Source organism: Diabrotica virgifera, chromosome 1, assembly GCF_917563875.1.
Source record: "Diabrotica virgifera virgifera chromosome 1, PGI_DIABVI_V3a".
Classification (NCBI taxonomy): domain Eukaryota; kingdom Metazoa; phylum Arthropoda; class Insecta; order Coleoptera; family Chrysomelidae; genus Diabrotica; species Diabrotica virgifera.
The window spans coordinates 1,617,785-1,761,963 of NC_065443.1; the positions used below are offsets into that span (position 1 = coordinate 1,617,785).

General features: G+C 33.4%; 3 protein-coding genes across 4 annotated transcripts in view; 2 read left to right on the top strand and 1 right to left on the bottom strand.

Annotated features, from left to right (window-relative positions):
• The first annotated feature begins 28,193 nt into the window (after positions 1-28,193).
• On the top strand, positions 28,194-50,487 carry LOC114331011 (pro-resilin). 2 transcript variants are annotated; one of them, XM_028280464.2, is made up of 6 exons: positions 28,194-28,318; positions 39,690-39,759; positions 46,024-46,167; positions 47,549-48,394; positions 48,594-48,800; positions 49,997-50,487. In XM_028280464.2, exons 1-6 carry the CDS (start codon positions 28,298-28,300, stop codon positions 50,368-50,370), a joined length of 1,662 nt encoding a protein of 553 aa, XP_028136265.2. In that variant the 5' UTR covers positions 28,194-28,297; the 3' UTR covers positions 50,371-50,487. The 2 variants fall into 2 exon arrangements, with proteins under 2 accessions (XP_028136265.2, XP_028136266.2); XM_028280465.2 differs by lacking the exon at positions 48,594-48,800.
• Positions 50,488-59,288: 8,801 nt separating this feature from the next.
• LOC114331009 (high-affinity choline transporter 1) lies at positions 59,289-95,991 on the bottom strand. The gene is made up of 8 exons (XM_028280463.2): positions 95,760-95,991; positions 82,174-82,348; positions 73,674-73,903; positions 71,723-72,185; positions 71,337-71,658; positions 71,075-71,250; positions 70,347-70,574; positions 59,289-67,804 (listed from the first exon to the last, which is right to left on the bottom strand). Exons 2-8 carry the CDS (start codon positions 82,337-82,339, stop codon positions 67,605-67,607), a joined length of 1,785 nt encoding a protein of 594 aa, XP_028136264.1. The 5' UTR covers positions 82,340-82,348; positions 95,760-95,991; the 3' UTR covers positions 59,289-67,604.
• Positions 95,992-142,377: 46,386 nt separating this feature from the next.
• Positions 142,378-144,179, top strand: part of LOC114328012 (disintegrin and metalloproteinase domain-containing protein 10-like) — a gene marked incomplete in the record, with an annotated part of 957,890 nt that continues 956,088 nt past the window's right edge. Inside the window, 1 exon segment of the mRNA XM_050649896.1 lies at positions 142,378-142,745. Coding sequence (XP_050505853.1) covers positions 142,652-142,745 — 94 coding nt within the window.

Consider the following 144,179-nt stretch of genomic DNA (forward strand, 5'->3'; position numbering starts at 1 on the left):
ACTTGGTTATCTGCAAAACTTAATGCGCACAAGAAGTTGTCTAGGATTGGTATTCCCGTTCCCTTCACATTTCCTTTTCCATGGTTGTAATATTGTTCTAGGAATATCTTGAAGAGTATCGGAGATGTAGAGCATCTTTACAATAAGCCTTTTGTGTCATAGTTATTGTATCTCTCATAGTTATTGTTAATGCTGATTATCCTTTCATTATAATAAATTATTACATTTTGACCATTTTTGTTAATACACTTTTACATTACCATCGAATCAACTAACCCCGTTGCTTCTTTATATTTAACCTCCACACTGCAATTAAAATAAATTCTTACGACCTTTTAGGGTCCTACCTTACCTATTTCGAAGCGGTCATTATACTCATAATTTCGTCTTAATTTGTGCATTAAGTAACACAAGACATGATAGTTTGGTTCGTCTCTCGCCTTCAAATGGGCAATCATCGCTCATTAATACCAAAAGTAATAACTTTACTGTGTATGAGGCAAAAGCAATGGCAGTCGTGGCGAGATTTGCCAATTTTTCGTGAGTTTTCAATAAAACTGCTAGTGTAGAAATTACTGAGTATTTGTTTCAAATTGGTGCTGTTAATTACCTCATACGACAATTCACATGTGAATACACTAGGTACTCCAAGAAATTAACGGACTACTTTAAAAATGGGCCATTTTTGATGTTTCTAATTTCCTAAACCTGTCGTCCGATTTAAATGATTTTTTAATATGTTACAGCATTATTCTTTAGCAATATCGCTGTAATATTATTGTTGCTGGACAGGTAAACTGTCATTGTATACCGGGTGTACCAATCAAACTGTGTTTTTTCTCAAAGTTCGCATCACCCTGTGGAATATTCTAGCATTTATAAAATACTGAAATTAAAACCCAACTATAGCCTCATGTTTTCTTAACATTCTGTCTTTTGATTCATTCCTTATGTTGGATAATAAAAAAGTTAGGTATCTTAACAATTAGCCATGCTTTTCGTCAATAGGTACAGGGTGTGCGACAAACTTTAAAGGATAATTCTACATGAAAAAGAAATGACAATTTGCTTGTAGTATTTCGTTTCCGAGATACGATGTGTTGAAATTTTTCTTACAAACTGACGATTTTTTTTATTGCTCTAAAATGGGTTGGGATATGAAAATGAAATTTGGTGGGTTTTAGGAGGTAGTTATTGAGCAGTTTTTGATATACAATTAATAATTTTATAAAATATAAAGGAAAACATTCCTCTCATTAGCTGTATACCATAATAAAAGACTTACTAAGGAAGTAAAACTTCACTTGTAGGTAGATGGTATATAAATTTATTAAAATTTTTATCTAAATTGATCCAAATTGGATTGAAGTGGGTATATCTATAGTACATAAAACACACAAACGTTTTCGGACCAATCAGTCCATCACCAGGTAGAAACTTTAGATCCAAAATAGTTGGAACTAGCTACAGTTAGGTCAAAAGACCTTAATATTACAATAATTAGGCCATTTCGGCTACAACAATGTCGACAATAAGTCGATGTTTAATGAATTTAGAAATGTAGTGGCACTATAGTGTGGTCTTCATCTTGGCTTCAAACTGACAGATCTGTCAGTTACTGTCAGTTTGAAGCCAAGATGAAGACTACACTATAGTACCACTACATTTTTAAATTCTTTAAACATCGACTTATTGTCGACATTGTTTTAGTCGAAATGGCCTAATTATTGTAATATTAAGGTCTTTTGAGCTAACTATGTAGCTAGTTCCAACTACTTTAGATCTGAAGTTTCTACCTGATGATGTTTGTGTGTTTTATGTACTATAGATGTACCCACTTCAATCCAATTTGAGTCATTTTAGATAAAAATTTTAATAAATTTATATACCATCTACCTACAAGTGAAGTTTTACTTCCTTAGTAAGTCTAATAATTTTATATTCACCATTGGCGTGCATACGTGTAATATGACCAGTATGCCCGTCAATGGACAATATAAAATTCTTACTTGTATGTCAAAAAATGCGCAATGACTACCTCTTAAAACCTACCAAATTTCAATTGCATATCTCAACTAGTTTTAGAGCAATAAATAAATCATCAGTTTGTAAGAAAATTTTCAACATCACGTATCTATTTTTTCATGCAGAACTACCCCTTAAAGTTTCTTTTTTCTTCTTCATGTGCCGTTCTCGATTATCGAGCGTTGGCTATCAAATTGGCTATAGTAATTTTGTTGACGGCAACTAGGAAAAGGAATGGAGAGGATCTGTTAAACCATTCTCTCAGGTTTTTAAGCCATGACGTTCTTCTTCGACCTGGCCATTAAAGTTATCCTTAAAGTTTGCCGCACTTATTTATTTAGAAACACCCTGTATTCATGAAAAACGTGGGTAATTGTTAAAGGACCCATCTTTTTTTATTATCCAACTAATGTTATAAGCAACAGCTTATGCGAATGAATAAAAAAACAGAAAGTTAAAGAAATTTAAGGCTACAGTTGGGTTTTCAGTTCAGTATTTTATAAATGTTAGAATATTTCACAGGGTCACGCGAACTTTGAGAAAAAATCACAGTTTGATTGGTACACCTGGTATAGAATGACAACAATATTATTACAGCGCCATTGTTAGAGAATAAGGCTATATCATATTAAAAAATCACATAAATCGGACAACAGGTTTAGGAAATTTGAAACATAAAAAATGACCCATTTTTAAGGTAGTGCGTTAATTTTTTGAATAAGTGTATTACGCCAGTCAATGAGAGCAAGAATAGGATATTACCTCAGAATTCTATCCTACTGCATGGATTTTAATGAAATTTTGGGCCTAGCCTCTACTTATCTCCTAATTCAAAGTCTACTCTATGCCGATGTGTGCTTTTACCTTGGGGGTGGTTCCCACCCCTTCTTAGGGTTGGAAAATTTTATGGTTAAAATGACCACGGAATTCGCTAGAGACCCTAATTCTAAGCAAAAATTGTTCTATGTTTTCTTTTGAAAACTCAATACTTTTTGAGATATTCGTGGTTGAAAATTAACCATTTTCATTGATACATCATACCTTTTCGAACTGTTTTTTGCGAATACCTTAAAAACTGTGCATCTACCTAAAAAACTATATTAAACATTTTTGTAGGTTATAAAAAACAAAGAGACACTTGGCCTCATAAATCTTCCAGTTATAACACAAAAAGAGATATGGTAGGTGAAAATAGTTTGTTTTTTGGTACATTCTCAAATTGGTGTATTTAACTTGAAATAACAGAGAAACGGTCGATTTTAGGTGTATAATACTACTAATACTTTGTGTAGTTCTTAAAAAGACCTTTAAAATGAGCTATTAAAGGTCCATTACTTTAAAACTAAGCGAGATACGCTGCAAACAAAATTGATAACTAATTTATTTTAAGAAAAAATGAGAAGTAATTTTAACCTCCATCCACCAAAATGTAAATGCATCGTTTTCCTTCTACAGTATCTTTTATTATAGTGTTATTTCTATGTTCAAAAAGTTGGACGGGTTTAAAATATATGGTTTTTGAAAAAAAAAAGATTAAAATTATATAGCGCATTATAGCATTATATTATAGCAATTATATAGCAAATTATAGAGCGCATTTTTAAAATTTCTTAAAAATCTTCTTTTTCTCCAATTAACTTGATAATGAGAAGAGATACAGTAATGAAAAAAAGTAAATTTTTATCTGAAAAAGCCCTACATTTTTGTTTGATATCTTTTTTTCGTATCTCTTATCTTTTTCGAGTTACATGGAGGAAAAGGGAGATTTTTAAAAAAATTTAAAAATGCGCTTTATAATTTGATCTTATTTATTTCAAAAAAAATTTATTTTAATCCAGTCCAACTTTTTGAACATAGAAATAACACTATAATAAAAAGTATTGTAGAAGTAAAATGATGTATTTAAATTCTGATGGATGAGGGGTGTAATATACTTCTCATTACTTCTTAAAATACATTAGTCATCAACTTCTTTGCAGAATATCTCGCTTAGTTTTACTGTAATCGACATTTAGTATTGCTCATTTTAAAGGTCTTTTAAAGAACTACAAAAGTTATTAGTAGTATCATTATTCGCCTAAAATCGACAGTTTCTCTCTTATTTCAACTTGAATACATCGATTTGAGCATGCAGCAAAAAAAACAAACTCTTCTTACCTACCATATCCCTCTGTGTATTCTAACTAGAAGATTTATGAAGGGACGAATCTCTTTGTTTTTTTATAACCTACAGAAATATTTTGTATACTTTTTGCGTTAGATGCATAGTTTTTAAGGTATTCGCAAAAATCTGTCCGAAAAGGTGTCATTTTTCAATGAAAATGGCCAATTTTCAACCACGAATAACTCAAAAAGTATTGAGTTTTCGAAAAATAATTATAGAACAGTTTTTGCTTAAAATTAGGTTCTCTAGCCTCTTCCGTGGCCATTTTAATCAAAATATTTTTCACCCCCGACAAGGGGTGGGAACCACCCCAAGACAAAAGCGCACATCGGCATAGGGTAGACTTTGTTTCTCAAGCTATTCCCTACTTACTGTAAAAATATCAAGTAAATCGATGTAGTAGGATGGAATTCGGAGCCAAATACCCTCATTGACTGCCCTATATCTATATATACAGAGAGAGTCTGTAAAGTGGAATAAATTCAATATCTCAAATACTAATTGTTTTTTTGGAAAATGCTCAGACCCGTCGATTAGTATTTCAAATTGTCCTTTTTGACATTCAATAAAAATGTATACAGGGTGTCCCAATTTAGAGATATGACGTCATCGTCGATTTTCTTAAATGGCAACACTGTCATTTTGATAGCTAATTTGATAGGGTTTGTAAAGTTATACATAACTGCAAAATATCAAATTTTTATTCTCTACCATTTACAAGATAAGAGAAAATAACAAAGTTATATCTGTAATTTGGAATATATTCAATAATTAAAATACTAACTGTTTTTTTGAAAAATGCTCAGACCCGTCGATTAGTATATCAAATTGTCATTTTTGACATATAATAATAATGTATACAGGGTGTCCCAATTTAGAGATATGACGTCATCGTTGATTTTCTTAAATGGCAATACTATCATTTTGATAGCTATTGTGATAGCGTGTGTAAAGTTATACACATCTGAAAAATTTCAAATTTTTATTCCCTACCATTTACAAGATAATAAAAAATAACAAAGTTATGAAGAACAAAAAGTAATCAAATAATAATTGAATTTATTTATTTCAATTAAGAAAATGCTCATAACGTTGCCCATTGACAATTTGACAATAATTGAGGGCAACATTATGAGTTTTTGCTTAATTTATTGAAATAATTAAATTCAATTATTAGTTGATTACTTCTTTTTCATAACTTTGTTATTTTTTATTATCATCTAAATGGTAGAGAATACAAATTTGAAATTTTGCAGTTGTGTATAACTTTACACACCCTATCAAAATAGCTATCAGAATGACAGTGTTGCCATTTAAGAAAATCAACGATGACGTCATATCTCTAAATTGGGACACCCTGTATACATTATTATTATATGTCAAAAATGACAATTTGATATACTAATCGACGGGTCTGAGAATTTTTCAAAAAAACAGTTAGTATTTTAATTATTGAATATATTCCAAATTACAGATATAACTTTGTTATTTTCTATTATCTTGTAAATTGTAGAGAATAAAAATTTGATATTTTGCAGTTATGTATAACTTTACAAACCCTATCAAATTAGCTATCAAAATGACAGTGTTGCCATTTAAGAAAATCGACGATGACGTCATATCTCTAAATTGGGACACCCTGTATACATTATTATTGAATGTCAAAAAGGACAATTTGAAATACTAATCGACGGGTCTGAGCATTTTCCAAAAAAACAGTTAGTATTTGAGATATTGAATTTATTCCACTTTACAGACTCTCTCTGTATATTGGATGAAGCATTCTAATAAATAAAATTTAATAGACAATGTTACATACAATACTTAATTGATTAAGTGTGTTCTTGCAAATATATTCTTAAGCATAGGCGTAACCAGGGGGGGGTTTTGGGGGTTGTAACCCCCCCATTGGGATGTACTTTCAGCTCTATACGCTTAACATCATATCCCTCAGATATTTCCAGTAGTTGTAACCCCCCCCTTTCAGGTAGATGTAACCCCCCCTTAGGATCATCCTGGTTACGCCTATGTTCTTAAGAATGTGAATTATTAGGTACATACTTCGATGATACAACATCCAACATAATATTACGATTCTGCATTTTCGAAACGAAATACATATATATAATAAAATCCAAACATCCTGTATAATTCCGCTCTCCTGCTCTCTTTACCACTTCTATATCCGAAACATCCAACACATTCATTGCCTATGTTTTGTGAAAGATCGTATCTCACCTTCTTATTAGATTTATGTGTTGAAGGTTATGTTGATGATCTGTGTAGGCTTCTCGCTTGTATATCAAGATCCGTCATGCATGTACAGTGTGTTGTGTTCTTACCAAACCGTATATTAAACGTTACGTCACTCGTAAAGTACTTTTTGTTCTAGTTACGAATGGGAACGTTCATGTGTGATTGTTGGATATGATTTCTTTTTTAGTAATAATATAACCATCTTTTGGGAATTGTTTACTTTATTTGTTGATTAATATCAATCTTCTTCTTCTTCTTCTTCTTGTTCTTATCCAATCCACTAATGGATGTTCGCGATCACGTTTGACCATTTTTCTCTATCCCTTGCACTGTGTGTTAGGTCTCCTATGTTTCTTAGTCATGACATTTACCTCCTGCCCACTCCGCTTCTTCCTTCAAACTTTCTTTCAATTAAGGTTTGTAGAAATTAGAATTTTTCGTTTTTAATTACGTGCCCCAGGTATGCCGTTTTTCTCTGTTTAATGTGCATAGCAGTTGTCGTTCTGCACCAATTTTTCTCATGATTTCTTCATATGTTATTCATTCGGTCCAGGGAACTTTAAGGATTCGTCGATAAATCCACATCTCAAATGCCTCTAGCTTATTCATTGTGTTTATTTTTAAAGTCCATCCTTCCGTCCATCGACCATATATAGCATTTCGTGAATCTTTTGATTGAATAGCTTCGGTGATATGGTGATATGGTATATATTACTATATTATCACCGTCTATATAGTATCACCTATTGTATCACTTTTTTTAACTCTTATAGACGGAGAGCTAGAACCGAAAAATCATCGTAATAAGTAATATGGAGTTTTTCCTGTGAACTGTGTCCATTGTATATCGACAATTATGACCTATTTCAGGCTAACACCTCAGTGGATACAGGAAGTAGCAATAAGGGATGAAAGGGGAAAGTTAGTGCAGTCATTAAAGATTTCACCTCCTATTTAATCCTCCTTTAATTTGCATGAAAATTTGTGACCACTTAGAGAATACCTCAAGAAACAAAACTGATTTGGTGCCACTTGAACTTTTACCCTGGTGGTGAATACCACCCCTTCCCGCGGGTGAAAACTGTTTTATCATGTTATTAAAATAAATCAATACTTTTTGAGTTATTAAAGATCAAAGATTTGTCTATTTAAGAGCATATGTGTGAAGTTACGGATGAAAAAAAGAACATGTTAATTAATTGTATGTTAGTAAAATATTATTTTTATATTATTTCGATATTTAATTGATTTTTTTTTTTCATTATAAACTGAATATGTCCATAAACTGGGGGTGTCCAATAATGGGTACATTTGACATATTTGAATACACTTTTGCTAAATTTATAATATCGAAATAATATAAAAATAATATTTTAGTAACATACAATTAATTATTAATTTGTTTTTTATCATCCGTAACTTCACGCATGTGCTCTTAAACAGACAAATCTTTGATCTTGAATAACTCAAAAAGTATTGATTTATTTTAATAACATGATATAACAAATTTTACTTATAATTTGTCCCTCTATCGGTTTGTAGGGATATTTTTAATAAAATCGTTTTCACCCCTAGAAGGGGTGGTATCCACCCCAGGGTAAAAGTGCAAGTTGCCACCAAATCATTTTTATTTCTTGAGGTATGTTCTAACTAGTCACCAATTTTCATGCAAATCTATAGAGGTTTAACAAAATAGGAGGTGAAAACCTTTAAAGACTACACTAACTTTCCCCTTTCATCCCTTATTGCTACTTCCTGTATCCGCTGAGGTGTCAGCCTGAAAGGGGTAATAATTATCAATATACAATAGACACATTTCACATGCCAAACTCCATATTACTTATAACGATGATTTTTCGGCTCTAGCTCTTAGACTATTAACTGTGCGGTTTGCTTTGATAAATATAGCTACTATGAAAATAATTTTTTTTAATGAAACAGGAAGAATATTGGTTTCGATTGAGGAAATTTGAAAATAGGTTCTTAAGTTTGCCAACAATTTGAATTTGATATACAGGTAGATATAAATCGTAGGTACATACATGTACACCATTGAAGAACAGTAATTCCAGCTTCTGGTAGATACTAGATTGATTGGGTAGCTCAGTAACTAACTACAGAGGGAGAATTACAGTGATAATATAGTAAGCGCCAAAATTATGGACTAAACTCCATATGTGTATATTATATACATAGTGTGCTTAACCCGGTCCAGTCGTGAATGTTATTCAGCCAGGATATTTGTCGTCTACCAAGACCCCCTTTTCCTTTAATTTTACCCTTCTTGATCAGCTGTAATAATTCGTATTTATCATTTCTAGGTATGTACACCAAGTATGCTGTTTTTTTTTTCTCTTTTCATTAGTGGTCAAAAGTTTTCTGTCTCTTCCCATTCTGTGCGGCACCATTTCGTTCGTAATATGATCGGTCCATGGTATTTCCAAAATTCTCCTAAAGAGCCACCTCTCAAAAGCTTCTAGCTTTCTCATTAAGTCAACATTATAGTCGAGGAAATTAAGCATTTTGGCTCGCATTTTTTCGTCCAGCATGGATTTACTTGAAATTTTCACAAAAAGTAGGGAATAGTCCAAGAATAATTATATCCAAGGATAATAATATATATCCAAGGATAATATCATGCCGCTGTACGCTAAAACCTTTGGGGTGGTTGCCACCCCATCTCGGTGTGGGAATTTTTCATTAAAGTTTAACCATGTAAATCGATGTAAAACGTAATTCTAAGCAAAAAAATGTGTTTTACATTTTTTTCGTAAAACTAATAATTTTCGAGTTATTAGCGGTTGAAGTAACAGTTTTTCGACGAAAAAATCCACTTTTTTAGAGAGTTTTTTGAGAATAACTCGAAAAATATGCATTTCACCTAAAAAACTGTAGCTATTGAAATTGTGTGTTTTTAGTAACACAAACCAAATTCTTCTTCTATAATATTTTTCCGACAAATACAAACCGAGATACAGCATGTTAAAAGTTAGCTTTTTTCGTCAAATGTATAATTTGAAATATTCAAAGCCAAATAAGGGGAAAACTTTACATTTTTCGAGGAAAACTTTTTTCAATGGTGTAATTAGACCTTTCAAAAGAAAAAAAAACAAAAAGTTTCTAGCATAATAATTATTGAGTGACTTATGATCAAAAAACGGTCGGTACCTGCTTTTCTTTATGAAAAAATCAGTGAAAACAACCCCCTAACTACCCTCCTAATTAAAAATTTGTCTTCGCCTTTCTGTAATTCCTTTCATATTGGTATTATAAATACACCCAAAAAGTTTGACTCATTTAAAATGTCTAATTTTAAAAAAATTAGAGTTTAAAGGAAAATTGATTTTTTACAATTTCGTATTTTTCACCATTTTCTTCAAAATATCTCCGAAAATACTAGTGATACTAAAAAAATGATAGATTACTAAATTGTAGCTTTTTTCATAGCTGAAATTTCCTTGTACATAGGTTTTCAATGCATTGAATAGATAACGAGATATAGCTGTTTAAAATCTCTATTTACGAGCAAACACCCCCTTATCGAGCCATTTAAACCCACCCCAATTAAAAACTAAGTGATTTTACGGAATTTAATTTACATAGTCTTATAGATCTTCAAAAATCCTACAAAATCGTTTTTGAAAAACTTTTTACCGCTAAAAATAAAGGAGCTATGATTATAAACGAATTTTTTTTTCCAAAAATTCGAATAGTCCGTGTCGAATAGAGCATTTTCAATGTATTTAATACCACAGAGCTAGTTCCTATACTGGAATGTGACTAAAAAACTATTTTTTAATTGTGGTTTTTAAGGGTTGAAATATGATATTATATCCTTTAGCATAAAACAATCATTATTTAACCAATTAAAACCAAATTTTACCCATATTAAAATTAACAATGATTTTATATAATTTTTGACAATAAAGGGTAGTTTACACCCCTAAAAATAATCTACGCCCGTGAGCATGATATAGATTATGAAGTACAGCGTCAGATGATCCTAATCTCAAATTTTTGTGTAAATCGATCTTCTTCTTCTTCTTATACAGTCAAACCCGCTTATTAGAATACCTCTTTAAGGAATATCCCGGTTTAAGGAATAGAAATTTGAGGTCCCGAAACGTTTCTAATAGCAACCAGTGATCGGTTATTAGAATATCCCGGTTATAGGAATACTTTTGATTGGCACGAAGGCTATTCCAATAAGCGGGTTCGACTGTACTTGTTGTAGATCTGTCGATCTGTTAATTCCGACGTTGAAGTATTTTCATCTTTTTGGTGGTCTTCCCGATGGACGCTTGCCTGCTGGTTTTCCTTCTAGAGCAATTCTTGGTAGTCTGTGCTCCTCCATTCTTTTTACGTGACTGAACCATTCCCTTCGTCTTTGCCTGCCCCATCTGACTACATCTTGCACGCCACATTGTTCCCTGATGATGTTTTTTCGTATTCTATCTCTTTTTGTCTTCCCTGCTATTGCTCTTAGTGTCTTCATTTCGGCTGTTCGTAGCATGCTTTTGGTTTTATTTGTGTCTTCTCTTGATTCAATGCCATAGGTCATAACAGGTAAATCGATGCAAGCCGAAATTACTATTTTGGGATAAGTTAATTTTTTTATATCGCTCGAACAAGGGTGGTTATCAGGGTTGAAATATAATATTATATATTATCTTAAAGCATAAAACAATCATTATGTAACTAATAAGAATGAAATTTTGACAATATTAAAGTTTAAAATGTTACTTTATAATTTTTTACAATTAGGGGTAGTTTTCGCCCTTAAAAAATCAAAAGCGTACAACGGCTCAATATAGAAAATGAACTAGAGGGTGAAATGAGCTTAATCTCAAATTTTTGTACAAATTGATGCTAGACGAAAAAAATGCGAGGTTTTGCCATTTTTTCGGTTTCATTTTCTCGAATATTAGCAGTTGAAGCTTCGGCACCACAAAGAAGAATAGAGTATAGATCCAGTCTTTGGTTACTCAGAAATTTCCTCATTTTCAAAAAGGCTGCTCTTGATTGCTCTATTCTTAATCGAAATAGCCTCTAACGAGCCAAAACAAGGGCCCAGTGGAGATAATAAAAATATTTAATAACAACAGTTAATTTTTAACGAAAAAGATCTTCTTTATTTTAAACGGTATAGTGCAGTTAAAAAGCTGCGCAATAAAATAAAACTCATAGCAATATATCAGTGTTAAATCTTTATTGAAATCCACAATTAATCGTCCTATTTCTCAACGCCATAAACACACTTGCAACTTGCATTAAATTACTTATAGAAATATGGAGCTTATTTGGTACTAAAATTTTTATACCGTTCCTATCTGAACAAGTCTTGCCACATACAGCAATTATAATTGTGCATGAACTGACTGTAAGTAAGTACGTACGTACGTTGAGGTTCAGCTATTGCAATAACGATGTTAATTGTTTTTCATTTAGCAATGGGGTAATTCTATTTGAAAGAAAGTGGAAAACGAAGGAACATACTGAAGAAAATAGAAGAAAAGTAGGTTTATAACTTTATACTGCTTTAAAATTAATATATTTTAAACTCCAACTTCTTTAGAATTCGTGACTATAATATAACAAAATGACAACTATATACTTCAAAAACGCAGGTACCTACTGTTCTATGAAATGTCAACTTCTTATATAGAGGGAGTAGGCGCAAAATTTCGGCTCCGATGCTTTATGCTTAAATACATTCATTTTTTTTTTTCGAATACTGAGAAAACTAATAAGTATCTTTTAAAAATTTCAACCCAGTATGAAAGATTACGTTATTACAGAGGGCCGAAAGTCCCTAAAAAACATTGGTGCTTTGGATTGGTCCATTGGTGCTTGTAATTTTCTTGGTGCATCATTGTGATCTTCTGCTATTCCTGAGATGACAGCATTATCAGCAAAGGTAGCAGTTATGTTGTTATTTGAAACGGGAATGTCGCTTGTGTATATAAGGTACAGTGCCGGACCGAGTACACTACCTTGTGGCACTCCTGTTTTGATTTCTTTGAGAGTTGAATATGCATCTTCTTGTTTTATTTTAAATATGCTTTCTAGAATATATGATTCTAATAACAGTGATAAAGTTTTTGATGTGTTAATTTCAATTTGTGCACAAGTCCTTCATGCCATACTCTGTCAAATGCTTGTGGTACATCAAGAAAGATGGTAGAGCATAGCTTTTTCTCTTCTATTGATTTTTCTATTAGATTAGTTATTCGATGGACCTGGTCATAGTTTATTATTTTAAGTAGTATTTTTTCATATAATTTTGAAATAATTAGTAATGAAATAATGTTATATTTTCTTGTGGTAAGGGAGCCCAAGCGATGTATATCATCATCATCAAGGCTTTTCATTCCGGGTGGAATGTTTGCCGCTCTTACTTAGAGCTCTCTGATTCGCTTATTGCGGTGAATCACTCCGCATTCCACTTGTATGTTGTCAAAGTTTGTTGTATGACTTGGCTTTCGTTACAATTTTCTTCCACTCATTTGGATATGTGCATAATTCCCTCCAGTTTCTCACTTCCAGAATTTTGATATCTCTTATGACCTGGTCCTCCCATCTCTCTCTGTGTCTTCCCCTTGGCCTTTCAGTTTCTGGTTTCCATCTGGTGATCCTCTTAATTAGTAGGTCGTTTTTCCTTCTCTCTATGTATCCCAGCCATCTCAGCCTCTGTGTTTTAATAAATCTAACTATATCTTCTCCCTTCGTTATGTCTGTTATTTCATGCTTCATTCTTCTTCTCATTTCTCCGTTGTCCATTCTTATCGGGCCCATAATCCGTCTGAGGATTTTCCTTTCGAATATTTTCAATTTTTCTTCATCTTTTTCCGTGAGGCACATTGTCTCAGCTGCGTACGTAACTACTGGTCTGATTGCAACTCTGTATATTTTTAGTTTTGTATTTCTGGATAAGTTCTTGTCCTTCATAAGCCTATGATATCTCCAGTACATTTTGTTGCCTGCTAGTATTCGTTCCGTTACTTCTTCACTTCTCTTGTTTTGGCCATTCACTATTACTCCCAAATATTTATATTATTAGACTCTTTCAAAAGTGTAGTTTTCTATTTTGATTTCTCTCGTCCCTGTTATTTTCTCTTCTAGAACAGAGTAGATATTTTGTTTTTCCTTCGTTAATTTCTAGACCTCTTTTCCGTGCTTCTTTTGCCAGGATTTTTACTGCTTCTTTTAATCTTTCCTTGTCTCTTCCCATAAGAACTAAATCATCTGTATATGCAACTATTTGTGCTGAAGAGTGGGCTATAGTTCCTTTAATTTTGCTGGCCTTGACTGTTCATTCCACTGCTATGTTGAATAATGTGGTTGACAGGGAATCGCCTTGTCGCACTCCTGTTTCTATTGCAATTGATTTTGTGCTACCTTGTTTTGTTGTTACTTTAGCTCGAGCTCCATCCATGGTCATTTTTGTTAATCTGATTATTTTGCTGGTATATCTTGATTTTTCATTTCAATAAATAATTTATTTCTTCCGATACAGTCAATGGCTTGTCTGAAGTCTACGAAGAGGATGTTGAGTTCTATGTTGTGTTCGTGGCATTTTTCGATTGTTTGTGTAACTATGTGGATCGCATCTGTAGTGGATCTGCCTTCTCTGAATCCTTGCTGGTAGTCCCCAATTTTTTTCTCTGTGAATTGAGTGAATTTTTGTATGATGAGGGCTGTTAAAATTTTGTATGTTGTACTCAGTAGAGATATTGCTCTATAGTTGTTACAGTTTGTTACTTCTCCTTTCTTATACATATATTGGTATAATTCTACCTTCTCTTAATATAGGGGGATCCGAAAAAAAAATCTATCCTTAGAAAATCTCGAAATCGTTAGATTAAGATAAGTTAAGTATGTATATACATGCAGAACAGTGTATATTTAAAATATTTGACAATTTGAGCAGGGCGTAAAGAAATGGGTAAGTCGCAAAGTTTCACAAAAAAGGGAGAACATTTTTGCGAAATGAACGTCAGATCGAAAAACTAAAAAAATACGTGATCAATATTTTTCAAAAATATATCGAATGATACCAAACACGACCCCCACGGACATGGGTAGGGGTAAATTTAAAATTTTAAATAGGAACCCCGCGATATTTTGCGAAATGAACATCTGATCAAAAAACTGAAAAATACAATTATGTTCAAAATTTCTTAAAAATCTATCGAATGACACCAAACCCTCCACCAAAGTTGGGTGGGGGCAACTTCAAAATCTTAAATAGGAGCACCCATTTTTAATTGCATATTTGGATTCCTTACGTAAAAATAAGTAACTTTTATTCGAGACAATTTTTCGAATTATGAATAGATGGCTCTCTAATTTGAAAAGCGATTGTTAGGAATGGAAATTAAATTAAAAAATGGAAAATCTCCTCTAAAATGGAAAACAACTTTTTTTTCGTTTTAGGACCTAATGTTCATAACCCAATAGATTTCCATATCGCTTGAGTAACTGCAAATTTAACATACTTGCCTCCTCTACTATTGGATGGCTGATGTTGTTTTGAATATATCATATCTATTTCTTTCACTCCATTCTTTACTTAAATTCGGTTTAAAATATGTTCCCATGTCAATTAGTTTCACAAATTCACTTAGTATAGGTGTTCCGAACAAATTCGTCTATAATCTAACATAATATGAGAAACATATGTCGGATTGATGTCTTTATATTTTGGCCACTAATTAAAATTCGTTCTGGTTCCATAAAACTAGACTACTAAATTATAATACTTTCCATTTCTCTTTGAAGCATCTCTAGTCTAATGAATATCGTATCTACTAATTAACTTTTTCTCGTAAAAATAATATAGATACTCTTCGTGTTTTATTAAGCAGAGTTAGTCAACCGGTAGCTGTAGATATAAACTCAAAGATGTTTGATATACATACCTTTGTATTGTTATGATATTTTTGTTGCAAGTTTCAAAACAATTTGTATTTTTTATAACCAAACAATTTTTTCTCTCTATTACATTGACTATAAAGTCAATTAAAAGAAAAAATTCAAGATAACAAGAGCCTCAAAGTTCTTAGGAGAAAATTAAACAAATGCCAAAAAAGAAATAACGAAATTAAAGGATAAATATGAAAATATAAATAGATAGGGAAGAAACTACGAACATAGATGAAATATTAATTGTCCAATATAACAAAATCAGAAATCAAAAAGGCCTTGAAGAAAATGAAAAGTAATAATTGAACCCCATGAGACGATGGAATAGTGTCACAAGCGATAGAAATTAATCTACTTTTCACAACGCTAATATTTCAACATAAGACATGAAATTATGATTGGCAGGAATAATCAGGCCCACGAAAAGAAGAATCGGTCGAGAGTTGGCAGCATATGGAAAACTGAACAGAAACACTTACCTTAACATACATCTCGGCTACCAAACTGAAAGTCATACAGAGAAGAATGGAGAGGTCCATGTTAGAAATAACTCTGCTAGACAAAATAAAATACGAAGAGATCTGGTGAAGAAGCAAGGTGACTGAAGTCTTCGAAAGGGTAGACAGACTAATACGGAGATGAGCAGCACACAGCTAGAACGACAGATGGCTAATGGGTAAAGTGTGATTATTGGAATGGAAACCAAGGGAAGACAAGAGAAGACTCGGTCGACCACCTACACAATGAACTGACGTTTTAAAAAGGCTACATACAATTAGATGAGAGCAACACAAGATAGACGGGGTTGGAATACTAGGAAGAGGCCTGTGTTCAGCAGTGAACTTTTGAGGGTGACTAAACTGGTCTCGTTACAACTGAAAGCAAGTTGCTTGGATGCCATCTAAATCAATTCTGTCTCAAATAATATAGTCCTATCGCCAGTGGGGGTACAACGGTCTCCTTAATTCAGATGGACTTACCCAAGTTTTTTTATGTATTTAACCCGTAGAATACGAATTTTTTGGGTAACAGTTGATCCGGATGTCGGTAAGATTGTTATAAACAAAAATCTTGAGGAATTACATAACAGCGATTTTTCGCAAAAAAAAACATTTTTTTGTATTTTTTGGGTCATTCTAAGCAAAACATGTTTTTACAAGTTTTTTCGTAGGATGTATAGTTTTCGACATAAATGCGGTTTAACTTTCAAAAAATCGAAAAATTGTAATTTTTGAACCCTAATAACTTTTGATTGAAAAATAAAATAGCAATTCTGCTTACCGCATTTGAAAGTTCAAGTCAAATTCTATCGGTTTTGATTACTTTCATTGCTAAAAATTAATTTTTTTTGTTAAACAAAGCTATAAACACAGTGATTGAATGATGTTTTCAATGCATTTCTCATTTGAAATCGAACGAGTAGGCGCGCATACAGACAATTTCTACTTAGATTACGTACATTAAAACGCATGCATTGGGCGCGGGAAACACTATGTGTTTATGGCTTTGTTTAACAAATAAAAACTTAATTTTTAGCAATTCAAATAATCAAAATCGATATAATTTGACTTGATCTTTCAAATGCAGTAAGCAGAATTGCTATTTTTTTTTTAGTCAAAAGTTATTCGGGTTAAAAAATCGCACTATTTAGATTTTTTGAAAGTTCAACCGCGTTTATCTCGAAACTTATGCATCCTATCATATCTTATCGACATCCGGATCAACTGTTACCCAAAAAATTCGTGTTCTACGGGTCAAAATACATAAAAAAAATTGGGTAAGTCCATCTGAATTAAGGAGGCCGTTGTACCCCCCTGGAGACAGGACTTATAATTTATCTTCATGTAGTCTTCATGTGTCTCTCATTTGATATCAACTTTGGCCATCCATGTCACTCCACTGGTAAAGTAGTAAACTGATATAGATGTAAGTTTTGTGTGATTAAGTTTGTTTCATGTCAATACAATAAATAAACATAAATAGACAACAAAATCTCAGCACCAAAACAAAACAAAACCTAATAATTATGTAATAACACTCTCAAAACAAAACTAGCACTTGACATCGTTTAATGTTTAAACAAAATGGTAACAAAATAGACCATGGCATTTAGCACAAAATACATCTATTTTTAAATACAACACCTAGATGGTACACGAACGACAATTAGACCGAAATCATTAGACCAAACTGATTAGACCGAAAAGCACTTTACCGAAACCTCACTAGACCGAACAGCATTAGACCGAAATGGTACATAAATTAAAAAAGACTGCATTAAATTATGCTAATATTTTGTATATCTGTCTTTTTGTTTATTGTATTTTTTTTGTATTACTTTATATAAAGACTGTGTAAATTGTTACTCTGTACATGTACAGTCTGATATGAAATAATTTTCATCCGTTAAACAGATTAGTGAAGGTAAAAATAAATTAAGAGTAGAGTGACGTTATTGTCCTTTTCATGAGCATTTTTCAGTGCGTAACAAATGATAGGAAAAAGGGTAAGTCCGTGATAATACACATTTATGACATTTATTCTAACATGGCATTTTAGGTAAATCTGACAGTTGTCATATTTTATTTTCAATTTGGAATAAAAACAAATCAAATGTGTTTCTTGCATTTATAAAATGGTATTTTCTTTGATTTGGATAGTCTTATAAATTATACAGATTATATTTGTAATATTATTATCTAATTAAAAAAAAAATATTTTTTTTATTATGGCGCCATCTATCGACAACTAGAATAACTAGAATAAATGTTATAAATGTCACCGACGAAATGTAATCACCGACGTGCCTTTTTTCTGTCACATACAATTTAATGCGTTAGAAAGAAATCGAAAAACTGTGACGCACTGAAAGATGGTCATGAGAAAAAGAAAAACACCATTTTAACTGTTTCTAATAACCATCCAAATAACACTTAGTTGTAATTACATTTGGTCTTCTGCTTTTCGGTCTCCTACTGTTCGGTCTAGTCAGGTTTCGGTAAAGTGCTTTTCGGTCTAATGAGTTCGGTCTCTTTTCAGTAAATCCACCTAGATACCTACAACTGTTTGCATTATGTTCAGGATGACGTCAGGAATAAAATCTACTATACACAAATGGGTGGAAATGCATAATTGCACTTAAGAGTGCATAAAATTGATCCAAAATGGGTAAAGATGTCAAAATAAGTATATTAACCCTTAAACGCCCAACCTTTTTTAGGTTCCATGTATGCCCACAAGGGTGGGTAAAAAATGTCCACCTCGAAAATAGCTAATATATTTATTGAGGGTTGTTGAAAATGGATTAAACTTAAAAATCTTATGCTTAATAAACACAGCATCTTCTAAAATATTAATATGAACAATTTACAAACCTTACAACAAAATTACAATATACATCAAAATTAACATACCAGTAAAAGCAAGTAATTCAGATTTGTCGATTTTCTCCACATTCTTTCTTTCAGCCTCCTCATTGGCGGATAATTATATAGATTATGTAATTATACATCGATAATTATATGGATTATCTTCCTACCAACGAGAAATTATATAGAAACCTTTGGTAACAAGTTTTGCCAAGGGTGTACTTTTTATGCCCATCCATATTTAACTCAAGATGCTGCTTTTATTTTCAAAAATATTGGTAGAACCAAATTAACATTCGATAATGGGCTGTCTTTTTAAAAATAAATAATTTTTTAAAGAAATTTAAACACGTAATAAATATGTGCACCCTTGTGCGTTTAAGGGTTAAGGGCCAAATTTTGTTATTCGGGGGGTTTTTGGGGTCACTGAAGACGAATACGTAATCAGAACCGACCCTTGAAGCATCTGGTGCTCAGGGTTAATTCTACAGTACATCATCTTTAGGTTCCAGGGTTATTGGCACTCAATTGATGCCAACAGGTTACTCGGAGGTTTTTGGGATCGCTGAACACGAATACATTATCGGAACCGGCACGCGGTGTACCTGGTGCCAAGGAGCAATGCTGAGGCACGTCATCTTCTGGAGTTTCGATGGTTTTCGGAACCAAATTGATACAAACATATTACTCGATGGGTTTTTGGGGTTGCTGGACACGAATGTGGTATCAGAACCAACCGTCGGTGCACCTATTACCCATGGTGACTGATATGCACGTCATCTTTTGTAATTTCGAGGCATTCTAATACTATATTGATGAAAATAGTTTACTCGGGGGTTCTTTGGGTTGCTGAACAACAATACATATCCAGAACCGACCTCCGAAAGCCGAAAACCCTCGAGATTCCCGAAGATGACGTGAATATCAAGTCATTCTCAGCACTAAGTTCTCCGAGGGTCGGTTTTGATGTCATGTTCGTGTTCAGCAACACCAAAAACCCCCCAGTAGCCTGAAATTTCGTGCCGAAAACAGAAAATCTAGAAGAGGACGTGCCTCAGCAGTTACCCTGGCCCCTAGGTACTGAGGAGGTCGGCTCTAATGACGTATTTGTGTTCAGTAACCCTAATTTAAGACCTGAGTAACTCAGTAAACCTGAGTAATCGGTTTGTATCAATTTAGTGCCAAAAATCATCGAAACTCCAGATGACAAGCGTTAGAAGTAAATCTGGACACCAAGTGTATCGGCGGTCGGTTCTGAGTGTATATTCGTGTTCAGTGGCCCCGAAAATCTCCTGGATAACAAAATCTGTCACTTATTATACTTATTTTGACATGTTTATGCACTTTAGATCCAGTTTATGCACTTTATAGTGAAATTATGCATTTTCACCCATTTTTGTATAGTAGACTTTATTTCTGGTGTCATCCTGAACACAATGCCAGAGTTGCAATCTCTAGGTGCTGTATTCGATTTATTGCGGTGTTTTTAGTGTTAAACGCCCTTGTCTAAATGATATAAATTTTATAATAAAACTTCTTTTCATCGTCTTTGGTTGTAACTAACAACTAGTCCTCAACGAAAACAAAAGTGCTAGATCCTCTTTCCACACTATGACGATGACGAGTCACGAAGCGACGGAAGAGAAGAAAATCGCTCGCGAAACCTCATGAATCACTCGCTGAAGCATAAAGCAGACACGAGCTGGTAGTAATTGTCGCATTGTTTGTCTTTTTCACCATTCTAATTTATACTCTTGAACTGTGTTGGCAATCGCTGTCTCACGAACTACATTTTGAATGTATCGGGAGGCAAAAGCGGATGATTTTGCAAATCAGATTTTTAAAATTAGTCTACTATTACCGTTATTAGCGTATAGGGAGGGTTACAAATATTGTCCCATTTTAAAAGACTCTCAACAAACAATTTTCGATATTTTTTTATTATGGATGTATGAAGTAATAGGTTATGGTAGGGGAGCCCAAGCGGGGATTTTTGCAGTTACTCGATTGCGTCAGATTATTATATAGGGATAAACCTTGTACCCTGAAAATGTACCTCTACCATATATTGGCTCTTAATGAAGGAGCGTTCGTTGAGGGGGGTCGAAAAAAAAATTTATCCTTAGAAAAACTAGAAATCGTCAGATTAAGATAAGGTAAGTTAAGTAGATGCAAAACAGTGTATATTTAAAAAATCTGATGATTTAAGCGGGGCGTAAGGAAATGGATGAGTCCCAAAGTTTCACAAGAAAAAAGCGAATATTTCACGAAATTAATGAAGATCGAAAAACTAAAAAATACGTGCTCAATATTTTTCAAAAATCTCTCGAATGATACCAAACACGACTTCCCACGGAGAGCGGTGGGGGCTAAATTTAAAATTTTAAATACGAATCCCGCGATATTTTGCGAAATGAACATCAGATCGAAAAACTGAAATATACACTGTATTTAATATTTTTGAAAAATCTATCGAATGGCACCAAACACGACCCTCCACGGATTTGGGGTGGGGGGTTACTTTAAAATCTTAAATAGGTTCTTAAGTTTTATTGCAGATTTGGATTCTTTACGTAAAAATAAGTAACTTTTATTCGAAACATTTTTTCGAATTATGGATAGATGGCGTTATAATCGGAAAAAACGATTGTTGGAAATGGAAAATTAAATTAAAAATGGAAAGTCCCACTAAAATGGAAAACTTTACTTAACTTTTTTTGGTTTTAGGACCTACTCTTCACAACCCAATAGGCCCTCATAACGCTCGAGTGACTGCACATTTAGCATACATTGCTCCCCTACCATTATTTATTATTGTCAATGGGAATTATCCATTACTTCAATTAAAAATACGTTTAAACGTAATGTTTCTATGTGATTTAACCAAAATTATTGTTGTAATGAAAATAATATTTTTATGTAATGGTAGGGGAGCCCAAGCGGGGATTTTTGCAGTTACTCGAGCGTGTCAGATTATCATATGGGGAGAAACCTGGTGCCCTGCAGATGTACCTCCACCATATATTGGCTCTTAATGCAGGGGGGTTCGTTAAGGGGGGCCCGAAAAATAAAATATCTCCTTAAAAAAACTCGAAATTGTCAGATTAAGATAAGGTAAGTACATGCAAAAGAGTGTATATTTCAAAAATCTGACTATTTTAGCCAGGCGTAAGGAAATGGGTGAGTCCCAAAATTTCACAAGAAATAAGCGAATATTTCTCGAAATGAATGACAGATCAAAAAACTAAAAAATGTGTGCTTAATATTTTTTAAAAATCTATCGAATGATACCAAACGCGACTTCCCACGAAGAGGGGTGGGGGGTAAATTTAATATTTTAAGATTTTAATCAAAACAAAACCGTAGATTTTCTTATTTTGTTAATGCCATACTCTGCATAGAGTACAAAGACTCGTTTCATATGGGCTCTCTGAACCGCAAAGTGGAATGTTTTCCTGGCGGTGCCTTTTGGTATGTTATACCTGGGTTAAGCAGAAAGCTTGAATTGAGTCGAAATTCATTTCGCTTATTCCCCGTTAGAGGGCGTTCTATCCATACTGCGATATAAATTATTTTAATTTATATCGACAATCTACGGTCGGAATGGTAAAAATCTGTCTTCCTTAGAGCCTCCTTGACAACAGGTAGACCTAGAAATAGTGCTATCGGGGGATGGAAAAAGACAAATTTTAATCAAAACGAAAACGTAGATTTTCTTATTTTAGTATTGTAAATACGAATCTCGCGATATTTCGTGAAATGAACATCAGGTCGAAAAACTGAAACATACACTTTATTTAATATTTTTGAAAAATCTATCGAATGGCACCAAACACGACCCCCCCACGAAGGTGGGGGATTACTTGAAAATCTTAAATAGGAGTCCCCATTTTTTATTTCAAATTTGGATTCCTTACGTAAAAATAAGTAACTTTTATTCGAGACATTTTTTCGAATTATGGATAGATGGCGTTATAATCTAAAACAACGATTGTTGGAAATGGAAAATTAAATTAAAAATGGAAAGTCCCCACTAAAATGGAAAACTTTACTTAACCTTTTTTGGTTTTAGGACCTACTCTTCACAACCCAATAGGTCCCCATAACGCTCGAGTGACTGCACATTTAGCATACTTTGCTCTCCTACCATAACAAAAGAAACAGTTAAAACCTTGTTGAAAATACGTTTATTTTTATATTTCGATTTGCTTTGTGTTGTTGGGTTTGTTGTGGGGCCTCAGTTTGCCAGTAAGAAAACCAAAGAAGAGGTGGATAGACGAAGTGAGAACCGTTGTTAAGAGATATTGAGGGTGGACAACTAGAGGAGAGCAGACAAGCAGACAGAGATACTTGGAGACGGATGCTGGGGAAGGTCAGGGCTCGACTTGGGCTGTGCCGCCATAGGAGAGAGAGAAATCAGATTTATCAGATCAGATATTCACTTCTGAATTAATTTTTACTTTGTCTCTCTTGTTTTCACTTTTATGTCAAAGCTATATGCCCTGTAGTCGGAGAGATAGAAGCGGGTTTTGTGCGTGATAAGTAATATGGAAAAACTACACGGGGATATGTTGAATTAGTTGTGTACATGACTTTCCCCAACAGGTGGACGAAGGTAGTTATAAGGGGTCAAAGTCGCGGTTTTTATTATTGTTTTTGTGACGCTCATGATCGAGATACACCAAAATTTGGAAATAAGTAGGCCATGATAGTAACTAAAAAAACAAAGATACAAACAAGCATACGTTTGGGAAATGTACCGATAGAAAGGGTTGATAAATACAAATACTTAGAGACCTGAATTTCAGACAATAATTATCAAACAACAGAAATAAGGACCAGGATAGAAATAACAAGAAATGCGTTTGTAAAAATGAAAACAGTTCTCTTCAACAAAGACCTTGGATTGGCACTGAGAGTAAGAACTTTGAGATGATGCGTGTTCTCGATACTGCAATATGAACTTGAAAGCTGGACACCAAAGCAAGAACACATAAATAAGTTAAATTCATTTGAAATGTGGTGTTACAGAAGGATGCTTAGAATAGCATGGACACAGAAGAAAACGAACACGGAAGTATTGCGAGAAATGGGTAAAGAATGCGAAATAATAAACACAATAAAAATAAGAAAGTTACAATATCTGGGATACGTAATGAGGGGACCGCGATATGAAATGCTAAGACTGATAATAAAGGGAAAGATAAGAGGCGGAAGGAGTATAGAAAGAAGGATAGTGTCATGGTTGAAGAATTTAAGGGACTGGTTTAAGTGCAGTTCTATAGAACTCTTTAGAGCAGCGGTAGATAGAGTAAAGATAGTGATGATGATATCCAACCTCCGATTAGGAGACGGCACTTGAAGAAGAAGAAGGTCATGACGTAACTAAGTAAAATCTCCAGGGTCGGAACGCTGCTTGGGGTACAAAGAGGTGGTAGGCAGGAATAAGTATAAAAATATAAGGGTTTTTTTTGCCGTTCGTGATCGACATAGTGCACCAAAATTTGGGACTAAGTAGAACATGACGAAACTAAATAAAATCCCCAGAGCCGGAAACCAGAGTTGGGGATGAGGGTAGTTTTAAGGGGTCAAAGTCGCAGTTTGTATTATTTTTTTTGTGGCGCAGCACAACATTTTTGTCCCTCACGCAGCGTTCCGTGTCTAAAGATTTTACTTAGTTATGTCATGGTCTACTTATTCCCAAATTTTGGTGCACTATTTCGATCACGAACGGCAAAAAAACCTCTTCTATTTTTATACTCACCCCTGCCTACCACCTCTTTGTACCCCAAGCAGCGTTCCGCCCCTGGAGATTTTACTTAATACGTTATGACCTACTTATTCCCAAATTTTGGTGCACTATCTCCATCATGAGCGTCACAAAAAAAAATAATAAAAACCGAGACTTTGACCCCATATAACTACCCTCGTCTCCCACTCTGGTTTCCGGCCTTTGGGGAAAGTCATGTACACAACTAATTCAAAATATCCCCCCGTATAGTTTTTTCATATTACTTATCACACACAAAATCCACTCCCAGCTCTTAAACTACTGTTTCTGTCGATAAAATTTAAACTAATTTATTACACATATTTGTAGTAAAAAACACACTATTTGTGATAAAGGTGAGAGCTAAAGAAAGATTCAAGTATTTAGGTTGTTTGAGCATTAATTATTGACTTATAAAATGTATTTTACCAATTGAGCGAGGGTATAAGGAACTAAAATCGCCTAAAACCCTAACATATTTAGAGTAATACGGATCGTTTTGAAATCTTTTGCATCCAATTCGGGAGAGATTCAGGAAAATAATTAACCTATTGGCATGAGAGACAAGTGAATATTGCATTGTTGTAGATGGAACATGCATTTTCCAAAGTGCATATTAAAGTGTTTGAAAAATAAAAATTCACAACTCGAAAAATAATCATGAAAATATGTTCAATTTTCGTACTAGTGGGGTTTTTGTGGTTGCTTAACACGAATATCGGGTCGGCGAAACTGTAAGAGGTGCCTGGTGCTCGGTATTCCATTATTTACGTCGTCTCCTGGAGTTTTACGTAAATTCGTTATAAAATTCAACAGTAACAGTAACAGTAAGTTATAAATTTAAACGATTTTCATAACGAATTTCCATAAAACTCCAGGAGATGACGCAGGTACTAGGCACCAGGTACCTCGCACAGTACCTTCGAAGCAATATTTGTTTCAGCGACCTCAAAAACCCCGATATAATAAATTTCACCTATTTTCGTAACGGATTTGTCACAAAACTCCAGGAGACGACGAAGACACTGGGCACCATCTTCGCCGACACGATATTCGTGATCAGCGACCTCAAAAACTCCCGAGTACGAAAATTGAAATTATTTCTATGATTATTTTCCGAGTTGTGAATTTTTATTTTTTAAACACTTTGATATGCACTTTGGAAAAATCATTTTCCACCTAAAAAATGCAATTTTCATTTTTTTATGCTCTCATGCCAATAGGTCAATTTAATTTCTGAAACTCTACCGAATCGAATGCAAAAAGTTTTATAACGATCCGTCTTACTAAAAAAGTTAGAGGTGTAATGCTTTATTTCATCGCATAAAATGCTTAACGATCTTTGATCCAATCAACTTTTCTTTCTAATATATTAATACAAAGAAATAAAAACAATTAGGTCGTCTTCATAATTTTTCTCATTATGTACTATAAAACTGAGGAATAGTAGATATCAACATTCACATGCATTAAACTCCTCGTAAAATGAAGCTATTACCTCAATTTTCAACTTACCTTGACAAATAAAAAAAAGATTATTGTTCAATTACTTTAAATTTGCATCACACTTTTTATCTAAAATTGCGATTGCACGAAGCCATAAATGAAATTATTGTACTTTTAGTCGTACATGGAGTTCTTGGTATCTGTTGCAGTTGCGTTAGAGAAACGTGCGCTTCCTAATAAAATTAATACTATCATAGCCATTCTGTACCTACTCGATAGTTTCGTAAATTTTAATGTGAGGTCGAATGAAATAGTTTAGGGCTTCCTTCAATATATGGAAAAATAAAATAAAGTTTTTTTTCTACAAACGTGTTAAAAATACAATTGTTAGCATTCTATATAGGAGCCTTATTAGAAAAATACTAGAACGGAGAGCCAGAAAGAAACGCATATACATAAAGGCAGAAAAGACCAATTATATGATATGGACACTGGCGAAGCGTCCATGTAACCATTGTTACCATTGGTAACAGTTAAAAATCTTGCAAATAAATATTTTGTGACTACTATGAAATAATTCCATTTATATTTTTTACCAACAGAAATATTTGTTAATATTACCTAATTCAGTAAATCTAAATAGCCAACTAGACGCACGAAAATATTGACGAGATTGTGTGAATCCGTTGCACGTTATTATATGTTGTTACCACTTCTGGCAGCGGTAACGCAGGAGGAATCTCGCTATCGCTCGGGACTAGCTCGTTTCTGAAAATTTTGAAGGAGCGACGGCTCTAAAGACGGCGCGTTGGCACGCTGTGTATATCAGCATTGTAACCATTTTTTGTTTTGGTAACATTGGTTTAGTACCTATTACAGATTACAGTGTGCGTACATTTAAACATGGAAGAGTCTTGCTGCGTATTGCGTAATTGATCAACTACTTGAAAAGTCATTCTCCATGTATATTTCTTTTATATATAATTTTAAAGAAAAAAATGAGATTATTGAAAATGGAAGAATTAAAATATAAACAATAGTTTTCAAAATCTTTTTTTTTCTATTTTGTTCATTTTTCATGTTAATTTTATGGTAGAATAATATTTTGAGTTTGTTTATTATTTATTGTTATACCTATTACATACATATAATACATAATATAATACATAACACAATATAATACATAATTACATACATATAATTTGGGAATAACGATTTGTTTAATTTTATCCCACAGGATTGAAAACAAAAACTTATATGTGGGAGGTTCAAAATATTTTTTTTGGTGTTTTGGTGACACTTTAGAAAAAGTCACGCATCACCACTGGATATGGACAGAAAGAAAATACATACATACAAGGACAGTACCTGACAATAATCACAGAAGGAAAAATATATGAATTTAAAAATATATAAATTAACGTAGAAAATTTCCAGCACCTAAGAGCGATAGTTACCAGGAGTCCAAAAAATCCTACCAATGATTATGCATGGTAATCGTTGTATCTTTGCTCTAAACAAGTTATTAGGAAGTAAAAATATATCTAGAAGGGCTAATATCAGAAGAGTAATGACTGCTGAATAAATCAGAACAAGTCATGCTCCAAGTTTGGGAAAGAAAAGGTCTCAGGAAAATATTTAGAGGAAAGCTATGGAATGAAATGTGGATGATAAAAAGGCCAAATATGACTTACAGAAGATGAATGGAGAACGAATGTCGTAGGGGTTATAAAATCACAAATACTGAGATGGTTGGGACATATCCAAAGGATACCAAGAACGATTGTACCCAAAAGAATACTAACGTGAGGAATAGAAGGAAAGAAAAAGCAAGTAGGCCGGAAATCAGCTGAAAAAAATGCATATTGAAAAAAAGAAACAGAAGAACTAAACTTCCAATTATTAATTATTGCAAAGTAATATTGGTAAGGTAAGTATTAAGGGAATAAAATTCACTTAAATTAGAATTAAAGAGTTTACATAAACATTCGGATTCGCATGTTAACATACCGCTATATCAACATATTTGCAAACCCAATGCAACACAATTATTATATCAATGTGCTACAATCCCAATTAGAGAAACACTAAACCCATAAACCACGCGCAAAATACACGCAATCGACGCAAGAGATCCCGACGCGATAACCCAAGAATTTCAAGGTCATACATCATCCCCGGTAGCTCATCATCTTGAACATCTCCCACATCAAAACAACGATGAGGTGCTGACTTTCACTTAAGACATATAAATATACGCCGGGAAGATAACCAGCCATTGACTTCCAACCAGCTGAAGTCTTTTGTTTTTTCTTTATTTGGATAAGTGCAAGTGAAACAAACATGCGCAGAGTCTTACTTGTGGTAAGTGTGCGTATTTTTGGCAGTGAGGTGGATTTTTGTGATAGGCTGTAGTGTTACGAAGTGATCTTGACAAAAAGTAGTACATTCAAGTTTTCCATAATTTGAATTCGTTCAAATTTTTAAAACAACTACAATTTTAGTTAAGGGGATAGGCGCAAAATCTTGATCCAATGCTACTTAAATGCATTTTTTTTTCGAATCCTGAGAAAACCAATAAATATTTTTGAAAATTTTAAACACAGAATGAAAGACTACATTATTACCGAGGGACGAAAGTCCCTTAGAATAAAAAAAATCTTTTTAATGAACTATTATTTGAAATTAAAAGTCACACTAAATTTTCTGTTTTTTTTTTCACCCCTGTAATTTGTTAAAATAAACATTATAGAAGTTTTCAAGGACTTTCAGCCATCGGTAATAATGTAATCTTTCATTCTGCGTTTAAATTTTTCAAAAATACTTATTAGTTTTCTCAAGATTCGAAAAAAATGAATGAGTTTAAATAGTACTGAACTAAGATTTTGCACCTATTTGCTTAAAATGATCAATTAGCTTTTTGATAAAATAGGAACTTCTTGTTCAATTAATACTACAAAAATAGCTGTCCCGATTTTATTAATGTATTTTTTAATTTAATCAAATACAATAATTATAACAATGCACATCAATCAAAATTTTATTTTAGTGCGGAACAAATTTTATAGAACTTTGTTTTATAGAATGTTGGAGAAAAATTTTTATATCAAAGTTTAGGTGAAAACAAAAGATATTTTCAAGAAAGTATGTGGATCATTTTTGTACACAATTGACTTGTTTATCTGCTGCGGTAATTCATGTTTTTATGAAGATTTTTAGATTTTTTTCTGCAAAGTTGAAGGAAAAAGCTTTCGTTTAAGACTTGCTAAATTAAATTTGACCCTTTATTGATTCAAGTATACAGGTATAAATACAGCTTGAAAAACAAATTTGGCAAAAAATTATTTTTTGCAATATAAATAGGTCCTACAAATAATTTATTTTGAAAGAAGAGTGGCGCTATATTAATAATATATAGGACAAAAAATTGGTTGTAAAATATTCAATAGTTTATGAGATATTTAATTTGTTTATTAAATGATTTTATTTTTTCAATTGCAAAAACGCCGTTGTTGCCAATGGTAGGGGAGCCCAAGCAATGATTTTTGCAGTTACTCGAGCGCGTCAGATTATCCCATGGGAACTTGTACCCTGTAAATGTACCTCTACCATATATTGGCTCTTAATACAGGGGAGTTCGTTAAGGGTAGTCCGAAAAAAACAATCTATTCTTAGAAAAACTCGATATCGTCAAATTAAGATAAGGAAAGTAAAGTACATGCAAAACATTATATATTTCAAAAATCTGACGATTTGAGTGGGGCGTAAGGAAATGGGCAAGTCACAAAGTTTCACAAGAAAAGCGAATATTTCGCGAAATGAACGTCAGATCGAAAATCTAAAACATACATTTTCAATATTTTTCAAAAATATATCGAATGATACCAAACACGACCACCGCAGAGTGGGGTGGGGGGGCGTAAATTTAAAAATTCGTGAAATGAACATCAGATCGGAGAACTGTAGAATACACGTATTCAATATTTTTCGAATATGTTTGAAAAATCTCTCGAATGGCACGACTCCCCACGGATGTGGGGTGGGGGGGTTACTTTAAAGTCTTAAATAGGAGCCCCAATTTTATTGCAGATTTTGATTCTTTACGCAATAATAATCAACTTTTATTAGAGACATATTTTTGGAATTATGGATAGACTGGGCTATATGTAATCGAAAAACAATATTGTTGAAAATGGAAAATTAAATTAAAAAATGGAAAGTTCTCTACTTTATGGAAAACTTCCTAACTTTTTTTGGTTTTAGGACGTACTCTTCACAACCCAATACGTCCCCATAACGCTCGAGTAACTGTAAATTTAGCATACTTTCCTCCCCTACTAAAATAGAGTATACACTTTTATAAGGTTTCATTTTTCTTGTTTTTGTATATTTTCGACAAATACATTAAGAAATCAAAATTTAAATTAAACTCCCCTAAAACGGCATTTGAAAATTGTTGAAATTTGTTTATAACTTGTTTTTTTTAATGAGGTCGTAGGAATTAAAATTTTAAAACGCTTTTTCGATAATAGTGTTCCTGATAATTTTTCAAAAATTCTACAATTAAAAAAGTTATCTGAGACGAGTTTTTGCCGAGATAGCTTTTTTAACTATCATCATTCATAATTTGTTTAATTCTCAATGTTACCCTATTTAGCAAAGCCATTTATAAAAAATTTGAGAATATTTTGAAAAATAATGATTTTCGATGCGAACTTACCTAAATGAGAATTTTTGTTAAAAGCAATTTTTATTTCAAAAGTTTTTATTGTGACAAAGATGTTAAAGTTTTTCTTTTTGTTTAATTTTTCACTACGTAATGTTTATCTCTTGGACGATGCCGACGTCCCACTCACATAAAAAAACAACAAAACACTATATCCTCCCTGTATTTCAGTAAGAATGTTCTTTCATGTATTGAAGGGTATTTCAATAAAAATAATCATAATGTTATAATCAATAAAATCTATTTATATACGGAAAATGTTGATGTTTTAATAGGATACCATACAAAAGTAAACATATGCAATTATTTATAATATCTACTTGGTATATTTTTTTCAAGAAAACTTTATTTAATATTAATCAAGTACATACATATCAAATTTCTCTATAATAACCATCACTTAGGATGAACAGGAAATTTTATGTAATGCGGTAATTTTGTATTGAAGATTAAATAACTTGCAGTAGATTGAAAATCGTTTATTAATATCTCAGAAAATAACTTTTGCTATTTGCGGAAGTGAGCGGTTTAGAACTCATAAATAATAATGTACTCGCTAGTGGAATTATTATTCTTCAGGATAGAATAAAAATAAGAAATTTTAAATTCAAAACATATATTTACAATATAACAAAGAAAAGTAAATAGCTTAAAGTTAGTCAATACAGTAAAAATCTCGAGTACAAAATTATCCATCACATAAATTATTGAATCATAAAATATACCTAATGAAATATTAGATAGATTTGTTCTTTAAATAGGTAATAGGAATAGTAAAATATTCTCTTACCTGCTTTAAAGAAGTTAGCAAAACTGTTATTATATAGAATAATATAACAGGATTATTAACACACATCAGCAGAAATAGGAAAGGATCATAAATTGGTATTGTGCAAAATCTGAATGAAAACACACATATTGTTATATGATTATACAAAATACCAAAGTACACCGCAAAGATAAAAGTCGAAAGCTACGGGATGATTCCAAAAGATACCTATTCCAAAAAAAAAAGAATGACAGAAAGAAGTAGAAACACATATGACAGAAAGTCGTGGAGTAGACGAAAGCTGGACAACAATAAAGTATATTATCTTCGTTCGTAGTATCTAAGTTCTTGGTGAAAGAAATATAAATCAAAATGAATCGTTCCCAATGGGAAGAACTCCATGGTTTTGTAGAGAAGTGAAGAAAAAATGTCAGACCAATAATGAAATACGCGGGAAAAATAAGACCTGGCAGAAAGGACAAAAATAATGCTAAAAACAGAAGGGATGAAACATTGATGGCAAGACATTATGGGACAGAGCTAGAAGTACAGATATACGGCGGAGATGTAAGGTGAACAATATTAAGAACTTGGTAAGTAATAGAAGAGTAGAATGGAACTACTACATAAGCCGAATGACAACCAATAGAGTAGTAAAGACGGCGGAAGACGGTTACCCAATAGGAAAACGTTTAATGGGAAGATCAATACAACAATGGAAGTACAACTTGCTGGAGGCATATTTAAAAAAACAGTCAGAGTCATGCATAGGCAAAACAAAGCAGAAGGGAAATTATTAGCCATAAAAATATTTGGTATACAACAATTGTTCCAATGGAGAAGATGGAGACAGTATCAATTTGGTAATTTCTGAGAAACATATATTATAATGATCAGATTTGAACAATGGGCGACCCACTGTTGTGCAGTCAGCCAAGATCCACCTGGGTGGTAGTTGGTAGTGCTACGAGAAAGAGACGCCAATTTGGTTATTTTCTGTGGAAATTGGAAAACAGTGTTGTATTTCAGTTTTTATACACTCACCGGCACAAAAATTTTTTGATTAGGTTTGACAATCTATAACTTTCCTATTTGTGCTCCGATTTTCAAGATTTTTGCATCATTTTGTAGGTAGATGTATTTATATCGTTTTTTATTACTCCGGTAACAATTTTTTTTTTGCTTAGATGACATTATACGGGGTGAATAGAAGCGTTGTATTTTCTACTAAGTTTAAAAAATTCTGTGGAAAAATTGGAGGCCTAATTTTGTTTCATACTCCTTTTATAGTATCCTGGAGGCATCACTAAGGTTTTGTTTTTTGAATTATCCGAATATCTCTTTTCTTGTAAGAGCTGTAAATAAAAATACTGATTTGAAGGTTTTTTAATTAAAAATATCAAACGCACTAAAATTAACAAAACAAAATTAAATTAACAAAAAAAACAAAACAATTCAATGGCGGGTATGTCCACCTCTTGCAGCAACGACTGCTCGCAGTCTGTTTGACATCTATTAAAGACGTGTTATCCTCGCCTGGGGAATAGCCCGATATTCGTCTACCAGGGTCATAACTGTACCAAATTTTCTGGAGGCCTAGGATAACGGCTAATAGCTTTTTTTAATTCATCCCATAAATGTTCAATACCATTAAGATCTGGGTTGCATGCGGGCCATTCTAATCTTATCAATTCAACCTCTATTTTATGAGTCCATCAGTGTTTTTATTTACAAAAAATGGTACAGCTGTTGCAAAAAAGAGATATTCGGATAATTAAAAAAAATTTGTGATGCCTCCGGGATAATATGACAGAATTATGAAAAAAAATCGGCTCTTCCATTTTGCCACAGAATTTTTTAAAGTTAGGAGAAATTACAACGCTTCCATTCATCCCCTGTTAATGCCATAAAAGCAAAATTTTTGTATTACCGGAGTAATACCAAACAATAGCAATACATGTGCCTACAAACTGGTGCAAAAATCTTGAAAATCGGAGCACAAATAATAAATTTGTGTTATACAATAAAGCTATAAATTGTCAAACTTAATCCAAAAATTTTGGGTGGCGGAATTTTGTGCCGGTTAGTGTACAATGTATTAATGGTATTAATAAAAATTGATTTTTTGTAATCACTATCAAACTCTTTTTGATGTCTTTATAGCTTTTATTACGTCTTCATTATTGATTGCAAACATTATATCATCATAAAAGTAAATGTTTACAAAGGAAAACATCTGGTAACACTACAGGAGTATGTAATACTTTTTATCAGATATTATCTAACTTATCAGATATTAACTAATTAAAAATACTTGCTTGCTTACTTAAAATCTTACTTAAAAATATTTGTTTTTCTCCTTATTTTGAAACCCATCTGAATGTTATTAACATTCTTCTCAGGAAAGTAATTACGGTGGCCAATAAATTAAAAATAATCAAAGATAACGACATCTTCAATCTTCACTAACCTTACATAACTACCATGAATCTCCACAGTTGGTGTACGTCGAACTATAATAAATATTTGCATGCGTTTAGTTACTATGTACTATAATAATATTACATAACTCAATGTGTGACAGTGAACTTAAAGTGAGTATATAATCAGAATCACACGCACGTGCTATTGATGAAAGTTGTTGTAGATTTTTAGTGAAATTGTAATTAAAACAGAGAAATTTGAATTTTATGGGTTTTAGGATAGTTTTGCAAATTGGCTAAAACCATTAAAATATCTGAATTTTACATTTTAGATGTTTTAATGACCAATAAAAGTAGATAATAAGGTTAAAAAATTGTGTGACGCACTGAGGTGTGTAATATGTGGGACTGCAAATTGGAATAGAAAAATGGAATACAAATTTTATTTTATTCAACAAAATACTGAAAATAAACGGCGGAAATTCAAAGAAAATTTTTATAACGTTCCGAATCTAACCGTTCCAGTTCGTCCAATAATCTTTCCATTATATTCTTATTTGAACTTCTTTTAGTCATGTCCGCGAATGTGTTAATACAATCCCTTAGCCCAATATCTATGAGTCCTTCTATTACTAGTAAGAGTCTTAACTGTAAAGGAATAACAAGCGGCAGCTTTTCTTCTATCCGTTTTAGTTGTCACCTTGAAAATCAGGATACCGGCAAATATTGTGGAGGTCATAAAACAAATGAACAATAACAACACGACAAAAATTAAAACAAACGACAGCACTGCGGCCAACATACCAACACCAAGTAAAACCAAGCAGGGAGACAGCCTCAAAAAAGTCGAAGAAAGCCCCAAAATACCAGAATTACATATCTCAGCATCCAACGAAACGCTAATAGAAAATGACCTGAATAATCAGCTAAAGAATTCAACAAATGAAAACAATACAGAAATGTGGAACACGTTTAAAGATCTTACCTGGAAAGTAATGGAAAAATATACAACAACGATGCAGAGGCACAAAAAACAACAATGGATGACTGATGAAATCCTGGAATTGATGGAGCAGAGAAGAAAACTGAAAGATAACAAGACAGAATACAAAGAAAAACAGAAACTAATTAAACAAAAAATAAAGGTAGCTAAAGAAAAATGGATGGAGGATAAATGCAAGGAATTAGAAAAGTTGAATGCAAAACATGATACGTTTAATATGTTTAAAAAAGTTAGAGAAGTAGCTGGTCTTTATCATAAGAAAACTCCACATACTATAACGGATTCGTCGGGAAAAATGATAATAGACGAACACGAAATTCGAACTACCTGGTATGATTATATAAATGAACTTTATAATGATAGTAGACCCGAAGAACTGGAGACTTCAGATGAAGGTGAAGGACCAGAAATATTAAAATCAGAAATACTACATGCTAAAAAATTGGCAAAAAAACAAGAAAGCCGTTGTTGGTCTTGACAACATACCTACAGAAATTTTAAAGCTCATAAATGAGGAAAACATTGGAATACTAGTCAAACTTTTCAATGATGTTTATTCGACTGGTGATATCCCTGAAGATTAGTTAAAGTCCGAATTCATAACCCTACCAAAAAAACAACTTCCGAAAAACTGTAGCGATTATAGAATAATAAGCCTTATAAGCCACACTTTGAAAGTCTTTCTACGTATTATCCACAGTAGAATCAGAGATAAATGTGAAGAAGATCAGGATGAAACACAGTTTGGCTTTAGACATGGACTGGGAACCCGGAACGCACTCTTTGCACTAAATGTATTATTGCAGAAATGCCGAGATCAAAGGAAAGACGTCTTTGCTGTATTTATTGACTATGAGAAGGACTTTGATCGAGTATAACATCACAAATTAATTAGAGTGTTAAAGGATAAAGGAGTTGATAGTCAAGATGTACGAATCATAGAAAAATTATACTGGCGTCAAACAGTGACAGCTTGCATAAATGGAAAATCAACATAAATATGCAAAATACAAAGAGGTGTCAGACAGGGTTGTATACTGTCCCCACTGTTATTCAATTTATATTCAGATAGAATATTTAAGGAAGCGCTGCATAATTTGGAATAGGGTGTGAAATTTAATGGAATTCTGATAAATACAATCAGATATGCAGACGATACAGTTATTTTAAGTGATGATATGAATGGATTACAACACCTTTTAAATGCTATTGACACAGTGGGAAGAGAGTTTGGCCTAAACATAAACTGTTCAAAAACAAAACACATGGTATTTAACCGTTTGGCCCATCAAGATTCACGGTTATATATGTTGATGGTCATATAATTCAAAGAGTACCCAGTTTTAAATATCTTGGTTGCCATATTACTGAACAACTAGATCCAGATAAAGAGATAAAATGTAGAATCGAGATAGCCCGCACGACATTTTTAAAAATGAGGTCATTCTTCTGTAATGATAACTTGCAACTTTAACTTCGAAAGCGCATGATTAAATGTTACATTTGGTCAGTCCTCTTGTATGGTGTCGAAGCATGGACATTAAAAATATCCACCATTAATCGTTTGGAGGCCTTTGAAATGTGGCTGCACAGACGTACACTGAAAATACCATGGACGGCTATGCTGACAAATGTGGCAGTCCTTAAGAGAGCAAATGCTGCCCGCTAGCTGCTTAATAACATCAAATATAGAAAGATGGCCTATTTTAGACACGTAGTAAGGGGAGACCGGTATAATATTCTTCAACTTATTATGATGGGTAAAATCGAAGGACGCAGAGGAATTGGTAGAAAGTAAGCCTCTTGGTTGAAGAATATCCGGGAGTGGACAGGAATAAAGAAAGCAGAACAACTATTTAGAATAGCTCGAAACAGAGACAGTTTCACCATGTTAATCGCCAACGTCAAGGGGACTTGATAGGGCACGTTAAGAAGAAGGAGACAGCCTCAGCTCATTTCTATTCAATATACTAATGGATGAAATAATAGAAGATGTGGAATCGCTACAACTAGGATACAGACTCGGTCACAGTAGAATCAGTATAGTGTGACAGGCGGATGTCGCATCCCTGATTGCAGAGGATGAGGATGACCTACAAATACAACTTTATCGATTCTACCAAGCATGTCGACGATTCAACATGAACATATCATAGCAAAAAACTAAATGCACTACCATTGTGAAAGATCCATGTCCGGATGTTTGAGAGATGTGGTCTGGAATAACTCATATAAGACAATGAAAAGCAAAGTTAGAATTTATAAAACTTGCATCAGATCTGTTATGACCTATGGTATTGAATCAAAAGAAGACACCAATAAAACCAAAAGCATGCTGCCAACAGCCGAAATGAAAACACTAAGGGCAATAGCAGGGAAGACAAGAAGAGATAGAATACGAAACAGCATCATCAGCTAATAATCTGGCGTGCAAAATGTAGTAAGATGAGGTAGGCAAAGACGAAGATAAAAGAATAGGCATATAAAAAGAATGGAGGAGCACAGACTACCAAGAATTGAGTTAGAAGGAAAACCAATTGGCAAGCGTCCACCGGGGAGACCACCAAAAAGATGGAGAGATAGCTGTCAGTCTACCTCTCAAGAAATACTTCAACGTCGGAATTAACAGATTGACAGATCTACAACAAGTATAAGAAGTAAAAGAAAATCACTTCACAACTCACATTGAACAATGAAGAACTCTTCAAATGGCGTACATAAAAACTTATCAATCCTGTATTATTTTGGTCACATCGTGACCATCGTTCCATTTTGGAAAACACAATATTTGCAATAACTGCTTCAACTTATATTCGAAGGCAAAATCAATAGCAAAAGTAGACCAGGAAGAAGACGTAACGCTTGGCTTAAAAACCTACGACAATGGATGAACATGACATCTATAGAACTATTCAGAGCGGTTTCAAATAGGATTAAATGGGCAAATGTAATGGCCAACGTCCAGAATAAGGCATCGTAAGAATAAGAATTACCTCACTATCAATCCTCCAATATTCTCCAATCATTTTTAATGTGAATTGAACACACTAACACACAAAAAGAATACGACAAAAAATTATAAAAGATTCTGCTGAGACGTAAAAACGTATAAAAAATTACATAACTCCCTTTTCTAACGATACAAACATTTCTTTATAATGAACAATGTTTGTGTTCGTCTGTTAATTCATTTTATTATTTACAGCGATTATTGTTGTCGAGACAATGAAAAACGAGAGTTTATAATTACTAGAATCAGTCACTTATGATGATTTCCCCATTAGTTATGGTAAAACTTTCGTTTTAATTGTTTTCCAAGTTTTTGAATAACAGATAAATTGTCGCTACTCTCGGTAAAATTTAATTTAGTATCTTTAACACGTTTATTCCCACCTACCAGATAACTCTTAGATTGCCTTCTTTATCTCGCCTTGTGTTTACTTGTTATTTTTGTACAGCTTCGATATATTATGGCTTCTGGAAAAAAATAAAAAATCGATGCTGGCTTATATACATGAACAAAAAATTTACTATTTTATTTGGCAAAAAGCCGGAAAGATTCTTCTTCTTCTTATACTATCTTCTGAAGGTTTGGTGTCAAACCCTTGGGGTTCTCAGCCGTTTGGGTCTTTAGGAATTACCGCTTAAGTCTGAGTTTTGTTTAATAATATCTGTTCTTCGATTAACTGAGATAACTTTATACATCAATCACCCTTGTTGGGTTTTACTCTTGTATTATATAAATTTCAACATCGACCAACTTGTCAAACAAAAAATTCAATAGCTAAAAATTTTACACCAACATTAAATACTTTACCAATCCGAGGTGTGGCGAAACACAAAAGAATGTATTATTAACTTTCTTAGTTTATTGGATGAAAGAAAATTCTTTGACGTAAGTTAAAAAACTTTTGCACTTAGACATCTTTTTGCTCATTTGATTAATTTTTATTGTAGCATTAGCTCCGAAGATAACAATTTTGTGGAAAGTGCTTAGCTAAGAAAAATAAAATACCTTTACACACTTTAATATACTTTTTTCACTTCCTTTATTCTTAGTTTATTGATTCTATAATCCAGCATAATTCATTCACAACGAGTACTGTTGTTTGCCTACCCTCGTCGTAGATAAACATCATCTTTGATCAATTTAATTTCACTACCTTTTTTTAGGTTTCACCTTTTAATATTCGATTATTTTTACGTTAATTAATTTCTTAATCACAGCAGAGTGATGTTTGTTATTGTTGTTTTAACTTCAACAATATTATATTGTTGGCAATAGAACCAATAGGTACACATTGCTACTTCTGGTTGCACTGACAGTTTAGTTCTGACATCTTTCACGATTTCCGTTACTATCATTAGTCGCCGAACCTCTGAACGTGTTCAACTCAAGTAAGGGTCAAATTATGGTGCACAGGGCTTAATAATGTAATATTTACAACATCCATGCTACGTATAAAAATTTTAGTCAATGTTTTCATGACTATATAATTTTAAAGGGTTTTTACCCAAATATTTTTAATTTTGGTGGCTTAGCATGTGAGCATCCTGTTAGTGTAACCTAAACTTCTTTTCAACCTTTTAAATTTAACATTTAAAATTTAGCTTTAACTTATTAGGTTATACTTATTTTAGGTTCAGCACTGATGATTATCTGTAATCAGATCGAAAACGTTTTGCATATGTGATGTAGTCCTTTTTGGGGAATGTTAATATATTATATACCTGTTTTAAAGGATTATACTTAAATTTTTTAATTTATTAATGTTCTAGCAACATTTTTTATGATATATCTTTTTTGTTTTCAGAGCCGCTCACTTGCACTATGCCTCCTACTGAGCTCCCCGTCGATGGCTCGGCAATTCACAAAGCGTGAAGGTAACTTTCCTTATTACTACAATAATTAATACAGATCTATACAGTGAAATTAACGTTTTCCTAGTGTATTTTTGAGCCCAAACATCGTTATTACGTTTGTAGTGAAAATATTTACATCGTGCGTTTGTTTAATTAGGAAGGAAAGAGTTAGTGATAACTCGGCTCAGTGAGATGAACGATATGACTGAGAACAATAACTACATGACACGCACTGATAATTGCACATAAGTTTATTGTTTGTGTAGATGGTGCTGTTTTGGGATTTTATAAAAATAGATTTAACGCCAAATATGTTTGATATACATACTTATTAAAGAAAAATGGTCAAATTTTCAGTACATATTTACCAATGGGTCAAAAGACGCAAATGGAACGGGCTGTGCAGTGTTCCACGAAAATAAAAATTACCATCACCAATATAGCCTACCTATTGAATGATCAATATACACAGCAGAAATGATAGCAGTAATGTTTGCTGTTCAGTATGTACTACTGAATCTAACTAGTAATAATTATGTTCTATTTACTGACAGTAAAAGCGTGGTGGACAGATTGAGTAACATTCAAACAGTCAAACATATAAACCACATTGAATTGAATATTCTTAAAACTCTGTTTGAAACTATACAATTGGGAGTAAATGAACCAATTGCTTGGATTAAAAGGGCCATTAGGGAATAGAAGGCAATGAAATAATTGACAATTTTGCTAAATCAGCGTATATGATCTGAGAAAAAATAAACAAAAATTTAATTCCAGCTTCAGATACGATACCTTTATCAGACAAAAACTTAAAAATAATTGGCAATTGTATTACAGAGAATGTAATACTGGCTCAAATTTTGCTCATTGTAACCCTAGGATATTCTCAAGAAGATGGTTCTACACAGAATATAATAGACATTTTATAAAGACCATTAATCTCTGAGACCTAATCATCTCTTACGCCATCTTACATGCATAGAATCGGCTTGTCAGATACTCCTAATTGTACTTGTGGCAAAACACATGTCATATTCGAATGTCATTTACAAATAAATAATATAAACGACCTTTATAAGGAATTAAAAGATTTAAAATATTTTTTCCCAATAAAACATTTACAAATGGTATGGAAATCCTTCATCTCATTTTTAAACATGTTAAATTATGTAGGTAAATACAAGTTGTAAATGTAATATGTAACTACTAACTAGGCATAATTTGATAATGTCGTTTGAAAAAATTAAAAAAAAAATAATATATAAAAAACACATAGTAAAATAATAATAACAAAAAAAAATAAAAATAAAGAAAATAAACAAAAATAAAAAAAAATAAAAAAAGAAAGTAAAAAAGTTTTTAGCACAAATTAAAATCTATATTTAAAAAAACACAGTAAAATAAATAAAAAAAAAACAAAATAAAAAAAGCAACACAATGTACCTATGTATCTATAAAAATAATATTGTAGTATGTACTTATGTTATGAAATAAGAAATTTATGACTATGAATCTACAATCAATCACAAACAAGTCTGGCTAATTGGCTCTACCAAAGCCATTTTCACAAAAAAACATAGATTCTATCAAAAAAATAATTCAATAATATTTTTTCTCTCGTTTCTAAATGTGTTGTTGGTGTATAAAGAAATAAGTTAAAATATTCGATTTAACATATTCTATATATTAGTTTTATCAATTAAAAAATATCGATAGTTCATCTCAATACTAATTTTCTTTTTTTTCTTCTCTGGACCCGTCTGAATCAAAAGATATCCGTTATTACTGACGCTAAAGCTTATGGTGTTTGCTACTCATTGTTGTTTCCTATAGCTACCCCAGACTAGAATTTTTGTATCCTGTAGAAGTTTGTGCAGGTTTTTCGCTCATTCTTCTTCTAGCTCCATGACCATTATTGATCGTTGGATATCATGTTGGCTACCATATCCGCTATCATGACTTTATTGGCAGCAGCTCTGAGAAATTATATAGTCGATTTTCCGTCTTAGATTTTTCAGCCGTGATGTTCTGCTTCTACCAGGACTACGTTTACATCGGATCTGTCCCTGAATGATCAGATCTAAAAGTTCATATTTTTCAGGATGTCACATGTTGTGACCGAAATATTCCAGTTTACTTTTCTTTATTATATTGATCAGTTGTGTTGTTTGGTTCAACCGCCTAAAATCCTCCTCAATTCTAACTTTGTCGACCCAGCTTATTATTATATTATATAGTAGATTATATCATATATCCACAATTCAAAGGCTTCCAAACGTTTAAATAAAGCCCCACTTAGCGTCCACGCTTCCACTCCTTACAGTAAGAGTGGAAAGATATAGCAATAGGTCATTCATAGAAAAACACAATAAAAGTAAAAGAAAACTAACTGACCCAATCGAACGCGACATCTTCTTAAAACAATTCAAAGTTTTATTTCCAAAGAGATAAGCTTTTAATGAGACCTATTTTCTAGTTACGCCTTCGTGGTTTATATTATTTGCAAACCATACGAATGTTCGGTTAAAGAAGACTAAAGAGGAGGTCTTAAATTTGCATCTCACTAACCGAAATATATAAGAGTCACAAACGTCGAGGCCTTGAGAAGAATGAATAAAGAAAAGGAAGTCATATTTAAGATCAAAAAAAGAACACTGCAATACTTGGGACACATTACAAGAGGCGAAAGATATTAACTGCTTCGATTAATTGTGCAAGGGAAGATAGCAGGAAAAAGGTCCATATGAAGAAGACGAAATTCCTGGCTAAAAAATCTACGGGAATGGTATAGCTGTAGCAACAACGAATTGTTTCGGTCAGCAGTTTCGAAAATACGTATAGCCCTGATGATCGCCAACCTTCGGTACGAAGATGGCACTTGAAGAAGAAGAACCCGAAATATAACACACCTATTGTTTTTGTTTCATGGCGACACTGTTCTGTATTAGTTTTATTCCTATCTGAGTATCGAGACCCACTTTTCTTTGGAATTTTGCCAAGTTGGATAGACGGGTAGTGAGATGCAAATTTTAGATTTCCTCTTTAGTCTTTATTAATCCAACATTCGTATGGTTTGCAAGTAATATAAACCACGAAGGCGTAACCAGAAAATAGGTCTCATTAAAGTTTATTTCTTCGGAAATAAAACTTTGGACGGTTTTTAGCAGATGTCGCTTATATTTAATAATATATTTTTATAATATATATTTTCTAAAAATACCAATATATTTTTTTCACACTTTATTTGCACTGATATATACGTAGCTTAAAAGATCTATTAGTATAGCTAACTATCAAGTAACTAATATCATACTTAGTCCAGATATAGGTCTGGATCCCACGTATCAAAAAAAAGTTGATTAATAGCAAGCTTAAAATTTGTTAATAGCTTGAGGGTGTCTAGTTGGACAAACTTTGATATATGGGAACACTGGAATAGGGGAAGTTTTAATTGTGGAACAGGTCAAAAATTTGGAACTGTCAGACCACGAAAAGGGCACATGTATTTTGTCCGACAGATCAGAATTAAACTTTCCGAACAGGGATTAAACTCTGATGCAAAAATCAGACTGCTATTTATCACCAAATGGGCGTTTTAATGAGTGGAACATGTAGAATATGTCAAATGACAGGAATTATGACAGGTGATAAATAGCAGTCTGATTTTTGCATGAGAGTTTAATCTCTGTTAGGAGAGTTTAAGTCTATTCTGTCGGACAAAATAAATGTCCCGTTTTTGTGGTCTTGTCGTTCCAAATTTTTAACCTGTTCCACAATTAAAACTGTCCCTGTTCCAGTGTTCCCATATATCAAAGTTTATCCGACTAGACACCCTTAAGCTATTAACATATTTTCAGCTTGCCATTAATCAACTTTTTTTTCATACGCGGGATCCAGACCAAAAAGCCACTGCGCATCCGCTAGAAAAAATATTCCGATTCGGATTTTTTGCACAATCTTACTCAAAAAGAACCCCTATTAACAGATTTGCATGTTGCCAGGACCAAAAGTGGGTCAAAAATTTTTTAAACGTTTTTTTTTGTTTTTTTCCTAAATTTTTGTTTTGCATGGAACAAAGTTTTTTTTAGATTTTTTGGATCATTCCAAACAGAAAATGTCTCTAGTGACTTTTTTCTAAAGTTGATAGCTTTTGACATCATATATTATATTATAAGCGATTAAAAATTGAAAAATTGCGAAATCGGCCATTTTTAACCCTCAAAAACTATGTGAAGAACTGAAAATTTGAATGTTGCCAAGGTAAGTAGATATTCTTTAAACATCGATTGATGAAATCCCTAAGAGTTTTTTGCAATACAATATTCAAAACTCCTTTGTTTTTTAATTGCTAATCAAGCGTTCGCGACACTATTTTCCACCGTTGCATGTGTATACAGTATGGTGCAACTGAAAGAAATAAATTCGTTATTTCGTAAACCGGCGACTTTAAGGAAAAATCCCGAAACAGGTCGATTTTTATTTTTAAGTTATGATATTGTGGCATATATGGTATACTAGTGAAGTCATCCATCTGGGAGTGATGACGTAATCGATGATTATTTAAAATGAGAATCGGGGTCGTGTGCTAGCTCATTTGAAAGCTTCTATTCAGTAATATAAACATTTACATAATTATTTATACAGGGTGTCCAAAACTTTTTAATTAAATTAAATAATTTGACAAAAAAGAAGAATGTATGTAATCTATTTAATTCAATATACATTTTACTGCTTTCACAAATCAGAAAACAAAGTTTATTTAACAAATAAACATTGCTTTTCGTTTAAATTAAATGTTCAAACTCTCAAGAGGCAGGTGGCTGGCGAAAGCTGGCTACATTGAATTTAATCGAAAAGCAATGTTTATTTATGAAATAAACATTTTTTTAGTTTTCAGTAAACAGTAAAATGTATTTTGAATTAAATAAATTACATACATTTTTCTTTTTTTTTCAATACATTCATTTAAAAACTTTTTTTGGACATCCTGTATAAATAATTATGTAAATGTTTATATTACTGTATATAGAATTGAAGAACCTTTCAAATGAGCTAGCACACGACCCCTATTCTTATTTTAAAAAAAATCATCGATTACGTCATCACGTCCAGATGGATGACGTCACTAGTATACCATATATGCCACAATATCATAACGTAAAAATAAAAATCGGGACCTGTTTCGGGATTTTTCCAAAAAGTCGCCGGTTTATTAAATAACGAATTTATTCCTTTCATTTGCACCATACTGTATACACATGCAGCGCTGGAAAATAATGTCGCGCACGCTTGGTTAGCAATTAAAAAACAAAGGAGTTTTGAATACTGTATTGCAAAAAACTCTTCGGGATTTCATCAATCGATGTTTACAGAATATCTACCTACCTTGGCAACATTCAAATTTTCAGTTTTTCACAAAGTTTTTGAGGGTTAAAAATGGTCGATTTCGCAATTTTTCATTTTTTAATCGCTTGTATGTCAAAAACTATCAACTTAAGAGAAAAGTCACTTAAGACCTTTTCTGTTTGTAATGATCCAGAAAACCTAAAAATGCAAATGCTTTGTTCCATGCAAAAAAAAAATAATTTTAGGAAAAAAACAAAAAAAAGTTTATAAAATTTTTGACCCACTTTTGGTCTTAGCAACATGCAAATTTGTTAAATGGAGTCCTTTTTCAGTAAGATTGTGCAAAAAATCCTATTTGGAAAATTTTTTCTAGCGAATGCGCAGTGGTTTTCTGGACTAACTGTCTGTGTGCTCGTAATCCATACAATAGTTTTTATGAAAATTATCTCTCAACATTTTTCCCAATAGCGCCTAAAGGACTATAGCTTCAATAATCTTCTATGCAGACGACGCAATACGAATCTCTCAACGTGAAGATAAAAATTTATACGACGGAGATGCAATGTGGACAATATCAATGACAGTAAGAAATAGAAGAGTACAATGGAGCAGCGAACATATAAGCCGAATAACAACAAATAGAGCAGTAAAGAGTGCGAGAGACGGTTCCCTTACAGGGAGACGATCAGTGGGAAGAATACGAAAAGGGTAGTACGACAACTTACTGGAGGAACCTGCACAGGAGGAATCTAGACAAAAAGAAGAAGAAGTACTTTTGATAACAGTATTCGTTATTGGAACTATTAATTACATTTTGAACATATTTTATCCTCGCATAGACAATATTTTTTTTTCAAATTATTGCTTAAATTTACATGTATATATTAACTAAAACATATACAAGTGCTTTTTAAATACCTATCTTGTCTTCATCAGCTCCTCTAAACGGAGGCGGCTATCCCAGCGGCGGCCCGTCCCCTCCGTCTTCTAGCTATGGGGCTCCCATAGGAGGAGGCGGGGGTGGGTTCGGAGGCGGCGGTGGATTCGGAGGAGGAGGTAATGGAAATGGAAACGGAAACGGTATGTACCATAATACATCATATATTTAATTTTTATAAGCGTTAAAAATGGTTCGTTTTTGTTTAAATTACTTGCTAAATATCAAATTTAGGTTCTTATCCCCTTTCTTTTTTTTCCTTTTTTATTCATTTGTTTTCTTTGTTATTTAAGTTTAAATAAATTACGAAAAATACAGAAAAAAAATAAAGCTAGACATCAATGATTCGTCAGGAATATAACAGTTTTACGTTTAAACCTTTACTTTAAAAATATCAATATCCTTTTTTTTAATGTAGTATCGGTACTCTCATCTGTTTCTTGTTGTTTGTATTATTCATAATTATTTTGTCTTCATCGGCCTTCATTTGAAGTAGGTCGGACTTATAACGAAAATGCAGTTCTCTACCCTGCATAAATCCAAACTTATTTTCAAATCAGTTATTATCCATCCACCAGTTACTCTCTTCCATCTTCCATATTTCTGTTATATGATAAAGTACATAGAATTATTGCCCTACAGTTTGTTTTTCTTATAAATTCCCTTCGTTTTTGTAAACAAGTACCAATATTCTGCTTCTCCAATGGTCTGACTGGCATTTGTCCCACTTCTACATATCTATTAAAAAATCTGCTAGCCAGCTTATTCCTGTTGGTATTAAAACTGTTCCCACTTTTCCAGGAATATTATCTAGTTCCATTTCTTTACCTTTCGTTTTTTTTTGAAATGCTTAAGGAACGTCCTCTTTTTCTAGTATTACTTTTCCCTACATAGCAAAATTCGAATCCTTCACCTATTTCTTACGCGCTTGGTCCCTTCCACCGCGTGGATCTTGAATGAAAGAACTAGTACGCTTTTCACCCATCAGCCTTTTAATATTACGAGACCATATTATCCTGATTTTTTCACCTGTAAAAGTGTTTTTCTCAAAATAGTCTTCACCCAGAAATCCAAGCTGAGACTTAATTTGGTTTTGGAGCATTTTATTTCAGAATATGCCATCATCTCAGTATAATTTTTTGTTGCATTTGGAAGAAGTCTTTTCAGAATCACACACTTGATTCCTGAATGCATTTTTTATCAGCATTATGTCCTGTAACATTTAATCAATATACATGCTACATATACATTACCCCATACCCGGTTACATTTTTCTGAACCTCATACATCTATTGTAAGGACTGCCCGGCATTGTTTACATGTCACTATCAGGAGGCACGTACTTTAGAAGGGACACTTTTTTACATTAAAAAGAGCTGAAATAGCCTTCGTCATTATCCAATTATAGTAACCAAAAGGCTTTTGTTTTTGATATAAATTACACAAATGTTGCTTTTACACAAATTCACAAGCTTTATTACACACGCAAAATCACCTGCAAATTTTTTCTTGTACACCACACAGGCTTTGGAGGTATATCTTCCAGTTACGGAGCACCACCCTCGAGTTCGTATGGTGCACCACCTTCGAGCTCTTATGGCGCACCACCTTCAAGCTCATATGGCGCACCACCTTCAAGTTCTTATGGAGCACCACCCTCAGGTTCGTTTGGTCCACCACCTTCAAACTCTTATGGTGCGCCACCTTCAAGTTCCTATGGAGCACCACCATCAAATTCCTACGGAGCACCACCTTCGAGTTCATATGGAGCACCACCTTCCAATTCCTATAGGGCGCCACCTTCAAGGCCTTCTTCTTCTTACGGAGCACCAAAACGTCCATCTCGACCTTCGTCTTCATATGGTGCACCACCTCGTAGACCGTCTTCCAGCTACGGTGCGCCTCCCTCTTCTTCATATGGGGCACCACCATCTTCTTCATATGGCGCACCACCTTCTTCGTCCTTTGGATCACCTCCTTCTCGTTCATATGGAGCACCGCCATCTTCTTCATATGGAGCACCACCATCCTCTAATTATGGAGCACCACCCTCTTCTTCATATGGCGCACCACCTTCTTCGTCCTTTGGATCACCTCCTTCGCGTTCATACGGAGCACCACCATCTTCCTCGTATGGAGCACCACCATCTTCTAATTATGGAGCACCACCCTCTTCTTCATATGGAGCCCCACCCTCTTCTTCGTATGGAGCCCCTCCATCCTCCTCATATGGAGCACCTCCCTCTAGTTCTTACGGTGCTCCAAGCAGGGGTAGAGGTAATGGTGGAGGTGGATTTGGAGGAGGATCTGGCGGTGGATTTGGAGGCGGCTTTGGAGGAGGATTTGGTGGAGGATCTGGAGGAGGATTCGGTAAATATCTTATTGGTTTTTAATAACCATAATTATTACTATATTCTTTATTTATTTTTAATTTTCATGCTTAAAACCTTTTATCTATGTGGGTGTGTATGATTGCACGTGTTTTACATTATTTTACCGCCACCTTGTACGAAATCCCCAAATTGCTGAAGTCAATAGAACGGGACTCAAGATATGAATATTGTATTAGGTAAGAGCAATGGAAACGGTAACGGAAATGGAGGAGGGATATCTTCAGGTTATGGAGCTCCCCCCGCTGCTCCTTCTCCATCTTATGGTGCGCCGCAACCTGCGCCTGCACCTGCACCTGCTCCATCCTCCTCGTATGGAGCTCCAACAAATGGTAACGGCAATGGTAATGGCAATGGTAATGGCAATGGAAATGGGAACGGAAACGGTAAGAGTCGTTATTGATCTAGGATGGAATACACATCTGGAGAAAATAAATATATTGAGAGAAACAATCATAGCCATTGTAATTGGCATCACAGCTCGTTATGAGCAAAAGCCTTCTTCAGAACAAGTTTCGGTCTTCCTCTGGCTCATTGTCCTCTCGGTCAAAACTTTTCTGACTGTTGCCCTTGCCTGATTATGCTCTTCCATCTAAGGCCTTCTACCTAAACCTAATGATTTTACAACGCAAGGTTCGTCGAAATTTCTATACAACTCAGAGCTGTAACGCCTGCGTCACGAACCTTGCTCTTTTATTCCTTCATTTCTCCTTCTTAGGATTATGCACTCAAAACGTTTAAGCAGTTCTTGGTCCTTCTATGTGATGAACCACGTTTCTACTTTTTATGTTAGTACTTGTTCTATTAATGTTTTAGAGAAGGTGACTTTAATTTTTCTGGTTCTGGCGATCTGTCTTCTCAAGCCAGAGTAACACTTATTGACAAGCACTGTTCTTGTTTTAATTTCTTCGCTGACATTGTTATCTTTAGTTAACAGCGAGCCAGCGATGTGAAGCTTTCCACACCTTCCAGTTCTAAATCGTCAATTATTATTCCTCTAGGTACTTGAACTAGGTCTAACTAGGTACCAAATATATGTGGTTGCTTGGCCTAGCACATCACATATATTTGATCTTTTTGGCATTTATATCTAGTCTCACTTTCTACACAGAAGCCCTTAATGAACGAAATGCATCGTTCAGATACTCTATGGACCTAACTATGATGTCGACGTTATCTGCATATTCTACAACTTGCACAGATTTGTTAAAGATAGTGCCATTTGTGTTAATTTGGGACTGTCGAATCAATAGGAGGGTCATGAAAGATCCTTCTGTATCATGACCACGCTCGCTGCTCCACCATAACCAGAAGAAGTTTTTATCTATTGAGTCGTATGCAATTTTGAAATTCAAGAATATGTGGTTATTTGGTCTGCTGTTGATTTATTACGTCGGAAGCCGCACCAATATTCTTCCAATATTCGTTAGGAGTGGGGAAGCATTATTTTGTCCAATAAGTTGGACAGTACTTTGAAAGAAACAATAGGGGATTTTTTTTAGTTTATACAATATGTATAATTTTTAATTTGTTAAACTTTTTTATTTTGCATGTATTTTTTTTTAATTTGAACAAATATTAGGTGTATCGTCCGGGTACCTACCACCATCAACCAGTTACGGCACACCTGTAGGCCCATCTCGTCCAGCGCCAAGTTCCTCATACGGTGCTCCCCCAGCAGGTCCACCAAGTAACTCGTACGGTGCTCCCCCAGCGGCTCCTCCTAGTTCTTCATACGGTGCACCTCCAGCAGCACCACCAAGTAACTCGTACGCACCACCCGCTGCAGGCCCACCAAGCTCATCTTACGGTCCCCCTCCAGCTGGACCACCAAGTTCTTCGTACGGTGCTCCACTTCCTGATATACCTAGCTCTTCATATGGAGCCCCTGCAGCACCTGGACCATCGAGTGATGGAGGACAAGGCTACGATAGCAACGGTGGCTATGTGTACTAGAGAAGTGATGGGGAACTCTAACTTGTATATACTTAGTTTTAATTATTTATTCATAATCTGCAGTATTAAAGATGTACATTTTTTACCTGAAATAAAAGTTTCTTATAAAATAGAGAACTGTTCTTTATACGAGTATGTACACATTTGTAGATTATTTGGCAGATATTTTAACAAGTTTTTTTTAGCAGAGCCATAATAGAACAAGTATTGTGAAAAATTATTCAAAATATTTATTTTTTGGAATTATTTAGTCACAAGTTTGTGGGTATAGACCAGAAAAATTAGCCAAATCAAAGACTTTTTCCTGACACTCTTTGATACAGGTTTGAACAAAATATGATAAAAAAAATTTTATTTATAATTAATATATAAAAAATGTAAGATCACTATGTGATTTTTAAATACTAAATGGGAAGACCCGTAAATTACACAAAAAAAGTGAAACAATTTTACTGAAAAAGCAAAGAAACTCCTTTAATAATTTTTGCTAATTTGTTGCTTAGTTATTGCAGAAATAAGTTTGAAAGATGACTTGTTGAAAAATAATAACATTTCTAAAAATACACAAATAAATTTAGTTTGCAAAATGCTTATCGTGATTAATCTTCTCAGAAAAAAATTACGGTGAAAATAATGTTCGTTATAATACAAATTGCTCGGTCAGACTGAGATAACCCTACACTAAAAATAAAAAAAAAATAATAAAGACTTAATATTTACTTCAGTTCTGGCTGCATGGAGTAGGTAATCCTAAAACCAAAAAAAAAACAAACAGCAAATTAAGTTCTTTACACATTTCCTTTATTAATACAACGATTTTTAAGATATTCTAACACTTTTTACATAGAATAATAGATCTATATAGCAATTTAATCTAAAGTTTAACAGTCTATATTTTTTCTTTTGTATACCGAGCATACGAAATATAGGTTTCTTTTAAATTTCTAATAATCTACACAAGTAGCTGACTTAATACTCTACTATAAAACAAGACCTCGTTTTACTTTATCTTTTCGATAAAAATATACATCACAACCACAAGTGCTAAAATTTTTAAAATTCAAAAAATTTAAAACAGATGGTAACTATAAAAAGTTTTTATTTTTATTTCCTTGGTTTTTCGGTCTGGTATTAAAAAATAAAAATTTTTCAAACGTTTCAGCGAATCGTCCTGAATGAATATTTCGTCAGTGAATACTTTATACCTAGTAGTTCCCGTTGGCAAAAAAAATATTAAATTACTAGAACTTAAACTATTTACATGTTAAACAATGACCATGGCAATTCGATAAAACGTCTGAACCAAGAAAATTAAAATATTTTATTTATAAATCACGATTAGGAAATAACAAATAATATAATGCTTTTTGCTTGCCATTGATAATTGACGTGAAAAAATTGACAATTCAAAACAGATCCCGTTTGGACTAAGTAGATCAGAATAAAAAGATTATATTATAAATAAAATATAGACATATTATTTATAAATCAAGAATATATCTACTTATAACAAGTACAAGTACTAAGTCAACTATTACAGCAACAGTGGTCAACACGATTTTTTAATATACATAAGTGATTTTTCATCAAATTGATAACAATTTTATACATAAAAAAAAAATTCACCTAAATATTAATAAATTATTTATATTGTAATGTGAAAAATAAAATATATTACGAGTATCATAGATTATATGTCTAAAATATATCATATTATTTTTCTAATAAATAGAAAAAAAAACTAAAATCAAATTTTTATACGCGAGAAATTTATTGTGCGTGAAAAATTCCTATATCAATATTAAACATATTATTGATGCGCTAAAGATTTTCAAGCTCAGACCAAATTAAATCTACTACTCCGTAGCCATCAAAGCATTCTAGAACCCCAAAGAATAGTTGCAAAATTCATGACGAATAAATACAATCCCCAACAACCAAATTTACCGTTAACAACCTACAACCATTTTCTCTACGAAGGCTGGTAAGAGATAGCTAAAATGTATGTAGGCAGGTAATAATACAAAATAAGACAGAATTTTTAACAGTATTTACAATATATATAGGTATATCACACGTATTACTTGTTTTTTACCGAATCCCGCATCCTGTACACCGAACGATTGAAAAACTATATTAGGGCCGAAGTTTTTAGAACGCTCAGTATACAAGACGAGAGCTGCAAAAGAATGGCTATCAATAGGGACGCCATTGCTATAGCCCTACTTTCTATGACAGTTGTCATCAAAATGGAAGTATAGGAACTATGTGTTATAGAGGCTGTCATAAAAAGTGAACTTACTGGATTTTTGATTTCTTACAGTCTTTTATAGGTTATGTAACCCTTTCATGAATTCAGAGAACCAGAGTCGTTCAGCACGAGCTTTAAACAATTTTTTGAAAACTAGAACCTTTTAGTAACTACAAAATTGTAGTTTTATCTTTGGTCGTATTCTTAAAAATTTTCAAGATATTAATATTATGTTCTATGTTGTTATATTTACATTTTTATGAACATAATTTTCTCGCATAGAATTTTTTGATTTTGGATTTTTTATGGTTTTTAACATAAAATAGATTCTACAAAATATTTTTACAAGATTTATTGATTTTTAATAATTTTGATGATGTATATATTGAAGGAAAGCATGTTTTGTCAAAATTTTAGGCATTTAAAGTTATCAACAAAGGACACCGCACACATCTTATGGAAAATATAATGTCACTCAAATTCAATAAAATTTATACGAATAGATTCGTTTTAAATTAACGGTCAGTTCTTATAATTGCGCCAACTCTTAATTATGATTAATTACGGCGCAAATTGCAATTAAAGTTTATCGAAATCACATTTTTGGAGTCCATAAAGTGTCAGTTACAATCACTACTGTTCTGGGTGCTATTCAAAACAGCTTAAACCTCGCTGGGCCTAAGCGGATTAGTGAAACTATTATAATAAGATGCTTAATAGCCCGAGAAGATTTATGAAGTACCGATAATTTGGGTATTTTAAATTATTTTTTCTCCCTCTAACTTATGTACCTACCCATTTGATTTCAGATTGATTTATATCAATTTCTGCTCTTATTATTGAAAATTAGAATGGGCGCAATGATAAGAATTGACCGTTAATTTGAAACGAATCTATTCATATAAATTTTATTGAATTTGAGTTACATTATATTTTCCATAAGATGTGTGCGGCTTCCTTTTCATTCCAAAATTGAATTAAAATATTTTATTTTTCTTTAAAATATTACTATTTGAGATAAATGGAATGATTTTTTAGAATCTAGTAAGATATTCGAAAAACTATCCGTTTTCCAAAGAAACTTTCAGATTCATAATGCCCAATATCATATTCCTAATGTCCGATATTCTCGTCTTTGATAGTAAATATTATTTCCGCTTCATTTCCCATCTTTCTAGTTACTTCCACGGTTGGCATTCTTTGAATCCATGATATTCGTAGGATTCTTTTATAACACCAAAATTCAAAGGTGGCCGACGTATTTATTCAGATGCACCTGTTTTAGTGTCCACGCTTCCAAGTCATAAAGAAGAGTAGAGAAAACGTAACACCGAAGCATCCTTAGGCGTAGTTATAACCTTATATTCCAACAATAAAGACACTTTATAAAATTTAATCAATGATGCACGTGACCTGCTACTTCTATACGTCGTATATTGATTTCTTTGGTTTGGTCTACATTTGATGTTATGCATATTCTTAGTGTTTGTAGGTATTCACACTATCTTTACAGTACCTATCTTGAATATTCAATTGAATGTTTGCACCACTTATTTAGTCATTGTGATGCATTTAGTTTTCTTTAAACTCATCTTTAGTCCATATCCATGCCAGCATTAATTAAGGAGTTGCATTACGTTCTGTAAGTCATTATTACCGTATCATCTGCAAAGTGGAAGTTATTCAACTTCTACTTTAATAGATATGCCTTCTATTGAATCTGAGAGCGCTTTTTTAAATACATTTAGGGCCGGTTGTTCAAACGCTAATCAACAATGATCACTATCAAATTTTTAATTACTGTCACCAACTGTCAATGTCAACTTTGGTTGGGTTGCTGAATACAAAATTAATTATAATTATGAGATTCGTTAATCAATTAACATAACAATTATTAACATAATTGATTAACTAATTTCATAATTGTAATCAATAATTATGGTTTTTGCAAACCAGTCAAAATTGACATTGACAGTTGTGACAGTAATTAAATATTTGATAATGATCATTTTTGATTAGCGTTCGAACAATCGGCCCTTGGACAAATAGATATTTTATGAACATCTTTATATATTATCCTTAAAAGTGTACTAACAACTTGACCAAAAATGCGTTCCTCGAGAATTGCTAAAATGTTAGAATGTCTTGAGTGAGGGGGAAAATGATATGTATTTTTAGATATGTGTCTATGTCCTTTTAGTCTTTTACCTCTATGAATTTTGTCCAGGAGTGAAAGAGTGTAGACGATGATGGGGTGGAAGGTATACTAATTATTGTTTCACCACATATAACATCAAGATATTTTTTCTTTTACAACAAGAACACTGAACAATAGGATGGACTATTCTTGGGACACATCAATTTAAATTAGATTTGAACACATATAGCTTAAACATTAGTCCAAAATTAATACGATTGTAAGTGTATAAACATGAAACATATTTTTACTAATCGTTTTGCATGCTGTTAGGCCAATAAAGAAAACAATCAGCTGATAAAATCTTATACAGAGTTTTAAAGGGTCTAAAAGGTATATAAGGGATAGGGACTTGAAGTACAGCTAATTTTGCTTGGTTTTCCTTCTAAACAATCATAATAAGTAAAAAAATATTTTTTGTCTATAAAATATTTCTTATACATTTTACAGAAAAGTAGTTGAAATATAAGTTGTAGTTGTACTTATTTTGCAGTAATTTATAAATGTTAATCACTCTGTTTTTACATAATGACATGCAATATGACTACTTGAAATTAGGGCAATCACTGATTTATTAAAGTGTGCCAAATCTGAGCTAGATCGACCAAATAGTTCTTAAGTTATTCAATTTGTTCATCCAGAAGAGCGATTATTGCCGCAATGACTATAGACATATCGTTCCTATCCGTTTCAAATGTTGGAAATCATATTGGTAATCCTATCATTGTTCGCTGCGTATCGAAACAGTTCCGTTGATGTTTTATTAAACCATGTTCTCAAATTCCACCCCACGATATTCTCCTTTTACCGGATTCTCGCTTACTTTTGACTTTACCTTGCAATATAGACTGCAGCAGGGAGTAACGGTGCTGATTTGTTATAAAGTGTCCCAGATAGTACAATTTTATGCATTTGATGATAAACACAATCTCCGGTTCCTTCTTCATTCTTCCTAGAACTTCTTTGTTCGTGATCCTTGCTGTCCATGATATTCTCAGCATTCTTCTATAAAGCCGCATCCCTACTGCTTCAAATTTCTCAATATTGGTGCGTGTAAACGTCCACGCCTCCGCTCCGTACAATAATATAGAGAAAACATAACATCTCAAATGTCTCATTTTTGTATCTAGGGATATGTTGTGGCTTTTGTCACTCTCATTTTGTTAATGACAGTTCTTGCCTTTCCTATGCGGCACTTTATTTCCTGTATATTGCTCCACTGCTCATTTATAATAGTTCCCAGGTAATAATAATATTTTACGTGTTCAATCTGCGTTCCATTAATGTATAGATGAGCCCCGTTTATATTCTCCTTGCTTTTGACTGTACTCGTTGATTCTCTCCATTAGCCTCTGAAGTCTCTCTACTCTAAACTATCTGCTATCACCATGGTGTCGTCGGCATATCTAATTTTGTTTACTATTTCTCGATTTAGAAGGATGCCTTCGTCTATTCGGTATAGAGCCTTGGTAAAAGTTAACGACGATAGGATACATCCCTGTCTAACTTCACGTAGTATTTTTATGTAATCTGTTTCTTCTCCGTCAATTTTCATAAATGCGGTCTGATTTCAGAAGAGTTCTGAAATTATTCTGAGGTCTTTGTCATCCAAGTCTGCTTCTTTTAAACTCTGTTGATCTCTGTTAAATGCCTTTTCATACTCGATCAAGTATGCGTATAGGTCGCAGTTAATGATCCTGCATGTTTGAATCAGGACATGTACTCCGAAAAGTGCCTCTCTGGTACCCACTGCTTTAATGAACCCGAACTGTCTGTCCCATATTTGTTCCTCGCACTTCTTATAAATTCTTACATGGATAAGAAACAATTTTATTTATTTAGCGTATGGCAATTTGATACACAACATTATCACACATATGTTATAGTCTAACATCTAATGTATTAATATATTCAATCGACGCTGGTGTTGCAGAGGCGAAGTCCAGAGGATCTCCATCATACTTTCTCCGAGGGCATTCGGCAATCAATTGCTGGATGGTCTGTTTCTCGGCGCCGCAGTCGCACTCAGCAGAGGTTCTCATTTTCCATTTATAAAGGGAATCTGCGCAGACTCCATGACCCGTTCTTATCCTGTTAAGAGTTGACCATGATTTTCGGGGGAGGTCAAAACCTGGTGGAGTTTCTGGGATGCATGGTGTGTTTCTCATTATTAGGTTCGGTCTGTCGCTCTGCATGTTCTTCCACTGGGAGTTCATTTGGAAATTGTTGGAACTCAAGTTTATTGCATCTCTAATCGGAGGTTTTCTGGAGCGCAATCGATGTGAGTTAGCGTCGGCGACATATGTGTGTATAGGTAACTGCGGGCTGTTAAGCAGCTTTTGGAATTCTCTAAGCAGAGCATGCTGACGACGAAGGTTAGGTGGAGGTATGTGGCTCAGTAGTGGAAGCCACTCCACAGGTGTAGACTTGATCGTTCCAGATATGAGACGCATGGCGACATTGAGCTGAGTATCTATAATTTTTGTGTGAACGCTGTTCAGCCAAACAGGGGAGCAGTATTCAGCTGCGGAGTATACGAGTCCAAGGGCTGAACACCGAAGTGTACTTGCTGTTGAGCCCCATGTAGTCCCGCAAAGCTTCTGTATGATGTTGTTACGGGTTCTCAGCTTTGCTGCGGTGTTCTCAAGATGTTTCTTAAAGGAGAGTGTTCTGTCCAGGGTGACGCCGAGGTACTTGGGATTATAGTTGTGCGTGAGCAGTTGGTTATCAATGTACACTTTAAGTTTTGTGTGGGCCATATTGTTGTTCAGGTGAAAACAGCTAACCTCGGTTTTTTTGGGGTTAGGTTTAAGTCTCCATTGTTTAAAGTACTTAACCAGGCGTTCCAGATCTTCCGTTAGGATTGCCTCGGAGTTTTGTATTAAGGAGTTTTGAGTTGCAAGTGCCCAGTCGTCTGCATATCCAAATTTTTTAGATCTGGTAGGGAGCATATCAGCTATATACATACTAAATAGCAGCGGTGCAAGTACGGAGCCCTGGGGGAGGCCGTTGTTAAGCGTTCTCTGTTTGCTCACTGTAGTTCCCATGATAAGAAACAATTTCAACTTTTCAACATATGGTTCATTAGGCTCGTTCAAGCTTCTTATGTTAAACACTATCAAATGCCATTTCAAAGTTTACAAAACGTAAGTAAATGTCCTGATTTATATTTATGCATCTCTAGGCCAGCACATTCAAGCCGAATAAAGCGTTTCTTGTGCTCATACCATTTCTAGAACCAAATTGTGTGTCATTTATTTCATATTCAACAGTTTCAACAATTCTGCTATGTATTTTCAAAATTGTTTTAAGAACGTAAATCAAAAAAGCTATTATTCTGTGATCTAAGCAGGTTGTTGAACTTGACTTTTTGGGAATTGCTACAAAGGTCGATTGCAGCCATTGTGGTTGTATATCAGACTGCCGTAGATTGATATTGCTAATTGATTGAAAATATATATATAATAATGGACGGCTTTCTATATTAACCTAAGAAAGAACTATTTTTGTACATATTCTCAAATATCTACCTTGACTTGTGAAGAAACTTAATTTTTTGTACAAAAGTTAATGAAACTTACGATTTGCTACGACCATGAAGTTGGTTTCTACATTTCTTCTCATCCATTGACATTAGTAGGGATATTGACTGCTGTCTTTTCTAAAAGAAGTAGATGTTTTTTTCCAGAACTGCTGCACTTCATTGAGTTTTTGAATATTAAATAACCTATTAAATACAAAATAAAGCATACTATACTGTTACCCAAGAATAGTTCCTAGAGCTTACAAACAGGAATGTGAACAATATAACAAGAAAAGATTCAAACTTAGTTTTTGGCAACTCATTTTTAAGGAAGATTCGTCATTTTACTGTAAGATGAACAACCAATAAACAAAATATTAAAATTAATAATTCTGCCAATAAATTATTGCTATTTAACAACATGCCACATGTGTTGTTGTATCTATTTTATCTCTTTTGACGAAATAATAGTCCAGGTTTTTTGACAACAGATGTATCTTAAACGACTGTTACACAATACTCCCAAAATCATGCTAGTCCATTGAAAAGTTCCATTTAGGGTTGCATTTTTTTTATCTATAGGGGAATCACCATTCTCGTACCTTCGGTCGCCATCTTGGAAAAAGGGATAAAAATTTTATCTCATAAAGCCTACAGAGAAAATTGATTACGATAATATTGGTAGCAAATTGAATTGTCTACACCTTTGCACCACTTTTTCCAAGATGGAGATTGGGAGCCAAGAATGGAACTCCACAAACAAGCTTATACTTACCCCCCCCCCCTTCCTTTCTTCTTTTCAGTGTCTAGTCATTTATGTTCTCTATATTACAGCCTTGCCTAAGGTATTTCGGACTATTTTCATTTCACACGTTTTCATCAGTTTTTTGTCCTTGTGGTATCAGGTCTTGTTTCCGCAGTGTAAGTCATAATAATTGGCCTAACTACTGTCCTATAAATATTGGCCTTTGTTTCTGTCCGTGGATGTGTGTTGCGTCAGATAGTGTGTTCAAGACATCCTGCTATTCTGTTGGCTTTGTTCATTTGTTGTGCAACTTCCGCTTCTGTATCTCCATAACTGTGCATTAGTACTCCCAGGTAGCTAATACTTCTTTCTTGCTGGATTATTTTGCTGTCCACTTCCACCTTGCACCTTATTGGATCTTTAGAAATTACCATACTTTTTGTTTTATTTGGTGATCTTATCATGTTGAGCTTTCTTGCTGTTATATTAAATTGATATAAAAGTCTCTGAAGGTCATCTTTACTCTCTGCAATAAGTATATGGCATCGTCTGCATAGCATACTATAGAGATAATTTCTTCACCCATTCTGTATTCTATACTCAGGTTTTTGACTTTATGAATAATTTTATCCATGATGAGGTTAAACAACAGATCGGCTGTATTAGTTTGTTATTAATTCTGGCCTGTATTTTATTTCTTCTGTATATGTTTTCGATAGTCTTGATAATATCTGATGGTATGTTTCGTTTAAACAGGTGAATTACGTCATTCAGCTCTACACGGTCGCATGCCTTTTGTAGATATATGAAGCAACAGTAAGCCGGGACGTTGTATTCTAGTGATTTTTCCATGACTTGCCTTACGATAAAAACTGCATCGTTACAGGATCGTCAGGATCTAAAGCTTTGCTGTTCACATTTTCATCTATTTTGAAAAAAAAACAAAAATTTAAGAAAGCCTTTGGGATATAAAGAAAATAATTTAAAAAATTGCACTGAAAACCCAACATTTGTTTATGAATATTTATGTATCATAAAAAACATGAAAAATCTGGCTGAATTGCCAAAAACTTTAACAAATTATGCCAACATTCTGGGAGGAGGTCGATGTTTTCGTTGGAAAAAAAATGACCAAATAAAAAATATAACGACCAATCAATGATGTGGCTCGAATATTCGACTAAGTATAAATGATATGTTATTTGATATGTATAGTTTTGGTTCAGACTAATAAGATTATATATCATCAAGTCTATAACAGATAAAGACAATCAGCTACTTTTAACTGTTTAACCCACAATTGTGAAATTTCGATTTTTACACTGTATTTCTTGTACGACCGCTTTAGGAATGTAATCTTTTGTGCGTTTCACACAACAGTAGGTGATACAGTATGTAAGGAGTAAGGTACAAGGCAAGTCACGATCTAATTTTGGTCCAAAATACGCGAAAATCTACTTCTATTGTACCTGAAGACTATATTACATATTTTTGCATATTATGCTTAGAGTTAGTACCGTTTACGAAAGCTCATTAGTGCTGACTTACCCTGTAATATATTACAAAACGAATAACTTATTGTACTTGTATGGCAAGTTAGGGTGTTTCAACGTAAATCATAACCCAACGTACATGGTATTTGTTTCTTAATCTAAAGAAGTTTATTCTAGCAATCGTCCTGTAATGCGGTACTTTGAAAATAATCACAGACGCTTTGACTATGTTTTTAACTGTAAAAATCTTATTAATCTGAGAGGAGTGATATGTTTTTTGTATTATTTAACAAATATACTTTTTCTAAAATATCTACAATTTGAACTGTTTCGTATATTGGTGATTTGGACTAGATTTTTGGCTATAATAATTTGGAAAATACTCCAATGATGAGCAACGTTGTTATGAAAATGTTGTTCAATTTTTTACATGCGAAAAAACAATATTATATTTTTTTCTGTATTATTTCTAAAATTTTCACCCCCAATTTAAGCCAACCCTGAGTAAATATTCCTACTGCCCATAATAGCCCAGTCCTTTTAAAAATACAGAAATTCTTGAACAATGAAAATGAAAAATAACTCTGCTACCTTCTCTCGAAGTGAAAAGACGCCAATTTCTCTTTCTGACCCTGGTCTCTCCCAGCATTCACTTCCAACCATCTCTTTCCTTGACTGCTCTCCTCCAGTGATCCACCTCCAATATCTTTTCAGCGTCACTTCTTACCTCTTTCTCTCTCTCTCTCTCTCGTCTATCCACGTCTTCCTTGGTCTTCCTACTGGCCACTATACCACCATAGTCGCACTAAGCATTCTACTAGGTGTTTTGCATTGTCGCAGATGGGTCACAATATCCTTCCTTTAAGAATATCATACTCTTGTAAGATATTACAAGAATGATGTTGAGGTACGTAGTTCATACAGCAGGGGTCACATAAAATGTTGAACAAGAAACGGATGATTATATTCCCTTTTCTAACGTACTACGGATGAAATGGAAGCATCATTATGCCCAATACAATAAACCTAAACGGAAAGAACGGCCATACGTGGTCGACTAAATTACCACTATGATGTAAAGGAACTACTAGCAGTAATATTCTTTATTTTTGTACTAGTAGTAAAGGAAACGCTGTAGATTATGTTATTATTGAACATCACTTCTTGCATTTTGTTTCCATAGTCGACATAATTTTTGAACGTACTAATGAAAAGATTGCGATAGTATGTATCTACCTAATATGCTAAATGCGAATCCTGGGTATCACATATTTCGAAATATTCTCTCTGCAGTGAAAGAAGATAACCATCTTAACGTCAAATGTACTGTATGTATGTTTGATCCTACTCTTTCTGGCTCATTCTATGGCCTTTGTTACGAACGAGTTATGTCTAAGTTTTGACGATAAAAAGTTTTTATTAAAATCGTCAACCCAAGACATAGTTTTCAATTCCTATCAAAAATCTAGACCAAAAATCAAAAAAGTACGACCAGTTCAGTCTACACATTGCTATCTATAATTATATTAACAAATATATAAATATCTCAACCCAGAAAACAAGCCTGACTGTCCAGCAGTTTTTATATCCAACTATACTTTAGCACCTAACCTTACTCTAAGTTTGGAGAATTGGCGGGACCTAATACGAGATGCACAAAATAGAGATAGATTTTAACTTTTCTTCCGTTCGAAGTAGTATTATACAGTAACCGCTACGCTACTAGACACACGGCCACATTAAGCTAATACAGTCTTGGACCCTTCACTTGTTGCACTGTTTACTTTTATGCCGAGAATTACACAGATTGATATTACATAGAAAAAGTCCCTTGACGTAAAAAAAATAATTAAGTTAGAAAATATTCGAGATGTCATTAAATAACTTAGAAATGTCTAAAGACATCTACAACGTCAGAAAATGCATATACGCATACATAGTTGAAAGTTTTTGAGGTTTATAGTTGTCATTGTTATGGTTTTCATGTATTGAAGTTGTAAAAGTTTAAATATGCATGACATACATGACATGACCGTCACATGGCGTGACAGATATGAAAGTCACATGTAGGAAAGGGTCGGATTAGCCCATAAGCCTAGCAATTACATAGGTTCCCGTGTGTCTACTAGCGTGACGCTTACTGTGTATACTCTTTTTAACGAAGAATTATTTAATCAAATATTAAAAACTTTACTTTGCTGTATGTACAAGCAAAATGACTTTTTACAGATGTATGTAAAAATGTGTTGTACCGTTGATAGTTTGAAGGTCCGTTAAACTTTCTTAAATACTTTTTGGTGCTTTTAAAGAAAATGGCCTAATAACATTCGTTTAACATGTATTTTTTTGTTTATTTGAATTTTTCTCTATCTATATTCTTTTAAAGTAAACAAAAATTTGTTCCGATGCCCTTAAAAATTATTATAATTTTATTCTGGTGTAGTTTTTTTCCATGCCATAGGGTATTATAGTATGGTCTAGGTCTAAATATGAACTACACACAAACTAAATATATTTTATGACAAACGTATTGTTCGTCCGCTATAACTTTTCCCATGTGTCACGATTCATTTTCAAACAAATTACGTCAAAAAAATAAAGTGAAACGTACGCCGATGTGTGTAGTATATAGTATACAGTATACAAAATGTATATACACATCGACGTTCGTTTCAATTTATGTTTTGACTTCATTTGTTTGAAAATGAATCGTGACACATGGGAAAAGTTATAGCGGACGAACTATAAAAGAGAACAACGAAACCATGCAAATAGGAACAAGTACAGTATAGAAAGTCAAGGAGTATATATACCTAGGGAAAATAATGAAACTGAGTAAAGCTAATCCAACAGCAAAGATAAAAAGGAGAATTAGACTCGCATGGGTGACATTCGGAAAAATGAAATATATATCCTGAAAACCAGAAATATGACTAATGCCTCCACACAAAAGTATACAATCAATGTGTTCTACCAATATGTACATATGGAGCACAGACATGTATTTGTCTGTGCTCCATATTTGTCTGAGTTATTGGTATATTTTAATATGTACAATACAATAAATCTAAATAAAGTTAAAATAACTATGTACGAAATTCACTCACTTTTTCATTATTTGTTACTGTCTATGCATTTGTCCCTATATTCACTCTCTTCCCTATAATTGTTTATAAGTACTTGCATAACCTTTTTGAAGCAAGTTCAATAAACGTTTCCTAACTCATTGAAGATAGTGAAAGTGATCATAATGATCAATTAAAATCTGATGACTTTTATATCGGTAAGTTGTTTTTGATTTCCATACAACCTTTGTCAGATTATAACTCTTTGCGGAAAAGATAATGTTTCAAACTAGAGCACAACATCACCACAAACTTCTAGACCATAAAGTCATAATATTGTAAAAAAAGAATTAATTACCGACCGCAAGTAACAGCTCCAAACGGTTCCATCTCAACGTAAGCCGAGAAGATTCTGACGAGAGGACGATATGTATAGAAGCGGCGGGGAGAGCCGTGCGGTAGATGGTAGGTGACTGAATAACTAGAGGTGGCGAAGTCCAAAATTCTCCAGAATTACGTTATTATGTATTTAAGCGAAGCGTGGTCTTATTTGAGTTAGAGTATAAGATAAATTCGACCTGTAACTTGCATAAAATAAATTCGTATAAACGAACCGAGAGTTTTATTTTATTTGTAAGCTCGCTACAATGAATGGATTCATCCAGCTGGCTGTAAAGGATGTTCAAAAAATGTAAATAATGTCGCTGAAGCATTTGGTCTCTTTTTGATAATATTTTAATTATTCTTTTATTAAAAAAAAACAAACATATATATCGAGACGAAGGTATTGCCCAATTTTCAAAGAAATAGAGACCCTAAGCTTGTCCAGGAAAATGAAATGAAAGCTCTTTTTGGACTTCTGGTTGTAGCTGGAGTAATGCGTTCCTCTCATTTGAATTTCAAATATTTATTTTCGGAAAATGACACAGCTGACCATTTTTTGTACTCTAATGAGTTAGCAAAGATTCTTATTTGTTATTCGCTGCATTAGATTTGATGACGTCCGAATTCTTTGTCCATAGTTTTTGAAAACACCGCACTTCTTTGAAGAAAACTTATTGCCCGATTACTATATACAATATTTACATTGTCCAGGATATTACACAAGAAGACAATAGTAAAACGATATAAGTCTGGAATTGGGAATATCGTTTTAAGCCTTCGGTGTAACCTGATTTATTAGTTAATAAGGTCGGTGATTTCAAAATGTATGTTTCACATTTTTGACTCAAGGTGTATTGTTTTTGAGTGAATAATTTATATACAGGGTGGACAAAATGTCTTGAAACGCCTAATTAGCTCTTAAAAAACGGGATACGCATGTTCTGCATTATGGAGATTACAAATTTGATAATAATTATTGTAATGTTGCCAGATTTGACATTCTTCTGGTGTCATTAGTGACTTTAACTTGATGAATTAAGTCATTCCCTGTTGTGTGGGTCTAATCTCTGATGTTTCGGAGCCAGGATTTTTTCTTTCTTCCTATACCCCTTTTATGTACCTTCGATTTTGCCTTCTAATATTATACCTGGAGCTGCTCAATTTAGTTATGGCGCATTATGTGTCCTAGATATGACGTCTTTCTAATTTTGATAGTATTGACCAGATGAGGACGTGTGCTCATTATTTCCAGTACTTCTTCATTCGTAGTTCTGTTGGTCTAGCTTATTCCTAGCATTCGGCTGACATTTTCAATGGATTCAGTTTGTTGACGTCATATTGTTTTAATGTCCAGGTCTCACAGCCATATAGTACCACACATAACGCTTTAGTGTTCTCAATCTCATTGTGGCTGATAGCTTGGAGTTACAGAGCATTTTACGTATGTTCATAAAACCAGACCTTGCTATTTCAATGCGTCTTATGATTTCTTTTGAATGATCTAGCTGACTATTTAGCTCTCTGCGCAGGTAAAAATACCTTATATTTTATTATTATTATTGGAATCCTCACTTCAATACGAGTTCAGTCATATTTTATCATATTTGGCTTTTACAACTTTTCGTGAGTCTTTGCTGCGTTTACTAGTGTCTTCCATTGGTTCCGGTCCTGTGCTACTATTTCTCATGGTCTCACTTCCATCTTCTCCATGTCTTCCCTGACTGCATCTTTCCACCTTTTTCTAGGACATCCTGCCGGTCTTCTACGGTCTGGTCTTTCCCAAAACACATTGCTAATCAGTCTGTCGTCATCACTCCGTACCACGTGACCTGTCCAAAAGAGTCTCTAATTCATTGTTGTATCTGCTCCTCCATTGATTTGTCACACTGCCCCTGCTAGGACCATATATAACTCGCAAAAGTATCAGTCATATTTAACACTTGTAGTCTTAAACAAATACAACTTCTCAGCACCAAATAGTTTTGAACTAATTCAGTAAATATAGAATGCCGTAGTCTTGACATAATTCATAAAACTCACAATAGGTTGACGTTTATTGAAAAGTTTCGTAAAATAAATTAATAACTAAAACTGATAGTCGTTTTATGCTTGTTTAAAAGTTTTACAATAAAGATGGTTTTTAATAAAAAAAAGAGCTGATTACTGTTATAATGATTGAGAGATTGAAGGATTTCTACGTCAATAGAAAAAAATCTTGTAGTGAAGGAGCTAACTTGTTTCACGATACCCAAACCATTATCCTATTCATAAGGCGACGGTACAAAAAATTGTAAAGTGCTTTGAGGAAACTGGGCGAGTAAGAGACACGTAGAAAAAGAAAAGGACAGGTAGACCAAGCACTTTTATAAATTGCAATAAAACTTTAGGTTTAATGCAGAGTTTCATTGAAGATTCACATATATGTATATCCTCATGCAGAGATGCACAAATATACCTATTATATAAGATGTTATTCATTCAGAACATTCTAGCTGACGAGAACTTCGTTAACAAGGTATGTTTCTCCTACGAAGCAAAATATTTACACAGTGTGGGAAAGTTCTTCTTTATGTGCCTATCCGTGTTTAACCAGGTTCTTAGATTCTTTAACCAGGATGGTCTTCTTCTTCCTGGATCTCGCTTTCCAAATATTCTTCCTTGCAGGGTGGCTTGTAGGAGGGCATATCTGGATTCATTTCGCATAATGTGTGGGAAAGTAAATCGTCAAAATATAAGGTATTGAGTGAGATAAATCCACACATTGATTTCTTCAAATTCTCATGTCTAATTTTGCTCGTCTTCTGCCACTTCATCCTCCCGCCTTTTGTGTGGCCTTTCTTTAGGATTTGCGCCCTGCATTTTACTATCTAGGGCTCTTTTTGGCAACCTTTCAGTCTCCATTCTCACTACATGAGCAATCCATCGAAGTTTTTCAAGTTTAACGAATTCTGAGATCGGTGTCTCTTTAAACTTCTTCTTCTTCCTCTTTACAACTCTAAGTGAGTGTTGGCCACGTTTATTATTTCCCTCACTCTTGCCAGTTTTGTGCAATACTCTCCCATTTTACACCCCACTCTTTTGAACGTCACTCGTTAGTTATTTGCTTTCCTCCTTTTCTTGGACGACCAACTGACCTACTATCGGGCTTTTCCCAGAAAGTTGTATTTTATTGTAAGTATATATTGCATCAACTTACTTTTTTATCATCTAATTGAATTAGAAAACAATAAAAGATAATGAGACAATAAGGTCAGAACATCTAAAACGCGGAAAAAACATTTTGCAAAAATTTTGTTACAAACAAACAGATTTAGATACCCTTTAAAAAAAATAATTTTTTATGTGCGCTTATAATCTTACAACATAAGACTTTCTCTTAAAATTTTTAATAAAATTGAACGAATGTTATTTTAGAACAGTTCCTTTTCCTAGCACCTACCTCTTCCGATCCCATAATTTTCCCGATAAAATTGACACGTCACAGTATGATAATTTTTTTTGTACAATATAGATACATCTATCTCTATTTTACTGACTAGATACAATGAAAATTTCTTACGGAGTACAAGCGCTATCTCACAGCGTCGTTTGGGAATTATCTATGGGGTTAGTGGCATTGGGTCGAGCTCCTCCTCCGCTACTGACCGAACTCCTGAGCTTGCTGATCTCTGAAGGTGGTATGTCGTCATCGTCGGTCTCCAAAGCTGGGTTTATTCTGCCATTGCGTTCGTCTTTGCCGACCATGGTGGCCGCCCCGTACAGCTTGCCCATGGCACCTTCAACAAGGAGAAGAAAAATTGAAAACATTTTTTGTCCAAAGATTTCAGTACCATACGGTGGTCCGATAAGTACTTAGCCTCTCCGCCCGATGGCGCCACTATCGCAAGAGAAATCTACCATTGTGTAATACATTCTTGTAGACGGTTTATTTCAAAACATCAGCCAAATCAGACTTGTAGTTTTGCACAGTTTTGTTTTGACCGCGTTTGTAAGAGGGCGTGTTTGGGGATTTTAGAAAAATGAAAAAGAACAATATCAATCGGTGATTCGATTCTTGTTTTTAGAAGGGAAATTCTGCAGCGAAAACGGCTACTACAGAAGATAACGTGAATGAAATCCATGATCTCGTACTGGCAGACCGCTGACTGATGGTACGTGAAATAGCTGAGACAGTGGGTATCTCAAAAAACTCCGAACAATAAACGCAACCATGAGACCACTTCACAGTATTTTCGGATGCTGTTTAAGCGTAATCCAAAAGTTCTTTCGTTCTTTCATAACATCATAACCGTCGACGAGACATGGTCCACACCAGAGACCAAGAAACAGTTGATATAGTATGATCATCCCGCGAACATGCTCCGAGGAGGCCGAAGACTGTCCAATCGGCCGGAAAGGTGATGGCCAGCATTTTGTGTGATTCAGAAGGTGTCAGTGCCGGATTAACCATTAGGCAAAGTAGGCAGTTGCCTAAAGGCCTCGGCCCCAAAGGGGGCCTCGTAGGGCTCAAAACGAAAAAATTATAATTAGAATTAAATAAAAACTATAAATCATATTTATGTATGTTAAAAAATTCAAATATCGCGCAATACCATAAACTCGGTTTCACACGGAAATCCACAGCTAGTGCAGCTGCAACCAATGAAAATGCACGTGATGAAATAGAAATGGCTTAGGGAAATATCTTCCGTAACTGAAGAAGATAAAAACCATACAACAGTTATATTCCAGTTCAAGAAAAGAACCAGAAACCGAAACAAAGTTAAAAATTGAAGTTAAAGGTAAATTTGGCCCAGAATTCGGACACAACATAGAATTATGGAATGCCATACCTGAAGAAATATGGAAATTTTGGATTGGGAAAGGTTCTTCAGAATGTAAAAATCTTGATGGAAGTTTTTCAACATCAAAAAGAAATGTCGAAGGCATTACAAGATTTCTTGCACAATCTATGGTTTTTCGAAAATATATTAGTGTAAAAAAATTAAAAGAGATTGGCAACGTACTCTCCCTCAAATGGAAATGTTTACTGCTTTCCATGTATTCGTTTTAGCGAAAATGGTAAACATTTGCGAACGCTCATCGACAGGTCGAATTCACAGCTTTCTGGAAATTTAATTTAAACAAGAACGAGATTACTGAATTCAAATTCTGAAAAGAGCAGTGTATGTGGTTAAGTTCCAGTCTTCTCGCGGATAAGCGTTTAGAAGTGACACAGAGATCCTTGGTTCACAAAATAATGGGAATTACTTAGGCATTTTAGAGCTACTTGTAGACTACGATCATCTTTAAGCTCTCATTTAGCTAAGTATGGCAATACCGGATTGCCATACTCTGGGTACTAGAAAACCTTCTTACTTATCTTCAAAGATCTATGAAGAAATAATAGAAGTAATGGGAAAACACGTTTTGAATACAATTGTTAAAGAAATTAAGGAAGCCAATTCTACTCCTTAAGTGTCGATAGAATACCAGATTTGTCTCATATTGACCAGTTGACTATTTATTAAGATATGTTGGTTTCTGATGTATCCAGTCGATCTGATGGTAAATTGTATGAGGGTTTTCTCACATTCATACCCATAAGTAGCCATAGTGAAGAAAAACTGTTTTAATCTTTTTAAACGACTGTGGCATTGATGTAAACGACATGATGTAATCATTCAGCAAACATGTCAGGAAAATATAATGGTAATAGCTGACGCAACAAGAGCATTTTGGAGTGTAACAAGAGTTTTGGGCAACAATTGTAGAACGCATCAACGCTGTCAGTAAATCATTACAAAGAAAAGAGATTAAAGTTCAAACTGCAGATAGAGGATGGAGATGGAGGGGTTAACCGAAAGATGCTTGGGTTACCTAGAGGCCTCAAGATTCTTAATCCAGGACTGGAAGTTGTGATCTATATCCACTTTCTGGAAAAGGGCAAAATGATCACAAGGCTTTATGGTTATGGTTATGGTACATCGGGGCAGGGCTCACTCGGGAGCCCTTCAAACACCTATAGATCTCAAAAGGCTTTACTATGTCGCATTATTGGCCCGATTCGACGCCGAATTCCTGAAAAAGCAGCCCCAATTGGAGAACAAGAAAAAAAACTTTTCCAACATGATAACGTTCCACTCATTCGCCATCGTCATGACTAAATTATTCGAATTGGGCTACAAACTGCTGTTACATCCAACGTATTCTCCAGATTTGGTCTTGTGCGACTTATCTTTGTTTTTTTCTTTGTAAACTTTTACAAAATTTTCGTTTTTTTTTAAGGCTAAGTACATACTTATCGGACCGCCCTAGTACATTAGTTTATATATTTACCAGATGCCATCATCGACATTTGTTCGCCTTCTTCGCTTGGTTCTCCCACCCTTTGGATGTCTTCGGGAATATTAACCACGCAGTGGAAGAAGTCATATCCAGGAGCCAGTCTTCCTGTTTCAAAGACCCATTTTGTCCACCAGGACACTCCAATCAAGGTTATTAATGACATTGACATAGCTAAGGTCCTGAATGGAAACAATTGTCGCTGATTTTCTTCATCCCAACCTACAAAAAAAGAATTTTTATGACATGGCAGATCTAAAATAAAAAGAGAAAAGATATAATGTTGTTCTGAAGCTATTTCTTTGTGGCATTTTTGTAATTAACTATTCTAAATGGGAAATAAGTCACAATTTAACTAAAAAAAATGATTTAATTAACGTTTTGACGTCCACATCAGACATCGTTGTCAAAATACAAAATGGACATCGAAACGCTAATAAAATCATTTTTTTAGTTAAATTGTGGCTCATTTCCCATTTAGAATAGTTATATTTTGGTTTGAACTACCAAAAAGATTTGTTTTATTAATGGTCTAGGAACTAGGGCTGATTCGTAAGCGATCAAGGTTCACGTAGTTTCAGAGCATATTCGAATGTATTGTCCTATGTCTTACGTAACAGCCATGACCCCAAGACTATAACTATTAGTAGGACGCTAAAAATGATTAACTTAATATCTTGTGTCACCAAAAACTATCAACACAATTTCTTGTTGAAACTCACCTGGATAATAGATCAAAGGATCTAGAGACATAAGTTGCTCGCCCCCAGATACTCTAACGAGAAACGCTACGATATAGGCTGCTAGACTGCCATAAGTATTACAGTACTCCTTGAAATGGACAACCATAAGAAGTTGGGGAAAGAGGATTACGTAGACTAAATCAGAACACATAGACCTAAATAAAACAAAAATAAATTAGCTGCATTAGTCATAAATATCAGGTTGGTTCCTATTTTCCTATGTATAAACTCTATTACTTACCAGAGTCCATATATCGATGGAATCGTCAAAGCCATTGCGGTTGCTAGCACCCCAACGATTAATATGGAGACCCGCATGACCCAAATAATCTCCATCTCCGAAGCCTTCTGTCTAAATATTAATTTGTAGACATTTCTGGCAAACATTGAGCTGGCGGATAAAATACTGGAGTCGGCAGATGACATTACGGCTGCTGACACAGCACCTAGGCCAAAGAAAGACACAAAGCTTGGAGTTAAATACTGCAATACCATAGGAAGGATCATGCTAGTCTCGTCAACAGTGAGAGGATAGGGACCTTGGTAACCTGTTTCGTTCCAAGCTATAAAAAGACAAATAGAAATTATTATTTTGATACTCAACTGAAATTATTATTTATGACTTACCAGTAGCTTTTGCAATTGCTCCAATCAAAACAGGCGGTATGGCCATCAAGACACATCCAACCGCGGCTACATATGACAACACTTGGGCTCTACCAGCTGACTTGCTACTCAATACCCTCTGGAAATATACCTGCCAAGGTATACCTCCAAATACCAGTAATAGCCCATAATCGATGTAGTAGAACAACTCCTCTCTCTTGACGTATCCTATCCAGTCTACTTCCATGGATGACAATGGCACTACGTGTTCATTATTCCACGCGAAAGGAATGCACATCCAGAGGCCGATGAAAATACAGAACAGCTGAATCACGTCGGTGTATGCTACAGCGTATAAACCACCAAAAAGGGTATAGAAGACTGCTACACATGCGCTAAAGATGACGCTGGTGCGGTGGTCCATATCAATGATGACACTAAGGGTTGCCCCTAGAGCTGCTAAGATTCCTGCTGCCCAAAACACCTGCAATATAAACAAAAAGAGTTAAATAAAACGATGGAATATAAGTAATAACATATATGATAACATTTAATATCTCTAGTCGGAATTAAAGGGTGTTTAAGAAGGTTCCGTAGCCTAACTTAATTTTTAGGCAATTGTCAAGAGGTGGTAAATGGTTATTAGATGTATCAGAGACATGAACATTAAATAAAAAGTAGATAGAAAGAATAGTGCAGATATGGAAACGAAACATACTAACAAAAATATTTTGAGGAAAAATGGAAAACGGCCTTTGGATCAGGAGTCAAAGGACAAATGAAGATCACAGAGAGTTATATGGGAAGCCCAGCATACTAGGGGAAATAAGAACCCAACGACTGGGACACATACAGAGGATGACAGAGGACAGACTACTGAAAATGCTACTGTAAAGTACAAGATGGAAAATTGATGTAGAAAATGATCTAAAAAGATTCAACGTCACAAACTGAAGAATGAAAGCAATGGACAAGAAGGGTGGTTGAGAATGGTAAATCAAGCCACGGGCCTACAAACGGGCCAATTATTATTATTATGTATTTAATGTAACATTTTATCTCCACTATTATTCAATATTTACTCATGGGTATTTAAGGAAGTTTTAGACGGTTGTGCGAAAGGAATATTAATAAACGGTGAATGGTTGAATAACATTAGATATGCAGATGACACCATAGTTTTTGCCAATAATCTGTTTCAGATATTAATAAATCGTATAACAAAAGTCAGCAACAGATACGGACTAGCTCTTAACATAAACAAAACAATACTAAACGCTCAACTTACAATCAACCAACAGAATATCGAAAGAGTCGAGCAATATAGGTACATATCTGGACACCAATTTAAATATCCAATGGGACCTCTCGACAGAAATTAAACAGCGAATAATAAAAGCAAAAGCAGCATACGTTAGAATGAGACTCATTTTCAACAGTCGAGACATATCATTAAAAACAAAATACCGTCTGTTGAAATGCTACAAATTCATAGTTCCGCTCTACGGAAAGGAAGCGTGGATACTAACTGTTGCATCGATGAATCGGCTCGAAGCTTTCGAAATGTGGTGTTATAGGTGCATCTTACGTATATCCTTGGTTGACCGAATTTCTAATGTGGAAGTCCTGCGTAGAATGGGGAAAGCGTGTGAAATTCTCATGACCATCAAAACTAAAAAATTAGAATATCTAGGACATGTAATGAGAAATCAAGAACGTTACGGCCTTCTCCAACTGATTCTCCAAGGGAAGGTAAATGGTAAAAGCGGACCGGGAAGAAGATGCATTTCCTGGCTTAAAAATTTACGAAAGTGGTATAACACGACTACCACGGAACTATTCCGCGCTGCGGTAAACAAAGTCAAGATAGCCATGATGACCGATAACATCCGGAACGGATAGGCACTTTAAGAAGAAGAATGTAACATTTGTATAATATTTTCTACTTAGAAAATAACACCTATTTACTTACCTCCCCGCAAAGGGCTGGCAAGAAAAGCAGCCCACCCATTCGCTCTCCGAACGAGTCCTGCAAAGGATCTAACATCGTAATGTAGCCCTGCTGTCTCATCTTGTTGGCAAAGAAGATACCACCGAACACCAGGCTAAGTGAGTAGCCGAATGGAGCCTGGCACCATACTAAGCCTGATGTGTAAATGGCCTCCGCTGTACCGTTGATATATCCACCGCCCACCCATGTTGCTGAAAAAAAAAGACAATATTATCTATGTAATAAAATCCACAAGGAAAAACTTTCCTGTAGCTATCTGTGTACAATTAATTCCGGATTTCTAGTATTTTTTTCATTTTTGTCCAGAATTCGACTGAATTGGAGTCGGTCACACTAACTAGTGATTTTGTCCGTCTCCTTGGACAGGGAATAAATAATCAATTGCCTTCTACAGTCGCTGCACTCATTTTTTTGTGACATCCTCCTATTTTATCGTATCTCCTTCCAATTTTTTGTGACATCCTCCAATTTTATCTGATACCCTCCATTTTTTTCTGACTCTTATTTTTTTTATTATTTTTTTTAGTCTTATAACTCAAGAGGGACTGGATTGATTTCTTCTTCTTCTACGGCACTACAGCCCAAATTGAGCCTTGGCCTCCTTTATTTTTTGCCTCCACCCTTGCTTGTCTGTGGCTGCTATTCTCCATATACGGACTACTAAAAGGGCTTGTGCGTGTGCGTCGCTGTTTACTGTGTCTTCCCAGCGCTTTCTTGGCTTTGCAACCGGTCTGTTTCCCTGCATTCTAGCATTCAGTGCTCTTTTTGGTAGCCTATCCTCTCCCATTCTTATCACATGTCCGGCCCTTTGCAATCTTTGTATTCCAATGAAGTCTGACAGCGGTGTTTCCTTATAAGGTTGATAAAGCTCGTTGTTGTATCGACTTCTGAAGACCTATCAAGACTAATAAGAAGACCTATAGTCAAATCAACTGGATTGATTTGGCTACTTTTTATTTTGATATATTTGTAGAAGTTTAAGGAAGAAGATGTTTGCAATATCCCATCAGATATCAAATTTTATTAGTTGTATATGAAGTGTGTAAAAGATGTCTTGAGCTCCTTGCCCGGGCAGACTGCGTGACTTGTCGCAATAGGATTTTATAAGATTAGATTCGAATTTATACAGAAAGTAAAATTTTGGTTTTTTGGATTTAAACTTTTAGATTCATTTTCTAGGTTTTTGGATTCAAACCACATTAATGCCTGGTTGCACCAACAAATCTTAATCTTAGCCCAGCTCATCTTCTAGATAGGCTCGTCTATCTTAGCACGTCTTAACTGATAAGTTTCAGATATACTTAATCGACGTGGCAATCCATGATACAATAACAGAAGATATGACATGGAGCAGGTGCACGGGGCCAACGTAGCTACGTCACTCTGTGAGTAGAACAGCATTATATTCAGTGTTGTCGTATAAATAGTAAACACTGTTTATTTTTGTGTTTAAGGTGAATTTTACTTATAATTTGTTACACTTTTATCAAAAATATTTTATTGATAGTTAGATTTGAATAGTCCTTAGGAGGTGTGATCATAAATATAATTAATGAATAAGAGTAACTTAAGTAATAAAATAATTACACTTTTATAAAAAAGAACTTTTTATAATAAAACCTTTTTATTATTTTTAGGAAAGAATATAAAATAATTAACCGATAAACGATTTAACGATAAAATGCTTAAAATTCCAAAAATTACACTCTAATAAAAATAGTTATTTATGAAACAGTTCGTGAAGTACCTAGGCTATTTGCGAACGCACGCGATTTTTAGAGAACGAGCGACAAAGGAGCGAGTGCTATACATCGCTTAAGTTCGCAAAAAGTACTTCACGCACAGTTTCATACAATATTTTATCTACGATAAACAAATAAAACAACTGTAACTCTTCGGCACTGGAATTCACTTCTATTCTACAATTTTTAGAACTTTCATACTTTCAAACCACAAAACTGTCAAAAATTTTGTTATAAGTCATTGCTCATATTGTCATCACCATGAAAACCTGAAAGTTAAGGATATTTGATTATATGAAAGTGTGCCAAAAAACCCATTGAAGGTGTGCGGAAAAATAAATCCCATTTAAAATACATTGTTACTTCACGCACACTTTAAACTCTTCACGCACTGCTATCTATAATGACAGTTTTCACAAACTAAAAACTTATACATATGACATAGAGTAGATAAAGTACTTTTTATAATATCACTGTTTTGTTATTTTACATGTACATATGTAGGACACAACATGTTTGTAAAGTAGAATTAACTTATAAAATATGAAGTTTTAGTAGGTGTATTAACTGTTATTTATAATTATGATTTCAAAAATTACACTAGTATAAAATAGTATTTTTTATAAAATACGGTTGTTTAAAATGGTATATACAGTGCTAGTCAAAAGTCCGTACCCCCCCCTCGTATCTTTTGAACGGTTATACTTATAATAGTGAAATTTGGAGGAAGGAAATAAACCGACGTAGGCTTCTTAATTAGTCATGACAGGTGACGTAATAGTGACAGATGACTTTACAGCGCCACTGTGATAGATAATTTTAAATGGGACCTTATGGCAAATGATACCTCATTTAAAAGGTCTTGAAAATAGCTATTCAGTCATACTAATTTTTTTGAGTTTAAGTTGATTTTGATTTTGGTGAATAAATTAAATTAATCTAACATTGCAGTTTCGCATTTAATTAATAAAAATTCAAATGTCCGCCTATGGTTTTTTTGTCAAAAAAGTTGAAGTTTTTCAGTTCTCTAGTAGTTTTTACGTCAACGTCAACCTTTTTGACAAGTAACCATAGGCGGAGGTTTGAATTTTTATTAATTAAATGGAAAAATACAATTTTATATTATTTCATTTATTCATCAAAATGATCTTAAACTCGAAACAAAATTAGTATGACTGAATAGGTATTTTCAATACCTTTCAAACGAGGTATCACTTGCCATAAGGTCCCATTTAAAATTATCTGTCACAGTGCCGCTGTAAAGTCATCTGTCACTATTATGTCACCTTTCATGACTAGTTAAGAAGCCTACGTCCGTTTATTTCCTCCCTCCAAATTTCACTATTATAAGTATAACCGTTCAAAAGATACGAGGGGGGGTACGGACTTTTGACTAGCACTGTATAATTTTAAGTATATAAACTTTTAATTATTTATTAAAACAATTAAAAAAGGGTCCCCAACTGGGGACCTCTCGATCTGCAGTAGTGATGTAACGAATGTCATTTTTTGAACATTCGCGAATACGAATGCGAATGCGATTATCTGCTACCGATATTCTCGAATGCGGATGCGAATGCGAATACATATTCAGTTTTTTAAATTTGTTTCTATTTTTGTAATGTTTTTTAAATTTATAATGAGAAGTTAATTGACATCTAATAGTGTAAATAAATCTGATTCTTAAGAAATCTTAAGGCTTAATAAAAAGACCAAATAGGCAATAAAATAAAGGCTGATAATGTGATTATCCGAAGTTAAGTTACCTTTCCTTAATAAAAAAAAGATGATAAGTGAATATACAGGGTGTCCCGGAAAATAGTGCGTTCCTTTAAGGTATGGAGAGAATACACAATTTGGAACAAAAAAGTCCTATACCATTTTTTTCTAAATACAACCGTTTGACCAAAAAAAAGTTAACATTGTTTTCCATATACCTGTATTTTAATGTTTGGAAATTTTAATAAACTGGCAACATCGTACGCACTACGACATAATAACATAATAATAACTCGTTTGTGATTGTGATTAAAAGTATTTAAAATAATCCAACCTAATAGTAGGTAATACTTATGTATATTTACTATTTGTTTACTAAAATTATTTTCTTTTGAAATGTATTGAAATACCTATTGCATAATTTTAAACGAATTACACATCTTTTAACATAAAAACACATCTTTTAACTAAACTAGTATTATGTATTTAGTAAGGTTTAAATGGGTTGAATGCTGAGTATTGCTGAGGGCTTTAACTGAATTACATAGTTTTAATAGTTTACAGTGGAACTTAAATACACCAGATAATGTCTCAGTAATTTGTTTACTTGTGAACTGAAATAACTAAGTTGTACTTACTTGAAAATAATTAATATACCGAATAGATGTTTCAAGTAACCTTTCACAAACACCATTCATAGGTAATAACAAAATAGGTAATACACTCACTATTCGAAAACATTTTCGGCATTGACACTAAACAGGATTCTTTAAAACTATCTGTTTACTATCATCTTCTATCTATTTACATGGGACTGTCTATGCTTAAATTTGCGTACCGCACATAGTTGTCAGATTTAAATTTGGATACCAAAATACATTTTAATTTTTTGGTCAAACGGTTGCATTTAGAAAGAAATGTTATAAGAGTTTTTTGTTCTACATGGTGCCTTCTACCTATACCTTTAAGGAACGCACTATTTTCCGGGACACCCTGTATTTTGATTTTATTAACCTAATATTATCTTCAAATTATTTTTTTTAAGTTATACTTCTTTAGGCACGAGGGTGAATTTTTACATTCCCTGGCGCATGCGCACACCGACAGTATGGTATTAGTCGCTACATCTTTTAAGTTATGTAGCGCAAATAAGGTGTGCGTGAAAAGAATATATTATTAGTGTTTTTAGTAAATATATTTATTATAATTTTTATGTCTTTGGATTTGTCTTCCTCCTTATAAGTATTATTGAAAATGTTTATTTTCAATTAAGGTATCTGTCACCGTGATTGTAATTATGTCCGAGAAATGATCGACTGAATACAAAAGCGGCGGTAGCTTATCGGTAGAGCATTCGCCTAGGGATCGAGAGGTCCCCTGTTCGAATCCAGACAAAGTCATATCCTTTTTTTTTATTTTTGGTATTCTTTTGTTCTTTCTAAAATTAGTTTAATGTTTAAATACAATACAAAAAAACTTTTTAAAGTAGATATGTATATTGATTTCGTTGAAATCATAATATGAAGTTAGATTATATTATAATAGAAATATAACTTCTTACGTGCGTACAAAGTACACACACATTCTTTTTTCTGATATTCATATTCGCAAAACATTCGCACAAGTTTTGCGAATACGAATGCGAATGCCAATATTCAAAAATATGCGAATATTCGCGAATGCGAATGCGAATACGAATATTCGTTACATCACTAATCTGCAGTCTAATGCCACTGAGGCACCATCAATTTGTAGATATCCATTTATTAACGTACTTTAAAATATCATTGCATTAGTCACATTTTTAAAATAGTTTGAAATTTAAAAAAAAATCGATTTATCTATAGAGTGTGATTGGTCAGTGGGGTAAAGCTTTGTAGATCCGTTATAAGTAATAGATAGTAATAAAAGTTAATAACAAAAATTGTAGCCAACTTTGATTACAGATTGATAATCAGTAATCGTAAATTGTAAATTTTTGGCAATTATTCAGCCATGGCTTACTTAAAATTTGGAAAGATTTAGACCCGTAATTATTAATAATTTTGCTCTGAAAAATGAAAATACCTCGAAAACTAATAAATTTACACATAGGGAATGTTATACAAAAATTATAGTATGGTAATGGTACTTTTCGATAATGATATAAAATACAGGGTGTTCTATTTAAAATTACTGAGAAAATAATGTACTTGCGTTTTGACTCACCCTGTATTCAATATAAAGAAAATTAGCAAAACAAACATTTACGAAAATTTTGACAATAAATAAAAAATATGACGTCAATAAACCATTGACCTTGTGCTTGCTTTTATTTATACAGGTAGTTAAACTTGTTACGATTTTCATATAAAATTGGTTATAACTTTGTAAATACCCCGTATAACATACCAAACTTTTACATTTTTGTAATCTAAAAGTTACGAAGATTTCGAATATAAAATAAAATACACGGTATTCTATTTAAAAACAACATAAGTTTGGTCTGCCACTATGTTATCGAACACCCTGTAACATTCTAACTAATTTTGTAATATGAAGCTCAAAGTTCGCTACAATTTTTGTTATTAAGTTTTATCGCTATATATTACTATAACGAATCTACGGAGCTTCATCCCACTATATAATTAATCACTCTGTATAATAGCAGTTAAATATTGCATTGTTAGCTAGTTCTAAGCTATCCTGAAAATTTCAGGTGTCTAGGTAGCCTAGAACTATTTTTAAAATGGATTACAAACTTTGCGGAGTCCGTGACACCAACCAAGCCAAGTATATAAAAAGGTTTTAAAAATATAACTGATGGGCTTCATGACTACCACAGCTTTAACTTTTTTTATCATTTAACACATTACAATTTTATTGTTACCTTTATTTCATCATCAGTACATGTATTATACACGGTGTATAATACATGTATTTTATTTAGGGTGGAAGACATATGGAATAAAATTATTTCTGTCCGTGTTTTAAAAAATTTTAAAAAACGCTGAAACTCGTTCACTTTTATATATAAATGTACGCTTTTTAAACCTAAATTTAAATTTAAACAGGGTGATTCACGCTAGTCTGTTATAGTTCATAAGCTTTATTTTTAATGGAACACCCTATATATTTTTATATTATTAAAAGCTACTTAGCAACCTGATTTCAACGACTCATATCATGTATGGTGTATTATGAATAATACAGGGTGAAATTTTGAAATTACAGTGTATGGAAACCACTTATGGAATAAAATTGTTTGTGTCCTTATTTAAAAAAATTATAAAAAACGCTAGGATACGTCAACTTTTAAATTTAGATATGCTCTCTTTAAACATTAATTAAAATATACGGGGTGATCCACGCAAGTCTATCATAGTCCATGATCTTTAATTGTAATGAAACATCCTGTATATTTTTATCTTTTTCGAATTTGCTAAATAACTTCATCACAAAAAAGTGTATTGTATAGGGCATATTATGAATAATACAAGATGAAATTTTAATATTATACAGGTTAAATTTTCGTCAAGATATTAAATAGGTACTACATAAAATTTTGAAATTATTTAAAATTTATCATACTTTAAATAATAGTACAGTATGTATCTAATAATATTATTTTTAAAATTAGCTAAATAAAGACATACAGATGTCATACAGATGTAGAAATAAAAACATAGATAAATAAGGACAATTTCTAAACTAAGTATAAATAATATTTATTTTTTTTGGTTTTGTATTTTTAATGTCTTGACCAAATTTATGAATAATTTAAAAATTTCACATTTTCAAAATTTCACCTAGTATTATTCTTAATTGAATCGAATAATACATTTTTTTGAGATGAAGTTATAAAGTAGCTTCTAAGCACATAAAAATATACATGGTGATCCATTAAAACTAAAGATCATGGACTATGCTGTACTTGCGTAAATCACCCTGTAAATTTAAATCTATGTTTGTAAAGCGCCCATTTAAATTTAAAAGTTGGCCTGTTCTTGTATTTTTTATAATTTTTAAAATATGGACACAAACAATTTTATTCCATAAGTGGATTCCATAGTTAATAATTTCATCCTGTATTGTTCATAATTCACCCTACATGATATAGTTAGTTGAAATCAGGTTGTGAAGCAGCTTTTAAAAATATAAAAATATACAGGGTGTTCTATTAAAATTAAAGTTTATGAACTCTGTTTGACTTTTATGAATCACCCTGTAAATTTAAATTTATGTTTAAAAAGTGCAGATATTTATTTTAAAATCGACGAGTACCAGCGTTTTTTATAATTTTTCGAAACAAGGACAGAAATAATTTTATTCTACAAGTGCCTTTCACACCGTATAATTAGACGTATGTTGCCTAATAATAAAAAAATCATGTTTCTGATTGATTTTTATTATTAGAATATGTTCTTAATAATTATATTTAATCATACTAAAGAGAACAGCACTTCTAGAAAGTTTCACAACTGGTATTAAAAGCTAAAATCTCCAAATCATAATGGCAATGCATTCGAAATTTAAAGGATCGACTCATAACGTGATGTCATGCGCGACCTGAACGAAATTAGGAACGCTACGTATCATATCTTGGGTTATTTTATCATGGTGGCAAGTGGCAATCCATTGTGACAAGCTGAAAATTGATCTAAAACTCAATAGTGTAACGCGTATGGTTCGTAAGCTGAGCTTAAGGCACGGCTTAAGCCTAGATCTGTTGGTGCAACCAGGTATTAATGTTTTTAATTGTTATTTTGCTTTGTAAAAATTCCTGAACATATTATGAACCAGATTTGATTATTGTATTCAGTCATTTTCTCAAGAAATATTCTCTTTTTGTCATAACTATTTCTCGGTGCAAGTTTTATGGCGATTGCTCCCTTTTTTTATTTTCATGTGTTTTACTTAAAAGCTGTACCAGAGAGCTTTTTTAAAAGAATTTTGTTTTTCTTCCTTGAGTTTTACAAGTAACAATAAAAGTTTTGTTTATTGTGTTTCGCCAAACTTACCTGTCATTGTGAAGATTCCTACGAACAAGCCGATGTTTCTGCCTGCTAACATAACTTCTTCTTCTGAATCGTTGCCTTCTTCTTTTTTTCGCCCCGCCCATATTCCAACACCCAAAATAAGGATATAAAAAAGAACTATAGATATTACTCCTGCTACGTTAATCATTTTCTAAATCTGAAAAGAAAGAAAAATAGTAAGCCACAGTTAAGCATATTCAAAGAAAATCATATTTTAAATTCACCTTAAAAGTGTATTCAACAGATGATTTCAAGATGGTCTAATCGCTTATTTATGTTGGAGAATACAGTTTGCGGCAAAATAAACACTACTGAAATGAATATTAAAATGTTTATGATTATTTATATATCTAGTATACGTGATATAGCCTTGCAAACACTATTCACGATGACGCAGGTTCCCGATAAAACAGATGTTAAGAATACCCTCTGGCCAGTGGCGGATCTATGGATAGGGAAAATAAGGAAATTTCCCCCCTCACAACGTCCAAAATTAAAGGAAAAAATTGTTCAAACATAAAAATATATTAGCTGACATGAAACCGAAACCACAGAAAGACAAATTCAACCCAATAAACACGCTAGTTAGGAAAATTAAGGGAACTTAATGCCTATAAGTTATTATTTATGTCTTTTATGTAATCTGAAGTTATCTTTTTTATGTCTTTTGGTTGGTTCGTCATCGGAAGTTCCCTCCTAAGACAAATTTTCTCTCCCAAGGCAAATTTCTAGATCCGCCACTGCCTTTGACACGAAAAAATCTCTAATATTAGTACGGCATTCCGAAATGGCAGTCGGTGGATCTGTCTCACTCCTTCAGCATTCCCCATAAGTATGCATCTGGTGGCATTAGTTCTGGTTCTGGTGAGTGGCAACTCCCAAAATAATCGCACTGTAGTCGAACAGACTCTGGCAGTGTAACAGGTTGTCCCGTCCTGCTGAAACCATTGTTGATTTTAGGCTTGTACCCTTTTCGTGACCTTTTACGTATGACCGAAGATATTACTCCACCATAAAAAAATGTTCTGCAAAACTGAGAACCATTCTGAAGCACCTAATATTATCACGACATTCACATAAGTTATAACGGCGTTCGGAAACCACTCAGTACGTTTCGGCGCATGACACATACAAATTTGAAGCATACGCATTTCAGTACTGTTTATTTTGCTGCACATCGTATATATAAAAAAAATACAGGATCCTTTGTAAAATATTTATTTAAAAGACCCCAATAAGGGTTGCATCACAAAACAAAACATTTTCGGATTAACAAGTAATCCATCATCAGTGTTAAGCCAATAGCATGCATGCGTGAGCCACCAAAAAGTTATGGGTAAAAACCCTTTAAAAGTTGAGTTGACACTCAATTTTCAGTATGTGAGGTTCATCCCTCTCATATCACATCCACGTGGGTTGCCCTGGGTAATATCCAGGAATATTTGCAACATCCAACTATCTTAAACATAATATGTAGTATAATATAAGATTTTATAACTTTTAAAGGGTTTTTACCCATAACTTTTTGGTGACTCACGCATGCATACTATTGGCTTAACACTGATGATGGATTACTTGTTAATCCAAAAACCTTTTGTTTTGTGGTGTTACCCTTATTGGGGTCTTTTAAATATACCTTTTACAAAGGATCTCGTATTTTTGTGATTTATGGTATACAGCCAGCTACAGGAATTTTATTTTCCTCGTGGATTTTTATCGTATATAAAACTTTTTTACTATTCTTTGAGATGTATAACCTATTTCATTAGATTAAAGCTATAAGTAAGTACCGAATAATTATCGTGTTGAGGGGATTAAATAATTCCCACATAAAAAAGAGAAGAATAACGCCAGATTTCAAACAACGACTTGCGAATTTATTAAGAACAAGCTCAAAAGAAAAAGCAATTAAACAGTGGTGTATACTAGCTTACATCAGTCAAACTGGTAGAACCTTTAACAAACCTATAGCAGAATACAAAAGGGCTTTCAATAATATAAAACGGATTCTACGTACGATCTTCACCTTCTAGATCATAATCATTCCCGTAATGACCAATTTCAAGATCTTCACTTTCAAAATAGAGGCCGTAAGTTATCTTTATTATAATCTACGGAAATTAATAACTAAAAAAATACAGATATAATTCTGAATGACAAACTTGAGATAAACAGCTCCCCCTCTTTAACATATTCAGTTAAAGACTATAAAGTCTAGACGCATAAGAAAAACACATCACTTGAGAAAGGCATTCTGTCGAAACATCTGTAGTGATACAATTTTGTGGAAGTATTGAAAAATAGAGAGATATATTTAATAGATGTATGAATCGCAAAGTCACACCAAAAGAATGCCAATAATTGTCTGTAATCTCTACTACAATAAGCAAGAAAAGGAGTAAAAATATATGCGATAACTACCGAGGAGTTTCTGTCACAAGCACTATCAGCAGAGTTTACGGAAAAATTATTAAAAATACAATAGAAGAGGAATAGGAATGAGGAAGAGGAATGATTAAGAGGCCGAAGAGCAAGGAACATCCACCACTAACCACCTAACACAGTTAATAGACAAACAAATAGCCTACAATCAAGAACTTCAGTTAGTGTACATAGACTTACAAAAATATACTACAGTTGCCATAAAGTTAACTTTGGGAAGCCCTCGAAAAAACCAACTGCAGTCTGAACATCATTAAAGCTGTAAAAAATCTATACCACCACAATAGAGCAAAAGTTAAACTAGGCAAGGAAATCTCGTCAGGATTTGAAGTGAATAAAGATCTGAAACGGGGCTGCTGTCTATCGCCGACGCTATTTAGAATATATTTGGAGCAAATTTTGAAATTCTGGAAAAGGTAATGTAAAAATATGGATATACCCCTAAATGATAAAATGCTATACACTCTGTTTTGCGGACGATAAGATTCTCATGGCCCAGAATTATCACGATATTGAATATTATGACCCTCAAAATCATAGAATAGTACCGGAACTGGAGCTTAGGAATGAATACCAAAAAAAACGGAATACATATTATGTGCGTCGGAGGTATGCAGCAGGATCTAGCGTTGGAGAATGAAATAATTATTAAGCACTGTCAGGAATATACATAAATACTTGAGGCTTAAAATTATACAATATGGAACATTGGACAAGAATATCCAAGAAGGGTGCACACAAGGAAGGAAAGCTATCGCATTATTGAACACAGTTTTATGGGACCAAAGTATTTCAAAAAAAAATAAACATAACATCATAACAGCATTGTTAAGAGCATTTTAACATATAGCAGCGAAGTTTGGCCACTTAAAGAAAAATCCGCAAATATGTTCAGAACAGCTAAAATGGACTTCTGGAGAAGAGCCCCTGGTATATCAAGAAGAGATAAAATCAGAAATACAAGAATATTGGAGATGATGGATGAAAACATACTATAATTATTGATGACATCAAAACAAAGCAATTAAGATGGTTTGGCCACGTACAATGCATGGAAGACAAAAGATTGCCCAAGCAAGTACTACGGTGGGCACCAAAAGGACGGCGGAAAAGAGGAACACCTAGGATAACCTTAAAAAACTTTGTACTCTGAACATATTTTTACTTATTGTTTTAACTTTTTATTGTAGCATTAGCTCTGAAGATGACTTTTATGTCGAAAGCGCTTAGCTAAGGAAATTAAAATACATTTACACACTTTAATATACTTCTTTCACTTCTTTCATTCAAATCAAATTAATTTTGTGATATAGTTGACGGTTGATATTTAATTCCTAATTTTTTGCTGTCATTAGTCGTAAAAAACAAATTTTTTGCTCCAGCCCTAACCGAGAAACAATGGTTGATGTAGCTTAATATTATGTCACATCATCGATAGCCATATCTCGCGAACCTAAAGAGCTAGAAAATCGTACGACGCGACATATTTTTTGCTAATTTATTGCTGTCGATCTGCATATGCAACATACCCCAAAACCACCCCTGCTTCCCTTACAGCTAAGCAACACCCCCAAAAAACAACGAAAAATCTTGAAAAATGATTTTTGTGATATAGTTGACGGTTGATATTTAATTGCTAATTTTTTGCTGTCATTAGCCGTAAAAAACAAATTTTTTGCTCCACCCCTAACCGAGAAACAATGGTTGATGTAGCTTAATATTATGTCACATCATCGATAGCCATATCTCGCGAACCTAAAGAGCCAGAAAATCGTACGACGCGGCATATTTTTTTGCTAATTTATTGCTGTCGATCTGCATATGCAACATACCCCAAAACCACCCCTGCTTCCCTGATAGCTAAACAACACCCCCAAAAAACAACGAAAAATCTTGAAAAATGATTTTTGTGATATAGTTGACGGTTGATATTTAATTGCTAATTTTTTGCTGTCATTAGCCGTAAAAAACAAATTTTTTGCTCCAGCCCTAACCGAGAAACAATGGTTGATGTAGCTTAATATTATGTCACATCATCGATAGCCATATCTCGCGAACCTAAAGAGCCAGAAAATCGTACGACGCGGCATATTTTTTTGCTAATTTATTGCTGTCGATCTGCATATGCAACATACCCCAAAACCACCCCTGCTTCCCTGATAGCTAAACAACACCCCCAAAAAACAACGAAAAATCTTGAAAAATGATTTTTGTGATATAGTTGACGGTTGATATTTAATTGCTAATTTTTTGCTGTCATTAGCCGTAAAAAACAAATTTTTTGCTCCAGCCCTAACCGAGAAACAATGGTTGATGTAGCTTAATATTATGTCACATCATCGATAGCCATATCTCGCGAACCTAAAGAGCTAGAAAATCGTACGACGCGGCATATTTTTTGCTAATTTATTGCTGTCGATCTGCATATGCAACATACCCCAAAACCACCCCTGCTTCCCTTACAGCTAAACAACACCCCCAAAAAACTACGAAAAATCTTGAAAAATGATTTTTGTGATATAGTTGACGGTTGATATTTAATTGCTAATTTTTTGCTGTCATTAGCCGTAAAAAACAAATTTTTTGCTCCATCCCTAACCGAGAAACAATGGTTGATGTAGCTTAATATTATGTCACATCATCGATAGCCATATCTCGCGAACCTAAAGAGCTAGAAAATCGTACGATGCGGCATATTTTTTTGCTAATTTATTGCTGTCGATCTGCATATGCAACATACCCCAAAACCACCCCTGCTTCCCTTACAGCTAAACAACACCCCCAAAAAACAACGAAAAATCCTAAAAAATGATTCTCATGATATGGTTGACAGTTGATGTTCAATAACATTTTTTTTTCTATGATAAGTTCTATCGATCCAAAGCTTATTTTAAATGTTTTTAATGGTACTTATGCACGTATTATAAAAATTTTGTTATCCATCGCATTTTTTCGGTATGTCAAAAAAAAAGTGTTTCATTTTTTGTTTATTACATTTTCTGTTATATCTCGAAAACTGCTCGATGGATTTTAATGATCCTCATCTCTTTTTATTTTGTTAAACGTGCAAAAATATGAATTTTTCATTTTACCATATCAATGTATATCGAACCATATCTCCGAGATTTTGCTCCGAAGCAGGGGTGGTTTTGGGGTATGTTGCATATGCAGATCGACAGCAATAAATTAGCAAAAAAATATGCCGCGTCGTACGATTTTCTAGCTCTTTAGGTTCGCGAGATATGGCTATCGATGATGTGACATAATATTAAGCTACATCAACCATTGTTTCTCGGTTAGGGGTGGAGCAAAAAATTTGTTTTTGTGGTAATAAATTAGCAAAAAATTAGCAAAAAAATATGAAACTATTCCAAATATGGACTTATGAAATGGATGATTTGGCTTAATAGACATTAAAATTTACCCAGCAAGAAACACGAAAATAAACACAATGTGTGACTGGCACTGGCCCATTTTAAAAACATCTGCGGGCAATATGCACTCCCGATCATCAACGAATGCGAACGTTCGCTGCAATGTAAGTGGCCCTACTTTGTAGCGAACGAATGACCAAGCGAACACCTACGAATTCATTCCTTCGTTCGGTCGTTCGTGCTCGCTTTGATTTAAATGCGCCTGAAGACGTCGTAGAACGTTATGAACCGAGTATATGTATTGAAAATGAAAGGTTTATTGTTAGATAAAATGAACTTCCATCAAGAAAAGGTCAAATCCGTCACTTATATTCTACAATATTTTTTAATTTTTGTAATGGTTTTAATACTAATTTATTATGTTTGTATTTATACACATAATAACTATTAATATAAGTGTATTTCAACTGAATAGAAATTATTTATTCAGACTCAATCGATCTCCGAAATGTTTGCTAAGGAAATAATCAACTACAGAATTAATGGCACATGCCACTCAAAGTCCATACAAATATGTTTTGTTACTATTATTGAGAGCTATTAATAGACTCCACAATTTCAACCCCATAAACAAGGCTTTAATCGTATGAATCTGCCTTCGATAGTAGCACGCAATGCTGCCTGGCTGACCTTCATGAAAAATAGATGCTTCTTTAACCGATACAACTATTTTTATTGTAGGTACTGAATTTTCCTTGTAGGACAAGAATTTTTTATATATACAAAGGGTTGCTAAAGTTCATTGAGATTTTTTTCAATTAAACATTTACAATATTGTCCTATGCTTTGTTTTTAAACTAGGAGGAGTAAAATAAAAAGAGATATTCACACCCAAGAAAGTCACTAGAAAAATTACCAAATTACATCTTTTTTTTGGTTGATCATGTCGGCCTTCGACGGTAATCCATAAATATTAAATTATACTAATACGTCACTAAAGAATTCTATAAACAATTGCTATTTATATAACAGCAGACTAAAAATCTAACAATTAAAGGAATAACGTAGAAAACACAAAACATCGCGGATATAAAACTTAATTAACCTATGAAATGCCAATATAGTGTCAAAACTTCATGAATGTCAATCAAGTCAAAATTTCATAACAGGGGAGTAAACTTGCCTGAGGTTGGACCAATTACAAACAACAGCACTGGTTACAAACAACTGGTTTAAAAACAGAGCATCGTTGTATTTGAATACTTTTAGAATGCAAACAAAGATGTGAGCGTAAATTTCTGTATACAGGAACAAGAAAGATAAACAATATAGAAATGTAGAGACTTATTAACTAGCATATAATATACAGGGTGTCCCGAAAAGATTGGTCATAAATTATACCACTGATTCTGGGGTCAAAATAGGTTGATTAAACCTCACTTACCTATATACAATAGTGCACACAAAAAAAGTTACAGCCCTTTGAAGTTACAAAATGAAAATCGATTTTTTTTAATATATCGAAAACTCCTAGAGTTTTTTTTATTGAAAATGGACATGAGGAATCCTTATCGTAGCAACATCTTAAAAAAAAATTATAGTGAAATTTGTGTACCCCATAAATATTTCATGGGGGTTTTGTTCCCTTAAACCCCCCCAAACTTTTATGTATGTTCCAGTTAAATTATTATTGTGGCACCATTAGTTAAACACAATATTTCTAAAACTTTTTTGCCTCTTAGTACTTTTTTGATAAGCCAGTGTTTATCGAGATATTTTGAATATTTGTCGAATCCACCACCTATTTGTATATGGTTAAGTATAATTATAGACACCTGTTAATAATCTGAAAATTTATTTATAACTTAAATATTTTGGTAGGTATATTTTGAAAAAGAAGCCACATCTCGATAAAAGTTGACTTACCAAAAAAAGACTAAGAGGCAAAAAAGTTTTAAAAACACTGTGTTTAACTAATGGTACCACAATGATAGTTTAATTGGAACGCACACAAACATTTGGGGGGTTTAAAGGAACAAAACCCCCATACATTTTTTATGTAAATATAGTAAAAAAGTAGCCGCATCTCGATAAAAACTGGCTTATCGAAAAAATACTAAGAGGCAAAAAAGTTTTAAAAACGTTGTGTTCAACTAATGGTACCACAATAATGAATTAATTGGAACGTACACAAAAGTTTGGGGGGGTTCAAGGGAAGAAAATCCCCATAATGTTTTATGGGGTGGACAAATTTCACTATAATTTAATTTTAAGGTGGGCCTGTCATAATAATGATACATGCCCGTTTTCAATAAAAAATCTTTGAGAGTTTTCGATATATTGAAAAAAATCGATTATCATTTTGTAACTTCAAAGGGCTGTAACTTTTTTTGTGAGCACATTTGTACTAAGGTAAGTTAGGTTCAACCGAACTATTTTTGACCCCAGAATGTGTGGTATAATTTATGACCATTCTTTTCGGGACACCCTGTATAATACGTGATATAAGTTATAAGGAAAGACAGCTGTGACACCTTTAGATGTAATTCGATTCAGGGGCCACCACCATCGGTCGACATACATGTTTCTTCTCTTCAGAGTCTCCAGAACCGCCTGCAGTGTATTACCGCAGGCGATAATATTTAGTAAAAATATTAAAATATTATTTGCAGGCGGACGCGACAGCGACATCTATCTAGAGAAAGAGAAAATTCCCTGTAAGCCGAAATGCAGAATCTTTGATGACAATCTATTGCCTGAGCTTTTTACAAATTTATAAAGCATGTAGGCCGATAAATAGCGGGCATGGAAAAATCTACAATATACATTGATTACATCCTTAGTACGCAAATAGCAAAATTTATCTAGATAAGCGGACATCATCATCATCAACAGCTATCCCATCCATCGTCAGATGTAAGCCTCCCTTAGGTGTGTCCATTCATATTTTTATTTGCTGTTTTTTGTATCCATTCGTGGCCAGCCATTCGCTTGGTGTCATCAGTCCATCTTGTTTAAGGTACGCCTCTGCTTATTTTGCTTGCCCTTGGTCGCCACTCGAGAATTCGCTTTGTCCAACGGTTGTCTTTCATTCTTTCTATGTGTCCTATCCAGTTCCATTTTAACATGGTAACTTTCTGGATCACATCTGTTACTTTTGATCGTCTTCTTATCTTATCCGATAAGCGGACAGGTGATTAATATTGAATATATATTTTAGATTCTCTCATGTCCGCTATTTATCGGCATGCAGGCTTTACAAATTTGTAAAAAGCTCAGGCAATAGATTGTCACCAACGATTCTGCATTCCGACTTAAAAGAATTTTCTCGTTCTCTAAAGTGCTATAGTTATTCAATCGAATAAGTTGACTCACTATACCTCAACCACTGTAGAAAGAGTGACGCACTAAAACTAGTACCTCCGTATCACAATAAATGAAGAACGTGCCAACAGCCAGAAGGTAAGGGCGTGTATTGGAAAAGCTTCAAGAGGCCTTTTTTAAGAGTCACAATCTCTTTCTTGGTATAAAAGTAAGAATGCTGCATTTTCTTTGTTGATGATACAAATATATTAGCAGTTGATAATGATGCAATTGAAGCAAAAGTAAAACTGCAAGAGGCGCTCAATGAGGTTAATGCGTGTACCAAGAAATGATGTATCTAGATGAGACTAAATCAATACATGTATATTGTTGTAGAATTGTTTTTTGGAAAAATTCAGAAAATAAATTTATATTAGAGACCACGAGATCATAGATTTTCTTCACCCTGTATACGACCAAAAATTGTATAGAGTATATTTTTGTTGATAAACAGTGCTTTTTCGGGGAAGGTGAAATCGTTGATATGGTTTTCATTAATGGGTTTTTTGAAAGGATTTACAGACAATGGTTCGAAAATATTGGAAAGTGCATGTTATTTCGTTTTGTGAACATCAATAGAATTTTGTAAATAATTCGTAGAAGGTTTAACGGTAAACAAATTTTATTGAGTTTAGAATGTAAGGCTTTTTGTTTAGTTTTTTGAAAAAACGATAGTAATTTGATATCTCTTAGAATTTTAACAAAATGGAAAGTTGGATACAAATTAAGTTGGTTTTCTTAGGAAAAGAAAGTATGGATGTTTTGGGTAGAGAGGTTGTTTTTGATTGGTAGAGAAAGATCGATGGAAAAGATGAGAATGTGGAAGTCTGAATTTGGGAGAGAAAAGTTGGGCACTGTGTGATGAATATCGGGAGAGAGCAGTCCAGTTTTTGAAAAGTGAGAAGTCAGTGTAAAGTGGTGAAATCGGCCTTTGCGAGCAGAATCAAATTGAAACGAAATTGTTGACCGGTTGAGAAGTATATTTTCCTGTGTCCGAGGAAGATTCCTTTGTTCTGTCTAGAACGAGTAGCTGATTGGTATCTATTTGCACAAGATATCGAGCAAGGAGAAAACTGAGTGGAGAATTCGAGCGAGTCCTGGTTTTGTTTGTTTTTGAAACAGTTTGGACGAGAGGGACTTTTTTGCAACATCCAAAGAGTACGTGTGGGAGAATCCAGGACGACGCAATCTGGGAAAAGAAGGAGTGAAGAAACAAAAAGGTTAGTCAAATCATTTGTCGAAACGGAGAGAGCTTGTTTATGTCCACACCATATATGATTATTTTTTTTGTATTGAACAGTTCTATAACTCAGTTAGTTATTCCAACTTTAAGTAATCAATTCAAAAGGAGAAAAGTAAATTTTAATAAATTTAGTATGAATAAATAATAATTTATTTAAATAAAATTTTTTTGTTAAAACAAAGAGACATCGGAATTGAAGCTTGATTTATTAAGTAAGAAATTGTTGCAACAAATTTAGATTTTAGTATTTTTTAAACCTTTTTATACGGCATATTGGATAAATAAGTAATAGGTTACATTTATATGATATTGAATGTGTTTAATTTCCCTGTTTTATCCTGGAAGGAGTAAACAACTAGAGATACTAGAAGCCACAAATCAAAAGTATTGCATCGAATACAAAATTAGCTCTGAGAATAAAGTTTATTAGAAAATTTAATTTGAATTTGGTTTCGTTTTACATAGACAGTAATTAAATTAATTGAATAATTAATTAAATTAAGAATTTGCTAATCAATCTAATAAAAGAGATAAAGTAGAGCATAACAATATAGACTTCACCCAAAAAAAAAAATCAAACACCAACAATCTTAAATGTTACTACTATATTATATACATCATACTATACAGCAAAAGATCTGGGCACGAATCTAGATGTCAAACTAAAATGGAAAGAACGCATCAAAAAGAAAAAAATTGAAGTTAACATCAAATATAGAAAACTGTACTAGCTTCTTGGAACAAAAACGATAAGGTCAATACATAATAAGCTCATGACATGTAAACAAGTACTGAATACGGTATGAGCATACAACATACACCTTTGAAGAAGTGCCAGTGCTAGTAACATCAAAATGATTCAAAGTTTTCAGAATAAAGTACTGAGCGACACTGTAAATACTTCCTGGTACATGAGCAGTAGCGATCTACACAGAGATGTAGCTGTGGAAATAGTCGCAGATGTGATTAAAGTATTTGTCTTCTTCTTCTTCTTGTGCCACTCCTATCGGAGATTGGAAATCATCAAGGCTACCCTGACTTTGTTTACAGCTGACCTAAAAAGTTCATTAGTGGTGCAGCCAAACCACTCTCTCAAATTCCGCATCCACGACATTCTTCTACGGCATGGATTCCGTTTTCCTTCTATTTGTAAAGTATTTGTAAAGAAGCATAAAACAGACTTCATAACCATGCAAACGAGGAGGCTATCCAATTCCTGGATCAGCATTGAATAGTGAGAAGATTAGAGTTAATGTAAAACCATTTAAGTAAGTGCAAATAGTTCATGTCTAAAAGCATGTGCATATTAAGTGATATGTATAAGCCGGTTAAAAAAAGTTGAGGAATACTATTGGTAACAAGTCAACAAACATTAGATCCCTTGAGCCTAGTTGTAAATAACCAAGGCACCGCTTAGGTGTGCTTTAAATATTTTTAAAAAAATATTGTAGCACTTCACATCACTAAAAATTTTTAGTTACCCAACAATCACATAACCCATTACCGTAAAATTTTCATTAAATTGGCGCATGTCAGGCTACGCTGCCATGCTGACCCTGTCGATCTTCTTCAGATTAGTCAAGTCACAGTTGACTAAGTTCTAGCTATATATTTTTATGTTTAATTGGTTATTGATTAAATTTACCATGTTTGGACGGATATGTAAAACGATAATGAAATTGGAAATAATGGATATTGGTGCGCGATGTTATTTTGGTAAATTTTGTTTACAAATAGATGGGGAATTCACCTGTACAAATATCCTTCAAATATCGTTTAACAAATTGAATAGTTTATAGAAAATGATGTAGCAGAAAGAAAACAACTGTCACCCAACGCAGAGAGGTTATTTGAGAGGGGCTGTTTCCCATTCTAGAACAAATACCTATAATACAACAAACATGTATTATCCCTCTATATCAATTCGGGTTTAGAAGTGATCATGCAACTCTGGGCTAGGTCCCCAAAATCACGGATCAATCAGAAAAAGATCTAAAGGACAAAAGTATGTTTGGCTGTTTTTCTGTATCTACATCAATGAAATATTGTTGAAATTAGCAGTTGTTGATGAAATTAAAGCAAAAGTAAAACTGCAAGAGCAACTCAATGAGATTATTGCATTGACCAAGAAATGGCGTCTCAAAAAAAATTAATAGAACACTAATAGTATTAAATGACACTACTGCATCATATGCCAACATAGCAAAATATCTGGGCATGAATCTAAATGTCAGGGTGAAATGGAAAGAATACATCAAAAAGAAAAAAAAATGAACCTCAAAAATAGAAAACTTAGCTCCATGGAAGAAAATCGAAGCTGTCAATACATAATAATCTCTTGATATGTAAACAAGTACTAAAGCCGGTAGTATACTGTAGATGTGCCAGTGCAAGTGCAAGTGAACATCAACATCAAAATAATTCATGTCAGAGTAACGTACCTACTGAGAGCCATTGTAAATGCTCCCTGGTACATAAGAAGTAGCGATCTACGCAGAGACCTACGTGTGGAACTGGTCGCAGTTTTTACAAAGAAGCAAAAAGCAGACTTCATAACCATAGAAACGTAAAACATAACCAACCCTTGGATCAGCATGGAATAGTAAGACCACTCAAAAGATGTTAACCTTTTGAGTTAGTGTAAAACCTTTTAAGTTGGTGAAAAATAGTAGTTGGTTAATGGTAAATGGTTAAAAAAAATTGAGGAATACCACTGGGGGGCCAAGTCAACAAACATTAGTTTGAAGATTCCCTGAGCCTAGTTGTAAATAACCAAGGAACCGCTTAGGTGTGTTTTAAACCTTTTTTTAATATTGTAGCACTTCACTTCACTAAAGGTTTTTACATACCCAACAATTACATAACCCATTACCATAAAATTTTCATTAAATTGGCGCATGTCAGACATGGTCAGCATGTTGACCCTGTCGATCTTCTTCGAAGTCTTCAAGTCACAGTCGACTAAGTACTAGATATATATTTTGATGTAGGTATATGTAATGGCTTATTGATTAAAATTACCATACCTGGACTCGTATGTAAAACGATAATACAATTGGGTGCGCGATGTTATGGTAAATTGTGTAAAGATTTTACAGTTTGTTACATGGTGTTAACAGAACAGAAAAAGTAGTTGGGGAATTTACCTGTACAAATATCCTTCTAGTAGCACTTTTAGCCGCTAAATGTTTAGCATACAAAATATTCAACAAATGAAATAGTTCATAGAAAATAATGTTTGAGAAAGAAAACAACAGTCACCCCAACGCAGAGAGGTTTTTTGAGAGGGGCTGTTTCTCGTTCTAAACGCTAGCCCGCACATGGGCGCTGGCGCTAGTCATCAACACGCACGGTGGACTTCCTGCGGACATACAATGTTGACGATCGCAGCGAGAGGACTGCTCCAGGTTCTGGCCAGGTATTGATCCCCGGTGACGTCAACGGGGCAGGGCCTCCTGCGCCACCACGGAGGCGGCGCCGATTCGAGGAGGATTGCTCCCCCGCGGACCCCACAACGCCCACGGTGGGTTTTTGCCGTGGAGGTCGACTGGAAAGGTCGGTCGATAGTCCCGTCTACGGTGGTATGGTATGTCTTCACAATGTCGATTTAGGGTTTTGTTGTTAATGTTACTGGAAGCGAACCTTTCATGTAGGTCCTACAATTTTATTTGTCGAAATATGAGCACGAAGGGAGTATAACAGTGCAACATTTTAATGGATGCATCTTTGAACTCAACCCTTTCTTACATGAATATAAAATATTGTTCCGAAGCTATTTTCTTGTAGCATCTTTATGCAGTTTACTATTTTTTTTTGGGAATAAGCCACAATTTTACTTCAAAATTAATTTTATTTGACCTTTAAATTCCCACTCGGGAAATTGTTCTCATAATACAACATACACATATTATATAATAATAACATGGATGAAATAATAAAAAAAATAAGAACTACAAAACAATACCAAATGGGGTAAAAATACTTAAAATAAATGTAAACACTGAAATAGTTTTGTACACACTTATGAATACAGATAAATAGGGAGAAGTGTACTTTTGAAGTGTGTAAATTAAATAATTTCTAGCTGAGCGTTTTCGGCTTATAAAGCCATCTTCAGAGCTGTGGTCAAAAGGTTCAAAATACCACTATGAAGAGAGATGGGGTGGATCCCATGTATGATATAAAAATACTTCTATTTTTTATGCAGTTTTTTTAATTGATGGAAAAAATTGGAAAAAAACCTTGTCTGATTGTTGAAAAATGCTCAACTTAGCGATTGTTTTAAGGTCGGAAAAGTTAAAAACATCTATTACAAGCACAAAGGACTTTCACACGAAAAATAACATTACATAAAACGAATATTTGATCATGGTAAGGTCAAGACACCTTACCATCTGAAGTCTACGGTGTCAGCATGCAGAATCCGTAGAATCATTCTTGGACACACTGTGGGACAGAGCTAGACCACATAAGCCGAATGACAAGAAATAGAGTAGTAAGGACAGCGAGAGACGGTTCCCCAATAGGAAGACGATCAGTGAAAAGACCACGAAAAGGGTGGAATGACAATTTATTGGAGACACATTGAAAAAAACAGACAGATGAGTCATGACTCTATAAAAAGAAGAAAACATACAGGGTGGGGCATTAGTAAGACAAAGTCCAATTACTCGTTTGTCCTAAGAGATACGAAAAAAAGTCATTGAGGTAAAAGTTGGGGCACTGCTGGGACCATAATTTAAAAATATTTTCAAATATACAGAAGCGTGCGTATTGACAGGGTGACACAAAATTATGTTTTTTAAATGTAACACCCTATATATTTTTACATTTTTGGATTCTCCTCAATGTTTCCATTCTTAAAATATATGGTTTTGTAATATTATAGGAGGTAGTTTAAAAGATAATTACGTTTTTTTGTTAATTTCGTAGCAATATTTACACACTGTAGACTTGTAGTGATTTGACCTCAAATTTTTATTTTATGTTCAAACGATTTTTAATATAGTCTATTATTGTTAAACATTAACAGTATAGGGAAATGTTAAATTTTAGTATACAGGGTTGGTCGAAACTCGGAATGAGTATTTTCTTAGTTTTCTTAAATGGAACACCCTGTATTTTAGTATTGTGATAAAATGATAGTTTATTGTACTTTTTATTTCTTAAGCATTCCCTATACCTAAGTGCTTTAATTTGTAAGTTATTCGTGATTCTTTAAGCCAAACATTAATTGCAAGAAAAATTACGTGAAATTTTATTAGGTGGCCGTGAAAATATTCAATCAAAAATAATTTTTCGAAAAAAAATACATCATAATCTAACCTGATCCTTAATTTATTAATATTGGGTGAGATACCTAAATTAATTCGTAGTTAGGATTGTTGGTGCGCAAAATATTAATAGAAACATACAATATTCTGACTAGTCGGCTATGACACTAAATTTCCTTAAAAATTTTACATTATAATATTTTTATAGTTCCAGTTGCTTTGTTACCATTACTAATATGAATTGTTCTAATGAGGAACTGATAAGATTTTTGTGCTAATAGAGTATAACAAAAATGTGCTAAAGAATTTTTCATCAGAAATTCTCTGATAGACGACAACTAAGAAGAGAAACGTTTAAAAATATACTAGAACGGTTTCAACCAAATGGACACTTAGATTGTGATAAATCTGACCGAACAAAAACTATTGTAAGTGAAGAAAACAGGAATTAAATGTTATCCTTAGTGTCACTCAGGATCTGCATATTAGTACAACCGTTCTTACAATCTAAGTATCTAGTCTGTCGAAACCGTTTTAGTATACTTTCAAAAGTTTCTCTTTTTGGTTGTCGTCTATCAGGGAATTGCTGATGATAAATTTTTATTGCAAGTAGCTCATTTTTGTTATACTCTCCTAGCACAAAGCCATTTTAATCAGTTCCTCATTAGAAAAATTAATATTAATAATGGTAACAAATCAACTGGAACTATATAAATAGTATAATGTCAAATGTTTAAGCAATTTTTGTGTCATAGCCAACTAGAGAGAATTTTGTATGTTCGATTAATATTTTAAGCACCAACGTATGTATTGAGATATCCCATCCAATATTAATAAATTAATGATCAGGCTAGATTATTATGTATTTTTTTTTCGAAAAACTATTTTTAATTGGATGTTTTCACTGCCACCTAGTAAAATTTCACGTAACTTTTGTTGCAATTAATGTTTGGCTTAAATAATCACAAATAAATTACAAATTAAAGCACTTAGGTATAGGGAATGCTTAAGAAATAAAAAAAGTACCATAAAATATCATTTTATTACAATACTAAAATACAGGGTGTTCCATTTAAGAAAACTCAGAAAATGCTCATTCCGAGTTTCGACCCACCCTGTACACTAAAATTAAACATTTCGCTATACTGTTAATTATTAACAGTAGTAAACTATATTAAAAAACGTTTGAATATAAATAGAAAATTTGATGTCAAATCACTACAATTTTACAGGGTGTAGATGTTGCTACGAAATTAACAAAAAAAAAACGTAATTAACTTTTAAACTACTTCGTATAATATTACAAAACCATATATTTTAAAAAAGGAAACATTGAGGAGAATCCAAAAATGTAAGAATATACAGGGTGTTCTATTTAAAAAAACATAGGTTTGTGTCATCCTGTCAATATGCACGCCCCTGTATATTTGAAAATATTTTTAAATTATGGTACTATGTGTGCCCCAACTTTTACCTAAATAACTTTTTTTCGTATCTCTTACGACAAACGAGTAATTGGACTATGTCGCACTAATGCCCCACCCTGTATTTATTCTAAAAATGAATAAACATTTTCAGGTTACACCATCCGAGGGTTCTAAAAATGCAAGTCATGCGGATTCTGATACTATAGGAAGATGAGGTAATTTTACAATTTATAATTGACATCTCATCTGCTCAGGTGGTAAATGTCCAGTGAGAGTTCTCTTATACTCCAAATAGAGTATATAAATTAAAAATAAAGAAACATTTTCAATTTCGTTGCCACCCGGCACTGAAGTCGTATTCTATTTCTAGTTCAATCAGAGAGTTCAATCTCTCTGATTTTTTTTTAGATTATCTACGATTCATCAAGGGAAAGTATTTGCGGGGACGCCACAGTTTATAAAAAATGACGTATTAACGTTATTTTTAATTTTTTGTATTATTTTAAGTATTAAAAGTAGTTATATATTTAAGTAAAAATACAATTAAACTATTTATAATAATCTCGTTGAAATCTCATAATAAAAAAGAGCCATAAGATACCTGTGTGGCCTCAGAAGAATAACTAACACATTGAAGATCACAAGAGATTGAAGCTACTTCAAAGATCGCAAGATTTGAACACTTACTTCTTAATATACCTTTGATTCTACCTAAAATTCTACCTTTGACGTCTATTTACCGACCCCGTCCTCTGAGTTAGTAAAGAAATCTATATTAAATTCGGCAAAAAAAACTGTACAACCATAATCTACAACTTAATCTTAATATACAACTTAAATCTGCAGCATCTTTTCCCCAAATTCCGTAAAAGAACAAAAGCATACATACGTGAAAGACCATATTATTCAGTAGAAGAATTTTTTACCTAATGAATAACTACTAAGAAATTACAGTACCCTTTGTACAAGCAGTATTTTTATCTGTGTATATTTGAGTGTCATATGCAGCAGCTTAACTTTAAAACTCTTAGCTGCTAAGGTAGACTATGTTATTTACAATTTATTTAAATTTTGCAATTAATAGTTCCTGTTTTACCTCATTATTATTCTTTTATTTAAATTGACGATTTTATATTTATATTGACGAATTTTAGTAAATTGTTTTGTTATTGTTTTGATTTTATGACTCTTTGTAAGCTTTGTCGATAAAATTGTAAAATTTTCCCTATCAATAAAGCATATTTCTATTCTATAATAATAGAAGTATAACTTCTTACGTGGGTACAAAGTACACATACTCTTTTATATTCTTTATAAGTTTAAACTTTTAAATTATTTTGAATATTTTGTCTTGTAAATATTCTTTCCACAATTGTTTCTTTTCTTTTTATGCGTAGCACAGACTTTTTGTAGAACCGATAACTTTCTGTTAAAAAATATTAACCTCAATCGCAGGTTTATTCCACATCCATCTGAAATAATGAAATAAACATCATGATTTGTTTACAGTTTAAAGTGAGTTTTTTTCAAATGAACTTTAATAATAATGCATGTACAATATGTACTTATTTACAATATGCATGTACTACATGCATTTAATATAATGCATGTACAATACTCAACGACAATGTTGAAAATTTGATGGGTAATTCTGAGCTAACATCATTATAGCACGAGAGCTATTAGACATTTTTGGGTAGGTATTTTAGGCAATCTGAAAAATTTTCAGGTAATTATTCCATGATAGTCTAATATAAAAATGCTGGTCTGGCTGGAGCGTCGTTTTCCCGGGAAATATATATTATATAAATACAAGCCAGGCGATTTGCGAGGGATTTTAACTCGGTAAGATGCTTGCATGGACGATCGGCTATTGTCAGACCGTCGATTAAAGGTTCGAGAGAAAGCTAAAGGCGGAGATACATATGCGCTCTGCTCGGTGTGCGAGCCGCTCGCGCGCAGCGTATTCGTCAGATTAGTACGTGTTTTCAAGTGACGCACAAACGGCACGCACACGGCGCACCACGATCTAAATTCTGTCGGTTTTTCAACAAACGCTTTGATGGTTCGCAATACGTATTTGGACGGGTTTGCGAGTGGTTTGTTGGTTTTGGCGCGCATGAGTTGAATATTTGTTAGTAATGGAATGGTCGGAACTGTCGGAAGGAAATTGATGTTTACCGTGGAAAATCATTATTGTGGGATCCTCAATAAAGAACCATTTAATTTAAAGAAACAACTTAAATCCGATCTGAACGGAAATAGAAGCTGAAATAAAAAAAATGTACATGCGCATGCGGACCTTTTTAAAAAATGTTAGTTCATTGTTGTACTAAAAATAACATGTATTAAAAATAAGATTTATTATTTTATTTGGGCATAAGCCACAATTCGAGTTTGAAATCAAGTTTACTTGACCTTTCGACTTTCACTTCGGAAATAGTTATCAATATCAAAAAAACATTCATAAGCAGATATATATTATGTGTCACCGGAAAGCGAAATAGGTAACGCACGACTTGGAGAACCTATAGTTTTCTAACTTCGTGTCTGGTGAAGCAACGCAGTTGAAACAAGCGGATATATTATAATTGTGTCACCGGAAAGCGAAAAAGGTAAGGCATAACTTGGAAGACCCAATAGTTTTCTAACTTCGCTTCTGGTGAAGCAACAGAGTTGGAACAAGCAGATATATTATAATTGGGTCACCGGAACGCGAAAGAGGTAACGCACAACTTGGAAGACCCAATAGTTTCCTAACTTCGCTTCTGGTGAAGCAACGGAGTTGGAACAAGCAGATATATTATAATTGGGTCACCGGAAAGCCAAAAAGGTAACGCACAACTTGGAAGACCCAATAGTTTTCTAACTTCGCTTCTGGTGAAGCGACGGAGTTGGAACAAGCAGATATATTATAATTATGTCACCGGAAAACGAAAAAGGTAACGCACAACTTGGAAGAGCCTATAGTTTCCTAACTTCGCTTCTGGTGAAGCAACGGAGTTGGAACAAGTAGATATGTTATAATTGTGTCGTCGGAAAGCGAAAAAGGTAACGCACATCTTGGAAGAGCTTATAGTTTCCTAACTTCGCTTCTGGTGAAGCAACTGAGTTGGAACAAGCAGATATATTATAATTGGGTCAACGGAAAGCCAAAAAGGTAACGCACAACTTGGAAGACCCAATAGTTTTCTAACTTCGCTTCTGGTGAAGCAACGTAGTTGGAACAAGCATATATATTATAATTGGGTCACCGGAAAACGAAAAAGGTAACGCACAACTTGGAAGAGCCTATAGTTTCCTAACTTCGCTTCTGGTGAAGCAACGGAGTTGGAACAAGTAGATATGTTATAATTGTGTCGTCGGAAAGCGAAAAAGGTAACGCACATCTTGGAAGAGCTTATAGTTTCCTAACTTCGCTTCTGGTGAAGCAACTGAGTTGGAACAAGCAGATATATTATAATTGGGTCACCGGAAAGCGAAAAAGTTAAGACAGGGCTTGGAAGAACCTATAGTTCTCTAATTTCGTTTCTAGTGAAGCTACGCAGTTGAAACAAGCAGATACATTACAATTGTGACACCGGAAAACGAAAAAGGTATCGCATGACTTGGAAGTACCTATAGTTCTCTAATTTTGTTTCTGGTTGTAGGAACAAGCAGATATATTATGGTAGGGGAGCAAAGTATGCTAAATGTGCAGTCACTCGAGCGCTTTGGGGACCTATTGGGTTGTGATTATTACGGTCCTAAAACCAAAAAAGTTAAGTACAATTTTCCATTTTAGTGGGGACTTCCCATTTTTTAATTTAATTTTCCATTTCCAATCTTTTTTCCGATTATAGCGCCATCTATCCATAATTCAAAAAAATGTTTCGAATAAAAGTTGTTTATTTTCATACAAACAATCCAAATCTGCAATAAGAAACGGGGTCTACCATTTAAGATTTTAAAGTAACCCCCCACCTCACCTCCGTGGGGGTCGTGCTTGGAACCATTCGATAAATTTTTCAAAAAAATTGATAAAGTGTATTTTGCAGTTTTTCGATATGATGTTTATTTTGCGAAAGATCGCGGGATTTGTATTTAAAATTTTAAATTTACCCCCCACCCCTCTCCGTGGGGGGTCAAGTTTGGTATTTTTCGATAGATTTTTGAAAAATATTGAACACGTAGTTTTTAGTTTTTCAATCTGACGTTCATTTCGCGAAATATTCGCTTTTTTTTGTAAAACTTTTTGACTCACCCATTTCCGTACGCCCCGCTCAAATCGTCATATTTTTGAAATATAGACTCTTTTGCATGTACTTAACTTACCTTATCTTAATCTGACAATTTCGAATATTTTAAGGATAGATTTTTTTCGGACCCCCCTGAACGAACTCCCCTGTGTTAAGAGCCAATATATGGTGGAGGTACATCTGCAGGGTACCACGTTTCTCCCCATATGATAATCTGACGCGCTCGAGTAACTGCAAAAATCCCCGCTTGGGCTCCCCTTCCATTATATTTGTGTTGCCAGGAAGCGAAAAAGGTAGTTCCCGAAATGTTCCCCAACTGTGGCTTATTCCACATAAAATAGTAAATTGCATAAGATGACACAAGAAAATAGTTTCAGAACAATACCAAAATAAGATGTAGTAGAAGTACAGGACAGAGACATGATTATCTACAATTACTAAACGTTCGTAAGTTTCCTCTGGATCGTCAAAATGAAAAATTTTAACGAACAATATCCGCGCCACGAACGCGCGGCGCACACACGGCGCGGAGTTCGCGGCGCGGATATGTATTTCCGCCTTTAAACAGTAGATATCTCAAAAGATTGCGTGAGTCATATTCTGCATGAAATTTTGGGTATGAGAAAAATGTCGGCGCTATGGGTGCCACGATTTCGCACTCATGCCAACAAGCGCCACCATGAGACCACTCCAGAACAATATCTGAGACTGTTTAAGCGTAATTTGAAGGAGTTTCTACGTTGCTTCATAACCGTTGATGAAACTTGGATCCACCGGTACTCACCGAAACCAAGGACTGTCCTGACAGCCACCGTTTTCTGGGATTCATAAATCGTGATCTATATCAGCTTCCCGAAAAAGGGTTACAGAGCTTTACTGTACCGCATTATTGGGTCGATTCGATGCCAAATTTCACAAAAAGCAGCCCCAATTGGGGAAGAAAAAAGAGTTCTTCCACCATGACAACGCACCAGCTCACACCTCCATCATCACATGGCTAAATTGGTCGATATACACGACGAACTACTATCCCATCCACAGTGTTCTGCAGATTTGGCTGTGTACAACTTTTATTGGAAAAGTCATTCGTAGGGCAGAAATTTTACGTCAAATGTTCATCGCCGCCATGGAAGCCTACTTTGCAAACCTCGAGAAAACGTATTTTCAGACGATTAAAGAAGTTGAAGCAATGGGCCAAGTATATTAAGCTAAAAGGAGACTATTTCAGCAATAAATCACCATTTTTCCAAAATTTTCGTGTTTCTTTTGAAGGCAAAGTACTCATCGGACCGCCCTAGTAGGTGTAGAGAATCCAATTCCTCCTTGTTGGAGTGTATTGTCCATTTCAGGTCTAGGTACCTATACTTCTTTTTCTTCTGCCACTCCTATCGGAGATTGGAAATCATCAAGGCTATCCTGACCTTGTTTACAGCTGACCTAAAAAGTTCATTAGTGGTGCAGCCAAATAGGCCAGGGTAATAAGGCAAAAATATACCCTGTTCGTGACACTCGAGCAGCCAGGGTACTGAAGCGTTTTTTCGACAGGTAATACCTTTGAGAACAAATTGTAACTATTTCCTGCGTAGGATCTGGCGGCCATTTTTATTTATAAACAATTTAATGTCGAAAAACGGCATTTTTTCCGTTTTTTCTCAAATCAATGGAAAACAGTGTACCTTGTGGTTACATTAGTACAAACATCTTCGTGAGCATGGAAAAAGCTTTAAAACGACGTATTACACAGATTGATATACTTATTTATCGCTAATATAATTGAGAAAAAAGGTCTAAATTGCAAAAAAATTAATTTTGCAATAACTATTGTAAAAATTAGTTTACAGCTTTGAAATTTTTGTCAAATGAGGGTTCTGTAGTGCGTAATATGTGACAAAAATTTCTAAGCGATTTATTCAATTGTTTATATTTTATTTAAATTGTTTATCCCAGAGAGCTTTTTTTTGCAATAAAATAAGTCAGAAAAACAGAATGTTAGAACCATTCTGCAGGTGTCACATAAAAGAGCATAAGCTAAACTTTTAAACTTGTTTAAAAAAAGTTAATAAAAAGTGCATTTATTAGCAATAAATAATTATGCAAAAGTCTCGTCAATTTTTCCCTATAAACAATTTGAATAGTTTTTTTGTTACGGCCGGTACAAACATTTCTTTACATATTCTACAAGATAGTATTTTTACACGAACTTTAAAAAAAATAATTTAGCCTAGGTCAATTAGGGCCAAAGTTAGCAACATTTTTTTAAAAATTTACAGCGAATTTGTTTATAATAAATAAGGATCAAAAATAGCGCTTTTTCACTTTTAAAGACACGAAGTATTCATAAAAAAATGTTGGTTCTATTTGCTTTTCAAGGGAGTCGTCAATAAAGCTTCAAAAATGAAGCATGTAAATCCATGCGACCTAAAATTGAAATATTAACTTCAAAATTCTACAGTGTTTTGTATCTTGAGAACCTACCAATGGATTTTAATGTTTTTTTTTTAATTTGTATGTACTTTTAGCGTACTTTACAAGTATGGAGTCAGTTGATTCATAAATTATAATAACCAATTTAATTTATTTAAACAAAAAAAAAACAATTTATTTAATTTTTTACCGTGTTTTAGGTGCACAATTACCAATTAATGTTATGTATATAATAATTGATAAAAAATTGTTATGAATATATATAATATATATACAGAGAGGGGCTAAATTATGGAAAAAATTAATTTTCTCTAAAATGGAGGATTGCGGAGAAATCCCGAAGCAGGTCGATTTTTATTTTTAAATTACAATGTTTTTTTCATATATTTCATATTAGTGACGTCATCTACCAGAGCGTGATGACGTAATCGGTGATTTTTTTAAATAGGAATAGGAATCGTGTGACACCCCATTTGAAAGGGTGTTCAATTCTCTATTCAGTAATATAAACATTAATATCATTATTTATACAGGGTGGCCAAAAAATAACTTCTGAATTAAATTAATTGACGAAAAAAAGAAGAATGTATACAGTTCATTTATCTCAAAATATTTTCCATCGCTGTCATAAAATTGAAAAAAATGTTTATTTGGCAAATAAACATTGATTTTCGCTCAAATTAAATGTTAAAACTGCAAAGAGGTTGTTTGTGATTTAATTTAAGCGAAAAGAAATGTTTATTTGTGAAATATTTTTTTTTTTTATTTACTGACAGCAGTACAATGTATTTTGAGTTAAATAAATTACATACATTCTTCTTTTTGCGTCAATAAATTTAATTCAAAAATTATTATTTTGGTCACCCTGTATAAATAAATATATTATTGTTTATATTACTGAATAGACAATTGAACACCCTTTCAAATGAGGTGCCGCATGACCCCTATTGCCATTTAAAAAAATCATCAATTACGTCATCACGCTCAGATGGATGACGACACTAGTATAAAATATATGCCAAAAAAATTGTAATTTAAAAATAAAAATCGACCTGTTTCGGGATTTTTCTTCAAAGTCGTCGATTTTAAAGAAAATGAATTTATTCCATAATTTAGCCCCTCTATTTTTATATAATAAAAGAAAAATTTCTATAAAAGTGCGACTTTTACTCTATAAGTTTGCTTACAGTTGCAGTAATTTGAATTTTGTGATTCGTTGTTTATCAAATCATTTTTATCTCTTAGATTTTATATTTATATGAATAAAAAAATATAAAGTTTTTTTCAATTACAAATTTAAGAAGATTTTTTAAAATGTACCTATAGAGTAACTATTTATACGAATTTTCTATTAAAAAACATTCCATGTGAGAAGAACTCATTTGGAAAGTATGTACAACAGCTACTATTAAGTGGAGACATTTTTTACTTTTTTGTATAAAGTACATATGTAAACATCTATTTGTAAGCTAATTTTTGAAGTATCCGAATATTTCTTTTCTTGTAAGAGCTGTAAATAAAAACACTGCTTTGAAGGTTTATTTAATTAAAAATATCAAGCGCACTAAAATTTAAAAAAAAACAAAACAAAATTAACAACAAAACGAAACAATTCAATAGTGAGTATGTCCATCTCTTGCAGCAACGACTTCTCGCAATCTGTTTGGCATCGAATAAAGGTGTGTTAATATTGCCTGGGGAATAGTCCGATATTCCTCTACCAAGGCCATAACTGTACCAAATTTTCTGGAGGCCTGGGATAACGGCGAATAGCTCTTTTTAATTCATCCCATGAATGCTTAACAGGATTGAGATCTGGGCTGCATGCGGGCCATTCTAATCTTATCAATCCAACCTCTATTTTATGAGTCAATCAGTGTTTTACTTACAAAAAATGATACAGCTCGTACAAGAAAAAAGATATTCGGATAATTCAAAAAACAAAATTTTAGTGATGTCTCTGGGATAATATGACAGGACTATGGCACAAAATGAGCCCTTCCGTTTTTCCACAGAATTTTTTAAAGTTGGTAGAAAATACAACGCTTCCATTCACCCCTGTATAATGCCATGCAAGCAAATTTTTTTTGTTACCGGAAAAATAAGAAACGATATCAATATATGTATCTACAAATTGGTACAAGAATCTTAAAAATCGGAGCACAAATAATAAAGTTATAAACTATTAAACTTAATCAAAAATTTTGGGTGGCCGAATTTTGTGGCGGTGAGTGAAGTAATAATATATTTATTACAATTTCTTATCAATTATTACATACATAACATTGTAGTTGTTCACCTAAAATAGGGTAAAAAAATTTTTTTTTGAAAAAAAATTTTTTTAAACAAATTAAATTGTTTATTAAATAATTTATAAATCAACAGACTCATATTTGTAAAGTACGCTAAAAGTACATACAAATTAAAAAAAACATTAAAATCCATTGGTTGGTTCCCAAGTTACAAAAAATTGTAGGATTTTGAAGTTGATATTTCAATTTTAGGTAGCACGGATTTTATGCTTCTACTTCGTCGGTAGCAAGTGGGTCGCGTTTGTACTTCATTTTTGAAGCTTTATTGACGACTCCCTTAAAGAGCAAATAAATCCAAAAATTTTTCTGAATACTTCGTGTATTTTAAAGTGGAAGAGCGCTATTTTCGATTCTTATTTATCATAAACAAATTAGTTGTGGATTTTTAAAAAAATGTTGCTAACTTTGGCCCTAATTGACCTAGGCTAACTTATTTTTTCCTAAGTTCGTATAAAAATGCCATCTTTTAGAATGTGCAAAAAAAATGTTTGTACCGGCCATAAAAAGAAAGTTATTCAAATTGTTTATAAGGAAAAATTGACGAGACTTGCATAATTATTTATTACTAATAAGTGTACTCTTTATTAACATTTTTTAAACAGGTTTGAAAGTTTACCTTATGCTCTTACATTTGACACCTACAGAGTGGTTCTAACATTCTGTTTTTCTGACTTATGTTTTTGCAAAAAAAAGCTCTCTGGGAAAAACAATTTGAATAAAATATAAACAATTAAATAAATCGCTTCGAAATTTTTGTCACGTATTAACCACTAATGAGCCCTTATTTGTCAAAAATTACAAAGTTGTACAATAATTTCTACAATAGTTATTGCGAAATTAATTTTTTTGATATTTAGACCTTTTTTCTCAATTATATTAACAATAAATAAGTGTATCAACCTTTGTAATACGTCATTTTAAAGGTTTTTCCATGCTCTCGAACATTTTTGTACTAATGTAACCACAAGGTACACTGTTTTCCATTGATTTGAAAAAAAACGGAAAAAATGCCGTTTTTCGACATTAAATTGTTTATAAACAAAAATGGCCGCCAGATCCTACGCAGGAAATAGTTACAATTTGTTCTTATAGTTATTACCTGTCGAAAAAACGCTTCAGTACCCTGGTTGCTCGAGTGTCATGGAAAAAACCTTATTACCCTGGACTAAAACCACTCTCTCAAATTCCGCAACCATGACATTCTTCTACGGCCTGGATTCCGTTTTCCTTCTATTTTTGCTTGCATTATATTTTGAAGTAATGCATATTTATGTCCTCCCATTGGGTGACCCAAATACTCGAGTTTTCTTCGTTTTATCGTTAACAGAATTTCTGGGTCTTTTCCTATCCTTCGTAATACTTCAAGGTTTGTGACTCTTTTAACCCAACTTATCTTCAGCATTCGACGGTAGCACCACATCTCGAAACTTTGAATATTTTTTATGTTGTTCTGTTTGAGAGTCCAGGTCTCTACACCGTGTTAAATACGTAGCCTCTTAGTTCTCTTAATCGTAGAGGGATGCTTATATCTCTGTTGCAGAAGAATTTTCTCATCTTTATGAAGGTGGCCCTGGCAATTTCGATACGTCTTTTTATTTCATTGTTTTGGTCTCCAGTTTCGTTTATTAAAGTTCCCAAGTATTTGTAACTTGATACTTTTTCAATTTGAATGCCGTTTACACTAATATGTGCTGGTTGTGTCATGTTTTTACTGAAGACCATATATATTATATATGTACTTGGTTTTTTTGATACCTATACAAGTTTTGTTAATTTTAATATCATTTCTAATAGTAATAAATATGTAAAGTATGATTAGGAACAGAAGCCTATTTTTTTATTAAAAACTTACAAGAGAGATAAAACGTTGTTACATCTTTTATTTCTCGTAATGATTAATTAATGTAGCTCACTGGTGTATTTTTTAATCCCAAAAAGGGTTGACCCAATACGGACAGATATCAAGTAATCCCGTGGGAAAAACAATTATTTATGTGGAAGACGAACGTGATAAAAAATGGGTTGGATGAGGGTAAGTACACAAAAACTCCAATTCTCTGAGTGACACAAATTATCAGGAGCTATTTATTTTTACCGGTCGTGAATCTACAGGTTAAAAATTAATTTTATCTACCTAAAAACAAAAAAATATTAGTTGGCCTAGTAAGTTTTTACAGATAAAAATAAAAAATAATACAAAATGTGTTGTTTTGTTACGAAAATGTAATAGTCATGAGTATGGTGGTACAGACATCTTAAAAAAGTACAGAAAATGTAGACCAGGTTGTGAGGCTGCTCGAAAAAGTTTCTGATTCACCCGTGTTGAGCTGCCCCCCACTTGCAAAAATAAAAAAAAAATAGCCCTGATTTATGAGCTATTTATGAGCTTTCATATTCCGCAAACTAAAAATTTTGAGCTCGTTCCACTGAGCAGGAAGAGCCCCCCCCCACTACTTAAAAATAGGAATATCGAATCGGTTTTTGCAGCAGAATTACGAGCTATTTATGAGCTCTTGAAATTATATAGTTTCGATTTTTGAGCTCATCACCTTCACCCCCAAACAACCCTTTAATTAATTTAACTTAAGAGAAAAATGCTGAGAAAATTAAAATATATCGTATTGCGGATATAATTCCTATAGCTTATATACCCTAAGAATAAACTATTAAATCAAGTGCATTTCGATTATTGAGCTACAACCCCTTCGCAAAAAAAACACCCTATCTTCCCGACTAAGGAGAAAGTTCTGCTTAGAATGCATTAAATTAATTATTTGGGACTACATATCATTTAATAATGTATAAGCTTCCAAATTACGCGCATTTAGATCAGTAAATTGCAATTAATTTTGTATATTGCAGTCACTGAAGGTAAAAATCAACGATTACCTTCAATTTCGGTGAACCTTCATCGATTTTCACGAAAATTGGTCAGTGGTTAGAGGATACGTCAAGAAACAAAGGTGACATGGTACCACCTTGCGCCTTTACCCTGAGGGTGGATACCGCCCCGTCTCGGGGTTGAAAATTATTTTATAAAAAATAACTGCACAAATCAATAAGAGAACAAATTAAAAGCAAAATTTATTATATAAAGTTATTAAAATAAGTCAATACTTTTTAAGTTATTAAAGATCAAAGATTTAAATTATTCGTGAAAAAAATGCATGTTTTAAAGCAGTTTTTCGTAAAGCACTGAAAACCTGTAAGTTTTTACAAAAAAGTTAATAGTAGTTTAATTCGTATAGCTTATATTCTAAGAATAAACTCTTAAAACACGCCCCTTTCCATTATAGAGCTACAACCCCTTCGCAAGAAAACCATCCCATATTCCCGGCTTAAGAGAGAGTTGTACTTAAAATAATTTAAATTAATTATTTGGCGACTACATATCGACTACAGTCACTGAAGGTAAAAATCAACTATGACCTTCGATTTCGGTAAATCTCCATTCATTTTCACGAATTGACAATAAAAACTTGCGGTTTTAGCCTGGGGTATATGTCACCCCTTCTCGGGGATGAAAATTACTTTATTAAAAATATCCCCACAAATCGAGAGAGGGACAAATTCTAAGCAAAATTTGTTATATAATGTTATTAATAAATAAATACTTTTTGGGTTATTAAAGATCAAATATTTTAATTTTTGTGAAAGAAAATGCATGCTTTAAAGAGATTTTTCATAAATACCTCAAAAACTGTAAGTTTTTACAAAACAGTTTTCATCACTAAAATTGAAGCTAATAAAAAATATAATAAATTGCTTACTTGAAAAACCCTTTAATGTTAATTTAAAGTAAGTTATTGGTAATTAAATGTATATTTTTTTCTTCGACTGTTCAAATCTAAGGATTCAAGCTTTTTTTGTTTTTTAATTTCTTATTTATTGTCCAATTTGTCACACTCATAAGTGAGGATACTTCTTATCATGGTATAATGCGGGTCCTATTACCTGTATGTACGCCAATGGTGAATATAAAATTCTTAATTATATGTCAAAAAATGCGCAATAACTACCTCCTAAAACCTACCAAATTTCATTTGAAGTTTCATTAACCGGTCTTAGAGCAAAAAATAAATCGTCAGTTTGTAAGAAAAATTTAAACACCCCATAGGTATCTCGAAAACGAACAAACAAAGCATTTGCGGACATAAGTTTACAAGTAAACTGTCATTTCTTTTGCACGTAGAATTACCCTTTAAATTTGAGACATAAAAAATCAAACATTTTTAAGGTGATGCGTTAATTTCTTGGAGTAGTGTATTAAAATGTTGTGATTTAGAGTGCTTGGTATTTTGTTCAAGGTATTTGCCAATTATGACAATATTTCATGTATTTATGTTTTATTTATAGTAGTCCAAAAATTCTATTCTATTCTATAAACATAATGTTTAATTCCTAACTTCTCTTGTTTTATGTTTTATGAAAAAATCGCTAAAAAGTATATTAGTTCTTTGCAGTCGCTGCTGCCATCTACTGCCAGTAATTTAAGAAACTGGATGTATGTTGATTCTACTTACGTTCTTTGCGCACCGCACCATCTATCGGACACTTTCTTTATAACTACATGTTTTTACAATTACAATAGTTTCCATGTTTTCCATTATGAAAAAAGACTATAGAGGACGCCGTACAAGAAGAATAAACGTCAGGATTACCTACTCGTAAAAAAACCATAATTTAAGTTCAAAATTAAATTTATTGACGTTTTGACGTCCACTTCGAAAATTGTTAAATTAAATTAAATATAGATTTTTTAACAAAATTGTTCATAAAAAGTATATCTTGTCTTGAAAATTTTATTGCAAACATTATGACAATAATAATTTTTTAATTCAATCAATAAGGGCTTACTCTGCCCTCTATAGCAAATTGCACATAACATTCTGTGGAGTCTATTCGCTTCAGCTGTTTTGCAGGTCCCTACTTTAACTTATAAAGTATGGTAGACGAGAAACATGAGATGGCAGGCCATGATTATACAGAATAATATTTTAAATAAACACAAATTACATTTAAAAACAAGAAATTTATAAGTATACCAATCTGATGAAAAGCTGACTTTTCATCAGATTGGTCGCTCCCAATGATATAATGTCTCATTTTACATGATATGGACTGTTGAGTTCAATACTAAACAGTTGCTTGGCTTTATTGTATGTGATTGAAACCAAGACAAAGTTGTTTTTTCATGTTTTATATATATGTGTACATGTCTCTCGTTTTGTGTTTTTTAGCTTGTAGTTTGTATAGAGAAGACTTTTTGTACTGGGCCTGATGATGAGTCATATATTGTAAGACTCGAAACCGGTTGCCCCATGATTACATAACAACTAATAAAAAATACAAACTAAAGATTGCGAGTATTGACTCAATTACCATATCCAATTGTACATATTTAATCTTCTTTTTCTTCAGGTGCCATCTCCGCTACGGAGGTTGGCAATCATCATAGCTATTTTAATTTTTGAGGCTGTAGCTCTAAATAGTTGTTTTGAGCTGCATCCAAACCATTCTCTCAGGTTCTTCAGCCATGAAATTCGTCTTCTTCCGATGCTTCTTCTGCCATATATCTTTCCTTGCATTATGAGTCGCAGGATGCCATACTTCTCGCCCCGCATCACATGTCCGAGATACTGTAGTTTTCTTTCTTTAATTGTAAGTTCAACTTCCTTCTCTTTACCTATTCTTCTCAGTACTTCGTTGTTCGTAACTCTATCTACTCAGGAAACCCTCATAATTCTTCTATATGTCCACATTTCAAAGGCGTTAAGTCGTCTCATTGTCTCTACATTTAACGTCCATGATTCCACTCCATAGTACCTATAGTACACTGTATACGTACATTTTGTTAGGCGTACACTTTAAGAGCTAATGTTAAATCTTTGCTACAGAACCTTTTTCATTTTCATAAGATTAGAACGTGCTTTTTCGATTCTGACTTTTGATTTCTGCAGTGTAATCATTACAGTCATTATATATTTAATCTACATTTATCTAAATTATCAATACGTACATATTTGTTTAAAATAAAGAGCTGTTGTAAAACAACATTTTTTTTGCAAAAATTATTCTTTATTCTTCAAAATATACTCCTTTAGCGGCGATACCATACCTACCAACCCTTTTCTAATTTTTCGATGCCGCCCTTGTAAAACGATGAATCTTTGTCTTCAAAATAGGCTTCAGTTTCGGCGATTACTTCCTCATCGGAACGATATCTCTTGCCACGCGGTGTTTTTTTAGACCGACAAGTAGGTGGTAATCGCTGGGGCCCAGATCTGGACTACAAGGTGGATGCAGAAGCATCTCAAGACCCTATTTGTGCATTTTTACCATCGTTTTGATCGACTTATAACAAGGTTCATTCTCATGGCGAAACAAGAATGTTTTCTTCAACAAATATGTGACCCTTACTTTGTAATTTCGGCCTTCAAATGCTCCAATAAACCTATATAGTAGTTGAAGTTGATTGTTTCTCCATGCTTCAAAGAGTCAATGAAAATAATTCCTTGCGCGTTTCAAAATACAAACGTCATAAACTTTCCGGCCGTTTGTGGAGTATTTGGTCGCTTTTTCTGGGTGCTGTCCACTCTAGAGATGCATCAAGTCAAACTAGTTTGATTTTACTCAACAAACTTGACTTGACTTGAAAATCAAACTTTTTGTATAAAAAAACTTGACTTGATTTCGATAGCTTTAGGTTTGACTTGAATTCAAACAGTTTGAAAAGTTTGAATATTACGCAACGTGTTTATTTTCAATTTTAAATGAGACCACCTACGCCTTTATTTGTTCACTGGCGGATCAACAGGAGGGATAGAGCCCCCCTCCCAACAAAGTCCAAAAAAATTTTTTTGACAAATTTCAATATGCATTGGCTGATATGATATTTAAACCGCAGACAGACAAATAAAACCAAATAAACGCGCCAGTTAGGATAATATTAAGAAAGCTTAATGCATGTTTATACATTTTTTTTTAATTTAAACCCAACATTTTTAGCCTGCATCCGAAAAAAAATTAAATTGTAGATATAAAACCATATAGACCTGAATCCCGCGTACCAAAAAAAATTGAAGGCACCCGTGGAAGTGCCGACAGAAGTGAAAACTTCTTATAATAAATAAATTACGAGCTCAATGCTTTTTCCCCATCCAAAAAGAAGTGCTATATCATATACGCGATGCGTATGCCCTATGCTATTTATGTATACATACACGTAATTTATATACGTACAAAATTTATTTCAGCGAAGTGATGACGGTCGCAAATTCAATACTTTTTCCCCATCCAAGAAGTGCACAACGTCCCTAAAGAAATTTTCAATTTAAAAATGTATTTCGTCGAAGCGATGACGTTCCCTAATTTAATACTTTTTCCCCATCCAAAAAATGCACAACGTCCCTCAAGAAGTGTTCACTTCAAATATTTATTTCGTTGAAGCGATCATGGTCGCGATGACGGTCGCTAATTTAATAGTTTTCCCATCCAAAAAGTGAACAACGTCCCTAAAGAAACTTTCACTTCAAAAATTTATTTCGTCGAAGCGATGACGGTCGCTAATTTAATATTTTCCCCATCCAAAAAGTGCACAACGTCACTCAAGAAGTTTTTACTTCAAAAATTTATTTCGTCGAAGCGCTGGCCGTCGCTAATTTAATACTTTTCCCATCCAAAAAGTGCACAACGTCACTCAAGAAGTTTTCACTTCAAAAATTTATTTCATCGAAGAGATGACGGTCGCTAATTTAATACTTTTTTCCACCCAAAAAATGCACAACGTCCCTAAAGAAGTTTTCACTTCAAAAATTTATTTCGTCGAAGCGATGACGGTCGCAATGACGGTCGCGATGCCGGTCGCGATGACGGTCGCGAATTCAATGCTTTTTCCCCTATCCCAAAATCGCACAACGTCCCTAAAGAAGTTTTCACTTCAAAAAAGTTGATTAATAGCAAGCTGAAAATTCGTTAATAGCTTAACAGTGTTTAGTCAGCAAACTTTGATGTATGGCAACACTGCAACAGAGGAAGTTTTAATTGTGGAAAAGGTTAAAAATTTGGAACGTCAGACTACGTAAACGTTCCATGTATTTTGTCGGACAGAACTTCCAATTGATTTGTTACCATTTCATTAAACTCTCATGAAAAAATCAGACTGGTGTTTATCGCCAACTGGGCATTTTAATGAGTGGAACACGAAGAACATGTCAAATGACAGGAATCATGTTGGTTAGTAATAGCAGTCTGATTTTTGCATGAGAGTTTACTGAAAGGGTAACAAATCAATTGGATGTTCGGACCGACAAAATACATGGGGCATTTTCGTAATCTGACGTTCCAAATTTTTAAACTGTTCCACAAATAAAACTTCCCCTGTTTCAGTGTTCCCGTACATCAAAGTTTGTCCGACTAGACACCGTTAATCTATTAACAAATTTTCAGCTTGCTATTAAATATGTTTTTTTTTAATACGCGGGATCCAGGTCTAATAACCCTATGGTTAGTTTTGAATTTTAAAGAAATAACAACGAATATACAGCAATACCAACTTTTGTATTGTGGTATATATTTTCGAGTGAACTAGCAGCTTGGTACCACATGTTTTTTCGAACTGGCCCTAAGATAAATAAATGCCTTTTTTAATAAAAGAAAGTCATAAAAATTCCAAATCATTTTATTTTGAGCTGTCCATTGAAACACCAAATAGTCTTATTTTAAAGATGAAGTTAGTTTTCAATCCTAATAGCAAAATTAATAATATTGAAAATATTAAAATATTACTAAAACATTTTTAAATTGAAAACTTATTGGTACACTTCCCTGGTGACACCTCCAAGGCTTCTACAATTTGCAAGCCAAATGGATGCTGCAGTGAAGACAAAGGGAAGGAATTCTACACTATGCAATTCACATCCCCCGTCTGCAGCTCGGTAAAGTTCCAACGGAAAATGCACCTGGTTACTCTACGGAGTAATATGACTATAATATAAAAATGTATACCATTTTTATTCAGTTGCAATGCGAAGGCAAAACAATCTTACTTTTCAATTAGAATACGGAGCGCAGTCCAGTCCTCTGAATCGCGATTTTTGGCTCTTATTGGAGCCTCACCGGAAAGAACGTAGGCACAGTTCTCCATACCCCAATTGACTAGCGTCGAGAGGTTTTCCCACCCATTGCAACTGAAGTGAAGGTATTAGGTGACTAGCGTCATCTGGCAATTGAAAGATGAAGTTAGTTGTCAATCCTAATAGCAAAATTAATAATACTGAAAATATTAAAAATATTACTATATGATTTTTAAATTAAAAACTTATTGGTACACTTCCCTGGTGACACCTCCAAGGCTTCTACAATTTGCAAGCCAAATGGATGCTGCAGTGAAGACAAAGGGAAGGAATTCTACACTATGCAATTCACATCCCCCGTCTGCAGCTCGGTAAAGTTCCAACGGAAAATGCACCTGGTTACTCTACGGAGTAATATGACTAGAATATAAAAATGTATACCATTTTTATTCAGTTGCAATGCGAAGGCAAAACAATCTTACTTTTCAATTAGAATACGGAGCGCAGTCCAGTCCTCTGAATCGCGATTTTTGGCTCTTATTGGAGCCTCACCGGAAAGAACGTAGGCACTGTTCTCCATACACCAATTGACTAGCGTCGAGAGGTTTTTCCACCCATTGCAACTGAAGTGAAGGTATTAGGTGACTAGCGTCATCTGGCAATTGAAAGATGAAGTTAGTTTTCAATCCTAATAGCAAAATTAATAATACTGAAAATATTAAAAATATTACTATATGATTTTTAAATTAAAAACTTATTGGTATATTTCCCTGGTGACACCTCCAAGGCTTCTACAATTTGCAAGCCAAATGGATGCTGCAGTGAAGACAAAGGGAAGGAATTCTACACTATGCAATTCACATCCCCCGTCTGCAGCTCGGTAAAGTTCCAACGGAAAATGCACCTGGTTACTCTACGGAGTAATATGACTATAATATAAAAATGTATACCATTTTTATTCAGTTGCAATGCGAAGGCAAAACAATCTTACTTTTCAATTAGAATACGGAGCGCAGTCCAGTCCTCTGAATCGCGATTTTTGGCTCTTATTGGAGCCTCACCGGAAAGAACGTAGGCACTGTTCTCCATACCCCAATTGACTAGCGTCGAGAGGTTTTCCCACCCATTGCAACTGAAGTGAAGGTATTAGGTGACTAGCGTCATCTGGCAATTGAAAGATGAAGTTAGTTTTCAATCCTAATAGCAAAATTAATAATACTGAAAATATTAAAAATATTACTATATGATTTTTAAATTAAAAACTTATTGGTATATTTCCCTGGTGACACCTCCAAGGCTTCTACAATTTGCAAGCCAAATGGATGCTGCAGTGAAGACAAAGGGAAGGAATTCTACACTATGCAATTCACATCCCCCGTCTGCAGCTCGGTAAAGTTCCAACGGAAAATGCACCTGGTTACTTTACGGAGTAATACGACTATAAGTCTTATTTTATTGTAACCCTTAAGGGTATATGCGTAACATGTCGCATGTTCAATGTGTTTTAAATGTATTAATTTTTTCAAATCCTGAGAAAACTAATAATTTAAAAAAAGAATTAAACGCAGCATGAAAGATTACATTATTTCTGAGGGACGAACATCCCTGAAAACTTTTATAATGTTTATTTTAATAAGTTACAGGGGTGAACATAAAAAAGGAAAATTTAGTGTTGTTATTAATTGCAAATATTTCATTCAAAACAAACTTTTTATTTATTCTAAGAGGCTTTCGGCCCTCGGTAATAACGCAATATTTCATTCTGCGTTTAAATTTTTCAAAAATACTTATTAGTTTTCTCAGGATTCGAAAAAAATAAATATCTATATTTGAAAGTTTTAAATTAAAACACATTGAAATTTTTACTCTTATGTGGCACTCATTTTATTATTAATTTTCTTATCTTAATTGGCAACTAGCATATCTATCTCGACAAAAAAGTATACCTATCTACTAAATAAATTATTTTTCAAACTCTGTCAAACTAGTTTAACAAACAGTTTGAATTTTCAAACCTGTACGATTGACCAGTTTGACTTGACTTGAAATATTTGTCAGGAGGATTGACTTGAGTTTGACTTGAAATTAAGTCAAATTCAAGTCAAGTTCAAACATTCAAGTCAAACTTGTGCTACTCTAGTCCACTCAGATGGCTACAGATTAGATTCCGGAGTGACGCTATCGATCCCTGTCTCATCCATTGTGACATAATGATGCAAAAACTCCGACTTCTTTAGGTAAACATGCCAAAAGAGCGCCGAGATTCATCAATTCGTTGTTGTTGTTGCTCTGCTATGAGAAAATGCGTCACCCATTTGGAAAACAGCTTTCTCATATTCAAATGGTCATGTATAACAGCTAAAATGCTGCCCTTTGATAACTTTAGAGTGTCAGCTATCTCTTACGACTTTAATTTGCGGTTTGCTTAATAATTTTCAGCATGTTTTTGGGAATAAGTGCATCACTTGGCCTTCCTGAACGCTCAGCATCATTGATGTCGATATCACGGCGCTTAAATTCAGCAAACAATCGTTTAACGGTTGTAATCGAGGGAACAAAATCTCGGTAACACTTTTAGAGTCATTGCTGAATTTGGACTGTGTTTTGTCCCATCAAATAACAGTGACAAATCAACACTCATGAAATTACTTCGAATCCGTTGTTCATAAAAATCACAAAAGTAGCATCACTTCAAAGACTGCAACTCGGTAAATAATAATCCTAGTTACATGAAATTTTAACAGTACCTATGCCTTTGACTGATATGACTATCGAAATGTTAAATAGAAAATTCATTCGAGTCAGTCGCCCTCTCATGGTCAGGCCCGGTACTTATTGACCAACGTGTTATATTTTTTTACGTCTGACTATAATTTTTCGCATTTTTGCTTTATAGTCCAGGACGCATCTGTTTTGAGATGTACGTTGAGAGGTGACTCATATTTTTTTGCAGAAATTGCTTGGAATTAACTCATATATTAATAATTGAGTTATCCTCCCACTCAAAAAGGTCCGGAACATTGTTTAAATAATCAAAATGTCAAAAAATGAAGGAAAAATTCGATTTTTTTCTTCGTTTTTTGATTATAACTTTCAAAGTATTCACTTCCTAGAAAAGCAGCACTGACATAAAAGTTGCGTAACTAAATTTACTACAATATAGGCTTGGTTAAAAATTTTAAAAATTGTCACTCTTGTTGCAAAATGTCAATAATTGCGAAAAAATTATAAAACAACAAGTATTTGCATTTTACGCTTTTCAACCATTTTTGCTGCACTTAAGGATCTTAATATTTTACCCAGAACATAGGCGTAACCAGGGGGGGGGTTTTGGGGGTTGTAACCCCCCCCTTTCAGGTAGTTGTAACCCCCCCCTTAGGATCATCCTGGTTACGCCTATGACCCAGAAAAACTGTATGACATACTAAAACAATACTGTAAATTTCATTAAGATCGTTTCAATAGATTTTGCAAAATAAATTTTGCAATCCAGCTTTCGCAAAAAAATTCATTTTTTCAAAATGTTGCAGGACTGAAAATAAAGCAGATAGCAAGTTGAATTTTTTTTACATATAGAAGGATACAGTACCTTTCATTTGCAATTTGCAAAATTAACATCGATTAACTACCACGGCGTCAGGAATTTTTTTAAATAAACATTAATTTTTGGTGTTATGCGCAGGACTGCGGTGTTTGATTCACACAAGTTGATTTCCTCCAAAATTTTTGCCAATCTTTATCTAATATATTATTTTCTTACTCTATATTTTGTTGTATTTTAATATTTCATTTCCACAAAATCCTACTAATTTGAGTATTGTTTGTGAAATATTGTTTAAACAATAATTGCATGTGTTTAAAAATAATAAACTTTTTTTCTCTAAGTTAAAATAGAATAGAATAGAATAGAATAGAATTTATTTCATCAAATATACAAAATTTCTTTTGTTTTTGACAAGTCAAAAGAGTACGTACCTACATTATAAAATTTTGACAAAATTTAAAAGATAAATATTATAAATTATAATGAACAGATATACAAACAGGTACTAACAAATTTAAACAATTTAACACACTATGTAAAAACGTAAAGACATGAAATAAACTTGAAAACATGAAATATCGTCATAATCGGCAAAAATCCCTGACCAAACTAGTGTACTTATTATAATGTATTATAAGCGGTACCTAAGTACTCTGTCTTTGTGTAAAAACAATATTTTAAAAAATGTGATTATATTTTATTTTTAAACGACTGTAAATGAAGACTTTTTACTTCATCTGGCAAAAAATTGTACAAACTAACATCAGTTGAGTTTTTTATACTTTTCGTCAACCTAAAACGTTGTGCTCTAATAGCATCGCTCGATCTTGTATGGTGATCATGGAAGTTGGAGTTTATGTTAAACTTACTTTTGTTGGAATGAATTTCAATCAGCGTCTCATATATATAGAGTGAAGGTAGTGACAGAATACCTAACTTCTGAAATAAAGGTTTACAGTGTTCCCTATACTCTGCTCCTGCAAGTATCCTCACTACTTTCTTTTGTAACTTAAAAATTCTGTCTGCGTGACAAGAGCCACCCCAAACAGTTATTCCGTACTTTAAATGGCTATGGAACAGTGCAAAGTAGATCATTTTAAGGGTACTTTTAGGGATCATAAAAACTAAGTTGCGTATCAAAAATATAGTTGTAGCAAGTTTAGAACTTAAGTAGTCTGTATGAGCACTCCAGTTAAAATTATCATCTAGGAAATTCCTAAGAGGTTAACACTATTTCCTAAGACATACTTTCGGTCAGAACTAAACATCAAATTCTGATTTTGGTCTTCATTTAGCTTCAGACCATTATGCAAAAACCAGTTTTTTGCTTTCTGAGTATCACTATCTATTTTAATTTTCAAATTATGATGATTAATGTCAGTATTTATGAGAGTGGTATCATCTGCAAAGCACACACATTTTATGGGAAAAGTGTAGTGAAATAGATCGTTCAGATAAATAAGAAATAAAGTGGGTCCTAGTATTGAACCTTGAGGAACCCCGTATTCGACCGTTTTCAAATCAGAATAGCTATTATTAAGAAAAACTGCCTGTTTTCTATTTGTTAAATAAGATCTAAATAGATTGAGAGGGGTTCCCCTTATACCATATTTATGCATTTTTTGCAACATTAATTTATGCGAAACACAGTCAAAAGCTTTGGATAAATCACACAATGTCAAAGACACGAAATGACCTTCCTCCATGCCGTCGACTATATCTCTCACAATTTTCTGTATAGCTTGTGTAGTGCTGCACTTTTTTCTAAAGCCATATTGGTTACAGTGAAATATTTTGTGTTTATCTAGATATTCTATCAAACGAGTATTAAGAATGCTTTCAAAATTTTACCGAAAATGGGAATGATAGAGATAGGACGGTAATTTCTAATTTCATCTAAAGACCCTTTTTTGAATAGTGGCAACACTTTTGTTACTTTTAGTACATCAGGGAAAATCCCCTCAGTAAGGCAATTATTATAAAGTAAAACTAATTTGTCAATAACAATATCAATAGTTTCGACAATTATTTTTTTGTTTAAAAAATAAAAATCTGTACAATGTGAATTTTTCAAGCCACGCAAAACATTTCTGATTTCAATATCAGTAACAGGTAGTAAAAATAAATATATATATAAACATATAAATATATGAACAAAGAAAGTTTTTGCTAAAAAACTGTTATTTCAAAGGGCAGAATATGTGTTTTTATTTTGCAATAAACAAATTTATTTATTTATATCGAAATGTACTAAAAATCAAAATTTATCAATCATTATCAAAGGTCATTGGAATGCCCAATCAGAGCAAACTATTCGCCATCCTGTGCGTAGCACCAAAAATTAATGTTTATTTAAAAAAATTCCTGACGTCGGCGCCGTGATAGTTAACCGATTTTAATACTACAAAATACAAATGAAAGGAACAGTATTCTTCTATATGTAAAAAAAATTAATTTGCTGTCTGCATTTTCAGTCCTGCAACATTTTGAAAAAATTAATATTTTTTGAGAAAGCTGGATTGCAAATTTTATTTTGAAAAATCTATAGAACCGATCTTAATGAAATTCACAGTATTGTTTTATTATATCATATAGTTTTTCTGGGTAAAACATGAAGGTCCCATGTATAGCATAAATGGTTGGAAAACGTAAAATGCGAATACTTGTTTTTTATGTTTTATTTCCGCAATTATTGCTATTTTGCAACAAGGGTGACAGTTTTTAAAAATTTTAACTAATGCAATATTGTAGGAAATTTAATTACGCAACTTTTATGTTAGTCAAACTTTTCTCAGAAATGAATACTTTTAAAGTTATAATCAAAAAACGAAGAAAAAAATCGATTTTTTCATTAATTTTTTGATATTTTGATTACTTAAATAATGTTCCGGACCTATCTGAGTGGGAGGATAACTCAATTATTATTTTATGAGTTATTTCCAAGCAATTTCTGCAAAAAAATGTGAGTCACTTCTCAACGTCCAATTGTACTAATATTTTTACAGATGCGCCTTGGTCTATTATGAATTTTCTACTATGGTGAGAAAGCATAATATTTTAACTTAATTCTTTCTATATTATATAGTCTTGTTCTTCAAGTGCCCTCTCCGCCATGGAGGTTGGCAATCATCAGAGCTATTCGGACTTTGGATACGGCTGCTCTGAAAAGTTTATTTGATGTACATCCGTACGATTCTCTCAGGTTGCGCAGCCACGATATTCTGCGCCTCCCTATGCTTCTTCATCCTTGAATTTTTTTTTGTGCATAATCAATTAGAGCAAGTTGTATCTCTCTACGTGTAATATGTCCGAGATATTCCAATTTTCTGGTTTTGCTTGTATTTAAGACTTCCATTTCTTTATTCATCTTTCTCAGAACCTCTTTGTTTGTGACTTGTCATGTCCATGATAGTTTCAGAATTACAGTTTCGAATTCATAACTTGAATGATTACAGTTCTTTCACTGATGCCGCATTCAAGGGCCAAGCTTCCATTCCATAAAAGGAAGTCAAGAAAACGTAGCATTTAGCCAACCTAACTCTTAGCTATAACTTCAAATCTCTGGTGTAGAGCAGTCTTCTCACACCTCAGTTTTCAAAATTTGTTCTAACCTTTCCTATTCTAATTTTAATTTACTAGAAATAATCATTTGTGGAGTTGATCATTGTTCTGGGATACGCATATTGATCTACTCGTTCGACATTGGTTCCGCTTATGAGGAGATTCTTGAGTTTTAGATATATTCTTATAAATTGTGACTCGACAAGCGTTTTTCTTTTCATCATTTCTTTTTCTTTGATGTGCTTCTTATACTGATTTTCTTTTAACAGTTTTTCTTTTACTGTTGAGGCTTGTATACCATTGTTTTTTATTTTCCTTTTGGCGGTATATGCCAATATATTTTATTATATGTGACGATGTGGGATGTTAAACACAGCATCGACACACCTAAAACAAAATCTTGAACCTGAATAGTATAATAAAGATATGTAATTTACATTTTACCAACGAATGCAGACGCTAAGAGTATATTCGTTGATTTTACTATACAATGGGCAATTTTGGGATTACCGTTTTTAAGCAAGCTATAGGTAGGATGTAGGTATACCATGCCCACTCATTAAATTGACGGTTATGATTTCAGATTGAGGTTATTATTAGTATGTCGACGTTTGATTTATTTCTCTTTGAGATGAATAACACTGTTTTTCAGTTCAATGAATATTGTTTATCTGGGTTCTTCTGAAGTGATACAGTGAACTGTATTTTCATTTCGAAAGATAAAGATTGATTATGATTAGTGTTAAAAAGGTATAAAGAATAATATAAGCCTAAATTTTAGATAGACTGAATGTCATCAAGACCTGCAAATCAGTTTATCATTGATGATATAGCCAAATTTAACTCTTCTTTTGTGAAGGCAAGGTTTATTGGATTGGTTCAGATATGGATAGGGATAAGTACTGAGTGCTTAATCGGGCATGGAATGGAGAGTTCAGACTTAATTTTGTTTTGACAGGATTTGGGTAGCATTTATTTGGGTCTTTTATTGCGGGTGTTTATGTATTTAGACCTCTTATTTGTTTAATTTTTGTCCACAGTTAAGCGAGAGGCGTTAACGAATTTTTTCTAGTATTCTTTTTTGCTTTCTTTCAGAATTCGTTTGGATCTTATACAGATTTTCTTAAAATAAATAAAATCTTTTGCTACTAGTTTTGCGATATCTATTAGTGCCTTCTTATATTCTTCTGTTGCAAGTTTATAGGAGTCGTTCCCCCATGGGATAGCGTTTTTTCAAGGATTAATGGTGTCTTTACCTATGCGTTGGTCAGCGGCACTTAAAACATATTTTGTAAATAGCTTTACGCAGAATCAAGATGACCAAAATATTATCGAGCTTACCGTTCAAAAGTTATGACGAATAAAAATTTCGGTCAAAATTCATAACACAACCTGTATATTATTAAAAAATGGGAGCAGACACAGGGCCGTAACTACGATGTTAGGGGCCCCGGGGCAAAGGTGATCTGGGGGCCGCCTGCTGGGGGTTTGTGGTTTACCCCCCAGCGGAGGCGGGGTCCGGAAAAATGTTTGATATTTAACCCCTTGAAAACGCATCTTAATGGATTCTATGACTGAAGTTTCTTGAATATAACCTACATATTGCTATTTTAGTTGATCAACACAAAAAGTTTTGAAATCACCTTATTTTTTATTCGCTTTAAAAATTTAAAAGAAAAACAACAAAATGAACAGATAGTAAAACAAAATGAAATAATACAATGAAACAATAAAAAGAAAATTTCTTGAAACTTCAAAACCGAATGGAAAAATATGAAGATATGAAGGTTTATTATTGAGAAAATGCAGGAAGAGGTAAATCAGATTGCTGAAGAGATACAGAGAATTGAAAAGGTGGAAGAAAAATTCAAGAATGCGGTAAAATTCGATATGGAAAAAGTGGAAGAAATATTGACGGAGATAGGAAAATGTCAAAAAAGAGGAGACCGACGGGAAGTAATTGTATACAGCTCTAATGAGAGCAGAATCCTATTTGACGAGGATATTAGAAAACGATATCCGGTACCTTCAGCAGTGACACTCTCGAAGGCGAAAACCGTCACTGCTGTTAGATTTATTATGCTGTGGTACCTACTGGTAGGCCTGATTCCAATGTACTCATTTCATCTTACCCTTACCTTTCTTTTCAATATGTGGTACCATGTGGTACCAAGATGTGGTCTGGGGTAAATTGGTTAAGACAAAGTAGCTGGGACCGGGGGCCGCTATTTCGGTTGCATTTTAGTTTTTATTTCACTAAAATAACTAATTTCCTCAGTAACAATTTATATATTTACGAAAGGTCTCGGGGCCCCAGTTTAGCCTGGCCCCCTCTTCTAATGGCATTTTAGGTTTCATTACGCCGAAATAACTAATTTCCTAAGTATTAATTTAAATTTTTATGTTAAGCTCGGGAGCCCCAGCTCAGCTCAGATCTCAGGGGCCCCTTCTAAGAGTTCTGTTCCAATTGCATTTTAGTCGAAAATACTAATTTCTCCAGTGAAAAATTAAAACTTTATGTTCAGTTCTAGGGTGCCCCTGTAAGGTATTTTTAAAATTGTGTCATTTGAAGATATTTCGTTGAGATCGGCTTTTAAAATACATATTTTTATTTTCCTCGTTAACCTCTATGCACGGTCAAAAAAGGGGCACCTGCGGGGCTCCCCTTAGACAATGATAGTTACGGCCCTGGTCTAAAGACCTCATACCAACATCATTTTTTCACTATATATACTTTTTGAGTTATTTGCGAAAAACCGTCTAAAAACGTGTTTTCTTTGTTGAAAAATGAACATATTCACTCGCAAATAAGTCAAAAAGTATATAATTAAAAAAAACGCTATTGAACAAAAGTTGTTTAGAATTACTCGGTTTATCCATTTCCGTACTTATTTTGAATGTACATTTTTTCTCACTCCTCAAACTCACTCCTAGGACAAAAGCACACATCGGCACAATATCACCTTTTTCTTTGACATGTTAGTGTATACAAATTTGGTGTACCTATACCAAATTTCATGACAATCTAAACGGTTCTTTAAAATTGTGAGGTATTGCAATATTTTACCGTGAGTGAATGGACTATAATCCAAATCCATCAAAACAAATTATTCATTACTTCTTATTTAAGTTATGATGAGTAAAATATTTTTTGTGAAACTGAATCACAAGTAAGTAGGTATTTATCACCTGACTTTGATTCAGTGTACTTTTAAACATTGTCGGTGATTAGTTATTTCGGAAGTGTCGGTATAACGGTTGTGTCGGCAATTTTTTTTGGTTTTTATATACACGTTTTGAATTATATATTTAGGAACAGTTCTTTAATATAAAAATATAATTATAGTTTACTCATATAAGAAAATTTCTAAATTAAAAAATATCTAACAATGTAACATTGTAACATGTTTTGCAGTCATTTAGTACAATTTTTTTATTGTAAAATAATTATAAATTATTTATGTTATTGCTTAAACATCTAATAATATGCATATTGCGTATATGCGGTATTTGTCGAAGACGAAAATAATAATCGTAAAGCTCAACAAGTGCCACCCCTTTGTTCCTGATTCCATGGACAGTTGTTGCTCTGTTGCATTTTCGACAGTAATCCTTCAGGCACACAGGCGCATTGGTAAATATTATTAGCAATCAAGTTGTGTTACCTTCATCTATATCTACATTTTATACATTTACCTACTTTTCCATATTACCCAGTTATATTTTATGGGGGTAGGGACAAAATCTTTGTCTAATGCTATTTAAATGCATTCATTTTTTTTCGAATCCCTAGAAAACTAATAAATATTTTTGAAAAATTTCAACACAGAATGAAAGATTACATTATTACCAAGGGCAGAAAGTCCCTTAGAATAAACAAAAAGTTTCTTGTGAATGAGATATTTCAAATTAAAAATCACATTAAATTTGCTTTTTTTTACCACTGTAACTTATTAATATAAACATTATAAAAGTTTTCAAGGACTTTCGGCCCTCGGGCCCCTCGGTAATAACGTAATCTTTCATTCAGCGTTTAAAGTTTTCAAAAATACCTGTTAGTTTTCTCAGCATTACAAAAAAATGAATGCATTTAAAAATAATTTTAGCTGAAATTTTCTTAAGCATTTATGTAGTAATTTTACGAAAAAATGTAGGCAACGGTTAATTAGTTAATAATTTGTGGATGTCTAAAAATACATGCCTACATACTTTGTGGATGTATTACTAAAAACATAGTTGCTTTTTTGCATTTAATTTGCTTGGACGTTTCTTCACTTTAATTTTTTGTATTAAGACATTAAATACCCGTACAGTAAAAGTAATGTTATATTAGGTTTGTTCGTAGAACGATCAGCAACCGTTGCCAACCATCAGACGCATGCGCGTTCGTAGTCTACGAACGCTAACTGTTAACTGCGCAACGCTAACTGTTCACTGCGCATGCGTCTGATGGTTGGCAACGGTTGCTGATCGATTGGATCGTACTACGAACAAACCTTTTGTTTCTTTTGCAGTACAAATGGTACGATGTGGCCGGTGAGTAGGGAATGAGTCACGGGTTTTATATCACTAACATATTTTTTATTTACTTACCGTTTACTTGAAAAATATTCCATTTAAACACTATATTCTATTTAAACACTATATTGGTATGCACCAATTGGTACTTACTGGTACACCGAATAGTAGCCGACATAAAGGTATTTCAACTGTTTAATTACAGTATGCATCATTTGATGCTTATTCTCAAAATATTCAGTTGCTGTAGCCTTCGCGATTTTTTTGGGTTTTTTGCTTTGAAATTTCGTTTTTACCGATAAAAATCGAACGGGGTGCGTGAACATGTAGAGCTCAGTTCATGACTGGCACCCTGTTTAAACGAAACGCTCTACATATATGTTCGGAAAGCTTTCCGTAGTTTTAAAACCCAGATGTTTTGACTTACCTATACATACGTAGGTACGCATTCTTTCTCTTGGTAGGTACCTGTACTTTCAGCGTTGATTGATCAAAAATAGGCATGCCAGATATACCTTCTATACATATTTATCAATCAACGCTTTCAGCAACTTGATTAAGACTTAGGTACCTACTGAGAGCATTTAGGCTGTTATCAAGAGAAATAATATAGTCCAGTGCGCATCTGTTTTGAGATGGACGTTGACAGGTGACTCATATTTTTTGTTGAAATTGCTTGGAATTAACCCATATAATAATAATTGAGTTATCCTCCCACTCAAAAAGGTTCGGAACATTGTTTAAATAATAAAAATGTCAAAAAATAAGGGAAAAATTCAATTTTTTTCTTCGTTTTTTGATTATAACTTTCAAAGTATTCACTTCCGAGAAAAGTTGTACTGACATAAAAGTTGCATAATTAAATTTCCTACAATATAGGATTGGTTAAAAATTTTTCACCCTTGTTGCCAAATAGCAATAATTACGGAAAAACATAAAAAACAAGTATTCGAATTTTACGTTTTCCAACCGTTTATGCTAAACTCAGGACCTTCATATTTTAACCAGACTAACTCTATGATATATTTAAACAATGTTGTAAATTTCATTAAGATGGGTACAATAGATTTTGCAAATTAAATTTTGCCTTCATTATTTTAACCAGACTAACTCTATGATATATTTAAACAATGTTGTAAATTTCATTAAGATGGGTTCAATAGATTTTGCATAATAAATTTTGCCATTCAGCTTTCGCAAAAAAAAACATTTTTTCAAAATGTTGCTGGACTGAAAATAAAGCAGATAACAAGGATACTATACGTTTTACTTGCAATTTGCAAAATTAAAATCGATTAACTACCACGGCGTCAGGAATTTTTTTAAATAAACATTAATTTTTGGTGCTACGCGCAGGACAGCGGTGTTCGATTCACACAAGTTGATTTCCAACAATATTTCTTCCAATCTTTATCTAATATATTATTTTCTTACTCTATATTTTGTTGTATTTTAATATTTTAATTCCACAAAAATCAAACTAATTTGATTATTGTTTGTGAAATATTGTTTAAACAATTGCATATGTTTAAAAATAATAAACTTTTATTCTCTAAGTTAAAATATATGAACAAAGAAAGTTTTTGCTAAAATAAGTTTTATTTCAAAGGACAGAGTATGTGTTTTTATTTTGCAATAAAAAAATTTATTTATTTATATCGAGATTTACTAAAAATTTAAATTTATCAATCATTATCAAAGGTCATTGGAAGTCAATGTTTGCTCAGTCAGAGCAAACGTATCCGCTGTCCAACGCGTAGCGCCAAAAATGAATGTTTATTTAAAAAAAATTACTGACGCCGTGGTAGTTAACCTATTTTAATTTTGCAAATTGACAATAAAAGGTACAGGATTCTTATATATGTAGAAAAAAATTCAACTTGCTGCCTGCTTTATTTTCAGTCGATTTGAAAAAATGAATTTTTTTGCGAAAGCTGGATTGCAAAATCTATTAAACCAATCTTAATGAAATTGCCAACATTGTTTTATTATTTCATAAGTTTTTCTGGGTAAAAAATGAAGGTCCTATATGTAGCATAAATAATTGAAAAACGTAAAATGCGAATACTTGTTTCTTATGGATTTTTCGCAATTATTGCCTATTTGCAACAAGGGTGACCATTTTTAAATTTATTAGCTAATTGTGTGTTGTAGAAAATTTAATTACGTAACTTTTATGTCAGTGCAACTTTTCTCGGAAGTGAATACTTTTAAAGTTATAATCAAAAAAAAGAAGAAAAAGATCGAATTTTTCCTTCATTTTTTGACATTTTGATTATTTAAACAATGTTCCGGACCTTTTTGAGTGGGAGGATAACTCAATTATTATTATATGAGTTATATTCAAGCAATGTCTGCAAAAAAATATGAGTCACCGCTGAACGTCCAAATGTACTAATATTTATACAGATGCGCCCTGGTCAATAGTAGTCTAAGAGCTAGTGAACCCTCCGACTAACGGTCGTCCTGTAAGGCTAGAAATTTTTCTAGTGATAATTCATACCACACCATGGCTAAAAACCATGACCTGGCAGGCATCAGCGGTGCACGTGTATCTACCAGGTGAATCGAAAAGTGCAAATTTAGGGGGTAAAATAAACTTTCTCCTGTAAGGTTTAAATTTAAGTATGTGTTTGAGTAAGTTATTTAGAAGAAATGTGTACAATGACAGGCGATTCTGAAGAGCATAAGACCTTGCCAGGCGAGGGGAAAGATTAGGGATTTTTCCTAAAATTATTTTTTTTGCATCGAACAATTTTTTTTGAACAAGTTCTTTGAATCATTCCAAACAGAAAAGGTCTTTAGTGATTTTTCTCTTAAGTTAATAGTTTTTGTTATATAAGCGATTGAAAATTTTGAAAATTGCGAAATCGGCCATTTTTATCCCTAAATCGGACATTTATTTAAAAATTTCAAAGTTACCAAGGTAGGTAGATATTCTTTAAACATTGATTGATGAAATCCTGAAGAGTTTTTTGCAATACGCTATTGGAAACCCCCTGTTTTTTAATTGCTAATCAAGCGGGCGCGACACTGTAGTATAAGTGAGGACGTTTGTGTTGGTATAAATTCATTATCTCGAGAGCAAATTTCAAGAGAAATCCTCAGACAGGTCGATGTTTATTTTTAAATTAGGACCTTTTGGCCTATATATAATACTAGTGACGTCATCCATCTGAGCGTGATGACGTAATCGATGATTTTTTTTTAAATGAGAGTAGGGGTTGTGTGGTAGCTCATTTTAAAGGTTATTTAATTCTTTATTCAGTAATATAAACATTAACATAATTATTTATACAGGGTGTACAAAAAATTTTTTTTATTAAATTAAATTTGATTAAATTTAACAAATAGAAGAAAAAAAATTTTTGTACACCCTGTATAAATAATTATGTTAATGTTTATATTACTGAATAGAGAATTAAATAACCTTTCAAATGAGCTATCACACAACCCCTACTCTTATTTAAAAAAACATCAATTACGTCATCACGCCCAGATGGATGACGTCACTAGTATTATATATATGCCAAAAATTCCTAATTCAAAAATAAAAGTCGACCTGTCTGAGGATTTCTCTTGAAATTTGCGCATTCTCGAGATAATAAATTTATGCAAACTCAAACGTCCTCACTTATACTTAAGTGTTGCGCCCGCTTGATTAGCAATTAAAAAAACAAAGGGGTTTTCGATATTTTATTTCAAAAACTCTTCGGGATTTCATCAATAAATGTTTAAAGAATATCTACGTACCTTGGCAACATTGAAATGTTTAGATAAATGTCCGATTTAGATCTAAAAATCTAAAAAAAATTTGTTCGATGCAAAAAGAATAATTTTAGGAAAAACCCCTAATCTTTCTCCTCGCCTGGCAAGGTCTTATGCTCTTCAGAATCGCCTGTCATTGTACACATTTCTTCTAAATGACTTATTCAAACACATACTTAAATTTAAACCTTACAGGAGAAAGTTTATTTTACCCCCTAAATTTGCACTTTTCGATTCACCTGGTAGATACACGTGCACCGCTGACGCCTGCCAGGTCATGGTTTTTAGCCTTGGTGTGCTGTGAATTATCACTAGACAAATTTCTAGCCTTACAGGACGACCGTTAATCGGAGGGTTCACTAGCTCTTAGACTATAGGCGCATATGAACAAATTAAACATATTTAAGGTGTACCGTTTATTCTATGTTAGGCACATTTTTATGGCTTTTTAAAACTAAAGTACCTAAATATGATTATAAGAATTGATATTAAACTCAATCAGTTTTAGGTATTGTGATAATTACTTTCTTTTCTTTTCTTTAGGAAGAACTTAAAAAAGTTGTGACTGGCTGAATGGCAAAAGCCTATGCCAAAAAAAAAAACTCAATCAGTCTAGAGATTAGGTCGCGTTGAACATTAGAAGATTTTTAAAGTATTCAGCGTATCTTTCGATTATTTTATTTTCAGCAGTAATCAGTTGCTCATTTTATCTCTCACAAAGATCGGTGTTCTTAATATATGCACCTCTCTTATATTGCCTTACTTCTTTGTAGATTTTTTTTTATTTTGATTACTATTGTGCTTGTGCTCACGTTCTATTTTTTCAATTTCTTGTTGTAAATGTTGTCTCTTTTTTCTCCTTACTGTTCTTCTGGCTAAGGCTTTTTCTCTCTTCTCGATTAAATTCTTCTTCTTTAAATGCCATCTCCGCAACGGAGGTCGGCAATCATCATAGCTATTCGGACTTTAGAGACGGCTGCTCTGAAAAATTCATTTGATGTACATCCGTAACATTATCTCAGGTGGTGCAACCACGATATTCTGCGTCTCCCTATGCTTCTTTTTTCTTGAATTTTTTTATGCATAATCAATTGGAGCAAGTTGTATCTATCTCCAGGTGTAATATGTCCGAGGTATTCTAATTTTCTTGTTTTGATGGTATTTAATATTTCCATTTCTTTATTCATCTTCCTCAGAACCTCTTTGTTTGTGACTTGTTCTGTCCACGATATTTTTAGAATTCTTCTGTACACCCACAGCTTGAATGATTCTAGTTTTTTTTCTTGATGCCGCATTCAAGGTTCAAGCTTCCATTCCATAAAACAAAATCGAGAAAACTTAGCACCTAGCAAACCTAACTCTTAGCTCCAACTTCAAAGCTCTTGTGCAGAGCACTTTTGTCATTTTGTTAAAATTTGCTCTAGCCTTTTCTTTTCCGATTTTGATTTCCTGGAAGTAATCACCTGTGGAGTTGATCATTGTTCCAAGGTAAGCATATTGGTCGACTCGTTAGACATTGGATCCGTTTATGAAGAAATTCTGGTTAGTTCCTTGTGTTTTCGATATTCTCATAACTTTTGTCTTCTTGACGTTCATTGTCAGAACGTATTCTTGCCCAAATTCCGCTATTCTGGTCACCAGCCTCTGAAGATTAACAATATGTTCGGCTAAGAAGACAGCGTCATCCGCATATCTAATGTTGTTAATGAGAACTCCGTATAGCTTTATTCCAGCTGTTTCCAGGGCCGTAACTACGATGTTGGGGGTCCGGAACAAATGTAATCTCGGGCCCCCTACCCCAAAGCGCAAGGGGGGTCCGGAAAAATGTTTGATATTTAACCCCTTGAAAACGCATTTTCCCTCCTATGTGAACAACACACTCTTCTTTCTTTTTTTTTCAGCATGTCTTGCAATAATTGTAAAATTAGCAGCCCTGATGAATACATCTTCATCTGTATCTGACATTGTGGACGGATTATCAACGAATGCGTTCGTACGCTACAATGTAAATGGTCTTACTTTGTAGTGAACGAATAAACAAGCAAACTACCAAGCAAACGTAAATGCACCTTAAGGTGATACAGTAGCGATCAACAGGTAGCAAAAACGCATTCCAAGATTGCGGCTGTAATTTTGAATATTTTTTCGAGATATTTGGCACACGTATTCATAATATAATAAAGAATGGCGGCACAGAGCCCAATTTGAAAAATATATTAATATGTGCAAATTACCCTGTAATTAAATACAATATTAAAAAACGAGCCTGTACCGCCATTAAGAAGAACAAAAAATACACTTTCTTCAAATAAACTTTTTTATCCGATGCCTAGATTTTGTGTCATTTTGGAACTACTAAAATTTTTTATTTCATTAGTAGTTCCAAAAAGACACAAAATCTAGGCATCGGATAAAAAAGTTTATTTGAAGAAAGTGTATTTTTTTGTTCTTCTTAATGGCGGTACAGGCTCATATTTTTAAAATTGTATTTAATTACAGAGTAATTTCCACATATAATAGGGAGTAAGTAAGAGTAAGACTTTTCAAATTGGGCTCTGTACCGCCATTCTTTATTATATTACGAATACGTGTGCAAAATATTTCGAAAAAATATTCAAAATTACAGCCGCAATCTTGGAACGCGTTTTCGCTACCTGTTGATCGCTACTGTTTCCTCTTAAGGTGCCTTAAGCAACTGCAATGTGAGCCAAACACAGTCAGTGAAGCTGGTCAGTGTAGTGGTGGGACTGAACCTAATGTGCTCATTCTATCTTACCCTTACCTTTCTTTTGAAAATGTGGTACCATGTGGTTCCTTTCACATACCAAGATGTTGTCTGGGAAAATTGGTTAAGACAAAATAGCTGGGCTGGGACCTGGGGCCCCTATTCCGGTTGCATTTTAATTTTTATTTCGCCGAAATATCTAATTTCCTCAGCAACAATTTATATATTTACGAAAGTTCTCGGGGGCCCAGTTTAGCCCGGGTCCCCTCTTCCAATGGAATTTTAGGTTTTGTTACGCCAAAATAACTAATTTCCTAACTATTAATTTAAATTTTTATGTTAAGGTCTCAGGGGTCCCCGCTTAGCTCAGGCCTCAGGGCCCCTGTTCTGTTCCAATTGCATTTTAGTCGAAAAGAGTGATTTCCCCAGTGAAAAATTAAGACTTTATGTTGCTGTCTTTTTAAATTGGGTCATTTGAAAATATTTCATTGATATCGGCTTTTAAATTACATATTTTTATTTTCCTCGTTAAAATCTATGCACGGCCAACCAAAAGTAGGCCTCTGTGGGGAACTGCTCCGGTTGCCCCAATGGTAGTTACGGCCCTGAGCAGACACTTTTCAATGGTTATTTTTTAATGGCCTTCCTACGAGGTAGGAGAATGTAGAGTTCCTCGCGACTCACCCTGTATCAGAATCTGAAGGAAATCAACGGGCGATAAGAACAGAAACCTAGTCCGCATATTTTTTTAAAATTCAATAGCAAGATTCAACGGTATGAAAAAATGTCTATAAAATATTTTTTAAGAAATTTCTTATATAATACACTGAAGTGCAAAATTAACCGGACACCTTAAAAATGGGTCATTTTTGATGTCTCGAATTTCTTGAACCTGTTGTCCGATTTCAGTGATTTTTTAATATATTATAGCCTTATTCTTTAACAATATCGCTGTAAGGGTATTGTTGCTAAAGAGTTACATTTTCATTGTATACCGGGTGTACCAATCAAACTGTGTTTTTTTGTAAATTTGTAAAATACTGAAATTAACATCCAAAATAGCCTCATGTTTTCTCAACATTTTGTTTTTTGATTCATTAGCTTACATTAGAACATAAAAAAGTTAGGTATTTTAAGAACTAGCCATGTTTTTCATCAATACAGGGTGTTTCTTTTTAAATAAGTATGGCAAACTTTAAGGGGTAATTCTGCATGAAAAAATAAAGACAGTTTGCTTCATAAACGGTATGTCCGCAAATCCTTCGTTTCTGAGATAGAGGATGTTGAAATTTTTCTTACAAACTGAAGATTTATTTATTGCTTTAAAATGGGTTGAGACATGCAAATGAAATTTGGTGGGTCTTAAGACGTAGTTATTGTACATTTTTTGACATACAATTACATATTACCCGTATGCGCGCCAATGGTGAATATTAAATTCCTGCTTGTATGTCAAAAATGTACAATAAAGAAATCTTAAAACCCACAAAATTGCATTTGCATATCTCAACCGGTTTTAAAGCAATAAATAAATCTTCAGTTTGTGAGAGAAATTTCAACACCCTCTATCTCAGAAACAAAGCATTTGTGGACATAGGTTTATAAAGCAAACTGTCATTATTTTTTCATGTAGAATTACCCCTTTAAGATTGCCATACTTATTGAAAAACACCCTGTATTGATGAAATACGTGGCTAATTGTTAAAGTACCTACCTTTTTTACGGTCCAACATAAGCGAATGAATCAAAAAACAGAATGTTGAGAAAACATGAGGCTATAGTTGGGTTTTAATTTGAGTATTTTATAAATGCTATAATATTCTACAGGGTGATGCGAAGTTTGAGAAAAAACACAGTTTCATTGGTACACCCGGTATACAATAAAAATTTACCTGTTTAACATCAATATTATTACAGCGATATTATGAGTATATAACATAATAAAAAATCACTTAAATTGGACAACTGGTTTAGATAATACGAGACATTAAAAAAAGCCGATTTTTAAGGTGTCCGGTTAATTTTGCACCCCAGTGTATTTAGTCGAAGGATTTGTTGCGATCGATAAAATAAAAAGAAATATCCGTTTCAGATTTTAACACAAAAGTGTGTAAATATAATTATTTCTCCATGTATTTTTACTGCGTCATATTTTTTTATGAATATTTAAGAAAAAAATTTCCACGGCAACCAATTTATTTGTAGCAATTATTAAACAGATTATAAAAAATTTATTTCCTCGCTTAGAAATCACTTTTTTACATAGAAATACTAAAAAAACTAATACTAAAAATAAATTTGGATAACAATTTCCGAATTGGAAATCGAAACATGAAATAAACTTAATTTCAAAGTAAAATTCTGGCTTAATCCCAACTAAAATAGTAAATTATATGGAGATGCCACAAGCCACACGAAAGCTACTAGCCACAAGGTAGCCTTCAGAACACAACATGGAAACCCCTATTGTGAAATTTGTTTTAAAGATTATTATTGTTTATTTTAATAATTATAAACAATTAAAAAAATGCTTACTTTTGGGTTTAAACATTTACAGTAACTATTTTGTTTATAAACATTTTTTAATTTAGAAAATTTTATTTTAAATGGCAAGTATGTTTAAGGATGTCGTTTGTTAAATATTTTCATCTACAATGCGTCGTTTTTTCACAATATTGAAATTAATGAAAAAAGTAACTTTTTCCGCTTAAACGTAAATGAAAAACCATGACCCAGTAATAACTTCAATACCCACGAGGTGTTACGCCTTTCCTATTGACATTCCAGTTAAAAATTAGCGGCCAATATTATTTTTCAATTTTCCAAGTGCTTTTCCAGCTTCGTTTCTTAGGTTATATTCAACATAAATTTTTATTATGTCAGTGTTAAAGTGAATATGACCAATTATTTAGATCATAAAGTTGCAAGTAAGCCAGAAATTGTCCTTTCGTGAATTTTACAATGAACAGGTGAAGAACAGTCTATTTTTTTAGTTGTTCTAAAAAACATATTGTTGTACCTAATATCAAATTACCATCATATCATCATAATATGAAAATCATACCAGATCTGATAGATCATACATAATCATACAGTAGATTTTTCCATTTTACAATAATTGTCGTTTCTTCTATTACTTCCGCCACAATACAAAATTTGTCCACATACAATCCCTTAAAAATATACCCCGATTTAGCATATCAACTTCCTTTCATCATTCTTCTCAAAAATATTGTGACAGTTGATATTCGTCAGCGGCAAAGGCAGTGCTATAGCAGGACGGGGCATCCTTCATCAAATTTACTCGAACATTTCCAGATAAGCGTATTCTTTTCACAGCAGGAAGATGAGTCCCAAAAGCTCATTATCCTATCCTGCCGTCCAACGCCTCGTATGATTCGAATACCGTCACTCTTGTAGACGGAGACAGAGAGAGCAAGACAGGGTTGCCGGATGACTGTCGAGAGGCTCCTAGGGGTTTTATACGAGGTGTAGTGAGTCAGTAGGAAGTTATTATGAGAGAAATTTAATCATTGGCGTTACATGTTATCTGTTCTGTGTTTGATAGCTACTTCTTTATGAGTCATATTAAGTAAATTATCTGTATTCTTTATTTTACTGGGTATTATAAATTTTATAGGGATAATATTTCTCTTTTTTAGTACACGTAAAACAGACTCTTTAGAAATGTTTATATCAGCTGCAAATTTTATCAAGGTTTACATTATCATTTATTGTTGGACGGCCAGCTTGTACAATGTGTTTCACACATTGTACGTTGTGTCCAGAAACTGTATCCATATTCCATAAATTTCTTCTTAATTTTACTAACAGTATATTGTATGATAGGCGTATTAGGATTTAAGGGGGCAGGCACAAAATATTGGGCCAATGCTATTTAAATGCATTCATTTTTTTCGATTCTTGAGAAAACTAATAAGTATTTTTGAAAAATTTAAATAAGTTACAGGGGCAAAAAAGAGGGAATTTAGTGTGACTGTAATTTCAAATATTTCTTTCAAAAGAAACTGTTTGTTTATTTCAAGGAACTTTCGGCCCTCGGTAATAATGTAATCTTTCATTCAGCGTTTAAATTTTTCAAAAATACTTTGTATTTATTAGTTTTCTAAGGATTCGAAAAAATTGAATGCAGTGTTATTCTGGTTTTATCCCCATATTGAACCATAATATTAATGCTTAAATTTTCTGTTTTTCCGTTAATGGAGCTATTATTTAATTAATCCATACAATAAACTAGTCCGATTCTGACAAGAACACCATTTCATTATATCGAATACTCATTTAAAATTACCACCGAGAAGACTCAAGTCAAATGCAGAATCAGAGATAAAATTATTAGGAACAAAAGCGGCTTCATTCTAATAAAAATCGATTTAGAAACTGCATTAAATCAGCTAAAACTCATCTAGGCTTTGACATTGGATCTGATCACAATCCCATAGCAGCTGTCACCCAATTAAAATTAAAAAAGGTGATCAAGTTCGCAAAAATATTGATACAACCCAATCAACATCTAGCCAAACAGTGTCATGAAATTGAAGAACTTGAAGATAGATACGACATCTTTATCACATATAGAAAAGTGAAAGAAGCGGTTGGTACCTTCAATAATAGACAATCTGCCCTGCTACATTTGACATAGAGAACAAACTTAATGAATGGGAAAATTTCATTGCGAACCTATTCGAAGACGATAAGATCAGTTAACTTCCAGATGTTACTAACTGCGACAGACTCCTAATAACATGCTCTGAGGTAATACAAGCTACAAAATCATCAAGATTCTGATGAAATTCCAACTAAAATATACAAGCTTATAAATGATAGCAATGATTTAGAGGTTATAACTTCGTTTTTCAATACCATTTTTACTAGCGGACACCTACTTAATGGTTGTTTCAATTCAATGTTCATAGCTCTACTTAAAAGAAGACGACAGAGAAAACCTGTGCTGATTATAGAACCACTAGTTTGTTAACTCTTTTGCTGAAAATTTTTCTACCACATCTTTAATAAATGTGAAGAATACCTAAGTGACACATAGTTTGGTTTCCCTAAAGGGTTTGGAACGAGAGTAGCATTGTTTGGGATAAATGAACTTTTGCATTCGACTTGGGAGAGCTTGAGAAAAAAAGTTGACCTATTGTCATGGGGACAAATGAAAATTGCATTGTTGTCGACACAAAATGCATTTTCTAAAGAGCATCTTAAAGCGTTGCAAAAAAGAAATCGCAACTCTGAAACTGATCATGGAAATGAGCTCAATTTTCATACTTTTTTAAGGTCGCTGAATACGAATATCGGGAAGGTGAAACTGTAAGAGGTACCTGGTGCCCGGTATTCCTGTATTCGCGTCATGTCCTGGAGTTTTATTTAAATTAATTTTGAACATCATTGAGACTTGTTATACCGAAATTTTTAAGGTCGCTGAATGTTTATGAAAATTCGTCATGAAAATTGTTGAAATTTATTATCTCGGGATTTTTGAGGTCGCTGAATACCAATATCGAGTCGTCGAAGCTGTAAGATGTACCTGGTGCCCGGCATGTAGGTCATCTCCTAGAGTTTTATAAAAATTAATTATAAGCATCGTTGAAACTTGTTATCCGGAGGTTTTTGAGGTGGCTGAAAACGAATATTGCTTCGAGGATTCTGTACGAGGTACCTGGTGCCCGATATCTGCATCGTTCCCTGTAGTTTTATTGAACTTCGTTATGAAAATAGTTACAATTTTTTATCTGGGGTTTTTGAGATCGCTGGGCACAAATCCCAGGCAACCAAATAACGTTTACAAAATGTTGAAAAGACGTCATAATTATCACCAAACCACGTCAGTTTGTCACGTTTTTTCGACGTCGAAAGTCACGTGAATATGTTCCACCATAACTGACGTCATTTTTATCACGTTTTTATGCCGTTTTTAGATTATTTTTCATTTTATGTTTTTAAAATACACAATAATAATTACTTGTATGGGCATTGTTGGTATTGCAATTTTTCATTTAACTGTTTTATATTTAGCTTATAGGCTAAAACTTTATAAAAAAATGCATAGAATTACAATAAAATTACAAATACCCTCTATGCAACATTATAGAATTTTAACTTTTTATATAGGTATACTTACTGTGTCAAAACTGAAACAACATATAAACTAATAAATAATTTATTAACAAATTATCCAGCATAATATCTTAATTTAACGTAACGCTGTCCATTAAATCAAAAAGAATCGTGAACAACACATAAGTAATAATTAGTTCATTAACAGAAAATATACCCCAAAAGTCTTATTTTACCACACAAAGCACGTAAACAATAAATGAAGTTTGGAGTCATGTCAATATACAACATTGAACATTATAAGCATTAACTCTTTAGGCTCCTCTCATTTTTGTGACGTCAGACTTGGGCTGTCTGAAATGAAAACGTGTCTTTAAACGTATTTTACCGTCATTAATCTTACGTATTTAAAATCACCTACAAAAGACCTTTATACGACGTAATGTTCAAACACGTGTATATATTCAGCCAAAAACTGACGTTTCCTCGACGTTATTGACGTCACTTGGTTGCCTGCGATACTGCATCGACGATGTACCCGGTGGCCGGTATTTACATCGTCTCCTATTTTTTGTAGAGTTTTATGTATATTGGCTATAGAATTCAATAGTGAGTAACAGTATGCTCATAAAACTCAAGGAGACGATGTAGATATTACCGAGCACCAGGCACCTCTTACAGCTTCGCCGACCCGATATTCATGTTAAGCAACCACAAAACCATTCAATGTTTAAAACCATTCAAAGATATTGTTTACATGATTGCCTGTGGTAATTTATATTAATCATTCGACTTTTTACGCATTTTTAGAGCTACACGGTAGAGTTGGCAACGTCCCGGAGTTTTCAAAGGCGCAAGGACAAACAATCGCTGGCAGTCGTATTCCTTCGGCAATTTGGCACGCTACCGAACTTCGGACTCGGCCCAAAGAAAAACAGTTTCTATGTACGTGGTGAGGAGGTAGGTCGAATTTACCCGTTCGTGTACAGGCCCTACGTGCGTGACATCTCCGAAAAACGGACAATAAAATGATAGAATCATCTGCCAAAGATAGTAGCTGTGATTTGTGTTTGTGCGTTAGAAAGTTACAATGGTTATAAGAGTGGTATGTGGTGTGCTCGTGACATGTTTCTTTGGGAATCTGTTGCACTGTTCACCGTTAGATCCTGTTAAACACATCAAAGGTAGGAAAATTTCACTAATATCTTTGAATATTGTCGAAAAATTCATTCTTTTGTTGCTACTGTTGTGTTTTGTAAACATTTTCTAATGACAACTTGTTTAATCAAATTGCTTGGAGTGTGTTGTAAACATTGAAGATGTTGCCACTTCTTGCGTTTCATGTGTCAAAGTTTAAACTATTAGTCAACAAAAATTTTACACTAGTGTTAGTAACTAAGCGTACTATAACGAATTTATTTTATTATAAAACTACAATTTTCTTCAAGAAACACGTTTTTTTTATAAATCGTAGAATATGACATAGTTTTATATTTTGGGATTCACTCAGTTGTGCTTTTTATGTGATTCTCCTAGGAACACCCGGAAGAAGTAAAACTAATCTAACTTAAAATAGCAAGTGAGGCATTGTCGAAACGTCGTCAAAGTAATGGTTTTTCTTCTTCTTCTTCTTCTTCCTTCTTGAATGTAGGCTTTAAAGCCTGTTTCTTCTTCAATATTAGCCTCCTAAATTGTTTAAGTATCGCACCATCTTTTTATTGGTCTGCCAATACTTCTTCGCCCATTTGGTGACTTATCTCGTGCTATTCGTACTATCATATCCTCTGCCATTCTACTAATGTGTTCGTTCCACTTCTGTTTCCGTTTTGTTACCCATCCATTTATATCTTATACATTGCATGCTCTTCTTATGTTTTTGCTTCTCTCCCTATCCAACAGACTTTTCCCTGATATTCGTCGGAGTATTTTCATCTTTGTTATTTCTAGTAGTCGTCTCGTTTTAGATGTGTCAGGTCTTGTCTCCGCCGTGTATATCAATATAGGTCTAATTGCTGCTTTATAGATTCTTGCTTTTGTGTCTTGTCTGAGATGTTTGTTCTTCCAGATTGTGTCATTAAAAGATCTCGCTGCTTTACTTGCTTTTAAGCTTTGTTGTCGTTCTTCCTCTTCAACATCTCCGTAACTGGTTATATCTATTCCCACATATCTAAACCTTGCTTCCTGCTTTATTATTTTTCCATTAATTTCGATTTTACATCGTAGTGGGTATTTAGATGTTGTCATACATTTGGTTTTTGTCTGCTGATATTATCATATATTGTATTTCTTGGCTGTTGTAGTATTGAAGATGTGTGTTAATCTTTGGAGATCGTCTTCTGTCTCGGCAATTAATGCGGCGTCGTCTGCATAACATAATATTTAGATTTCTTTGTTCCCCATTCTGTAACCATGAGCTTTACGTACTGCTTCTATTATTTCGTCCATTATTAGGTATATTAAAGAGCAGTGGGCTTAATGAATCACCTTGTCTGACTCCGCTTTGTACTGGTACATAGTATTTCTAAAATACAAAATTACTCCCACCCATCTTTTACTTCTTTAACTATTTATTGCAGTCTGATATCTGTATACTTAACAATAAACAATATGTTTGATAC

Coding starts and splice junctions, on each gene's coding strand:
- LOC114331009 (XM_028280463.2), bottom strand. CDS start 82,339: ATGATTAACGTAGCAGGAGTAATATCTATAGTTCTTTTTTATATCCTT. Junction 73,904..82,173: donor AGGAATCTTCACAATGACAG/GTAAGTTTGGCG, acceptor TTTTTTTTTCAG/CAACATGGGTGGGCGGTGGA. Junction 71,251..71,336: donor CCATCGATATATGGACTCTG/GTAAGTAATAGA, acceptor TGTTTTATTTAG/GTCTATGTGTTCTGATTTAG.
- LOC114331011 (XM_028280464.2), top strand. CDS start 28,298: ATGCGCAGAGTCTTACTTGTG. Junction 48,395..48,593: donor AGGATCTGGAGGAGGATTCG/GTAAATATCTTA, acceptor ATATTGTATTAG/GTAAGAGCAATGGAAACGGT. Junction 48,801..49,996: donor TGGAAATGGGAACGGAAACG/GTAAGAGTCGTT, acceptor AACAAATATTAG/GTGTATCGTCCGGGTACCTA.